Here is a 123,946-nt window from a genome sequence, read left to right as displayed (position 1 = left end):
TTGGTAGGATTCAGTTTTCACTGCTTTATATGTACTTGAGTCCGACAATAGATCTTCTATTTTTGCATTGTAGTCTGATGTATCCATGATAACCGTAGCGTTTCCTTTATCTGCACGGAGTATAGTTACATCTTGTCTGTTCTTGAGGTTCTTTAAAGCGAGATGTTCGGCTTTAGGGAGGTTTGGTTTGGGCACTACACTTCGACGTAGAACAGATGAACCACCGCCTTGGTTAAGAAACACTCCGAAGCATTAAGTCTAGATGTCACATACTTAATACCTACATGCGCGAAACCACCTAAACTGTATGGGTTACCTAAAATACACAAACCAAACGCCCCGCTTCGTCCTATTGTAAGCCAAATCGACACACCAACCTACAGATTGGCTCAACACGTCGCGAAAACACTCTCACCACTCAGAGGCAACACGACAGCGTTTGTGAAGGATTCATACCACTTTGTCAATGAGATTAAAAATCTACATCTTCATGACAATGAAGTAATGGTTAGTTTCGATGTACAGTCCTTATTTACATGCCTACCGGTTAAGGATTGCATTGAAATTGTCTCCAAGAAGCTAGCAGAGAACAACTTACCTCTAGCATATGCAGAACTCCTAGAACACTGCCTCACATCTGGCTACCTGCTGTGGAACAATCATTTCTATGTACAAGTAGATGGTGTAGCGATGGGCTCGCCTGTATCCCCTGTAGTCGCCGATATATTCATGGAAGACTTTGAGGAGACAGCCTTAAAAACAGCTCCTTTCACTCCCAGGTTTTATAAACGGTACGTAGATGACACTTTCACAATTTTACCATCTAACCAAGTAAATGCATTTTTAAAACATCTCAACTCCATAAACAACAAAATTCAATTCACTATGGAGTTGGAGGATAACAAATCTCTTGCCTTCCTAGACATATTAGTTAAACGGAATCCTGATCAGACCATAAGTCACACCGTGTATCGCAAAAAGACCCATACAGATAGGTACTTAAACGGTGAATCTCACCACCACCCTAAACAGTTAGCTACCGTGGGAAAATCTTTGTTTCAGAGAGCACACGGACTCTGTGATGACAGACACCTTGCCGCTGAGCTTCAACACGTCAAGCAAGTACTGCGAGACAACAAGCTCCAAGTTCCACGGCCCCGTCACAGAAACCGAGTGAAGCCAGCCACAGTTGATCGTCTGCCTGCTGTACTACCATACGTCCGAGGAGTCACTGACAAGATTGGTTACATCCTGAAGCGAGCTTCAATTAAAACATACTTCAAGCCGCCCAAGAAGATTAGCCAGTCCTTACCATCTGTCAAGTGTCACATACCTCTACAAGATGCAGGAGTATACAAACTAGATTGTGACTGCGGCCTCTCTTATATCGGTCAAACTAAACGAAGCATAGGGACCCGCGTAAAAGAACACATAGCTGACGTCAAACACCGCCGCTCAACGAAGTCTGCAGTCGCCGAACATGCTGAAGGCTCCAGCCATTATATTAGATTTGATCAACCACAGATCCTCGCTAAAGAATCCAAATTCCTACCAAGGATGTTTCGCGAGGCTATTGAGATTAAAAAACACCCTAATTTCAATAGAGAAGATGGCTGGAAGATATCACCTACTTGGGACCCAATAATACAAAAACTCAAGGCTAAACCCAAGAGCAGCGCTGCAAGACATCACGACACAGTGAGCTCATACTGCGTAGGTCGGACCATAAATAATTAATTAAAAATATGAAGGTAGAACGAGCAACATCTTCTGTCAAGACGAACACCATCTCAGTCTGCCCGTGACCATGATACCTGCAAAGGTGTCGAAACGTCGGGAACTAAAACCAAAAATTAAACCGCGATAAAATCCGTAAAAGTCGTTTCATTTCAATGTCTAACATTCGCGTAAACCTAAGAAACCACTATGATGTGGTCAATGCAAGTATTAATTCGTGTGGGTATATTAATACCTTGTTTTAACCCGTGTAATGCCATTAAGTCTAGGTAATCATTTGCATTGCATGTAAGATTTTCCGGCATTATGTTAATATTGACGTCACCTACTAGAATTATGTTTTTAGTTCGAGTGCTGGTTAAGACTTTGTCTAAAGAGTCCAGGAATGTCTTCGTGTTTCTAAAGCAGGGGGGTCTATAGATGCAAATAAGAGTATATTCCGGTTCAACAGTAACTAGTAGACAGTTACCCTCCGCAAAAACTGGCTCACAAACGTTTGCCACAAGCCCACACCGAACATACACGACAACTCCGTCATTTTGATTCAAGCTAACTTTTGTCCAGTACTTATTGAAGCCGTGCATATCGGGCGGGGGGATGTTCTCAGTTGTCCAGCATTCCGTTAGAACACAAACATCCACAGAAATGTTTAACGCAGAGACAAATGCTAAGAAAAGGTCAAAATTATTTTTGATGCTTCTGATGTTCACGCATACTACCATAAATGAGTTACTAGTCAAGTGGCACTTGAGCACTTGAGAGCATTGCGTAGTGTCATTTAATGAAATGCAATCCACCTGCATTGTTGCATCCAGTTCTGGAGCTACGTCGTTATTATTACGGTCGAATTATGTGAATAGTTTTACATTTCACCACAGGGGTATCGCCTGTTACTTGAGTTAAATTAAATACAAAAATATTGACACATTTGTTTAAAATATTGTATGTATTTACAAAGTACACTGAGTACTTTAAATAAGACATAATTATACGTGTGTGTACGAGTTTTAGCTTTAAGTTTGTAATGAGTATATAATATGATGAGTAAGTGTAGGTGTTAGGTGATATTGTGTATGTATTGAGTGGTGTAGGTTTATTATTGTATTTAGTATTTGTGTAAGTGTGGTGTGATGTGCATTTAGTATTATACATAATTGTGTACTGTAAGTATTTGTGCGATGTTATGTTACATTTGATAGCAGAACTATAATAGCATACAAATTTTAAATATCCCATATGGGAAAAATATTTTTGATAACACTTAGGATCTATAGCGGCATGCAAAACTAAAAGAGGTAAATAAGGGAAAACAAAAATTATGGACTTTGAATTTAGTCATATAGTAGATGTCCTAAGTTTTTCTATATCAGACTCGGCGTTTATACGTATTTGCGTTTCTTCTTCCCGACGTCGTAAGTAGACTATACCATGCGAGGTCCAGCAAAATTTGTAAGCGTAAGCCTTTTGAAACTGCCTGGCCAGATAGAAAAGCTTTTGATTCTTTTTGGTTAGATTTTCGGTGACGTAGACTGGCTGTACAGGAATTTGTAGTTTTAGGTGCGATGTATTAAATTTGTTTTTATCGTCCTTTGTTTTGTTAAATTGTTTTATTCCTCTTACTATTTTATCTTTGATAATGACTGTATTCAAGTCGATTCTAATTGGGTTTGTGTTGTTCTTAGTTTTAATTCTGTAGATGTCTTTTATATTGTGTTGTTCAATGGGGATATTTAATGTCTCTCCCAAGCTCTTGACCATGTCACATAGTTGAGTTTTTGTCTCCCCATTCATTTTTGGGACATTTTTAATGTCTATAATTGTTGCGCATGCTTTACGCTCCAGTTCGTCAATTTTATCCTCGAGCTGTTGTATATATTTACCGTCTGCTTTTCGCTCAGTTTCTAAACGCGAAATGCGTGACAAAAACTCATCGTGCTTGCTGGACATGACTTCAACACTGTTTTTAAGCTCATTGTTTTGTTCTATAATATTGTTAATTTTGTATAATAAATCTTCAAAACGAATTTCTTGTTGTTTAGAGAAAGTGCTAAAGGCACTCAATGTTATAGAGCAAGCACTGGAGTCTTCTCCTTCCAATTTTCTTTTTTTCCGCTCCGTAATGTTTGTAATTAGTGTTGAGAGATCAGGCGCAGACGCACATTGGTGCAGTGGTGATCCACTCAAATCTGACCGCTCGGTAGCTTCAATCACACACGAGGGTGTAGGCGACAGTGGCACGGGGACACGTGCGGGGGGGGGTGTGCGTCTCAAGGACATGCTTGCTGTATTACTATTCTAGTACCAGGAGCACAGGCGGCAATAAGAAGTGTAGGAGCTTGAGTTAGCGGAGGGGTCCACTTATCTGGTTACCGATCGACAGAGTTGAATATTATAGTGTTCCGTCCAGTTTATTTAGAACCCTCCTTTAATCTGTGTGCGTACGCCCCTGTCTGTAGCGTTTCGTTAGTTGAAGACTGTGGCTCTCTCACTATTGATTACTGTGTGTATGTGTAGTTCAAACTCACGTGTGTCAGGGTGGTGTTGATGTGTGCGCGTATTTGGATCGCAACACAATCTGCAATCCGCACACTCCACTACTATGCTGCTGCCACGTAATCTGGGCGTGTCCACCGCGATGTCAGGCGCTCGCGCAGACAGTAGCCACTTGGTTAATAATAATATCTCAAATTTCAGTTTCGGCTTAAACGATACAAGTCTAAACTTGTCGATATTGCAGTACAAATGTTCTCTTCAGGTATAAAATATTATTGATGAATTTAATTCGGTCAATAAAACATGTACTGTATTCACAACAAGTAAACAAACTGGTGATGAATAGAAATGATGATAAAAGATATGTTCTCTCAAACCAAATTGAAACACTACCATGGGAGTCACTATAAAGTAGTATATAAATATATACGTTAAATCGTTTTTTTCATTAATCGCTAAGATGAAGTTGATCAAGCAACCCATATCCCTCGATGTTAATAATATAAAATTAAGTGACTCCGTTCACCACATCAGACATAGCGCTTTATTGCCAGATACCATTCGCTGTATAATATGTGGCAAAACGAATGTTATGATTAGTTTGCTGCTGCATGAAAACGGGCTCAAATTCAGAAATCTATATCTTTACTCTAAGACATATTTTCAACCAAAATACCGTTTTTTGACCGAAATACTAAAAAGAGTGCCACAAATTAATTTCTATCAGTTTAGTGATGATAAAGATGTAATTTCTCCGAGTGAAGCTTTAGCAAATTCTGTATTTATTTTTGATGATGTTGCGTGTGAAAATCAAATAAATATCCGCAATTATTTTTGTATGGGTAGACATAAACAAATAGATTGTTTCTATTTATCTCAAACCTATTCTAAAATTCCAAAACAACTGCTACGTGACAATGTGAATTTTCTCATTATATTCAAACAAGATGATGTGAATTTAAAACATATTTATGAAGAGCATGATAGTTCTGATTTAGAGTGGAAAGAGTTCAGAAATCTTTGTCAAACTGTTTGGAGGAAACCTTAGAATTTTCTACTAATTAATAAAGAATCAGCATTAAATAACGGAAGGTACAGACAGAATTTTGATATGTTTTTTTTTAATTTGACTGACTGTTTATATGTGCATATAAGCAATTAACATGCAAAATCAAATTCAGTATAATTTGTTCTTAGCTTAATACAGTTGTGATAACAGATGCAACATGGAGAAAAATATTAAAATAGAATTAATGAAGTCTGTAGACTCCATAAAGAATAAAATAAAACAAATGAAAGACCAGGAACACTCGATGAACTTATCACTCGACAAAATGTTAAAACCTGTCACAGATCCCCTTAAAACCCTAGTTGATTCGAACAAAACAATGGAAAATACATACTCTAATAATAATTTTGAAGACATGGAATTGGATGACATTAATACCAGCTCATCTACAAAGTTTAAAGAATGCTGCGATCCAGAACTAAATTCTGTGCAGTTCGTTAAAAAGTCTCCCCAGACAGAATTACTGAAAGATTTAGAAATATCATTAGAGGGTGATGATATCCATGATATAATATACCATTGGAATAAGGAGTGCAAACAAAAAATTACTAACGGGTAATTCAATAGTCCCATTTTCTAAAATAGATAGTGTGAATGAAGATAATATCATTTTAATTAAAGTTGGTGACAAAAGCTACAACTTAACCCCTGGTTTAAAAGAACTTTTACTTCGAAGAAAACCTGATTTGAAACTAATATCGAGCAAAGATAAACTTGTCTATAAAGATATGTTGCATTGCACATAAGAGAGATTTCAATCCTAATGGACAAATTAGAGGCGATAAAGGTATAAAATATCGCAAAATAATCAAACCATTGTTTTCTGAATCGTTAAACAGTAATATTGTCACTAAATTTGGAGTAAGCTTACCAACACTAAAGAAATACAAAAAAGATGCTGACTTGGTATATTGGGACGATCCTAACGAACTTGTTGAGAGATTGAAACTATTAGTTGCTTCCCGAGATGCCGGTAATACAAACCATGATAATGAAATTTTATCAATTATCGAAGAATTAAAAGAAGCTGACATAATTAAATAATAAATAGTTAAAATAATACGCTTTTCATTCAGTATTAAAGTTCAATTCAAGACAAATATACTGAACTGTGAACATGAGCAAAGCTGACGTACTCGTAGTAAACGAAATTCATAAAAATGCGAGAGTGAACTATCCACGAAGACATGTTATCATGAAAGATATAGATGACTTGTGGCAAGCAGACTTAATTGATATGCAATCAATTTTAAAAGAAAATAAAAATTACAGATATATTCTTGCAGTAATTGATACATTTTCGAAATATGCTTGGGCCTTTCCTATGAGAAGTAAACCAAAGAAGATGTGTGTAACTCTTTCAAACTTTATTGGATAAAGGGCGTGTTCCTAAAAATCTGCAAACAGATAATGGAGCAGAATTTTATAATAACAAATTTCAGAAACTTATGACATCGTATCATATTAACCATTATTCAACCTTCTCAACAAAAAAGGCTTCAATAGTTGAACGATTTATAAGGACATTGAAATCTAAAGTCTATAAGGAATTTAGTTTAAAAGGCAATTACAATTGGGTAAATAATACCCTCAATGATGTTATTTACAAATACAATCACACTCGCCATCGCACTATTAATGAAATCCCTGCCAATGTGGATAATAATAATAAAAAAACGATATTAGAAAGGTATTTAAAGTTGCTAAAAAATGATAATTTAAAAAGCAAGTACAAAGTAGGTGATTATGTGCGTATCAGTAAATACAAAGGAACATTTGAAAAAGGTTATACTCCCAACTGATCAACAGAAATATTTAAAATTCGTAAAATACAAAATACAACATACAACTCCTATAACCTACTTAATCGAAGATACTATCAGAGGTCAGCCTATTTTAGGTACATTTTATACACAAGAACTTCAAAAAACAAAACATCCCAATGTATATCTAGTCGAGAAAGTTCTCAGAAGAAAAGGTAGCAGGGTTTTAGTAAAATGGCTAGGTTTGTCTTCAGCTGAAAGCAGTTGGATTGGTAATCGAATGTTATATTATAAATAAAATAACATTAACAACAAACTCGAATCGCATAACTATTTATTAAAGTATTCAAACCGGAACCATCAGTCTTATAATGTGTTTTGGAGAGAGCAGTCTTCTCAATTGGCTTATTAATAATTTACCATTTGAATTACATTTACCAGGATATAATTACTGTGGTCCTGGTACTAAATTAATAAAAAGACTTGCACAAGGAGAAAACGGTGTTAATAAGTTGGACGAATATTGCAAAGATCACGATATTGCATATCACAAGTCATCAAACTTGAAAGAGCGACATAAAGCTGATTTAATTTTGTTAAAAATGGCGAAACAGCGAGCGGTTGCTTCCGATGCCAGTACAGGCGAAAAACTCGCGGCACACTTAGTAAGTAAGGCTATGTCAGCAAAAATTAAAACTGGTTCTGGTTTGAGGAAAAAGCATTCTCCAAGAGTTACATCTGGAAAAGGATTAAAAAGTAAATTAAAAACTGTTATTACAAAAGCAAAAAGACACATAAAAAAATTTAAACCTAAGAGCAAGAAAATGGCTATAAAATTAGCTATTGCCGCTTCCAGAGAATTAGCTGATGATTCATCGATTAAACTCCCCCGTGATATTCCTATTCCAAAAACTGGGGGAGTACTACCTTCGATCATAAATGAGTCATGTGTTTTGTTTGCCGACGATATCTCAGTACTAACTTCTTGTCAAGACAATACTAACCTCACTAAAAAGCTTACAAGTATACTCGACAAAATAGTAACTTGGATGACAGAACACAACCTAGAGTTAAATTTTAATAAAACTAAAATTATGTCCTTCTATCCACATCAGAAAACTCCTTTAGAAATAAAATTTAATTACAATAATGCTGAAATAGAAACTGTTAAAGAATTCAACCTACTCGGCTTATCTATAGATACAAATATAAACTGGAAATCACATATTAAAAAGATCAGGTCAAAGTTATCAAAATTCGCCTATGCCCTCCGTGAAATTAAAAAAGCAACAAATCTCTCTACAATTTAAAACAATTCCTCATCCAAAAATGTTATTATAGTATAAAAGAATATTTAAGTGATAAAGTAAATAATTAAAACAGAAATAAATAAATAGTGTTAATTTATATAGAATAATAATAAAATATATTTATAATTTAAATTCATAGAAATGTAGATATGAATACCAAAACCAAATGTAGATAAGAATTGTAGAAATACTTTACCTATATTATTATTAATTTGTAAAACTGAAAATGTTATAAATAGCCCTCCTCCAAATTCTTATTTTTGTTATGCCCGACAGGGCCCACAATGCTCCAAAACTAATGTATCTTGTGTACCTACCACCTAAGCTCACATTGTGGAATGCAATAAATGTATTGAGTATTGAGTATTGAGTATTGAGTACCTCTGATTCCTATTTTTGCCGGATCATCCGCGGTGGGAGCTTTAGCAGGCGGTGCAGCTGGTATTGCCAAAACTTGCCATAAATGAATACAAAATGGCTAAAAAGCTGTATGAGGAATCGAGGAGACACAATGAAAAAATGGAAGCTCTATGTATTGGGAAAGGAATACACCTTAAATCACACAAAGACGGTCTTGGAATTTTCGTGTCAAAAGAAAAAAAACTAAGATATCGGCTACCCAAACGAGCCTTAACTAACTTTGACATTTCGAAGTATGGACATAAAATTCCTCATTTTAGAGGTGTCTTTATGAGAGCTCCCTAAATATCCGTATGTGGAGTTATTAATTTAGATAGTTCTAAAAATCCTGGTTCTCATTGGGTAGCCTATGCAAAATATAACGATTATGTTGAGTATTTCGATAGTTATGGGAATCTTAAGCCACCAAAGGAATTTATAAAATATGCAGGTTCTCACATTCGATATAATTATGAAAATATACAACGTGATCACCCCTTCAATTGTAGACATTTATGTTTAAATTTCTTAAAAAAAATTTGGTCTAATCAAGAAATAAAATAAACAGGGTCATTTAAAAGAGTTCAGTATGCAAACATGTCTACTACGGTTACCATCTCTGGAAATAAATCAGAACTGGTCTCGTATTTTCAACCACCTCTTCATTTATCTGATCAATACGAGTGCGGTTTATTATACTTTTCAGTATTAAAAACAAGACCGAATGTGCCCGTTAATAACAGCAGTTTACCATCTGTAATCAGAATCGAATGTGATCTTGTGCACGGTTGATATTACAACGGATTACCGACTCATTTTATTCACGAATTCATATCTAAGACTGCTTCAAGTCACGGCTACACAGAAATACCACAGAACGTTATTTGCTTCCCAGTGAACAAAAATATAATTTCAGCCATATCTGTCAGTATTGTAGATCAGTTTGGTTACTGTATTGACTTTGGTGAAGAACATATTAAATTACGTCTTCATTTAAGAAAAGCAAAATGATAGTATATGATAAAAACCCTCCACTGAAAATAAAACGTCCTATTCCGTCAACAACCGTTAAAGTGCACAGACGTAAGAAAAACGTGAAGAAATTGACAAAATCAAATAAAGATTTTCTTAAAGCTTTAGAGTTTAAAGTATGAGTATACTACAGATTACTGATTTACCACACTTTGATAGTTCAATCGAAAGTTATGAAGTCCATTCATACAATCCCTACAATAACAGCTTTAGAGAAAACGATGAAATCAGAATTCCCATACATCAGCAAGCAAGATATATACATGCTACCATCAGCCAGTTCAATCTACATCGAAGGTCGGGCAAAGCTGTTCGGTAAGGATGGGAATCCGATCAAGAAAACTGTTTCGTTCACTAATAACCCTGTTATGCATTTGTTTCAAGACATCAGATACGAAATGAATGGAATTGAAATAGACCGTATAAAAAATTCCGGAATAACATCAACAATAAAGTCATACATCTCATTAAATGAAGCAGAAAGTAAAGTTGCTGCATTATGGGGTTGGAATTTAAACGGGTTCCAAAGTGATGGGCATTTTAGTGCTGTGGTGCCATTAAATAAGATTTTAGGGTTTGCAGAGGATTACAATAATAATAATAATAATAATAATAATAATAACCCCCCCGGGGGGATCACCTTGACGTGGTGGGGGGGCTTCCGGATATAAGGTACTGGTCACATGGTCTGAACAACTTACCATAAAATATAACCTATACATGGTACTGGTAGCATGGTTGAAGAACTTACCAAAAAAATATCACCTATCCCAACTAACGATCCCCACAACCCTTTCATCGAATGGAGAAAATATGAATAGTCAGAATAAGAGATATTGTTTGCGGCCGCTGCCCGGGGGTCGCCGGGGCGCATCTGGAGCCGACGCTGGATGCCACAGCATGCGAACCGTAGGCGACGGGGGACTGAACAGGCGGGTTCCCCTCGAACAAAATGCTACAGCCGACCGATCATCGTCACCCTCATCGTCCGAACATTCATTATTTTCTAACATCCCATCTCCTTCATCGACACATACCTTATTTAGATCACCTATTTCATCTCCATCATCTATATACTCATCCCGTTCAACAAGGTCAACAGCTGTTGTGCAGGAGGCAATGGCCAACTGTCCTGCACCCACTGTTGGCCCATCTCGTGCGCGCAAAAAGTGGACAGAAAGTATGAACAGATTCATTTGGCGCACATACTTACAAATTACAAAATGTGAGACAACACAAATGAATAATTATCTAGAACCATTACACCAAGCATTTAACGAAATTTATCCCGAAATGCAAGCCACCCGGCAGCGTCTAGGAGACCAAAAAAGGGCTATATTAAGAAGAAAATTGTTGCCACAGCATGTATTAGATGAAATAGTTTCAGAAATTCAGGACCACATACAAACTAATGACTCTCATCATCTTACCATTCATAACCATAGTCAAATAGAATATAGCACACAAACAAATTTCAATAACAAAACCAGGTTAAAGTGGTCCGAGGAGGTCAATGAAGACATAATTAGGTGTTATTTTGAAGTGACCGAATTAGAGATAAATAAGACTGCATACCGAAAAAAGCTATTCGAATTATTCAAAGAAAGACACCCCCACCTGTCTCATGTAACAGAACAGCGGATTGCAGATCAGAGAAGGTTAGTATTCAATAATAAGTCGTATGAAAACAAAATTTTAGAAATAAGAAGAGAAGTAGAAATTAAATTAACAGCAGAGAATCATCAAGCAAGTATAGAACAAAATCTTAATTTAGAACACATGCAACTTATTCAAGATTGCTTGCTAGACAATACACCTGTAATTCCAGAAGATCCTACATCAGTTAGTGTTAACAGTATTAATGATAACAACTTAGCTTACAATAACATATATAGAAGAATAGAAACAGAATTTGATAGGGCCGTTTTACAGTTTAATAATACACACCCTGAGTCTAGACCATTCATTCCGAAACAAAAAACCTCACGAAAATTTGCTCAGATTGTAAATTACTTAAATAATATGATTCTACCTAAGTACTTGAGTCACGACCTAGATTTTAATTCCCTACACACATACATTTACTCAGCAGCCTATTCAGCTGCCACTTGTAATGGAACTAGATTTAAAACACAAGAAAATACAAACAGAAGTAGTGACAGCCGAAAGCCTACCTGGCAAAGAAGGATCGAAAGCAGAATCAAAAAGTATAGACTAGAATTAGGAAGACTCACACAGTATATAGCAGGAAGAAGAAATAGAAAAATCGTAAAAACAGTAAAAGAGATAATGATAAAATATAATACTCATTCAAAACACGAGGAACCGAATACAGAACCACAACATTTCCTTGACACCATTAAACAAAAATTAAATGCAATTTCAAGTAGACTCAGACGATATTTAGCTTGTACTCAACGGAAAAAACAAAATGCAACGTTTGTTAATAATGAAAAACAATTTTATAGAACATTAGGTAACTCTTCGCAAATCAACCCTGAGGTAGCCTCTGAAACACCATCCCCACAACTTCTACAACAGTTTTGGTCTAGGATATGGGAAAATCCAATACAACATAATGCTGATGCCGATTGGCTGCACAATACAGCAAAACACGTGCTGATTAATGAAATGGAGTTCGAAAACATCCCAATCGACACATTTGCACGAGTCATTAACAGCACTCATAATTGGAAAGCCCCTGGTACAGACCACATTCATAATTATTGGTACAAGAAATTTACTTGCACACACCCATTCATTCATAAACACATATGCCATTTCATACAGTCACCGGACATCATGCCTTCATTCATTACACACGGAATTACGTACATGCTACCAAAAAACTCAGATCCAACAGACCCTGCAAATTACAGACCGATCACTTGCTTACAGACTATATACAAAATTATTACTGGATGTATTAGTCAGCTCATTTACAAACACCTTGAGAGCCACAATATCCTTGCAGAACAGCAGAAAGGATGTAAGCAAAATAGTCAAGGCTGTAAAGAACAACTAACAATAGACGCAATAGTTATGAAACAGGCCCAAACTAAGAATAGAAATATTCACACAATGTTCATCGATTATAAAAAAGCCTTCGATTCTGTCCCACATAGCTGGTTAATATATATACTTAAACATTATAAAATTCATCCTAACATTATTTTATTTTTAAATACGAGCATGCTGCAGTGGGAAACTAAACTTAAATTAATAAAGAATAATCCTGTTACCACTGGGCCCATAAAAATACAGAGAGGCATATTTCAGGGTGATGCCTTGAGTCCCTTGTGGTTTTGCATGGCGTTGAATCCATTGTCGGAGCTTCTTAACAGCACTAATATTGGTTTTAAATTAAAGTATAATAATTCTGTACATAGTATTTCTCATCTTCTTTACATGGATGATATTAAATTATTTGCAGCCAGTCATACAGACCTTACAAAACTAGCCGACATAACGCAATTGTTCTCTACAGACATAAAAATGGAATTTGGGGTAGATAAATGTAAAATATTTTCAGTTAATCGGGGTAAGATACAAGCTAATTCATACATATTAGATTCAGGGGAACAAGTAGAGCCAATAGATGAAAACAGTACATATAAATATCTAGGATTTCATCAATCCAAACAAATTCACCAAAAAAATGCAAAGTTAGAATTAACAAATAAATTCAAAAGTAGATTAAATCAAATTTTAAAAACTCACTTAAATTCAAGAAATATCATTAAAGCCATAAACACCTTTGCGATACCGGTCCTTACATACTCTTTTGGAATAATAAAATGGTCGCAAAGTGATTTAATTAAACTACAACGTATCGTCAATACTCGTATGACTTCCAATAGAAAACACCACCCCAGATCGTGTATTCAACGACTTACATTACCCCGCCAAGATGGCGGCAGGGGACTTATAGATATACACAATCTACACAATAACATAATCGAAAAGCTACGTAAATATTTCTACTCTAAGGCCGAAGAGTCACAACTCCATACACATATAGTGGGAATAGATAACAAACTAACTCCATTAAACCTATGCAACTCTACTTGGCAAATAAAACTGGTAAGTAAAGAACAGAAAATGAATATGTGGTCACAAAAGTCTTTGCACGGGAGGCACTTTGCTGATCTAAGCCAAGAACACGTCGACAAGAATGCGTCGAACGAGTGGCTGCGGCGAGGTGAACTTTTCCCAGAAACAGAGGCTTTTGTGATCGCTATTCAAGATCAGGTAATTGACACTCGCAACTATCAAAAATTCATCACTCGTATCCCAAACTTACCCACAGATCTATGTAGACGATGCCACAGTAGTTCAGAAACAATTCAACACATCACTGGTGCTTGTAAATCAATAGTTCAGACCGATTACAAGCACAGACACGATCAAGTGGCATCTATAATTCACCAGAACTTAGCCCACAAACACTCTTTTATTCAACAAAAAATTGCATATTATAAATATAAACCCAGCACAGTTCTAGAAAATAATAGATTTAAAATTTATTGGGATCGGACAATAATAACAGATAAAACCGTACATTTTAACAGGCCAGATATCACAGTTTTAGACAAAGTTGAGAAGACTGTATTCCTAATAGATGTAGCAGTGTGCAATACACATAACCTTCTCACTACTTATACTGAAAAAATGTCCAAATATATAGACCTTGCGACTGAAATAAAGCGGCAGTGGCAAGTAGAGACTGTTAAAATAATACCTATTATAATATCGACGACTGGTGTCGTCCCGAAAAGCCTTCAGCCCAACTTAAACCTACTCGATATGCCCAAATCCACACTAACATTACTACAAAAAGCTACGTTGTTGAATACCTGTCGTCTCACACGCAAATTTCTCGCTTCATCATCATCATCATCGTAATATGCATATACATACATATTATATATATATATGATATTTATTTATCTATAAAAATACTTACTATAGCTAGCACACTTGGTCGTGACCCGTGTGTTAGCTTTCCTACCCCTTAGTAAAAAGGGAGACTACTATGGTAAAATTTCGAATAATAATAATAAATCATTTTATTATCAGGCTACTAAGGCCCATAGACATATACCTTACAGACTAACATAGATATTTATACAATAGTTGTTAGTATATATAGCTTAAAATTAAGTTAGTAAGCTTCCTTATACTACGTCTTAGTGCGTTCTGGTGGAACTTGTCCGCGGAAGCGACGGAACACCACGTTCTGAGGCCAGAAGTCTTCATTTAAGACGAGATGCAGGAAGCAATTCGGTACTCGCACCACAAACGCCTTAAAGTTGACGTTGCGGTTCGACTCCAGCTCCTGCACCCTCAGCGTGTATTTCAACTTCTGGTGCACATACTCGACGATACTCTCTCGCTTCACAGAGTAATGTAGGCGGGAGATGTATACCGGCGTGTTCGACTGCGCGGCACGCACTAGTTGTTCGGGCTTTGTTGGAGCCTTGCCGCAGCGGTTCTTTGTAGGTTTGGGACGACGCTTCTTCCTCTGCACCAGCTCAAAACCGTCTTCATCCCGTCTCGGCAGCAGCACACTCGGTGCAGCGGGCAGCGGGGCCCCGCACGGAGCAGGCGCGGCTCGTGCAGGAACACGCGCGGGCGCCGGCGCGGGCGCGCGGGGTAAGGTCACGCAGCTCGGTGTTCGAGCAGCGGCGTCAGCATAAACGCGCCGAGGCGTCGACGCGGATACTTCTTTCGCAATCGGGGCATTGCACTCTCCTACAACTGCAGACGCATCGAAATCAGCCGATGCAAAACTGCAGACGGAAAGGTTTTGCGCCCCGCGACGTGTGTTCACCTTAGAGGCCTCGTCAGGTGACCTACTTACAGACATAGTGTTACGCAATAACACTACTTCCGCGCGCAGCTCCCGAATGTCCTTTTCCGAGACCTCTAGTTTGGACTGCACTTCTGACAGGCTCGTCTTCAGGAAGATGATGTCTTTTAGGAGCCTCGTGACGTCGACGTGGTCGAACGTGACGGGGGGCAGCTTGTGCAGATCCTTCGCCACGAAAGTCGGAACGTCGTCCGGATCGGTCACCTTCAGCAAGGTGATTATGTCTTGGACGCTCTTCTCCGTACCGTCCCTCCGTCTAGACGGCATCTGGTCGAGCTTGTCCAGGCTCATGTACAGCAGTCTCTTCCCACTGCTTATTTCTTCTTCCTTGAAGTTAGTCTTGCATATTTGCAAGATGCTAACTTCATCCATGGTGTCGATGGCGTGTTGTATAAACGCCAACAATTCGTTGGCTATGAGTGTTGAGCTCATAGCGACAGAGACGGGCAGCGGCATAGAGCCGCGCTGTTCGCGAATTTAAATGTCTGCACGTTGCACTTTATAAGGCACGTCCGTATTCGATGCGCGCGAATGATCGAATGCGGATGAACAATAAAATTGTGATAAATTGTAAACACGAGCTTATATTGAATAGGAGTAATTCTAACTTAAATAGTATTATTGTTACTGATGAAGTCGTTCAGATTCAAATAGATATACAAAGGGTTCAGTGGAGAGTACCACATATAAAAGTTTCAGATAGAGAACGTTTAATACTTTTAAAGCATTTAGAAAGAGATAAACCTATTCAGATGGCTTTTAGAAATTGGGATTTATATGAGTATCCTTTACTACCTAAAGCTACAAAGCATTCTTGGTCAGTAAAAACTGCTTCTCAATTAGAAAAGCCTCGGTATGTAATTTATTGCTTGCAGACTAATAGAAAAAGTAATAAATTGAAAGACAGCTCAGTATTTGATCATTGTGATGTGACGAATGTAACGCTATTTTTGAATTCTCAGTACTACCCTTATGAACCTTTAGGCTTAAAGTTTTCTGAAAATAAGTACAGTATATTATATGAAATGTATGTGAAATTTCGTCAGTCGTATTATAACAGCCCAGTCGATCCGTTGCTTGATCTAAAAGATTTTAAAGAAAAAGCACCGCTTTTTATCATAGATTGTTCGAGGCAAAATGACTGTTTAAAAACAGGCCCAGTAGACGTAAGGTTGGAATTTGAAGGTTCAACATTGATACCAGATAACACAACTGCGTATTGTTTAATTATTAACGATCGACTTGTGGAATACAAATCGTTAAGTAACATTGTGCGCAGGTTATCATGACCGCAATAATTGCAGATGTTCAAGGTTTCAAAACAGAAGCTAACGAATTTATAATAAAGGAGATTGCGATATTATGCGATAAAAAAATACAGGTAGTTCTAATAAAACCTCCATTCCCATTTTACGATTTGACTAAACAAGAACGGCGACAAGTAAGTTGGATTGAGCGCAATAGAAAGATATCGAGCCATTACCGCCGACTTAGCGTAACCTACAAAAATCAAATTTTACAGGAGATGGTTTTTTTTTAATATTTTTAGTAGTAAACGTGCTATTAAAGTGAAATTCGGTATATAATAATATTTTTTGAAGCCTCGGGTGCTACAGTTAAAATTTTCAAAAAATCTGTATAATTTGAGGCTGTTTTGGCGCTTACTATAATTTTGCTGTCTATAAACTAAACACCTGGTATGTGTCCGGGCGGTTGTGATAATACTTACGATAAAAATACCTGGCCATTGGTTTAACGCAAGCGACCTTATACAATTTTAACTACAGAAGTATAGATCAAAATCAAATCAAATCAAATATAATTTATTATCAGACCAGGGTCCATACAAAAATTTAACAAATTACAAAAATAAAAATAAAAACACAAAAGAAACAACCTTCCTAAAAATACACACATACATACACACAATCATTTAGTGTACCGGAATGACGCTCGGTGAGTCGTCATCCAATGCTACATTATTGGGTTGTCCACTCTATTGGCCACAATAGCCACGAGACTGTTGGAGCTATCGCGCACTCGCCGCATCAGGGACGCAATTCGTGACCGTATTATCGAGTAAAAGTCGGGCACTCCTGCCTCCGCGAACATCCCTGACGCACTGCAATAGCGCGGTAGCCCCAACATTACTCTGAAGGCGTTGTTATATTGGACACGCAGAGCATTGTACGAGTTTTTTGTATAACTAACCCATAGGGCGCACGTGTACAGAGATTGGCAGTATGGTCTAAAGAGCGTAATTTTTACTTCCTCTGCACAACGCGCAAACCTACGGGCCAGCATGTTACATCGAACTGCCAACGCTCTGCGTTCCCTTTCCAAATCTGCATCATCGGACAAACTGTCGGTCACCCAGTGTCCCAGGTACTTGAAACGTGTGACTCTGTTAAGCAAGGTACCCCCTAAGGTGACTGGTGGGACTGTATCGTAACATTTGTTACCTGCTTTAAAAACCAAAAGCTCACTCTTTGTTGCATTGTACCTGAGACCATGGGCCACCGCATAATCCTCACAGATATGGATGAGCCTTCTGAGAGCACTGACTGATGGGCTCAGCAACACCACATCGTCCGCATAATTGATGTTATTAACGCAATGCCCGTCAATGGAGCATCCGATATTGGTATTGCTGAGCTCACACATCAGTTGGTTTACATACAGGTAGAAAAGCTTAGGTGAGCTGAGTCCCCCCTGCCTCACCCCGCATTCCAACCTGTATGCATCCGATAGGACGCCCGCCGATTTAACATAATTGTACTGGTTATTATACCAGTACTTCAATATATCAATTATGTCTTTCGGAAGGTCGGTATTCTGTGATAGTCTCCTCCACAGGCAGTCATAAGACACCAGGTCGAAGGCCTTGGAGAGGTCCAGGAAGCATGCATACACGGGTGTTTTCCTACTTGTATAGTATTGAACGGTATGCTTGAGGCAGAGGATAGCTGTTTCAGTAGACAAATGTGGCTTAAACCCAAATTGGGCGTCATGTATTTTAATGTGCTTATCCAGCTGCCGATCAAATAAACCGTCCAACACCTTCACAATCACAGTCGCCAAGGAAATAGGCCTGTAGTTTTTCTTATCACTCGAATCTCCAGTCTTGTTCTTAAGGATAGGTACAACAATAGTTTTAAGTAAGTTAGCTGGAAGATACGAGTGGTTCGAACAAAAACTAAAAAACATAGCAAGAACTCGTGGTAGGTGTCATGACCAGGGGATTTCCCTCTTTTAAGGCTTCTTATTACGGAAGCCACTTCCTTAGCCGTGAACCTGATAGGCATGCCTCCGGACCCCCCCACATCCTCTGAACGGGACGACGGACCCAGTGGAGACTCAACCTTAAACGTGTAACTAAATAGGTTTGCAATTTCAGTAGGGTCGCTAACACCCTCCACACTTACGGGCAAACTCGACTTGGGATTCAAGCTGTTTGTTGTTTTCCAGAAACTACTAAAATTTTTGGCCTGATGCTGACTTGCAATAATATTCATTTTTATTTGGTCTTTATTATTTTGGCACCATTTCAATTTATTTTTAATTATCCTTCTACTTTCAACCATTTTTTCATACAATAATCCACTTTTAGGTCTACCAAATAGAGTCCAGTTTTGAAAATCAAATCGAGCCTGCCCGTGAGCAGCTTTTACATATTTATTCCACCCGGTTATGTAACGCTTCTTACGCTGTATACCCCTGTTATAACTAGCTATTGCGCCCTCACACAGTATACCCACAATGTCTCTATATAAATTATCTATAATAACTCGGTGTTCTATATTATTACATCTAGTATCACAACACTTAGTAAATTCTACAGGAAAGTCTACAGTTTTTAATTTATCATTACAATATTTATTAAAATTTTGAATTTGTGACAAGTTCCTGTCTCTCCATACTATCTTGTTACGTTTAGGCATTTCAAGAGTCACTTTTGGCCTTAGTATGTTAAGGTTACATGTTATTAACATAGGTAGATGATCGGACCAAGAAACGTCGTACAAAACTCTTATGTCTATAATTGAGGTCCAAACTGCATCAGTTACCACACAGTGGTCTAACCAGCTAGTACTACCATGTGCATCACTTACGTAGGTATACGTGTCCGAGTCACTGCCGAGTACATTAATGTCAGCGCATCTCCACTGCACTTCAGACGAAAAGCTCAATAGTTCACTGCCGAATAGACCATTAGGTTGCGCATTAAAATCCCCTAGGATATAAATTGCATCTACACCACTACTTTCTATTATTGCGTTAATCTCACTTAAACACTCCACAAATTCACTAAGATTATCCATCGACTCAGTTGGCATATAAACCGAGAACACTATAAAAGATTTATCGCCTACTGCTATTTTAATAGCAACTAGACGCACGCTTTTGCATTGTATGGAAGACACATTTCCAAAGGCACTTTTACGCCACAGTAACGCGACTCCACCATATGGCCGACCTCGTAGAATACCCGTCGATGTGTCAACCGCTGATTTACCTACGAAGTCAAACTGAGGGTCTATGCTGCCCAGAAAGGGAATATCATTAACCAGGTTTCTTGCAATGCAATTATATCGGATGTTTCACATAGCAATCTGACAGAATCTATCGATCTAGTAATAGATTTACAATTGAAAGTCACAAAAGTACTTGTTTTAGATATAGATTTATTATTTTTGTGATCCATTATGTGTATTTTTATAAAACTCAGCCCGTTTCTTGAAGTCTATAAATTTACGAAATGCGATTCCCTCCGGCCATAACTTGTCGTCAAAAAGAAGTGTAATTTGTGCTTGGGAACAAATATTTTATATGCATCGTAGTCTTTCTGTTTCTTCATCTCAATTTTTTCTATAATCACCTTAGTTTCTAATTTTGACATTATGTACGTCTGTATGTCATTAATAGTCACCCTCTTGTCTACGTTGTTGATAAACAAAGGTGTTTTTATGTCAGCTGCTCTAAACTTTGTAACGGAGTCAGTATTAGCTCGACCTCGAGTTCCTATAAATCTGTCTTTTAATCTCTTTATCTTTTGAGCTAAAATCCATCCTTCATTATCATCTTCATCTTTCTTTGGAAAATTCGGCAATTTATTTATTTTGTGCGGTGTTGACATTATAAGTTGCGCGGCCGCCGAGCAAGTAGGTACCAGTGTTTCGTTGCACGCGCCGCTGAGGCCCACTGCCTCACACACCTGACGCATATCGCTCGCTCCTGTGTTCGAAACCACGGTGAGGGCCTCCACATGCTTGCTTGAGGCGCACGCATCGACAAAATGCTCGAGTGAGACGTTATTACACGTCTCAGGTTCGCGCGAGGGAGAAAGGTATAGTGTAGCGTCCTTGGTAACTGACTTTTCTACGACGACGTGAGGTAGGTCCGGCAATTTGGTGTCATTTATACAAATATTATTATTTGATAACGTGCTATCGCTGCATTTTTGAAATGAGTAGGAACTCTTAAGCTTATCTATATCTTCTTTAACTTTACAAAATTCTTCTTTAGTGACATAAGTTTCTTTATAAGTCTTTAGCTCTCTCTGAATTAAAAGTATATCTTTTAAAAGGCGGGTGGCATCCAGATGGTCAAAAGTGTCCGGTGGAAGTTTCTGCAATTCGCGTGCTACAAAGATAGGTACCATCTCAGGATCAGTTTCTTTTAGCATTGTAATTATATCATATAAATCCCTTTCATTTTTTCCTGTTCCTCTTCTGTTTACTTTGCGCTTAGTTGACGGCGCCGACTCAAACAGTAATTTTTTCGCAATTGATATTTCTTCTACTGCAAACGAAGTGATACATATACGGACTAGGCTCTCCTCGTCCATCACATCGATTTTGTTTTGCATAAATGCAAGCAATTCACTTATCACCACATTACACGTATTACACTTGACCGTAGTCGATGTCATCTTTATTTTGCAATTAATGACTCGCGCGTCACTCGTAAGCAATGCGACACACGTCCGCTCGTCACATGGCCACACGCGGGACCTTCACGCGCGGGATCAATTTTCATTCAATAAAATAGGTACTTACTCAATAAAAAAACAAATAAAAAATGTGTCTTGTAAATTACTCTTTATAAAAATAACACTGAGATCAATGTAAACTTAAAATATTATTTCTCATTATTAATCTTTAATTTTTGGCAAAGAACTTTGTGGTAGTAATTCCATGATACTTTTGAGTCTCGACTGAAACAATATAAAACAACTTTAGTGTTTTAGCACAATCACTTAAAAGTTATTTTATTAAAATAAAATTTAAATTACGTAATTATTTACGAAACTATTTTTTTATAGATATCACTCATGTGGGGAACAAGTCTATAGTTGAGGGCTAACTATTATCTATTAGGTAATTTACATACAAGAATACAAAACTACCTAACCATCTGTGGATTTCCCCAACGCTGAGGAAGATAGGTACTTACTTTCTCTGTTGGTTTTGTTGATAAACAAAAACATACACTAAAAAAAAACTTGTGCTAATTATTGTACAAATTAGATTAACAACGTAAGGAGAACAGCTTTAGGTATCTGTCTGTCTCTCTGCTTTAGTGTTTACGTGAGCACGTAAACCGTGTACCTATACTCAGGCAAGTCTGCGAACACTCGCAGGACAAAAAAATAATAGCCCTTGGTTATCTACTTACAGTCATTAACTAACTAAAAGAATTACCATAAGTATTTTACATACCTTTGCCGGCGTTGACATTTTGGAGAACAATTTATAGGTATTGTAATACTTTCACAGTGATTTACTTCTCACTCACAACCTACACAATACTGTCACACCATTTAATATTTAAAAATACCAGGTAATTTTATTTCATGTTGATCTGAAATATAATTGATTAACAGAGTAGTATTCCCATTCGCTACTGTGTGGCATCGCGAATTTTTTCAGAGAATAAAAAAAAAAGTTTTTTAGTCTATGGCAACTCACAACTAAACGTCACTTTCTTTTTTCGCGACTTAACAGCATCGTGGTGATTTTGTTAATTACACTTTAATTACGTTATATAAATAGTTTTTGGCATATTTCAAGTCGAAAAAGTATTGCTAAGTGATACAAAAGCCTTGAAAATCCTGGCCAAGATGTTTAAAAGTGATCTTCGAGACTATAAAGGCGCTGCGGAGTTAATGCAGGATGCGTGTACGCAGCCCTTGCCCTAGGTTCATCGCCGTGGGATGGAACCCCAAATTACGGAATATAAATGATGGAACACTGACCCATAACCTCAAAGAGGGGGGCCAACAGGTGAGGTTTTCTCTGATTTTAGGTTCAGTGAACAAGGACGCAAATATGATGTGAGATGATGCGAAATACAAAAAACATGCATGAACCGAGCGGGTACGAGAGACTTTAGCTCGAAGATCGGGCTCTTCGCGAGACGTCGTAGCTCTGATAAACCCTACTGCAAAGTTCGGGACGCGAGCCCGCAACTTTTGATAGTACACAAAACAACATGCATTACGTATAACCGAGCTAGTACGCGATGCTCCACGCTCGATGTTAAATTGTGGGCGCCCCCAAATTACGGAATATAAACGATGGAACACTGACCCATAACCTCAAAGAGGGGGGCCAACAGGTGAGATATTCTCTGATTTTAGGTTCAGTGCACAAGGACGCAAATATGATGTGAGATGATGCGAAGTACTAAAAACATGCATAAACCGAGCGGGTACGAGAGACTTTAGCTCGAAGATCGGGCTCTTCGCGAGACGTCGTAGCTCTGATAAACCCTACTGCAAAGTTCGGGACGCGAGCCCGCCATTTTGACAGCTTTGAGTTTGAAAATGTCATATAAATTTACTGCAATTCCATGTAGTCCATGTACAGCACCCACAGTCCTTACAGACTAGAGATTTAACAAATGGTTGTCTGAATGACCACCCATTGGTTAGATTCAGAATAAATGTCTGGCTGACAGAGGGGCTACACTCACATTTATCTAAATGATTTTCCCTCATTGTTAACTATGATTAAAGTATATTAGTGCACTAAATACTTTAGGTTTACTATGAATAGAGACTAGTTAACATCAGAAATACAGCAAGAATGCAAACTCCTATAGAGATACTAAATACCAATGATATTAAACATTGCCCAATCAGCAAATTGGCAAGATTGTTGGGAACCTTCTGTCAACCTGCCCAAGAGGTTATGTTCAAACACACACAAAAAATAATAGAACAAGTGTTCACGGCGATAAGGATGATTTTTGTTTGGACGGTGTAGCACATTTAAAAACAACGTGTTGACAGTTCAAAGGTTTATTAGTTACTACCAATGAATGCAAGTGGACTGTACAAAGTAAAAATATAGATAGGTATACATATGTATGGCTGCTAATGTGGTGGTATGCGGTTAGACATTCCGCCCACCAAAGGATTTATCCTTTTAATAATATAACTAACAAACAACAACAAAAACGTAAGTATTTTACTGATGTGCATAAGGCACTTAATTGTAAATGAAAACCAATAAACAAGTTACGTCAAACACGATTATAAGCTGAGCTATTAAAATGGTACATTAAAATTAAAGATAAGTAGTTAAATACCGTTAAGATTACATTACCGGTAAGTATATAAGTAGATAGAACGTGGTACACAACATAATTAGCAGATAGAAAAAACAGCCGGTGACAGACCAAGTTTGACACTACTAAAGAACCATAAGCTGAACGATAACCACATAAGACGCATTGTCCAATTTAGTCTGTTGCCCGTTGTTGTAAAGAAACAGGGTAAGTACAAAATTGTATTCATTCCCAGTTGCTAACCGCCCACTGTGCGATATTAATTTATTAGCTATTATGAAGTTTGGAATGTTTACATATTTATTCTAACAAATAAAAAGGTAAAGTACTAACCAACACGTTAACATAGCTTAATCTAGGTAAGTAATTTAAGTATTAATCACTATTCAACTCAAGCCAAAAATGAATTTTCACATTGTTATTGAAATACTTATGCTAATAATACTACTTATGCGAAATTTAAATGATTGAACAGGTAACAATTTACAACTCTCTGTAACGGGTTCGAATCCCGACTAAATAAATCTGTTTTCTTTGTAGTATACATTGAAATTAGTTTAAACTCTTAGGTAGTATACATAATTTACTCACGGGTCGTTTATAGACACCGTTTTTACATTTTATGTGACAACACGAGTAATGCCGTCTGGGCCCACATGTTTTTTAATTATTTTACCTAATATCCATTGCTAGGAGGGAATGTTATCCTCCCTTAAAATTACAATGTTATCGATGTCTGGTCAGATTGTTTAGTATTTCATTTATATCTTTGATTCAAGTTTACGAGATATTCTTTGTGCCATCTGTTCCAGAAATCGCTAACTATTTTTTGTTTTAGCCTCCATCGATCTAAACTAGAAATATTACAATTTGTATAGTTTTCATCACTTAAGTTTAACAAAGGTTCACCTATCAGAAAGTGCCCGGGTGTGAGCGGAAGGGGGTCATTGGGGTCATCACTTAACACAGTTATGGGTCGCGAATTCAAACATGCTTCAACTTGAGCTAGGACTGTAGTTAACTCCTCATATGTAAGTGTAGCATCTCCAATGACTTTCCTAAGATGAGTCTTGGTACTACGTATACCAGCCTCCCACAGTCCTCCAAAATTGGGTGAGTGAGGAGGTATGTAATGCCACGTAGTACGCTCAAGAACAAGTAACTCTGCTATCTCTCCAGGAATCGAAGATTTAGCGTTGTTGAACATGTCTCTCAACTGTTTATCTGCACCCACAAAATTGGTGCCATTGTCACTGTAAACATCGTGACAATGACCTCTTCTCGACGTGAAGCGTCGAAATGCAGCGATGAATGCCTTAGCAGTCATGTCCGTGACAGCTTCCAAGTGTATGGCTCGCGTTACCATACAGACAAACAAGCATATATATCCCTTATATGCCTTAGCTCCTCTGCCTGGCGAGAAACGAATGTTGATGGGCCCCGCGTAGTCAACACCAGATGATTTAAAAGCCCGGTCGGCTTTTACCCTTACGTCAAGTAACTGACCCATCAGTTGCGAGGTGTTCCTTTTAGAATACCTAATGCAGGTAATACACTCACGGTATAATTTCTTTGTTAGATCCTTCGCTCGTATGACCCAATATTTTGACCTTAGATAATTTAGCATAACTAGAGGACCCCCATGCATTATCTTCATATGTGCATCTTTAATTATTAACATGGTAAGATGACTCTTAGCAGGTAAAATTACTTGATGTTGTGTATCGTAGGCCATTTCTGATTTCTGAATACGCCCGCCAACTCTTAGAATTCCATTGTTGTCTACAAAGGGACAAAGATTGCGAAGCTTACTCCTTTTTAACACGTAACCATGAGACTTTAACTGTTTAATATCCTCATTAAATTCAATGGCTTGAACCTGTATAATACATTTGTTTAACGTTTCTGATAATTCCTTTGACGTAATAAATTTGGTAAAATGTTCACGTTCAGATATAGGTAATTTAAATTTTAGAAACCGTCTGCAATATGAGATTACCCTTAACATTTGTGATAAACTTGAATATTTTGTCCAAATGAATTCTTGTTCAGTATTGTATAAAGCAGTTAAAGATCTCGTGCGTTCTTCTTCATGCGTATCTTCGTAATTAGGAACACAGGTGTTCATATTTAGGTCAGACAGCCATGCTGGTCCATTCCACCATAGTGAATGATTCAGCAATTCTGAACCTTGTAAGCCCCGTGATGCACAGTCAGCAGGGTTTATGTCAGTAGATACGTGTCCCCAGTGTTCGTAATCTACAGTGTTTAGTATGTCTGATACCCGGTTGCTTACGAAGGTGTTCCACATGCTTGGTCCACCCTTCAACCAAGCAAGTACAATGGTAGAATCTGTCCATGCAAATAACTTGTTATCAGGCACACACAGCACTTGTGATGTTTCTAAAATCAGTTTAGCCGCCAATGCTGCACCGCAAATTTCCAATCTAGGAATTGAGACTTGTTTTTCGATTGGCGCCACCTTTGTTTTGGATGTTATTAGATTGACGTATACTTGATCTCTATCTACGACTCGCAAGTACACGACTGCTCCATATGCGACTTGTGATGCGTCAGCGAAGACGTGCAACTCAATACTTGATGCATTACTGTAGTGTAGCCAACGTGGTATGCTCAGGCCTTTGATGTGTGCTAAATTCTCTCGATATCGCTTCCATTCTAATAGCAAGACACCATTGACAGGCTCATCCCAGTCGAGGCCGGTCTTCCACAGTTTCTGCATAATCATCTTTGCGACTATTACAACAGGAGCTATCCATCCCAAAGGGTCATATAGCTTGGCTATTTCAGAAAGAATAGTTCTTTTTGTTACAGGTTTTTGAGGCTCCGGCAAGTTGACAGTGTATTCAAAATTATCAGTTTAGCTGTGAGTTGCCATAAACTAAAAAACTTTTTTTTTTTATTCTCTGAAAAAAATTCGCGATGCCACACAGTAGCGAATGGGAATACTACTCTGTTAATACAAACAACACATGTCTGTATACACATACAACATGCATTACTACAAAGTTCGGGACGCGAGCCCGCAACTTTGATGGTACACAAACAACATGCATTACTACAAAGTTCGGGACGTGAGCCCGCAACTTTGATAGTACACAAACAACATGCATTAAGTATAACCGAGCTTGTACGCGATACAGCACGAAGATCAAAACTTCGTACGAGATACGACAGTTTTGATGAAGAACATACTATGTTCACTGGTTCTCACAGTCCACAACAAGAACCAATGGTGACACTCTTCGAGGTGGATTCGAGGCTCAAGACAGAAACAAGACCAATGCAACTATCAAGAATGTATAACAAAAGTTATAACCGAATACCACCTCTAAACCTAAGCAAGGACTGTGGAAAACATAAGTGGTCCGGCATCAAACCAAAGTGCTAGCACAGCAAGGTGGACCCAAGAGTGGTATGACACAACTGTGATACTCTCGCTGAACAGGACACAGGAAGGGTGGCCCCGAGAGGGTACACCATGCCATGCATCCAGCAGGCAATTGTCAACCAGGTATATGTAATATATCTAACTGTCTTTCATGGTGTGAACATACCACCACTAATGTACCTTAAAATACTTGAACATAACATTGTTTACATAAACAATATACATATAAATAAAATCAACAATATGTGTCAGACCATCAATAACTCACGAGTTAGGGGCTGTACAAATATGCACTCACAGTAAAAATTTCTATCTATATACATATATCTAAAGATTTAATATTCTTAAGACCACCAAACTCAACGGACAGATCAGATTTGTTCTTAACTGAAAACAAATATATATATAGAAAAATATTATAGTTTTCAAATAGTGGATATGGGAACCTTGGACCATCAATATCACATGTCTTGCACAGTCTTAAGATAAAACTGATTCCTTAGGGTCAATAACACCTAAACTCAGAAAAATTAATCCGCTTTGAGTTTGAAAATGTCATATAAATTTACTGCAATTCCATGTAGTCTATGTACAGCACCCACAGTCCTTACAGACTAGAGATTTAACAAACGGTTGTCTGAATGACCACCCATTGGTTAGAATCAGAATAAATGTCTGGCTGACAGAGGGGCTACACTCACATTTATCTAAATGATTTTCCCTTATTGTTAACTATGATTAAAGTATATTAGTGCACTAAATACTTTAGGTTTACTATGAATAGAGACTAGTTAACATCAGAAATACAGCAAGAATGCAACTCCTATAGAGATACTAAATATCAATGATATTAAACATTGCCCAATCAGCAAATTGGCAAGATTGTTGGGAACCTTCTGTCAACCTGCCCAAGAGGTTATGTTCAAACACACACAAAAAAATAATAGAACAAGTTAAGTACTTAGCCTTGTTGCATAACAATAGCAATCTTGATGCTGTCAACTGACCTTAGATGGGGGGAAAAAAACATACTTGTTTCGTTATCAATAGATTTTGGGCCCCACAAGTTTATCTATACCAATAAAAAACAATGTGACACACATATCTCTAAGAAGTGAGGCACCCAATAACATTAATGCTACTAAACACTAAATGTATATGCATCAATACTTAGTTGAAATGAATATGTTTTTTAAGCATTCCCAACATTTGTTTACCTTACTAAATGTTTCAGAATATTAATAATGACAAAGCAAAAAGTCACCAAGTTCTTATTCACCCAATTTTGGGATTTTTAACCGTGAATTGAACACACACTGAGCAGACTAGGTGCCCTGACAAAAAGCATCTCTTAGGGGAAGCACTTAGAAGCCAACGTTAGATAGCTCATTAACCATCATGTTACCATCTGTGTCAACAAAGCAGTAACCGGGATCCTATTCTGATCTTCACCCTTATTAATTAGGAAACATTAATGGAAAGTTTAGAGAATGGAGCTAGCTTCAAAACCCTAAATTTCCACAAATCAGCATTGACTCTAAAGATGGGAGAGGAATTAGGTATGGATAACAAAGGATTTCTGAGAGGCTTACTCAGATTGAGATTTGCCTGTATTACAGAAAGCCAGAACCCATATTTTGTATTGAACCAGCTAACTCATCTGCTAGCTGCCTCAAAACACAATATTATAAACATATTGCTTATCGGTTAAGAAAGTATAGATGGTTATTAAATAGAACTTGCAACAACTGGTTACAAGCAACATGATGACAAAATAGGCTAGAACATAATTATATGGCACAGGAATAACTCTGTTGACAATAGACACAAACATACATATATTATGTTAATGACACATACAATACACCTGTATCTGAAGAGACAGAATTATTTAGTTATTTATTTGAACCAAGACACAAAAATCTCCTAACTCCTAGCTTGGATAGCTGCTCAATGGATACTAGCCGCCCTCTCATATATTAAACTAAATAACATAGCCCATGTCACACCCTGACAATTAATAAGATGAGAATTGTGATAACCAATCTTTTGACAGTACCTTACTCTCAGTAAAAAAGGAAAGGAACCATAATGTACTTTTTACTTTTAAGATCATAAATTATGGCTAAAAGATTTAAAGATCCTTGTAGCCTCAACCAATACCTGAAATAAGTTAACTCTACCATATTAAAAGTCTTACCCTTGGCCTTCAAAACAGTTAATCAGGTATCAAATTTATACCTGCTGACAGCTGTATCCCACACTCCAGCAGTACATCTGCAAGAGCAGCAGGAATGCTCTTGAGTTTAATCAGGAAAAAAGGTGGTTTGGTTGTAGGTTCTTCTACCATTTTCTACATCATTATTTGAGCTGTGAGACTAAGCGGACGTACTTATTGTTGTGATTATAATGAGTCATTTTTAATTACAAATATTAATTAGTAATATTTCTTTTTTTGCAAACCTGCAAAAATTAAGTGTGTCGCGTGTATGCATCTTTATACACTGTACAAGATGAAGCACTTTTATTAAGTACTAAAGAGAGTGTTTTTCTGTGATCTACGAGTGTTTTTTTTAACTCGTCACAATTTTAATAGCTACTCAGATGTTATGAGATTCAAAGCAAAACTAACACTCTCATTTCATTGTACAATTAATTGATTTATTTTATAAAAACTCATGAATCCATTCATATTGTCTATTCCCCGACATTACTGATTGCACATCAATCTTTATTGTATTTACGAGTTTGATAAATTTAAGAACGAGTTGATGTGATCAATCAATGTGGCAAATAGTGTGCTGGATTTCAGAATAGGGCTATTTTGTAACCAATTTCTTTTGTAATATTTTCACTCTTCTATAAATTTGGTTATTAACTGGTGATTGAATTTAGTTTTGGTTAAAATTTCCTGTTAATACTAACCAAGCCAACACGCGCACAGTATTTTTCCAAATTTTCTACCTTAAGAAAGGCTTATGTGCATTTTCTGCTTACTTCAGTATAATACATCAAAAGCTGAAATGTGATAGTAGCTTTGCTTATAGAAAATATTTTTGTTGTAAAGTACTAAAGAAATCGAAAGGCACATAGTTTTTTGTTAAGGTGTGTCCTGAATACAAGGTCCTCAAATGAGCCTGTAACATATCTCTGCGTAAATTAAATGTGGAATACTGTGCAGACTTCCATGAATGTGAGTTTATGTTTGTCTGACAGTTAAATGTGCAACGCTAAGTCCAGTCAAAGCAATAGTGTATCATATTTTTTTATAAAAAGTTTGGAAAAGCAAAATTAACCAAAAATCGAATGTCTCCATTAATCTGAAAGTGTTTGTATCAAAATTAAGTAAAGACCATAATATTAAAAAACATTTTACAATTATTTATTAACGTCTAAGTTGTGTCTTGAGCTACTATTATTTTTTGATTCTCTAATGTGCCATCTGTTTTGACATACCCGGAAATAAGTATCTGTATGGGCCTAGATTCATGGATTTAGTGAAAGTTATAGAGAAACCATCCCTTTTTTCAACAATCATTGCAATTCTTGCTTAACAAACAAGTACATGGCCATTTTAATCCAATGCTATACAGACAACTTATATCAACATATAAAGGGAAATAATCATACTTACTCTTCATGAAACAGACAATATATTCACAAAGGACATGAAAAATACAAACTTTAATATAATCATGGTTATTATCTGGCGAAATGCTCAAGTTTGCCTGGGCTGAATGTAATATCTTAAAAAAAGATGGATTTGTATAAGACAACTTGTACGCATGTATTTAAAACGTCTTGTAGAGACATTCTGTTACCTTTTTATTATTTATATGAGTTGTTATTTCATAAGTTTACATATTCAAATGCTCTAAACTATGATGATGGAGACTTTGATCTACACACTCTCACATACCTAAGGTTTACACACAATTTTGCTTTTTTGGACATATTTGACTGGACTAACCATGCTGCTTCTCTATTTAATTTGTCATATAGTATCAATTAAGCTTTTGTGTTCAGTTCTTTATCCTGTGCTTACCTACAAATTACCTAGGTATTTATTTAGCAGAATTAATTTAATTATGCTATAATCCTACGATATTTATTTACAATTATTGTCTGAAGCTATACGTGAAAATGAAATGAATTTCTTGGTAATATGTGTTCATTGGCAGGTCCTTAATATTAAAACTTATTCTATATAGCGAAAAAATGGCGGTCAAAAAACACGAGTTGGTACATGATAACCGTAATCAATTGGATCTTCAAGCTTTAGAGCAATACATTCAGCTGATGAACGATCAGACTAACTACAAGCCACCACCTCAGGAACTTGTCAAAAATTGTCAGGATATTGTGAAATGTCTTGGTTAGTACGAATTATCACTCTTTTATTGTTAAAATACATTATGTTGAACAAATGGTATGTTATGGTAAATTGGGCTTTGCAGCTCGTGCATCTGGAAATGAGGAACAACTGTGGACCCTTCTGCAGACTGTGGAAGAGTACTTGCTGCGAATTGTGAACACAGTTCACAGTTCTATACGTCATGAGATTGTGACGGCAATCCTTGACAAGTTTTACACTTTCATCTCAGATCCCCGTAAGTTACTGCTTTTTTTGTTGAGTGCTTTGATGACTTTTTTTTAACCAATATCGTTAGTTTAAGTGAATGGAGTGCGCTTTTGTTACGCATAAAAATATGTATGAATATTTAGTTTTTGCCAATCTCATGAGAAGTTTGTGGTAGAATTTTCAGAATTTCAAGTTTTTAATATCGACGACCGCTTTTTGAAAAGCTGTTGTACGAGTTTCCAAATTTCTAAATTTGTATGTATGGTGTAGAATCGGATGCGTGTCCCGCTACCTCTGTAGTGCTGATCGTGCTGGACTGCTCCGACACGGAGGGCACATTGTCTGCTGCGCGCTGGCTTGTGCAGCAAGGTGACAATGGTCCGGCTGGAGCGGGTCTTAGAGCTTCTCTTTCTTGCCTTTATTGCTGGTTGTACGAGTGGCACGGGACTCCGGCGCTTGGGGATTGGGTGATGGCTTTTATTAAAGCCCTGGAGGTAAGTGACGAAGTACCTTCTTAAATAAGGTATCCCATAGGAACAGCATTTTTAATATTTTTCTATTACACAGGAAAATGAAAGATTTGACATACTGATCGAAGTGTCTGTTGACAATTTGGGTCGCCTTTTCTTAGCTTTGGATGATCCGGTGACCCTACGACAGTCAGTCGCCGACGTGATTTTCCATGTGCTGGCATCACTGCGTGAATCCACAGATGCATTTAACAGGGTATTTATATTTGTCTTCAAAATAATATGATTATTTAATTTTTGGTTCATATCGATAAATCATTTTGCTGTTGCATCAGATTGCCCCGCATATTGGACGTGTTTTGGCTAACCTCGCCACTGACAGCGGACAGTGGAGTCGCCAGCTACTGCAAAACTTAGTGGACATTCTTACGGCCACTGTAGACGGTCTGGTTGATTCTCTGAAAGGCGAAGCCCAAGATATGTTCAAGGATAAATATCAGGACGTGGTTAGTATTTTTTACTTCAGAATATCAAAGAATGCGTTTTTTTTTAAGTTATAAATTACAATTTAGGCAGTACAGGGTTTCTATTAATAATAAAACCACTATAAAAAGTAATAATTAGTAAAATAGATAAATCTAAATTATTTACAACATCGATCGCTGTCTAAGCAATCACATCGGCCTTCGCCTTTCGGGCACTATTGCTAACGTACTTCGATTCGAATTTCCGCTAGCGAATGTAACCTATACAAATTGAGATTTTCAGTTACATATGAACTTTCTGAATCATTGATATCGTTTCCATGTGACGTATACTGCGTGTGAGCATTTGTTACCTTTCGGCGCCGATCGGATACGGTCGTCGGTGTGCGGATCTTAGTCGCGCCGTAGTTAGAGGGTGGCCGTAGTCGCGTACGGACTGACTGACAGCGTTTGCGACGTAGCCGACAAAATGCCGACCCGAGCTGAGACGGTGCGGTGTCGCTCGAGACGTGGAACAAGGAGTGATGTACTACATGGGCATATTTATTATTTATTAATAGTTCCTTATTTTAATAATCCACCTTAGCTATTTAACATAACTGTCTTAAATTTTTAATCTTATTTGGAATAGGGATTAAATACATACAATTAATTCAAGTTTTTAAGGAAGTTAAGTTTGTTATTTAGATGAATACTTGTATATATTTTAACGTAGATCTTGTGCCTGGAGCGTCACATGGCCTCTCGTGGATGTCGGTTCCTGCAGCAGACCCCATGGCGGGCGCGGAACGTGTGCTTGACCAGCGTCAACACTCATGCTCCCATGAGGAAGGTCGGACTCCTGAACCTGGGCAACACCTGCTACATGAACAGCGTGATGCAAGCTCTACTGGTCACCAGGCAGTAAGTAATATTCAACTGTAGTAGCATTTATTATTGATGGTTTTTGTCGAGACTAATTTTTTTCTAAACATGTGATATTATTTACCGTCGGATATGAATAAGTTTATTAAAGAAATTAAACAATTTGGGCAATTTCTCGTTCGAAAATAGCATTCGCTTGTGAAAGATTGGTATACGGAAACAAGTTTCAAAACTACGTCACTAACTTACAAGTTTCATAATATATTTCTTAAGGGACTGAACTTTGACTTTGAAAATAAACTCGAATCAATGAAACGTGGTAAAGTCCAAAATGACTGTGGTAATGGTCTTGTTATCGATCGATAATATAATCGAACGTTATAACGTTTTCAAAAATTTATAGTTATTAAGTTGCACATGCATATCCAGATTCATACATAATATTTTACTTAAAATCTACATCTATTAATATACGACAGTACTCTTTAAGATAGATATTTGGTGTTGCACGGCGGAGCCTCCGGCTCGCTCGGTAGGCTCGTTTCCGCAACGAAATTTTATTAATGCCGAGAACTAGATCCAAACTTATTTGTTTTCATCGCGACTACCTACTGAAATTAATTTTCAATTCAATGATCAACACTCCGCTTCGCAAGCTGATTCAATGTGTAAATTGAAAGCCAAGCGTGTTCAATGAATGATATCGCTTTTGCGTATTAACATTTTTAATGATACCAGAATTACAAGCCTTATATTCATCATACTCTATATTGTGACTGTATTAAACCTTGAATAAAATCCTTTTATGGCTTACATTGTATCAGGAAATGCACTCTATTTGAATCAGATTTGTACGAAATATGTGTGACAGTTGCTAGTTTTTTTAATGGATATCCATTATGGGTTTTAGCTGATGCGTGTGCAGCTGAGCTTTTGCTAATGCAATAGTACCGTTGTAGCTAGCGAGTGTGCTTTGCGAATCTTGTTTTTTTTTGTTATATACCTGAATTTTTTGACCCTTTACAGATTTGAATTCAAAATACATTTTATCATTAGACTTTCATTGAACCAATTATGAATAATATGGATGAAATATGGTGTTACAGAATGATCGCGATTGTTGATATAAGTCCTTGTTTCGCAAACAAAATTGTTGAGAAACATAAAAATATATATCAATTGACACCAAATATTCAGCTTTGCAATTCTTATTCGAGAGCCGAAGGTTTGTCGCTCTGTGATTTATATTCCCGTGCATTTATAAATGTTTGTTTGGCGTCATCTTTGTCCGTTTATGTTAAACTCGCTGTCCTCTTTGCCCGCATAGTAAAGAGTAGATTCGGAACATCGTCGTTCCCATTTTTTTTAACCCTGGAACGGCCTCTTTTCTTAAAGTGAAATCGAATCGAATAAATGCTCTGCTTTGCCAGTGATGCCTCTTTGAATCTTTAATGGCCAGTAATGCGACTTATGCTATCGACTTGTAAATCAATGAAATGCCTTGAATCCGTTTCTATTATTCACGTGCAGATCGATATCTGATATGATGCACCCAACTCGAAAGGGTACAGTTAGCGCGTAGTCGTACAAAAACATAATGAACGAACCAATATTGAACATAATATTTATTTAAAATCAGAAGACCAGTACAGAAACAGCGTTGTATAAAAACATTTACCCGATCATTTGCATTAATTAATATTTGTAATTACTTTGTTGCGGACAAAATGAGTAGTACAAATTAAATGTCCATGTTTCACGAGCACTCTGAAACGTTGCATAGTTTTAATTATATGAATTCAATCAATACTGTTGAAGGGCTTAATGTTTTATTAAGCTTCCGATTGCGGCAATAGCTTTTATGCTCGGATATTGTTGAAAATAATGGAAAATATATTTATAGCATTTGTTTCGAGAATGTTTACTATGTTTATTCTAACACGATTTTATACAGTCTGCTATTTGACCTACATTATTCATGTATGTGATAAGTTATGATGGTTTTAAGTAATTTCAATGTCATCACAATTATTCTTAAATCTTCGGTCAGTAACGTGTATTTCATATTTTAATCATCGCATATTAGAATTTGTAAATTTCACTGACAAGCTTTTTTAAGCTCAAGTATCTCCGTAAAGAGAACTTGTAGCGTCGAAAAAAATAAAAACATAGTACAAGTACGTATCTGTATTACTAACATTATGCATTCAGAATTTGAAATCAAATCGTAAATCAAACGATATAATATAAATAAAATCAATGTTGTCTCGAATCAATTTGATTCCTCGTTAGACTGGCATAAAAATGAGGTAAACATTATCTTTCCTCATGGTTACACGTCTCGTTAGGTAACAAACAACACATTTTTAAAATGATCCCTGTGCAGATACCTACACCTTTTTATAATGTATCAAACAGTTATGTAACACAATGCATAAGTTCGTTCTGAAAACCGTGTAAATCCTTACAACATTTTACAGCATCCATTCACTCCTCGAGTCCCATTGCATTCAAACCCTTTAACGATACTGCCCCATTGAAAAATAGATCGAATTCGAAATGTTATATTGCATAACAGAAACCTATCCAACTATCATATTTATTCATAAATTCTCGGTAAATTTCCTTTGGCATTTTATTATGGGAGTTCACAGGAATTTCAGTCGCATTTCAGGCCCTAGGAGCGCTAGCTTCATGATATTACTTTACCGTTATAAAATAATGCAAACTCTTTGTTGGATAAAACATTCTTTGTCTGGATGTGTAATCTGACTACCCTTTGTGCTTTTAATGCAACGGACGGATGAAAAGGATTTTCCAGTAATAAAGAGATTTAATATCCTAGCCATAGCACATACCTGTAGGCGGACAGCATCGTCGCGATCGATATTGCTGCGTTGGTCGAGTTCTACGTAAAGCGAAATAATTAAAACGTGGAATTGGTAACTCGTGGTCATTAATGTGATAAACGTGATGAACTTCGAGCAACGCAAACTTTTGTTTTCTATTTGCGAGGCTGCTTTATTGCGACTTTTCCTTCGGCACGTTTGCGAAGTTTTGCAAATAAAAAAGAAATTGCCAAATCAAAAATACTTGAAAACACGTTGCACAGTTTTTGAAACATTACCAAGCGTTTCCCCAAAACAAATCTAATAATAGATCAATTAAGAAACAAGTATAGAATGATACGATTGTTGTTTAGGAAAATGTGTTCTTGCAAAATTTATAAAAGCGTGCGAATTTGTAAATGGCGGTAGATCTAGATTTTCTTTTTATGTTTAATAAATTATAACTTATAGAGACCTTCTGACAACTCTTAATGAAAACGATGTATTTTTCAATCAGGTTCAGCACTCACGTTGTGCTTAAGATGACGGCGGTGCCATACTGGTCCAAGATGGGCATTCTATTCGGCAAGATGATGCACTCCATCACTACTAAGCTGAACCCCGACGAGTTCTTTGCGGTGGTCAAGCCGCCATTTTTCACCAGGGACAACCAACATGACAGCTCTGAGTTCCTCGGGTAAGTTTAGATTTGACTACTTGTTTGTAATATATTCTGTTCAGCTGATTTCAGGTTTTTCGCAGTTTAAAGATTTTAGCTTTACCTTTGCAGACTATTTAATTAAAAATATTTTTGTAGTAAAAATAACAAGAAGTTTCGTAAAACACTTTACAAAATCCAACCTTATTATAATTCCTTTTAAGCCCACTACCACATAATAAGGCATAAAAACACGAACCTGAAATATTAAAGAAAATCTCGTTTCTCAAAACTAATATTGTGCAATTTTCTAAAGGAAAATTTTCTAGGAAATTTTATCGCTACCTGCGTCATCCGCCCACTAGTCCTTACAAGTTTGCAAATTCTTTTAAAAAAAATATAAGCTTTCATCTGATCGACGTCGACACGGAGGAAAATATTAATAGAACTGTGAGATCAACTCAAAAGGCTGCATTACTGCAAAACGGAAGTTTAATAAGCTTCTGGAAACTTTTCATGTAATCTCCTTTCATCCTAGCGTCAGCTATTTCATTCGAATATGCTTCAATAAATATTTGTAATATTCAACTTAAATTCAAATTCTTTACAAGCTTTTTCCTTAGGGTATTGAACTTTCGATCAGGGGTGTTGAGAATTTTATTTTTACTTCAGTATTTAGCCACGTGGACAACATTTTCTGGGGGCGTTATACAGGTCCTTAATAAGTTGGTCCAGCATGATCATATATTACTAATAATAAAACCATTATTCGTACAGTATCTTTTGATTGGAGACTATCCAAAATATGTATGTAATAAGTAGCATGTTCAGGTGCATCTACATAGCAGATACTTATTGTAGCGTATCGATCCGAAGTGTAAGAGAGCTGCATCTCAACGTCATACAAAACCTAATGGGTTGTTAGTTGTACCTTTGAAGAATGTTGCCTTATATTATTATACGTTCGTGTTATGAATTTTTGGTCCGGAAAAAAGATACTGATTCGCTGAGATTCGCGAGTTTAATTAGCTTTTCTATTGAGTTCTAAATTTTTCATAACATTAGAGAGTACTTTGATTCTCGTTAAGGCTGCTGATAGTTTAGAAACTTGAGTATAACATCCCTTCATGTAAGTAACAGTTACTTTTAAAATACCTACGAAATGCAGGTGTAAACTGATATAACCTTATACATTATATAATAAGAATAACTCGGTCCGTCAGTTATATTGCATGCAATGTCATGTGGCTGTAGATTGTCTTTGAGTGGTGCGCTGATAGCCCAGCTGTCTGCGAACGGTCATTTTCTTGTCAGAGGGTTATTTCCTGCATGAGGAACGTGTCTCCTCTAATAACAATCTAACACGCTTACGTTCAAATATATACATGTATTGTTTTCACATTGAGTGACCTAGTGACCTGGACTTGTAGATAAATCGCTCATTGTATTGAATTGACATGTCAAAATCATCATCGACTGTTGAAAAGGATGTCAATTCCATACATTTTGTGTTTTCTGACCGTTTGATTGCGCTAATGTAATGTAACATTGTATATTCCCCCCACTACTACCTGGTACGAGGTAAATTGCGTTTTGCATTTGTTTTACATAACTTAGAGGATTAAATGGCATTTTTGCGCTCTACTAACCTTTTTATCTTATGCCATCTTGGTGCAATGCCTCCTCAGAGTATTTGCGTATTGAATATTTCCATAATACAATGCTATTTTTGAGTTCAAAATCCTTTTAGCATATTTTGTAAGATCTATTGTTCAAATTCTTTAAGTTTTTTAGCGGCCTACATTAATATCGATGAGATTTGGAACAGCATTTTAGGGAGATTTATCCATCATTACTCTTATGATCATACGTATATGTCGGGGACATATAACGTCATGAAAAAATCCTACGCATCGAAAAATAGAATAGAATTATATTATTTAATCAACACTACAGTTTCATCTGTTTTTTTCTCCATATTGAATACACGATCGTGCACCAAAAGTGCTGGCACTCTCTGGTCTAAAGTTATATCTGGGCCCCGATTCTGCTATTTACAATGGCCGATGAATGAATGGCAATTGGATTAAATTTGAAACTATTCTTATTATCTTAAGCATTTACCAACACAATAATTGTAAATTCACTGTATTGGCCGTGAGTGTTCTGCTCCGTACTGAATTTCCAATTATAGTGTTGCAAAAATGCTTAGAATAATACGAATAGTGTCATTGCAATCCGAATCCCATTAATTCATCGGCCATTGTAAATAGCAGAATTGGGGCCCAGTGGTGTAGCTATGGCGTTCGAATTGCAAACAACTAGAGCCGTGTATTGTGAGGCCCAGCACAGATAGCATGTTGCGTTCATTAACGGTACAATACGTATTTAAATGCATTGTTATGGATCCGCACGTATGTCTATAATTTCATGTGAATGCCACTGAATTGTGAAAGGATTAATTGCAACATGATGAATAATTACACACGTGTTTCATAATTAATTAAATTATTAACTGAGTTTATTGTAACTATAATTGTGTTTTATGTTTAAGGTACTTTTAACGATTTTTTGGGGGCTTAAAGGTTTTATCTTGATTTTGAGTTATTTTCTTTTCTAACAGATATCTGTTTGAGCTACTGCAGTCTTATGAGCATTGCTCTGATCTCAACTTCGATTATTCTCGACCAGCTGTGTTGTCAAGCCACAGCCGACTGCGTATTGTGTCCCAGCCCGCTCTGCAAGGACAAGCTTCGCAATCCACCAGGTATTTAGGATTAAGGCTTCCTTTCCTCTAGCTTCCTGAAGATTCTCTGGTAAGTGGGTAAATAATAAAATACTTGCCTCCTTCCTGCTTATTTTGTTGGTATTTTTCCTGTGAATAGATTTTTTGTACTTAATAAGTTACTATGATAACCCTTGGGTTGGTTTCGGCATTTAGTCTCCAGTTTAGTTTAATTAGGAAAAAAAGAAGAGTAATCAAGATATTGCATTAACCCTAATACCATAAATAACTTAATTCCAGTATAAAAATATAAAAAAAAATTAAAGTATACAACGACACACATCTTACATAACATAGAATGTATGACTTCATAAATTACTTCATATTTCTATACGAATGACATTGATGCAGAAACAATTTGCCATAAGTGACACGTAACGTGCATATTAATATATAAATGTCAGTCGATCAATTGGTAGACACTTAACGTACTTTTTATATGGCATCAACAGGAAGGGAATATTACTGATACACTCCTGACAATTGGTTTTCATTAAGTGTCGTTGATCTAGCATGTAAAATCTTGCATGTATAAAACATTGAATCTTATGCAAGAAGCAATGTTATTTCAATTTATTTCTAGCTTTGATTTTGCCCGCAGCTTCAATAACGGTTATCTCAGAAAAATATAGCCAATATACTTTCTCGATATTTAAGCTAAACCCATACCACATCAAAATCGGTTTATTGGTTAGGCAGTTACAATAAAACAGACTTAGACTGTCTTTCAAAATTTAATATTAGTATTTGATAATATATCGGTCAGGGATGTATATACTTAGAGATTTTTGTAGTAAATATTTAAAATTTTACAGCACTGATGTCAACGATAATTCTGAGCCAGCTTCGACCCGTCGCTCAGCCTCTCCACGCCCCGGCAGCAGCGCGGCTGGTAAGTTATTGTCTGAGCTCATTATTGTAATATTTGAAACTTGTGTGATGCCTTTTCAGGTGAAATCCAACATCAAACCATCAATAATTTATCTAATACTTCTTAAGTATTTTATTTAATATGCACACGGCGTACGTCCTTAATATGCCATCTATTCCCTTTAATACTGCAGAGGAACGGCCCTGTAACAGGAGTTCCTTTGTGCATACTAGTTGTGTTTCAATAACATTCTGGACAAAGGATCATACTATGCGCTTGTGAAACAATATACTTCGAAGCACAAGGGTATTCTAAGGTTTAAATACCAAATGTTGCACAGTTCTACTCCTATTGATATTAGATTCGGTTCTCAAAGGCTCAAATGTTGATGCACTGTGCCGAGTTGTCGACTACCAATGTATAATGAAATTCGCAGACCTGCTTTTCAGATTTATATGAATTCTCATAACTCTTTATTTCGTATCACTGAGATAGCTACCGTGTTTTGCGTTTTACGAAGTCATTTCGCCGAAATCTTTTGTTAGAGATTTCATATTGTTCTTTTGAAGTAACTTTGAGTATTTAATATCTCCGAAAATATATTTAGTTCTAGAAACTTAACAAAGAAAAGAACACTATAAGTATAAAACGATAAATAGGAAATTGTAAAGTCAAAGTCAAATTCTTTATTTCAATTAGACCATTAGGTATATGGCACCTTTGAACGTCAAAACAATTTATATATGAACAATATTAAAAACTAGTCTCAGTCTGTCGGTCAGTCTCCTATTGAAGCTACCGCTCGTTCGGAAGGTAGGAAATAGTAGGTGCTTCTTCCTTTTAATATTTCATGAAATTCACTCGTTCGATGTTCGGAAACAAAAAAAGAGTTAAAAACATTCTTCTTCAAAGCTTTAAGTTTAAAACACTCTTAGTTCCTTTTTCCTTTTTCAGCGAGATACATAGTTAATTACTGCGGACGTGAAGTTAGCTTTCTAACTTTAATACAGTCGAAGAACTTCATTAATTTTGTTCGGTATTCGAATGTTATTTTATTAAACGTTTAATTTTCTTCGTTTGTCGAGTATAAGAACTTGTTTTGCTCGACAAACACCTATATCTCCCATTGCAATGTGACCGGACGTGGCGGTGTGTATGTACAATTGGCAACAAATTATGGCGCATGATACGTCAGAATGGAACAAACGCTAACTCAATCTGTATTTTCTATTCAAGATTGACTACCTAGTATTATGCAATCTTTGTTTTCTATTTATCTTCTTCTAATATATAAAATTCCCGTGTCACGATGTTAGTTACCGTACTCCTCCTAAACGACTTAACTGATTTTTACCAAATTTTATATGCGTATTCAGTAGGTCTGAGAATCGACTAATATCTATTTTTCATACCCCTAAATGATGAAGGTTGCTCACACTAAAAAAAAAATAGTTTTTGGACGAAATTGTTTGTTTTTATTTTTTTTATAATTTGGCATTAAAAATACACACAACTAGAAAAAAAATATCGGCAAAACAACATTTGCTGGGTCAGCTAGTTTAAATATAAAACTTTGTAATGCAAACAATCACACACTTAATTTACGTAAACGAGTACAATATTCGAAGGATTATAACAAAATTTTGTTGCATGTACCGTTAAATGCAAAGTAACTTTCGCATGTGGATAACCACCCCATGTACTCAACTCAACCAGGATCATTCATTATTTACACAGTATTTTCGTACAATGGCAGTTAATTTTAAACATTTGAACTGAAGGTGTGTGCCAGACGCAAGACGACAGAGATTTAAGATAAAGAATTTGCATAACACAAGCATCACTTCGAATTAATATAAATATAGCTGATGTTTTCATTGACTAGTTACATAACCGGAATAATGATCTTCACCATTGTGTCAGTCCTTTGAATGCCAGGAAAAGGCGAGACAGGACTATTGAATGAAAATTACTTATTCGTTATTTAAAAATCCTATCCTAAAATCTTTGGTTACATAAGGATTAACTTGGTAAAACAAATGTAAAAATAGAATGTTTTTTTAACAGGAGTATTTATCAACGCGAGCAAGAAATCTCATATTTTCTAGTTATCAGGTGCAGATATCTCCTCAGCTAAAAAGATAGGCGATAGGTCTAAAAATTTAATATATTTCGAAAATCACAATCGTCAACTATTTGAATCATGAAAAAGGCACATTTTTTACAGGATCTAGTTCCAGCGGACAAAAGCGCGTTTCGCCCGACAAGGAATATGTACCGCTTAAAAAGCGTATGCGCATGAATGAGTCGGCGTTCCTTCGCCGCGATTCATTCATTGATAACATGTTCGGAGGAGTCCTCCTCACCCGCGTCGAGTGCACCACGTGCCACTCGTCCTCTCTGTCTCGCGACGTATTCCGTGATCTCCAACTGGCGTTCCCCGACAAGCCAGAAGGCTGGCAGCACACTGTGCAGAGCCTCCTCGAATATTACTGCTCCAAGGAGAGCCTGACAGACGAGAACCAGTACCAGTGCCGTGACTGCGGCGTACTGCGCGATGCCGAGAGGAGCGTCCTCATCGAGACTACTCCCAAATATCTGATACTCGTCCTCAAGAATTTCAAGTAAGTTTAACTAATTACTAGCATTTTATCTACAGAACTCCTCTTCATTTAGTTTGTCTTTCTGTATTGCAATCTTAATGTGTTTGATGGGAAGCTTGAATTCGAGGTTGAAATTAGGACTGTTGTCAACAGATTCGAGCCGAAGTTGCAAGTGCAGACAAAGCTCATGCACACGATGTACCACAACCACACCATCACTCTACCCACTGTGCGCTCGCAGGCCGTACATAGCTCGTACACCCTTTACGCGGCCGTCATCCACGCTGGAACCACTCTTGATTCGGGCCACTACTACACCCTTGCTAAGGATAAAGATCAGTGGCACATGTATAATGATGACGTTGTGTCCGCTTCTGACGAGGCCCAGCTGAACAGCCTCAACCGCTCCAGCACGCCGTACATCCTGTTCTACAGGCGCACTGACATTGAGGAGGGCACTACTCCCTCCATGGAGGAGCTGCCGCCGAAGGTGCAGGAGTCGGTGATGTCGCACAACAAGCACTACGTTGAGACGGTCCGCAAGATGCGGCTGACGCGTCCATGACGGTTAAGGTCAGACAAGTACATCGACTTCTCGGTGTTGGATTATGTCTCAGCCGAATAAGACGGCCCAGCTTTTCTTTGGCAATCAGAATAATGAACTATAACACTTTTAAAAATTATAATACTTGATGTGTTACTGTTTTAATGATACAAACTCACGTCTAATTGATATATGTTACGGTCGCTGCAATTCAATAGCGATCACATTATAGGTTGAATGAAACATTGTTAGGACAGGTATTACAGCAAATCGCCTTCCAAGGTTGGTTTTTACTAATCTTCTAAGCTGCACACATTGCATATGCCAGTTTCAGCCGGACTGTTCTATGAAGATCATTGTTACGTATCTTGTTTGCTATCCGCAATGAAATCAGTATTCACCCTAATAATGTTTTCACATAAAACTATGAACTGTTCGCTATTGCTTCTGCGTAGTTGACAACCATCAAAGCGATTATAACATTACTTTTAATTTCCAGCTTGTTGACATATGTGTAGTGAGTGTTGTTATTTATTAATTCGTTAAAGTGTTTTAAACTGATTTGTTAGTGTCACAATATTTTGTTACAAGTGGTTGGTGAGTTGACTGAGTTGTTCAGTGCTGTGGCGGTTTACTATTCGAATTCGCTTCCGAAGTGCTCCAACATTGAATGTGGTGTATTAAAGAGTATGGAACATAGTGTCGAGGGAGAAAGTGCTGTTAAGAGATGTTGTATATATTACAGTTATTTTATAAAGTGATAATTCAACATTGTTTTTTCCATATGAAGTTATTTTAGCAACACCGGGTGTAAATTTATTTGATGATATCATGTTGATTTGATAGCCATTCGTTAGAAGGGAAATCGCTTCTGTGTTAGGCTTTGTGCAATTCAGAAGATCAGATGATTTATTTACATAATATAGACCGTAACATATATTCGTGGAAAGTTACATGGATTTCTGTATATTATTTATGGAGTATTTATAAGTGAAATGTACTTTTAGAAAAATTGATTTGTAGTCTTGCGATAAACCTCGTTATCCTTATTATAATAATGGATGTTAGAATAATTTAAAATTGATATTATAAGATCTTTTCGTGTTGATATTAAATATGTGTATTCGATACAAATGCATACATTTTTGATCATATTATATGTGTGTTATTAGTAGTTTAAAAATAATTAATGGAAAGATTTCAGTGGATTCTCAATATATACTTATTCATATTAAGATAATCGTGTAACTTTAGATTAAGTAGATATTTGATGGCAAGATGCCTATAGAACTAGAATTTTAAAGATTAACCCGTTATAGTGAAGTAATTATGAAGTTAACATCTACATGTTCCGTGTTTCTCATAGTCCCCGATCGCTGAAATCCTCCACTCTTGTATTAACCATCTTATTAATGTGTAGTAACGAGGTTTATTGCCAGGGCTGCTATTTATAAATATTATTTACGACAAAAAATAAAGCGGTTTATTTTCCAAAGACATTGATTTTTTTTTTATTGAATAAAGGAATATTCACCGAGTTGATGTTAATTGCATTAGTTCCCATTTCGCGTTTAGGTACCTATAGGTACTTTATATTTTATTGCAAGTAGGTATAGTGTGCCAAGATTTAATAGTAATCGAAATTTGTTATTCCTATATTGTATCGATTTTCAGGCTATTATAATCCATAGTAATAATTGGCGATCATTATAATGGATGATTAAAATTAATTTAACATCATAAACTATAGTAGATATGTGTAGTTTAACTAAGTTCCGAATACTATCTTGATGTAATATCATAAATATCTCAGATTGATGTTATAAATGTATCTTTGAATTTGAATAGTAATCAAAATATAGTTAGTTCGTGTAACACTGCATGTGCATCACATAAAGTAATAATTATAGTCGAAATATATCTGTCACGTTGATTCTTGTAAATCCAGTAAGTACCTACACATAGCTATATCGTCATCTGTTACCTCGATCTGTTTTGCCTCCGGAATTGCATCTCTCTTCGTTTACTGGTTATATGATTTGTCTTTCGAATGATGTAATCATTTCAATCAAATGAACTTTATATAAGCTGATTTTTATTAAATGTTTTTAATATAAATGTTTATAAATTAAACTAATTTTAATAGGATCTTAATAGGCGAAATCTCGATTGTCGTTTTAAATCTAATACATTTTCAAATATTTCGGCGCTAAATTTGCCAGAATTAAGAAATGCTTTAAGTGATGATGTTCTCTCTATTATTTTAACTTTGACTGACGCAATTTTCGGTCTATCGGCTTTCATTTTGCGTTTCCAATTTTTTTTACCCGGACGATCGAGAATAGCCGAACATATATATATATTTATATATAAACATATTCCTACGTTATAATAAATTATTCTAAATTGTTTTTATTTTATCCTTTATGTAAATAATTAATGCATTTAAAATATAAGATAGGTATTCCTCATGGTAAAAATAGTATCTCTAAGTAGTTATATGTTAATTGTTCGGGGCGTAGCATCAGTCCCCATACATCACTTTAATTTATAGTTAGAAACACATATTATTGTAAAATCGGTTTTTGGTTTAAAATAATCAAATAAAGTTAAAAAGTTAATCGCGTTTCAATTAAAAAAATTCCCTACCTGTAGATGAAAATTAGCATAAGGAACATTTACGATAAGCACATTTCACTGAATTAAAATTGTTGAAGAAAGCATCAAATTTGAAAGTAGCATTACACCGAGTCCCGAATTGAAAAGGTCGAACAAAGGTCAGTTTTAATAAAAGGTTACTTAATAAGTTTTAAACGGCGACAAATAAAGATTAGTTGTCAAACGAAATGAAAGAGGTAAAAAAAAATTAAGTACACATTTATTTTGCATATTCTATTTACAAATTATAGCCATTATTCACTTTTCATATATACATGTTTCTTTCCCATTGCACTTTGTATCTTTCCAAAGGTTGCAGTGTGTCTTAAACTTAAAACACTCTACAGTTAACTAATTGATATACATTTTTTGAATACGTAGTTTAAACTAGCTTTTCGCCCGCGTCGAGGTCGGTTATATCGCGTTTCCAAGAGAACTCTTCAAAAGTCCGGGATAAAAACTATCCTATTCTTTCTCAAGGTCAACTCTATCTCTGTACCAAATTTCATTAAAATCAGTTCAGTGGTTTAGACGTGAAAGCGTAACAGACAGTTACTTTCGCATTCATAATATTAGTAGGGATAATTCAGCTCGCTATATGATGTGTAAATCTATATTTTACTATTGGATTCGTTCATAACTCTTAATAAAATCCCTGGCTCTGATTAAAAGCCCAACTAACTTATAATACATAGCCGGAACTTATTACTTTTACCAACGTCTGGTGATATCTACCCTTTAAAGCAGTACTGTTCATTAGGGAAAGAGAATCGTTGTTCTACGTGGTGTAGTCCTCTGGCCCGTTTTCACAATTCCAAGTCTTACTTGAAGAGGCGTCACAAGGCCCTCTGTACTTGTAACACTATATTATTGGTACTTATTTCGGATAAGAAAAGAGCGAAACTGCAAAAACCATGTAGATACCTACTTTTTAAAGGGACTCTTAACAAGGACCGGGTCTAACAATCAGAGGCTTCGTCAAGAACTTTAATCTAAAATGGGATCGTCAAACACCTTTGCTCTGTGGGAGAACAGACACGAAGAATACTATGGAATAGAGAACTATTGCGTAGGTACTATGTGCGGAAGAATAATTTATTAGGCTATAACACCGTAAAATGCGATGTGAGCCCGTTCCCAAGATTTCTGTAAATTAGTACAGCATTTTATTATTATTATTATGTTAGCTTTAATTATATACAATCATCTCTACATCATTATTGCACCTAATTATAAGGATTAAGTTTTCATCCAACACAGGTTATCTATCATACAAGTTTGGTAGTAATAACACCAATTTACACAAAGCTTACATCCTATTCCAACTTATTAGTCTCGCGACCATGCTTAGCTAAGTGATGCTCTAATAAATGTACCTACATTGTCTGAACATTATGACAAGAAAAATCATGACACTTACTTGTACGAGATTATGCATAATATAACTTCCTGCTTCTGATGCTTCAGTTTTGGTAATTAGCCGTTTATATGACATCGTTTCCACTACCCAACAATTGTACTTTATGTAAACTTTTAATCTGAAATTGCTAATATAATCCCCGCAAATTGTTACCCGACCTGGCCTCTTATTTCATGACTTTAATTGACAATTTCAGTTTCAATTTTTCGCTGCTGCAATTCTACTACGTTTTTAGGGTTGCGTACTCAAAAGGTAAAAACGGAAGCCTGTTGCTAAGACTCCGCTGTTTGTAAGTATTTTATAAATGATACTTGCTAGACCGTTTAAATTTCGAAAGATAAAGTATTTGTTTCCCGTATAATAAGAGATGAAAATTGAAATTAGGCAACAAAAAAGGGTGTATTTACCCTATACTTTTGAAACCCTCAGTGTAGAGAGTACGACATCTATTTAGCCCGTTTTAATGCTATTTCTGATGTCAGAATGACGCCATTTTCCACTAATACCACAAGTTGCCTGTCTGCTAGCAATTTGCGAGGGTTACGCCTGACACATTTGTGCGAGCACGAAACCACGATTGACAAAATATTCGCTATCGGTAATCAAAAAGTTGCCACGCGACGCCCTGAAAAAAAGATCGAAGATCGAATCGATTCTGGGATAAAGTAAATTGTAGGTATTATTTTCTTCGTATTCTCGTAACTCGTCGTTTTGTACTCGTCGGGTTCACTTAATTAACTAGTGGAGGCGGCTTTCGATCCTTATAAGCCGATTAGTTTCCCACCAAAATTGTTCAGCTTCTCCGTGGCGGCACGGGCAATCTGCTTGAACACTGATCCCGGCACCTAATAATAAAATAAAGCCAATTAAAAAATGAAAAAAGGAACGTTTGATAGACTTGCAACTCTGAGCGCTTTTGTTTGCTTTTTATGAAAGCTTGTCTGGTAAGTTTAACGAACAATGGAAGCTCATCTCATCTCAAAATAAGCAGTTTCCAAGAAAAACTCCGGTGTGCAGCGAATATTCAATAGCTATTATTCAGTCTTCGCACATAATATAAGTTCCTGTTTTTTTTTTATTTTAAACTTAGTTAGGATCGTTACTACGATCGCAACTGTCATTTTAGCAATTATAAGGTATAACAAATCCGCGAATTGAGATAAATACACTTTAGAAACTTACCTCCAGAATGGAGTTGACAAAATTGGACAAACTCTGGGCACCCCCTACTAAGGCTTTCCCGGCGCCGGCAAATTTATCACCAGTATTGCCGTACTTCTCTTCTTCAGTAATCGTGTCCACTATTGGTTTGGGCTACAAAAAAGAATATTTTTTACAAAAGGAGATGTTTTACAAATGAGGTAATGTGTGGGAAGATTCTAATTAGGGCGCAAAGTCAGCAACAGAAGTCTCTAAACAAAGTCAGATTTACAAGCTGCCGTAGGTGTAAAGTGACCCTTACAAAATGTTTGTTGAGTAAGTTTTAATTAAAGTTCTTTCGCGCTGTAACCTGAGTACCAGCCTGTTGCAGACTGTAGGTACACTATTTAGGTATTTCCAAGCTTTTGTAAGAGCAACACATTGAAATAAAATTCTGCCAAGAAATAGACATAACATTAGAAGAAATAATAAACAATAGACATAAAATCTCTGACGTTACAAAGATGGAGGCCTGAATTGATTACTTAAGCCAATAGCGCTACCACATCACACATGATTGACAACAGTTTTGTATGAGCATGGTCTTGACTGCTGCTCTTAGTAGTAGTTAATTTACCAACTGGAATGCACAAGAAAGACTTCACAAGCTTGCACGTGTGTTAGACGCAGAAAGGGTATATCTTCTAATATATAAAATTCCCGTGTCACGATGTTAGTTACCGTACTCCTCCGAAACGGTTCGACGATTCTTATGAAATTTTGTATATATTGGGTAGGTCTGAGAATAGAACAACATCCTATCCAACACTCCCCTAAGGGGTATATAAATACCACAAGGGTTGCCCACACTAAAATTTATCCTTTGAACGATTTTTTTTGTTTTCATTTTTTATAATGTGGCATTAAAATACATACAACTAGAAATAATTAATTAGGCAAAACAACGTTTGCTGGGTCAGCTAGTAGCTATGTAAAATGTAGTAGAGCGGTAAATTTAACCTAACGATGAAGAATGCCAACCCTACGAACTAAAAACATCATAGACGGTAACGTAAACTCATTTCTGTTCTCGGGGATTAAACGCTTATAACTTCAACCAATGTCGAGAGCACGGTGCGGGGATATGTTGGACTTCCATTCCACCAAAAAAACACTCCTGGTCATCACTCTGGCTGAAGTAAAATGAAGCTAATATTATGTTGTAAAGTACCTGAAATATTCCTGCTACCATATTTTGAATGTTCTCTTTGAAAGACAATGCTTGGCTGCCATATCCTTCTGATTCTTCAAGCGCAGATTCTAAGGTAGACACGGGTGGTGAGAATAAACCGCCTTGATGGGCACTTGCCTGAAATGTTTTAAACAGTTTTGACTATACAATTAACGTTAAAGTGCGGGTGCAGATTCAATTCAAAATAAATAGATAGGTACAGTCAGTAACAAAAGTTTCAACGCCATGTAAAAATTAAAGTTTATGCTTTGCTATCTAATTTTCTTAGCAAAGCACAACAATAAGCCATAGAATCTGATTGTCTGTAGTGCATTATAAAATAATGGCTGGTAATTGGACTTTAGCTGTTTACCGTAAGTCGTAAAAAAATAAGGTAAATTTTTCGACTTTAATTTACCTTAGCATTCAAAGCACTTCCGAGTAAGTTTGATGCCGCTTGAACTTTGTATGTAACAAAATTGCCTCCAGACCCTTGAGCCTTATTGCTTAGGGGCTCACCACCGGGGTAGTTTTCGGCTTCCAACGGCTGGGAGACGAGCACGTCTGTACCAGCCTGAGGCTGATCGTAAACTGGTAAGTCTATGCGAATAGGATCATCGGCTGGAGCTGATAAACATCCTCCCACAAGGAGAAACGTGATTACAGGAGCAAGAAACATTCTGAAACAAAAAATAGAGTCTAAATTGTAGGCACCTATATACTTAGCACATTTCAAACTTCAGTTACGTTGGACAGGGCTCGTTACTTCATTTAGAAAATAATACCTAGTCTTAAGTTATAGCCGTTCCTATCGAATGTCATTCGCCTCGACATACGAAGAAAGGCAGTCCCTAAAAGCTGGCAGATATGTTTCTACCTACAACCGCGAAACAATAACCTGCAGAAGTAACGATTGACTGCCTTGAGCATTCCTTAACGCCTTACTATTTATTAGGGTTCCTCGAAAAGGTATAAACTGAACACTTATAGGATCACTTGGTTTTCCGTCTGCCAAGACCCTGTCTAAGGAATGCGTGGCGGGATCAACAATTTTGAACTGGTTCCTCCTTTCGAAATGACCACACAGAGATATTCAATTGAATTCATTTCAAACACACGGGTCTATAATAACTACCTACTAGGCCTGTGAAACCATTAATGTATTCAGACTCTTTAGTTCGATTCCCACCCAGGACAAAAGTCTGTGATATGAAGACGATCTTTGTTAGGGTGTTATTTTTCTACACTACAATGCATGTTTTTAAAAATGCCTGCTCAAGTATGTTTAATTTTTTTTTAAACAAGCCTTACTTAGTTTGAGGTCAGATGGCGTTGTGTGAAATTTGTTAAATGTTATTATTGTGTACTGGCATAGTTGTCAAACACTAAGTGTCAAAATGTGATACAGGCGTTGCAGATAGTTTCCTCAATATTTATTTGTATTTTTTATAAATTCTCGTAGGGACAGTATTTAAACATAAAAATGGAAACAGTACCCGAAATTCCAAGATGTTTTGGAATGTTTCATCCTAAATATGCGACCTATCTAATATCATTGTTTGGATTATCTTCTGGCGGTGTTGGTTTAGCGGGAATAGTACTATACGGGCTCGTGGAGGACAGTATTGTAGCGCACGTCGTGAAAAATGACAAGACGGATGACGTGATAAAGAAAGCTGTGCTACTGAGCATCGGTTTGACTTCCCTCTTACTATTTATCGCCAGTTTGCTGCTGTTTCTCGGATCGGCAGTCAAGTCCACTGGTTACCTCTTCATAGGCTGTTTTCTACTCCTTATCATGTGTAGCCTACTGATTATAGCAGCAATCGCAGCACCGGTATCTTGTTTTTTTCTCCCAAAATCGTGTGTGATTAAAAAATTATCGTCCGTATTGTTGGTAATGGCTTATTTATTATTAACGGTTTTTCTATGGGTGTGGATATATTTTATGACTGTTGCCTTTAATCATTTAAATGAATTATAATTATTTTTATATTCCTTTGTAAAAATATGAAACTTTACGCTTACTTTTTCTATAGGAAAAGCGATAAATTTCGTAAGGTGGGAACTGGTCAAGTGTATTGAGTATTTAATGTAAATTATAAATGGAACATGAATCAACGATCAATTAAAAGAAATTCATTATAAATGTGTAATTATTACAGCTGGCATTAAGTTACCCTAATTAGATTCATTGGCCCTGTGAGTATCTGCCTTGTAATGCTCGAGAATCCGGTAAATTAGGTAAGTATTGCCAAATACATTGCTAGTAAGCTATCTATAGCTTATTTGCCAATTAAAATGCATATTATAATACAGGTATGATACTAACATTTTAGGTAAAGTAAGTAATCAATCTCAAGACCATTAATTCGTTTTATTTAAATATATCGATAAATGTAAGAAAAATATTGATGTCCAAAACCAATGAGTTCTTCCCAGAATGTTAAACAGTAATATTTTTTCTGCATTTATATTTTAATTGTATTTATAAAACACAGCAGATTAATTATAGCATTAATCTAGGAATTCGCTTTTGTAACTACGTGCCTTATCCACCCTATATGTACTATTATTGTTTACTTTATAGCCTATCAAACAAAATAAACCGCAACAAAAACACGAATCACACAAAAAATATCACAAAAAACAACAATCAAGATTTTGAAAAATATTCGCTATAGCAAAAGTTACGTCAGTTAAATCAAGTGTTAAGTAACTTACTTGCGAGTTCGTGCGGTAAGTAGTCGTCTGCGATGCGCACGCGCCGTTTTGCCACTGCCATGGACCGAGTGGTCGCACACTTTCACGCCTTACGTCATAAAGGCCTTGGCACTTAACCGAATGTGATGTGGATTTGGCCACACTGAACACCAATGTGCGCTAATACCTTAGGCCTGCCCATTAATACTTACATTTTAATTTGATTTGCCCGTAATTAACAGAACTAATCGTTCTTCATGGTGGCATATTTTTGAATTTTCTCTTCGACTTATTGAACTGCGTCTATTTATACAGGAATGAATAACATGAAATATATTTTATAGAGTTTTCTAAGGATTTCCTTCATAACTTTTTGATAACTAGGTAGGCATTATTAGTACAAAGATACTTAAATCATACATCGGTTTATTCACGCGTTATTTACGTTTGCCCGACTAGTTCGGACCCAACCGGAGTCCTTATTCATTAGCGCATTCGTCAGCTTATCGTATGACTTGTTAGCCTTGTTACACCACTTAGGTATGAATCAATCTCAGGATTTTTTTACTTGAAATAGGGGTAACATTGCCCTCGATAGGTATAGACTCTAATCTATAAATTAAAGAATTCGATTCGGAGAACTGCCTACGTGACATCCATCACAGGTGGTAGATGTATTTTTTCTCTTTATAATAAGCAATAACACACATTTAAAGTTGATTAGAGACAATGATAGCAGGTATGAGGTAGCAGCATCGGGCTCGAAACGGGGCTTTGTTCTGATCATACCGTCTTAACACGCTTTCTTTGAAAACGCTTAAAAACGCAGTTATAAAAAGAATATGCTTTCTTGATCCGAAAGACTTATGCGCAAGAGCATAATTCTGTATGTGTGTGGCTTGATAGTGGACGCGTAATTATAGCCAATTATAGGTGATTATAAAAATAAAGCCATAAACCAACACTCGAGCCTTGCTAGCTTGCATAGTATATTGGCAGTTAGTAGTATAATGTAGGTAAGTAAGCGCTCATCTATAAACAAAAGCTGGATCAGCTTAGCCCTGGAAAGACAGAGATGAAAGACAAGTAGCCTTTGCCCTGCAGCGGAACAGAAACGGAGAGGAAACAAGTAAATTGAAGAAATATTTTTTGTAAGTACATAAATATAATATTGAGATGGCATTTTCAGTTACTTTCATTTGATACCCATATAGCTGAGGCAAGGAGAATAGTATGGGTATATAAGAACCGGGTGAAGAAAAAAAAGAACAATAGCCTCCTTTCTGTATTTAAATTGGCTGTCTTTTATGGCTTTCTGGTTTGTCACAATTCCCAAAATTCATTTAACCTTTTATTTTAACTGACTGGCCTGTTGGTCTATCTAGCTTAGAGGCCCTATATATTGGGGTTGATTCACATATTTATGTGATGAGATTATTATATTTTCCGTTTTAGTGTGTATTTTTTTAAACTGCTCCCGCAGTAAGGAATTTAATCCTTGTGTCGCGGGGGTTTTACAAACATACAAATCACATGCACAAAGACACCCAGACTCAGAACAAGCATTCGTGGATCCCACAAATGCTTGTCCTACGCGGGGATCGAACCCCCGACACGTCGCGCTCAGTGGGTTTGGTGTGGTGACCTTAACCACTCGGCTATCCGTGCCGTCAAAATTACATTTATGTTTACGCAAATACCTAGTACAAGATTTGATTAGTTTCAGGCAATTTGTGAAAGTTGTGGAATATTATTTTGTAACAATCCAGACAGATATTCCAAAGGAATAGGAAAACATAATCCTCATTTTGACGCTGTCTCTCTCAGTCGATGGACAGAACAATCAACAAAAATAGGTAGCGAGTAGTCTTTTCTGATTGGATCGGGTTTTCGGGATGAAAGTTGCCAGAAATGGCAAAAGATTGAGAGGTGACGGGTTTGGGAGAACCTACGCATCTATGTATATAGACGAGGCTTGTACGAGTATACAAAGTGCAATTGTAAAAGGCAATTAGAAGTTATTTGTTAATTTACCGTAACCGTTTAGGAGTTCATTTGCTAAGTAGATACATAGGTGCAAATATTAACCATGGAATTTGGGAGGTCCTTTTTACCCCGCAGTTCATTAGGCCATGAAAAGACCTTCATTAAAAGTGTTTCTACTTAAACCATAAAAAATAATAACTTATTAAAGCGTAGGTAGACACCCGTACGTAGAATATTTGAAATCATAAAACACATAGAGGTAGTGAAATATTCTGCATGCATAAAGTTCAAAGTTCAAAAGGTCATTCTGAAACGTCAATAAATTGGAGTGCACGGCAGCGAGCTATGACTGATGCGCTACATTTAATACGACGCAGGTCGCTTTTACATATTTATTCATACATGTAACATGGTGCTATGATTTAGTTGTGACATCACAGTATTACATAACATTTATTACCCTCTTAAAAAAGGGTAAACACCTTAGTGCAACTTATTTACGTCATACAATGATTTGCCATTACATTTTTTTTTAAGTGTTAAAAATTCAGATGATAATTTGTCGTATTCGTAGTGGTCATTACAGCAGCCCAGTTTCCCTTCACAAAGATAGAGTCCTTAAGTGAGTGTGGTCTGGTTGACGGGCCCGTCGACCACTCCTTCCTTAATTGCCCATTAAGCAACGCCTATACTATGGATCGGTCGATCGGGTCATAACTGAACTGAAAGTACAAAAACTTATATTAACTCATATAAAAGCCGGCATTATAATTATTTGGGCCATAGAATCGTTCGAACGGACGTTTAGAATCGTTATTCTAAGTACATTACCAAACTGACAAAACAGGACTCGGATATTCAAATATAATTCGTCATTATCACGAAGTACAATCTCAAATAAAATGGTTCTAAGCAAATTTCAGGTCACCCTAATTTTTCTCCCCAGTTCTCCTTTATGATCGTAAAGACCAACCAGTTTTGTGTGCCCCGAGTGGCCTAAATTAGAATAATAATCAGGTATATAGCAAAATATCCTACCAAGTTTGAAAAAAAACGAGGTTTAATGTTTCATTCGGAAACCGGTCAGCAGCCCTCGTATTACATTTTAAAGAAGGTTCCCTAAAAGAAGTTTGATACAATCCGTACTCCCATTGTAGGTAAAAGCTAAACAATTTGTTCATATTCTATCGGTTACAACGTTAGTAACAAAAACTTGTCTTCCTCTAATAATAACTGTAAGCAAAGTAGGCAGGTGGTGGGATTTAAGCGCACTATGTGTTGTGTTAAACCACATAATCATGCTCTACGATAAAGTTACTGACTCCTTTACCCCCAAACGTGGTGGAGTAGGTAGGTAGGAGCTGGTGCACGTTGACTCGCAAGCGAGGTGGCGGTCGCGAGTGCGGTGTCGGACGCGGCTGCGGCATGGACAATGGGCATATCCAACATAAATAGACATATTAGCAAGTGATCGTGACCTACAAAATTCACGTGTGTTAGATCGTATGGGCTAGCCAGCAACAAACGCGCGTTGAAAATTGTCAAACTAGTGGTTTAGGAAGCGTTCCACACGCTTCATGGGGTTAGTTCAACTAGCCTGAATTTATTGTTTGAATAACACCCGCAAATCCTGGGATTTTCAATGTGAGAACGAGTCAAGAAGCTGCGTCGCCCACCATGCCCGCACCCGCTCTCGCTTCACGCGTTTCTACGTAAACAAACACTAGGTTGTTGCTTTATTCCTATATTTTTTGTCTCATTTAAAATTCATAATGATGTAAACCTATGCTTAAAGAAGTAAGCTGAGAGGTTTGTTTGGTTAGACTCGCCAATCTTGGTCAGGTTATAAAAAAAATCGTTCATTGTTAAATAGTCTATTACTACGACTAAGGCTATAATTTCGTAATCTATGTTCGTATTCGTTTAATTAATGAAAGCAGAAAATTATCACCTTTCTTGCTAGCATTGCGTGCAATACATTAGTCATGTATGACGGAAAATGATCGAATTTTAATTTTTATGTCGCTTTATTACTAGTCTGTTAGAGCCTCTTTACTGCCGTTTTGCTTGCTGAGCAGACTTCGGCGGTGAATTTTACATTGTAGCTGTACCTACCTATATTTCCTCATGGACGCTATTCCTAGATGTCATGGGGGAGATTGACGGTGTCGGGTGAACTTCCAACAAGTCGGATTTCATTATCTTTTCATCCGAAACCAAACGAAATGCGGCAAGGTCAAGTAGATTGAGTAGGCGTCGGTCGTGTCCTGGGCTCTCCTAACTCCCTTCTCCTCAATGTTGTCGGCTACCACCTGCACTTACGCTTATAATTATGGGTGTAATTCGAAAATCTCACGAACTGTGATACTGGATAGTTGTCATTTTTCACACCTATTTTTGTTGCCTCAATGACAATAAATACAAAAAATAAAGATCAATTCAAGCACCGATTTCCAGTCATACCTATATTTTTTGGATGACAAATATTTTTAATTTTTTGGCTCCCAACAATTTAACCGTCCTAATTCAATCGAATAGTTATTCTATTTGTACGGAACCTTCGTGTAGCGAATCCGACTCATGCTAGAATCGTAATTTAATTTAGTAATAGATGAGCGCCGGACAGGATTAAAAAAGTTTATTGTAGATTTTCGTTTGACTAGAATCGTTTCTCAATTTGTCATGTCAAAAAGTATTCCTTCTCAAACCTGTTGGATAAGATATTCGCTAAAAACGCAAACTTTCCCCTACCCTGACGACTTTAATCTAGTAGTTGTTTGCTTCACTCTATACCCTTGCGCGCGTGCCTCGATCAAAACGACGGATGGCCTTCATTTAAACAGGTAATGTGGCCATCCTACATCCTATATGTGCGCTTAGTTTACGACTTCAGGAACGAACTTTGAATATTCTTCAGTAAATACATTATCTACGAAATTATCGGGATTGTGATAGTGATTCGTAAGAACGATAAGTATGTACTATGCTGAATGAATGACTCTAGAATATCGGCATAGTCTGGCTATTTAGTAGTCTTTGTGTTAGCCGAGTCAAGCCCTTTATAACCTTTCGCGTATGAATTTGTATCAGACTTACATTAAGTAAATAGTAGGAATAAATCTTATTGCTGACCACAACAGGGCCGCATTGACAGGCCAAAAAACCTGTCTTTCAAGTTAGGGCTTAATATTGGGGTGCAAGTATGTGCATTTACAGTCAATATAATTCATAACAATATTATTGAATAAAAAAATAGATGTCACTTGCGGCGCTTGTCGCGGGCTGCGAGCTATTTGCAATTTCTTTGTCGGCCGGCAGGCCCGCGGCGGTTTCTGTCTGTACGTATGGCTACTACAGAAGGGTGTGCTACAAATTACACACACTCGTGATTTCTCATTATGCGGTCTACACACATAATAATTCAATTATGTTGAAATTTTACATTTTGACCTCCGCTTTATTATACCTATTTTATATGATCCCTAACTAACCTCAATACTTGAATGTATTGCGTGGGAAGAAAAGTCCAGAATCGCAGCACTTGCTGTAAGTTTACTACCAGCTAAGGGTTAGTCTACCCTTAGCTGGTAGTGTTCTGTATCAGTGTTCAGATTGATTGTCGGGTTTGGCGGCTAGTCTTAAATTCTTCGTAGAGAGGCATTAAGTGGTCTGGTGAATTTCTTATACCCGTTTTCTCCAGTAGCCCCTAAACAGTCACATAAGTGTTCGGGAACCTTCAAAAGGTCCCTCTATCTAAATTCTGTTTCACCATGCTATGTGCTACTTACTTAAGGATCCCTTAGTTAGGTGACGTATAGTGCAGAGGTACTGAATAATCTTTTGTCGATCAATTGTTATTTGTTCACGGTTATTTTTTTTATTGTTATTTATACCCCTTACCCAATTAACTAAAAAGGTACTGGCACTGGTATCAGTCGTCTTGGAATTCTAATAAATGTATTTTAGGCATTATAAATAAAATACTTTCCCTAGAAAACCTATATCGAATGATCTTTCTCATCATATTTATGAAAGACCTTCAATCTTCCACGTTAGATACGTGCTGGCACGCTTCTATTAGGGACTTATTGAGACTACAGCTTCTATTGCTTCCACAGCTTCATAAAAGTTTGAGATCATTGTGGATTTTGATAATCGTGATAATCTCGGTCGATCACTTAAAAACGTCAAAATACACCTCAGTGTTAGGAGGCCGACAATCCACCTTTAGGTATTACTTAACCGTTGGTGAAATGAAAACAGTCCCTTATTTTGGCTTAGGTTGACAGTTATATTAGGGGCCACTGATGAAAACTGGCATCAGTCCTATCTTACCTATCTCCTACGGTACCTCTTTATCTTTTTTATATTGTCGCCAGTCTATAGTAGAATAGCTCGTAACTATAGATGCTGCCGTGTGTGTATATCTTTATACACAAGTTCGGCGTAAGTCGCGAGCTGCGGCCCGCGTCGGCACGTATGTGAGGGGCAAAAGTGATTGCCGCTCTTATCTAAACACAGATCAACGTTCTTAGCAAAAGTGGGCTTTTATTGCACGCGTTTGAATCGAATGATATGTATTAAAAGCGGCAGTATAAACAAGAAAGTACTTGTACAAAATTCCAAACACTTTTAATGACGTTTATCACAAATTCCGCCGGTCCTGAATAATTGTTCATGATATAAGTTTTGCGGTTCGGGGGATAGCTGACGTAGGTGCAATATTAAAATAAATATTGGAGCTCTTTTCTTCCTCTATCGTAGAGACAATGTTTATCATTATATGGTTTATGATTAAACAAGTAACCGTTACGTTTTCTTGTTTTAGAAATAGATGGATCCAAAATCTATAGGTATCGTATTCGACAACCCTGTCGTATTGGAACTTTATTGCCACCGTCATAAATATAATCAACCGGAGGTAGGAAGTGCACACGCTTTTTAAACGGCTCTTTAATTTATTTATTTTCTAATGTTCTATTTACTTTTAAAAACTTTATTTAGACCAGTAATTTAATTTTCCGATTTCTTTGTTCATTCACCCTACGTAGTCACATAGTTACAAATTCATCGCATATTAACCAAATAATTCCTTCTACCTATAAAACCTACCTAAGTGCCTAGATCTGTTGTTGGTGTTGTATTAAAACTTATTAATGTCAGTAGGTACTAAGTACGTCTAATGCATATTAAAAAACTTTAAAACATCTTCTGTCGCGAAAAGTAATCTACTTCTACTATTTTAATTAATATTGCTTGTTTGACTTTGTGTGCCGTCTCTTAGAGCGGCAACGGCACTTAGCTTCATTACATCAAAACGTGCTCTACGAATGACGCGGTGGAGGCGAATTAACAAAGCCTATATTAATCTTTCTAATGTATAATTCTAATCTTGAAATATTACATTTAGTATTTATAAAATAGAAAAGGTTTCCTCCTACCAAAGATCCAAATTTCTTTCGTACTTTTAAATCAAAGGTGATTAAGTGATTACAAACATAACGCTACAACCCTCTTTGATATTATTATTTCCAAAATTAATGAAAAGAAACCCCAAAATATTTGAGGCAATTAATTCCTCTGAGCATATATGTATGTATAAGTAGGTAAATGTTATCTGCGTGGGTGGTTCCGGAAAAGTCCTTGCGCTATGATTTGGGAGATATTGATCTTATGGTATCTACAATGTTATTTCATGCGTAGCCATGTTTGATAAAAACTGCTAATAACCTATAATGCCTGCTTTGAAAATAGATCAAGGGCAAAATCATGAAGACAAGAATGAAAGTGACAGATTAGCGGGATGGAAGGAAGGATAAAGCGCGGAAAGATGGTGTAGGTGTTGGGCGTAGGTACACGGGCGCGCCTCGGCACGTGTCCGCCGGGTGTGACCCTCGCTCGGCGCGAGCGGAGGAGCGCCCACGTGCCGCCAAGCCGATCGATACACATTCGCGCACGCGCCGACTCTCCCGCCATTCAGCCGCCAACCCGCCAGGACCTATCGAAACGTCCCTGGAAAATTCTGCCCCCATAACACATAATACGTCCATGTCCGCCTTTCTACGAGTTAATAGTTCAAAAGGTGAACTACATACACTCTAAATACACGCAGTAGAAACCTAAAGAGCTCGTGTGGGTACCTCTTTTGTTCTCTTGGCGTCAAGGATAAGCCCTTATTGTTCGGTTAGAAACACAAACTTATAGGACAGTTTACCAAAAAGACACCTTGTAAAATATGGAACAAAAATAAAAATAAACATTCTATCATAGCAATACTATTGAATTAGGTTGTAAGCTAAATCGGTAATGCTTTTCCAAATGATTATTGATATCAACAAAATGTTGCACACAAAAAAATAAAATTTATTTCGTCGTCGTCTTCACTAAATTAATGAAAACACAACCCTACTGATGAGCATGAAATAATTAAACCACCCTAAAAACAATTTCAATATTTCAAAATGTTAGCATTAAGAGCACCGAGTAATAAAATATTCTCGCTGTAAGCTGCATAAGCTATTTATTTAGTAAGGTAGTGTAAAAATACGGGGTGGCATATTTCGGCGCTATTCCGCGCGACACCCGACGTGGGACGAGGCGACATGCAACAGGTACTGCAAACGTGTAAACCTCGCCAACCTGACTATGTACAGAACATGAATGAACGGCGACTTTTCACTACGGTTTGCCAACTACACTGAATTAAAGAATAGAAATAGTCATGTATGGCTTCAGACTTATGGAGTACAATAGCACTCGAAGCGATAGATATACAATATCACATGAAACTATTTGGGAGTATTATGACTCAATATTCTATAGCTACAAATCAATATAGGTATTTCAACTTAATTCGTGCATCTTCGGGCTTGTACTCTTGTACCATTTTAGCGACAATATTGTTTGGGTCCTATGTCCGTTTCGGTACCCAAAACGAGGGTAGAGTGGAGTGTGTAGAAGTGATAGAGCTCACCCACACTGCGTCGCTCCGTAAATCCCATTGAACCTTTAACCGATTATCCGGTCACAAATTACGAAGTGATGTCACAGAATTAGGAAGTCAACATAATTATTACTCTACTGCAGCTACGCGAAGTAGGTAAAACAATGTACTTTAACGTTTTTATTTAAATCAGACATTACCTAAATAATTACTGTAGTTTGCAGTTTTAAGCCAGGAGTTTGTGTTGTTGTTTGTGCGTCTTTTGCGGCAGAACTTCGTGAAGGGTTAACGCTATTTTTTTGTAGAGATACTCGTAGTTGAAGGGATGTAGAGTGACATAGGGCTACGTTTGATTATTTAAAACACCCTTCCCTAAAATGGGAGAAAGAAGTTTGTATGAAGCTTTACGCAATATTCAATACAGAAATCTTATATAGACTTGCGGTTTATTTGCGACTAACATTTTGTTTTTGTTAATCTGCCCCAACCGATTTTTCACCGATGACTTTAGCATTTTTAAGGTAGGAAGCCAAAAATCGAAGCACAAACGCTTTGTAACCAACGAAAAATACCCGCCTTTAATTTGGAATTCTTCCTTAAAATATGTAAATTTGCGTGACGCTTCGCGAAATTAGTACAGGTCCTAAGATACAAACTAATAAAATAGTTTTGTTAAAACAAATCAAAACTAAAATCAGCTTTTGGAAAAAGTGTTCGGAACAAAAATAAGTAAAAAAACAATGCTAAAAATAATAATGTTAGTCATGATTCGATAGATGGCGTTGATACATTTCTGAAACACGCTGACGTGTGCTCCTACCATTACTCAGTCATTTCACTATTGATTTAACTGCTTTCGGTTTTTTGCTATTCGTACTCGGCCCTGCGTTTTTATATGGTTGTCTAGGTTTGGTTTTCCAGATTCCGGAAAAACAACTAGGTTTCACATTTGGTTTTCCCTCGCAGACCATTAACAAAGCGCAAGGACTATCATAGCGGCTGGGGGCGACTCGTGACTTCTAAATCGAAAAAATCAAGCTTGTTTATCATAACTAGCTGACCCGTGCCCACTTCGTTGGGCATAATTTAAATAATGCTTTTTTAGTACAGGGTGTTTTTTAGTAGTGTTATAATTTAATTTCTAACTGCCAAAAGGAGGGTTATACGTAGGTATAGTTTGTATTTTGCATGTGTCACAAAATTCGAAAGCAACTCTGTCCGAAAGAAAAAACATTTTCTGCGAGATTTGCGGTTAACGAATTCCATGAGGACCAAGTCGCGGGAAAAGTTAGTTTGGTTGTGGTAATTTTAATTGTTCAAAACTCTGTAAAATTTATTGGATGTAATGTTATCATTTGGTAGCAAAATATATTGTCCATCAGAAGTTCCAACCCGAGATAAGCCAACATATAACTGCCCATGGGAAAACACTGCTTTCTTAGGTCAATGCCTACCAGAGAAAATGTTTGACCTTGGGACTTGTTAATAATGAGGGCAAAACAAATCTTCACTGGAAACTGCGGCCTTTTAAACGATATGGGTAAATCAGTGGGAATCATGGGTATCCGCGAAATATAAGCCAGTTGTCCCACTGCTGGCCCTGTGAGAATGGTTGCCACGATTATATTGTCCCGTAGGTAACTCTTTCGTAAGCAGCCTTGTCCCATTTCATATTCAAGCTCCACATCTTTTCTCTAGAACTCAAAAATATATCTTGCATAATTAAGGCAGCGTTCATAAGAAACGCTTTTTTCTCCGATTCACTTTGCAAAACGGATTATCACGTAAAAGCCTTTTTATTTTTCGGGTTTTTATATAACCTTTGAAACTCAGCAATAATGTGGCTTTCTATTGGTGAAATAATTTTTAAAATCGGTTCAGTAGATCCCAATATTACCCCTTACAATTTAACAAATATACAAACATACAAACTTCTCTTCTTTATAATATTATATTATATAGATGATGTACCTCGAAGTACACCAACCGCTTTCCATCGCTTTATAAAATGTGTGACAATGGAATTTCAGAGCAAAAAGCCTTTTTTTATAAGCATCGCATGTTTTATGTAAGCTTGGAATGACCGACATGGCGGTAGAAGCCTTTCTACCGCCTATCTTTCGTATGAGCCTTACCAGCGACGTAAAATAAATTTTGTCTTGATGATCTGTCAAATACTTTTAATATGTATAATCTAGGAATTAGTTGCAGAATATAACTCGTTTCAAATCTGTCAAATTTAAGTTTATATTTGTAAGTCGATATGTATAAATAAATATCAAAACATGCATGCGTGGCCTGAATTTCACCTCCTTTCCTATGCTCCATATATGTAAGAATAAATAATCCTGTGTGAATAGTGAGAGAAAAGGTTAAGTAGAGGAGAATACCTAATCGGATTGAACGAAAAGGTCTTTGCGGAAACTTTCTTTAAAGAAGAGAATACAAACCTTGTAGCGCTTGTACGGACTTCAGATGTTATAAATATCGTCGCTGTAAACAGAGATCATAAATTTTTCTTCAGTGTTAACGGTACTCTAAAGAAAAAAGGATTCTTGTAGGATGGAGTTATTGGAGAAAGGGTCAAAGAAAATACACATCTTTGCAATCCGTCATTTAAATAACATTAAAATATACACGTATATTTTTACGTCATGCAATTATACTAATTTACAGGATATATTCAAAACTGCATTATATTACTCTTTTCAACTGATCTTAAATGACGTTACATTCGTTATAACCACTAATTGGGTAGTTATGATTGTCGATCAACCTTGTTTTCATAATCTAATAAGCTAAAGTAGCCATATATTGTCGTATATAATGATATATGTATGTAGGTTAAAATAATAACAAAGAAAGTACCCGTCACTGCGCAAAATAACGAAAGCCTAGTCAGATGTCGATCACAATTTTAAATTCCATTGGGACAACAGGAACAGACAGTTACCTGACAGATGTCACTCTATAATATCTGTAGAGCGAGCGCTCTCTTATTTGACTTTTGGCCGTGCAGTTCAAGTATTACAAACAGTTTTGTATAAGACACGTATTAAGTGTACTGCAAGTGTAGGTACGTCTCCATATAATTTGGAAAGCAAAAAAACTGATTCAAAACTGCTTTGTCTCAACGCTTGCCCCCTGGTAATATGGAAATACCACTCTACCGCTACTTCCTTAAATAAGTTGTAAAATTTAAATAGAAAAGGCGTCGAATATGATTCGAGCAATTTCTTTTTAAAATTAAGAGACTAAATGGAATTTAAAGATTATTTAATTCTAAATAATCAATATCAGTTTCGTAACTCGGATATAATAAGCATGTCCGGAGCAGCACTAGTTTATACAATATTAAATTATTAAGACACCCCGCTTGTCATACTCCACCCAAATGTAGCGTAGCCAAACTTCTGGATAGAGCCGGTATTTTTCTTTGTATGTCCTTAAGTTCATATTGGACTGTTGGACTTTACCAACGTAGGTACCTACCAAATGTTGTACCAAAATGTTTTTATATTTTACCAACACAGATCTGACATGAAACACATTGGAATTATTTTTATTGTAACTTCCAAAAAGATACAAATTAGTTTCATCCTAGTTATCCGGCTTTTAGCTTTAGAGCTGGCTAGCGAAAGCTATTCAAAGGAAATATCTGAAAAATTGAAAATTCTGGAACGGACAACCTTCACTCAAAACACAACTTTCGCTGGCCAGACCCTAGAGCGCCTGGCAATCATATTTCTACCTGTGGCTTCTTGTCTTGTGCTGTTAGATCCAAGCATCATATTTGTTAAGTCTAAAAGCGAAGACACATAAAATTTTGGCAAACGTGATACTCAATTTGCTCTACATTTCAACCTAAAATCCCAACGTAAGTTTTTTAATGTCAGCTGTCTAATATTTACTTGCTACCTACATTAAATTTCATAAACGAAGTTTCTAGTTCGAAGCTTTATTGATTTTAAGGAAATATTATTACTTACCTATTTGTAAAATAGGTCAATTAGAAGGTAGCGACGGGTTTCTTAGGAAAAGGGAACGCATCTAGGTAGGGGAAGGGCGTTTCTTGTATAAGTAGGTAACCTAGAAACGTTAGGTACTGTACGTAGTTATTGCTGTACCCTACAGCAGTACAATCAATACTCAATCAAGATTGTTTACATCTCAGCGATCGGTTCCAGGTAGGTTTGTATTGCCTATATTCTACTAGTTTCTCGACGCCTATAGAGCTTCCACAAATTGAGCGCCTGGATTATTCCCCGGTTCTACTTACCTTACTGAGTTACCACTTACTACGGGGACTAAGCAAATAGCTAAGAAGCCTGATACGTTTGCCTCTATCTATACATACTTGGTGATATCGATGTTATAAAGAAAAGATTTGATTTTTGTTACTACTGTATAAACTACCTTCTCACTACTCATTGAAAGTAAAGTATAGAGCCGTTTTCAGCGAATTATCCACATTAACATACTAAAATAATTATTTGACTCTACTTTCAGCTTGCCAATGACTGATTGTTAACGGCCCTTACGGTCGACTTTTTGCTTTGTGCCGTGCTTGATTTTGGCTGTTTGTTGGTCTACTCATCATGATACGATCGATAAGGCATCCACCTATAAAATTTTACAAGAGCCGCGAAAATGTATGACTTTACGTGTCTTATGTAAATGTTTATACTGATTTTCAGCTACACGCACAAAATCATAGAAACTCCCTGCCTCGTAATAATACATGCAAGGAAATATTCCACATAAATAAATAAATAAAAAAGTAGCGTGAATTAATACCTTCTTAGGTAACTAATATTTCATTTCGTTTAGTACTTATTTAAAAAGGCAATAATTTTGTGTCTTTTTACACTCATCTAATATTTGAAAATCAAACTATTAGGTATTGGTTATTTGATTTGGTAATCAATTTTGCTACTCTATATTGGTCATTAGTCGCGTTTTATTTTAAACTTGTAGCATTCATTATACATACCTATATGTAGATAGGCACTAGATTATTTTACCAGTTTACCTTTTTACTGGAGAAAATGGAACTGCTTATATCTTATCCAACTAAGCATTTTTTATTTGTCAAATAACTACTTACTTACAAATAAAACTATATTCACGATGGCAGTATCTACGCTAGGTTATGAGAATGTTTAGATATCGATCAATCACTTTTCAGTCGAATCTCGTTTTCAAATACCACGAAAATGAAAACGAGTGAGCGGCCGATAAAAAGGAGAGGGGTTGCTTTCGTCATCTTTCTCCTTTGTTCCGGATTTAGGTGGGTAGATACGGACTATTTCTTAGCATAAATCTGTTTGATAAAGCATATCTGGTGTGAGTGTAATTGCTGATTAGTCATAGTAAATGGAACAACGTGGATAACATGATGGCGGTACCCAAACGGCCGGCCGGTCTTTACACCTCGCAGCATACCACGTGCGCGCCTTGGCGGCAACGGCGTTGCCGTGGAGACGCGCAGGCGGGGCGCGGGAGTCGAAGCCCCTCCGTCCCCGCGCGCCCGCTGACCGGCGACCGACTGCCGACTCGCTCCGGACCGACGACCGAACGAAAGGAGCTACCTACGCTCGCTCGCGCGCGCACTCCGCTCAGTACTCGCTGCACGCGCGCACCGGTTTATTCCGTGTGCCCCTTTTCCATATCGTAAACGCCGCGCAACGCCCGAGTTCCCGTTCCCAATACCCAGCTGCTTGAAATCGCAACATGGACGGTGACTTGTCCCAGGGTGCATCTGGAGACGTTTCTCCCATTTATGATGATGGGTAAGTTAGTTTATTCATAATTCACGAATCTTATTGGCAAGACGCGGAGAGTCTTATAAGTATGTCGCCGGTTTTAGTGCATTAACATCAACAGGTGATGGCGGCTATCATTATAGGTTTACCCGTGTCTAATTGGACATTATGTCGATGTAGGCGATTATACAAAACTTAACTACTTTTACTATACTTACTGAGGTGTCTACATTTAGTCCGCAAGTGCATCGTTTGAGTTAGGTAGCAACCTATAAATATATTCCCTTTTCTGCTATAAATTAAAATGTAGGCATAAATGTTATTGTTAAGAGACCTACATAATGAATAACCAGGTCTGTTAGATCTTTGTTCTATTCCCGTATGCTCGATTAGGTACCAATACTAGGAAAACTTGCTGCTAGTACCTAGCTTACGCCCTATTGATACAATTGCTCTTGGTACTTACAGTAACAAAACTCCTATATATACTTAAATCTAGATAATATGTGACAATAACTGAATTTACCAGGGGCCACGTATCATCTTGTACTTTGCTCGAAGCTGGCGATGAAGGTACCTACTATATTATGTATAATAGTCATATTTTATGTGTCAGCCTATCTACTCAGGACCAACTAAACCATTCCAATGCAATTGACCAAGGTTTACGTGTCTAAATCGGTAGTACCCGTGTTGAGTAAGTTTCTAGTAAATACCTACTTACTTAAAACTTCATAAGAGGTAGCAGATGATTGGGCAGGTATATATCACTTACTAACCATTCTAAATTTTATATTCTCAAGCAACTCTTCTTTTTAATAGCTAGGTACCGTCCTGCGTCACATCACACAAATCAATAAATCAGTAACTTCTTTTGTTTCTATTTACTACTGTTTACAATGAATGCATAACCAAAACTAAGAAAACCCGTTTTTGTATGTTTACATGTCAATAAACTGCAAGTATATCATTTACACTCACACACGGCCCTCTATCAAACTAGGCAAGGCCTTATTAAAAACACAACTGTTCAAATGTTGTTGATAAACACTCTTGATATATTTTACGAATAGAAAAACGTCTTGCGGGAAGAAACTCAAATCCGCGACCTTCGGCTTGACAGTTAGTTTCACTAAACCCATTAATCTCATAGTACATACAAATTAAAAAGGTGAAATAATGTCCGTTCAGTTTGAAAACAAAATGTAAATGATTTCGGAATAATACAAACACAACAAAATGCTTATTTGAATTAGTTATAAATAATCTCACTCATAGGTAAGAGCTTTAGCTCAACCACAGCATGAAACACGGCCGAAAGATAATAAAAGGGACAGCAAACACGTGGTGTCTACAAGCAAAGGGATTTACAAACTTTAAGATCGATGATACTGCTCTTTCACAATTAGTGTTGTTACAACAATCAATACAAACATGCAAGGCAAGCAATTAATTTTAAATCATAAGATAATGTTTAGGGAATATCGCTCGATAATATTTAAAAACAATTAATAAAAAGCTGCTTTCTCAATCAGCCAACTATCGAAGATACCAATAAAGTTTTATTAAAACTTAACTATCAATTTTATTACTACATAGACATCGTTTTTTTTACTTCTATATTATCGATTTCTGAACACGGATCTTTTTTCCGTCAACGTTGTTAGATTTTTATTTAAAAATCTTTGTAAAGACAAATAATGAATTATAAATAGACGTTGTCTTTTTAAAGGATTGTTTCCTCTTTTTTATAATATCGTCCGTCAAACTTTTATCTTAGGCTGGACTAAATAAAGCTTTAGGTTTTGTTAGCCATCAAATATTGCTTTGAAACAATTCAAGAACGGTTTTAATGTAAATTTAGAATGTTGAATAAAAACTGCTTATTTAATTGTCAATTACATCATTAGTATCAGCGAGGAAAAAACAGGAAAATAATTAGTGTCTCTTTACCCTTATCACAAACATAATTGTGGAGTGCCACAGGGTAGCCCGTTGGGAGCCTTATTATCAATATTTATTATTGACGTAACCAATATAACTTTACTCAAATTGTATTTTATATGCAAACTAGGCGATGTCCGCACTGAAACTGTAGTCCGCGCAATTTTTAATGATGTTCAACACATCTCCCTTAACCTTGTCGTAAAATATTAATAATTTAGATGATTCCTTTACTTTACTTGTAAACTTAGACTTGGTAAATTTAAAACTACAACTACTTCCAACCCCTTCTTTAGGCCCCTATGTAGACTTTTTTTAAATCATGCTATACGTCGTTCTTTTGCCAAACAAGTACCTACATTCTTATCGATAAAGCTTCAATATGAGCTCATCAAACTGGCTTCCTTTACGAGCGATTTTCCAATAATATTTTCTGTGACTGGCTGACCTATGATACAAAAGGAACGCACAGTACAAAATTTCGAGTTACAAATCCAAGTAAAATTAGGCTGTGCGATCAAATCTTTAATTGGTTTCGAATCGATTCATTATATCAAATCTCATCTCATCTAAATGAAATACTAATACTTCAGATGTTTTATTCTGATCCCGTTGAATATCATCACACCATTGTCGTCTTCCGTAAATCATTGCTATTTGCACGATTGATATCACAAGGAACTCCCAAGTACTCGGTCACTCAGTTGTCACTGCCGAGATTGGACTATTATTCTGAGATTCCAATTCAAGGTGATCTCGTAGCTGCACTCACATGGTTGCAATTGAGTATATTGCTACTCTGTATTGTTAAGTCATATATCCAAGTTCGTTGGAAAATATTCTGATTCATACCCCGTTACCATTTCACGAAACATGTTGTTATATAAACGTATATCACTTATTTTACTTGTATTCATAAAACATGAAAGTTTTATCTCAAATAGATGCTGCTTAAGTTTTGATCATTGCTGATTTGATATAACACTACTTATCTAAAAAAATGCGATTTGATATACACATTATACACACACTTGCCACTAATAATTTTTAGATCACTAAGAAAATTTCTAATTATCCTCAAATTTCCATCACTTACTGGGTATACGCTGCTAAACCAGTGAAACAGAATTAGAGATTCTCAACTTGCATCTTCATATCATTCATCGACCCTAGAGGGCTAGTTGAGATTCGCATGTGAATAAAACATACTAACAGTCCTCATTCTGTTAGATCCGATGCAAAGTAAAATCATCGTAACCGCTGTAGGGCTTGGCAGTTATTGGTTATGCATGGAGATCTTTTTGGTATCGAAGACAGATTGTTGTTTACCCAAATCCTAAAGAGGTTTTAGGTAATAGCGACAAAACTGGTAGAAATAATTATCGTTGCATCAAGATTCTGCGCTTTGGCTACAACACTTGACTGCTTGGCCACTGACACTAAAATACTTGCACAAAGTTACTAAAGAATAGCGATGAGTTGCGTGGTAAGGGGGACTCGTTAACTAACAACGGGTAGGGTCCACAAATCAACGATATTGTTTGATTGCACCACGAGTAGGTCATACCGCAGGGCTGAGCTTCCAAAGTGTAACGATTTTAATTATGTTAATAAAAATATAATTCTAAAAACTAGAATAAAATAAATATTTAAGGGACAACAACAAACATATTTTTATGGATATACGGATATATTTCGTGAAGTGCAGCAATTTTACAAGATTAGCGCTAAAGAAGAATATACTTAAGGTTCGTCTTGCGGCCTGCGACAGAAAACCCCTAGCATTATACATCATTACATATATTTTTTTCTTCAACAAGACCTTGTGAAAAATCCGAATAATGTCGAGTAATTATTAAAAAATACATTCTATCGCCACCACAACGAGATTTTGTCATATAAAACTTTGCTAAAATAAGGGGCGTTGTTCTGGAAGGGCTGTTAGTGTAGGGTGACACCCCTAGTGCTTGCAACTGTTGCTCTCGGTGAAAGGTCATTGATACTATTTTACCTAATGTAGTTGGGAGTTCGAGAGATGCGGTGAATGCCACAATCGAGTTTGTATACAATAATAATTTGATCTTTAACGGCAAGCACAGAAAAAAAAGTCATTTTTGTAAAATCTAGTTTTACATAATGCGTATATTATGACTTGTCTATGATAGAGTACACATTCGGCAGCTCAGGAGAATGTCTGGCTTGCCAGGCCATTCAAAGCATTGGGGCATTGTAGACAAAATTGTGCTAGGATAGGATAGTGGGCAATCTCAACATGGAGCATATGAACATCGCTTAACGATAGCATCTTATCGGCAAAGTCCTAATTATTTGTGTAACGGTATTTCTTACTTCAGGCTATCCCATATTCGATTATTATCATCAGTATTTTTACATGACTACAGATTTTCAGCACCTGTTATTTAAATGCATATAGATGATTATAGTGGTTTAGTATCGTATTTTTATTTATAAACATTGATCCCCATCCTTTGGGTATTAATTAGTTGATGTTCGTTTAGGGCCTCGTGTTCGGCGCGTGTATGAAATGACTAAAAAGCTGTAACTTTTTGTGCAGCACTCATAATTCACTTGCAAATAAAGGGTTCAACGAGTTTGCAAGATGCATCGCCAAGAAAGGTTTAGTTCGCTTTCAGAAAGTCTGCAGGGGGGTTAAGGGGCGAGAGAGAGAGAGGCGGCGATCGGCACGTGTTCGACGCGTGGACCTGTCCGGGAAATGAATTAACTGAGTTGCGCACCTGCCGATACCGCGCCGGCCCGGTGTCTTATCTACTTCACCGCTATTTTATTACTCGACTATACTTTTTAGCCAAATACCTTAGTATCCAATTTTTGATAGCGCTCAAGTTGTTCTGCCGTCTTCTTAAGAGGACATTAGAAACACCGAACACGCAAATATCGGTCCAAACTGACTCAAGGTCTTTGAATAGCCTTGAGCAAATCCGGAATATTGTATTCTCCTTGTTGACTCACACTCTTAAAAAACAGATGGTAGATAGTACAGCTTAACTATGTGCCTTAAGAATTTATTTCGTGGTAATGTTTAATTTTATATTACACCTTAAATAGCTAGAAGTAGATCTTGTGTAACATATTCGCATGAAAACCCCTTGTACCATAAACATTGCCCTAATGCCGACATCCTCGTCGGTACCGCAGTACATCTCATATAACATGAAACAGAAAATCCTTTACACTCTACACTATACTCGATTCCCTAGAAAGAACAATTTATAGCGCATCGTTGCAAAAACGACGTATGACTAATTATAATCAAAATCGGTATTGATATCCTGCATCAAAAACCCCATCGAATGGATATCGGTTACCCCTTTTGAAACAAATTGTATTTAAATTTGATCTGACTACCCGAAAAATCCAGTCAAATCGATTGTGTCTTTGGGAAATGTCAATGTGTGTTTCTTTCCTATTTATCTGTAGCTCATTTGCCTAAAGTTGAATTTAACCTGTTTCACTTTCTATATCTTACTTTTGCTTTCTGGTAACGATCTTACTTTTCACGTTTTTCTTTTAATTGTTAAGTTTTGTTCGAGTTTGAGTGATTCTGATTGTTTATATTGATCCATTTGATGATACTGTGGCACCGCGTAACAAGGACCGTAAAGCGCCACGATATTAAGTTTAAAATGGGGCGCCCGTCGCGGTAGCCATAACTCAGTTCGTGTGCGGGCGCGCCGTGTCAGGTGTCCGCGCACATTGATGCTGCTTGTGTTACCAACTAATTGTACGTAGTTACTATAATAATTATATTTACAAAAACTAATTGATATATCATATAACAAGCATCACAAATCTTTTGATGTAAGTTGAACCTTTACAGCTGCCTAAAATTAGCCTACTTCTTAAAATCGACCTTTTTACTACATTACATAATAAGGTTTTAGTTATTAAAGACATAAGATATGTAACCTGCACTTAGTAATTAAGGATCACGGAGAAAAACTATACCAATAAACATCGAATTTTTCACAATATTAGTAGCTCATCCTCTTCTTCTCTTCGTATCTATCTTCTAAAGTTTTGGTGTCCTACTAAACTGACCTCTAAGTACTAATATTATTCCATACCTCTCAAAGACATGATTAGCTAGCCTTAAATTAGCCTGATAAAGTGAAGAGTAAGTTACTAAAAGGGAAGAAGAGCTTTTCTTTGGTCTTTAAATTTATCTGGCTGGTTATTTATAAAATTGATATGACGGAAACCATCGGCATTTTGCTAATTCGTCCTTAATTTTTACCCTTCTGGTTAAATCACATAAGGTTGTGTAGTGTGTGTCCGTTGTAAGCGTAGAGATCAATGTCTTGCTCCGACGCTCAGTATGCTTGTTAAGTTCAACCTTTTAAACATCACCTGATTTAAATTGTGCAGCAGTAGTAGACAATATAGTAAAGCTGCCGTGGTATTTAGCTAATTTTCTAACCTTGATCTAAAATAGTCGTTCCATGTACAATTAAGATTAGTTTACCAGATCAACTCGAATCTACCGGGGTTATCAAAACTTTCAAGATATGCACCCCGTGCATGCAGGGTGTAATGCGGTTTTATTGGATTCTTCAAATTAGGTCCGCTTTTTTATTTTGCGCGTGTTGCACCTAGTTCAACCCACTTACACTAACCGTCTTCGAGTCAAGAGTCTACATACTAACATGTTGCACATACAGGGGCTTCGTGACCGGAAAGTAATATGCCAATCTTTTGTCTTTCATCCATAAATTTTGGATTTTATTTCAGTTGGCTAGTCTAGATCAAATTATCGCGCCTCCTAACTTGTATAATTTGATACTTCATACTATATTTCCTATTAAAAACTTGGATTTTAGAAGGATATATAATAGACATCATAAAAATATTAATGTAGCTGTTGGCAAAAAGACTGCAATCTTTGATCAAAAACTTAAATTTTCAGGGTTTTAAGTAAGCAAATTTCAGTATCCACCTGCTTACCTTCTTATTTCACCGTTATTTCTTATGGGATGTAAATTCATAGATAAGTATCAACTCAAAATAGCTACTTTGAAGCTTCACAAAAAACATAAAACCCATTATTAATAGGTAATTAATTTTATTCATTTTACGTGTATTTTTTGTACAATTGTGTAAAATAGAAGAAAATAAGCTTAAATAGTGAATATAGAGGTCATGAAAACGAAAGTCTTCACATTAGATAAGATATTTTTCATGTAGTGTAGGTATTGAAATTAACGGAAAGTACTTGATCATTGACAACCGTGATGTTGATAGATATGGTTTCATAGAAGTAAGGCGCGAAGAGGCGGGGTGGATGCATGTGCACTCTAGGGGCAAGGGGTGTGGCCGGCTCGCCATTGGCTCGTGTCGCTGATTCCTGTACAACGTGCAAGGGTTGTAACCGCTAGAGATATCCTACCTAACTAGTGATCATCGGCTTATGCCCGGTTCCTATAACTTACGAGCCGTCATTGGGAAAATGTAACCATCCGTAATCTAGTTACCATTACCAATGCAAAACTAGCGTTCCACAACGCCCTACCTGCAACGAGCATCCGTAGCTAACCCGCCTACGACTCGTTCGCTAATGTCCCTCTCGTTCCTCTTTACGTTTAGTTACAAGAAAACATTGTACATCAGTCATGCAAAAAAAATCATACGTTTTCATATTTTAAATAAGTATTAGAACAAATTACCGTACAATTACAATAATAATTTGATTTACCTTGACATTTAAGCTTAAAATAAGTTTACATTCTTAGTATAGCAAGTTTGATGTTACGTATGCAAGGGGTAGACAAAACGCGTGACAATACAATGCGAACCCCGTATCGCATGACATTGACATCTGTCTTCCCGTCTTCCGTGTCCGTCCGCGTCTTTAAAATAAAATTGTTATTAATTTGTTTTATAGCTCCTTGTTTATACGCGCACCGTCTAGTTTTATTTCTAGGGACATTGACACAAATTCAAACAGTAACTAAAATAAAATGGATTCTACTCCGTCGGTAAGTAATAGTTTAACTGTAGTTTAACTCACACAAAAATACATCAGTTTTGTCACAGGTATGAGCACTGTTATTTTATTTTACAGAAAAATAAAGCCATGAGTAAAGACGAAATCCAGTGTCTTGTGGAATTAGTAGAGGCAAACAAAATTATCGTAAGTAAAGAGACGAATGCCTCTACTAATAGACTTAAAGATGAAGCATGGGTTTCATTAACAGCTGCTTTTAATGCCAGAAATGGAACAATCCCCAGGCAAAAAGAACAATTGAAGTCCAAGTGGGACAATTTAAAAAAAGCAGCTCGTAAAAGAGCCCAACAAATCAGAATGAACCATTTAAAGGTAGGTAATGTAACTTATCTGTATGCTACTGACTTTTATTTGTACTTAGTAAAAAAAATCATAACTGTCTTTTTCTACATAAAACTTAAAAATTGAACAAATAATTAGATAAAGTGGTAGGTACCTAATTTATTACTAAAATATCATGTTTTTGTTTAGACTGGTGGTGGAAAGCCCGACTACATACCGCCTGATGAAACGTTAAGTAAAGTAGAATCCTTATTGGGTTCAACATGTAATGGCTTTGTTGTGCCTTTTGGTGGGAATGGTGTGGGTGATGTAGGTGATAACATTGTGGTGCAGGTTTTTAATGAAATTGGTGACAGTCCTAGTGCTGGCATTATAACTAATGAAAAAATTAATGATGACTTGGTTTTTACCCCTACTACGAGTGGAGGTATACTTAATACTTATTGTTTTGTTATGTTGCAGCATTTGATATTGCATTTAAATTAATAAGTTATATACTAACTTGAAGTAATATGTGTGTCATAGTGCAACTTACTTACGATTTATTAATATTTTTGTATAATTTTTATCAGTCTCAATGATAATTGTATTTTTTCAGAAAAAAAAAGAAAAGAAAACGACGACAGCCGACAGCAATTAAATTTGGCTGCAAAATACTATTACGAAAAGAAAGCAGAAAAATTAGAATTAGAAATAAAGTTACTTAGAATCGAATTAGCTAATAAGGAGAATAATTGTAATTGTAATTTAAATAAATAGGTTTTTTTATAATAGTTACTTAGAATAGAATCCTACTACTATTATAAAGGCGAAAGTTTGTAAGTATGGATGTATGGATGTTTGTTACTCTTTCACGTAAAAACTACTGAATGGATTTGAATGAAACTTTACCACAATATAGCTTATACATCATAATAACACATAGGCTACAATTTTTGAGGTTTCTAATGTGAGATCATAAAAAAACACATTTTTTGCGCTTAAACGGGGATAATTCTAACCACGTGGACGAAGTCGCGGGCAACAGCTAATTAGCAAATAAGGAAAACAATGTAACTAATTTAAATAAATATTTTTTGTAAATCTAAATGATTAATAGAAATAAAAGCTTTGATTTTCATTATCTATTTATTGTATTATGAATACATACAACCTCTTACACCCTAACACTATCTCTATTCACTATGGGACAATACAAACATGTCATAATAATATCTAATTTAAATACCTAGTCATATTTACTTATTTTCATACAAGAATAAAGTAAAAAAATAAATTCAAACAATAATTGTAATAAGATATTAGACCAATAATCAAAACTTCTTCATTTGTTACATATTTCCTGGTTCATACTCTCTCTATTGTGTGCAGGCCTGTGGCATCTCATATCAAGCTGTAAACAAAAAAAAAATGAATGCACTGATCATGATTACAACAAATACTTTTAGGTACTAAATACAAATAATAAAATATACTCACTTGTTAAAATATTGTGTGATTAGATTATCTCTTTCTGTAGTACCAGTCTGATTCGAACTTTCATTATAACTTGGTGAAGGTACATCTGCATCTAGAATTTCCACTTCTGGTGGTATGTCACTGAGGCTTCTCAACCGGCAAATATTGTGGAGTACTGCTGTTGCTATGATCACTGCATTGGCTCTTGAGAGGCTTAGGCGCATTGTCAAGGCTACAATAGGAAATCTTCGTTTCCAAACTCCAAAACATCTAAATAAGTATTCATGTAATGTGTCAGTTAAATATTTTTCACAATAACAAAAATATGTTATAAATAAAATGAATACCTTTCAATACAGTTCCTAGTACGAATATGGGCTTCATTATAAAGTTGTTGACTCTGTGTTTGGGGATTTAACAAAGGTGTTAAAAGGTATGATTTTAGTGGATATGCACTATCTCCAAGTAACCATTTATTGCCAAATAAGCCACTTTCACATTGAGCTAAAAAACAAGCAAATAAATATAATGGGGATATTATTATAAACACACTTATTAAACATATTAAGTATAAAAATGATTAAATAATAAAAGTATCAGAAACACCATTAATTTTCTTTACCTCGCAGTTCAGAATTATTAAATATTGTTGCATCATGTGCTGAACCAGGCCAACGTGCCACAACATTCATAAACAATAAATTAGCATCACATACAGCTTGCACATTAATGCTAAAGTAGCCTTTTCTATTTCTGAATTCTTCTCCAATTTGAGAACCTGTAAAAAAAGTGTAAACTCTTATAATTAAAATCAATCTGAAGTAGTAAAATGAATGAAATTGTTAAGTTTACTTGATACAAAATTATTATGTATGTATGATCTTACATGGTGATTGAATTCTAATATGTGTACCATCAAGAGCTCCAAGAACACGTGGAAAGCGTGATATATTATAAAAATCCTGCTCAGTGTTTGGGAGCATGCGAATATATGTGTTATATAGCCGTGCTATAGCACAGCTAACATCAAATACGATACGACAAGCTGATGTTTTCGACACACCTATAAAATCAGCTACTGATAATAACATTGTTCCTAGTGCATAATAACGTAAAGTAAGCAGCAACTGATGTATTGGTGGTATTCCATGGTTTCTAAAACAAAATATTTGTAAATTGAGTAGCTAAATAACACGCAAACTGATTTAAAGTTTTTAGGTTATTTAAGTAATACATAATTATTATGTTTTATTATGTACAAACCGTCTTCCTTTCACTCTTAAATTAGGATAAATTTCACTGAGTAATTGTTCCACAGCGGGTTTGTCGAGCCGAAATCTCAGCTGAAATTCTTGGTTATCAAGCACGGAAAAATAATCAATCCTTTGTTTATAAATTCTTAATCCCACTTCTTGATCCGTATCTTCGTCTGATAACAAAGCCATGATTTCTCTATCACTTTCAGAGCTCGACATTATTACAGAAATCACGATAAACACAATTTCAACCAAAAGAAAATGTTCACGATTGTTAACTGACCGAATTTGACCAGTAAACAAAACGGTAACGAGACGTTGTTTTGACAGTTCAGTGACGGTAGAAAATATTTATAGGAACACATTCCAACACATTTCCATACTTTGTGCTTACTAACGCCCTCTCATCCGTTAGTAACCAGATGTCGGTTATTTGGGTAACGAGTAGTGTTTTATAGGAATGGTTTCGTGTTACGCCTGGTTGAAATTTTAACTATTCGTAACAGAAACGATTCGTTTTTGACTTATAGGAACCGGGCATTAGTGGTCAGTCATATTCGAGTGTCCTCTACCATTGATGAAACCGAGTATGCAAAGTTGATCGCTGTTGTCAAAGTAACGCTGAAAGTTCATTTTTGGACTATTTTTTATTAGTGTTTATAAAATGGTGTGCTTTGTTACTAGCTAGATCGTGAATGGTATATCTCCCTCGATGACACCAGCAGTCTCAGTTAACAGAAAACTACTTTGTCCTTTTATTCTATTGAGGTAAGGACTTCACCCACAAGTACATTAAACTCTTGTTTTTCTCTTCTGGAGTTTATGTAACGAATAGTTATTCGTTACAAAAATCAACGCTTTCTCTTTACTCAAAGCGAGTTATATTAAAAAGATCGCAGCTATTTAGCCACCTTCTTCTCTTCCCTTCATTAGTTTTGGAAAGGCAAAAATTTTGAGGACGAATAACATCCGAATTATCTGTCAAAGTAAATGACCATAAACAATTCAATTCAGCTCTAGTTTATCCCAATAACCAACATGGGCTAGTTTTTGAAGTAAGATTCTTGATTAATTACGCTTAGCAGAATCGCATTAGCAATCGGAATCTCCAATACGAGGTCGAAAACTTCCTGAATCCCAAGTCAAAGACAAAGCTCAGCCGGCGAACAGACTAGATCGTCTCTTACCTTCCGGCAACCGCAGCCTGCGCGTCTTATTTGCCGGTGGTTAGATATCAGTTCCAATTAGCGCTGTTGCGAAATAATACACCTTAGAAGTGTTTGATTTTAAGAACTTACTGCTGCGACATCTTGTTTTAAGTTATGGCCAGGAATAATTTTAGAACTAAATCTAAACTTTGTGATACCCTGTTTTTTTAATTGATATGATATAATATCTTAGAACACAGCGATTTCCAAATCGAAAACTAAGTTATTATCATTGAAATTATTGTTTTCGTAGCTGATTTTTCATTATTCTGCGCATAGTACTTAATTCATAACGTTTGGCGTCTTCCGTTTCTAGTATTTGAGGAGAATCTTACTCCCCAAATACGTCGAAAGGCACAAAAAGATCTTAGAAAGTATAAACATATTTTGTTTTCATCTTATAACTTAAGTAACTAAGTTAATTATTTTAAGTGGACTTAACAAGGTTGCATTATTGATGGACATTTGCACCAAGTTTTATATATTTTTCGTTTTTATCCTTGAAAGATTTAATAAGGGTTTCTACCATAAAATTGTGATATCTTCAAAAATGATTTGTTTTGTCATTTTAATGCGGCAGATTAATTTTGTGACGTATAAAATGGGAACTGCGTTATCTCCTTGCCTCAAAAGTCTGAACCTTTATACCCCAGTCCTACGTCTCGGCATAAGCTTAGCCTAAATACAGTGCACTGACTTTGAGAGAGATGTACTTATAAAACCGCATTTTATAATTGTACAAATCGCTTATTCTATAAACAACATTGCACAGCACCCAATGCAGTTTGACTGATGGACGTTCCTATTAGAGCAAATTAAGTACTAATTCTCAAAATAGTCGGTCATATTTTTATAATTAAGACTTAAAACTAATTTGAAACAGTACTTACACCCGTGTTACGCAAAATGGCGATGTTGAGTTTATTTTGGTCCATCACCCATCGGTACTAGATGTTTCCTTATTTTTTTAATAAATTATTGTAATATAGGTATTTAACTAAACTTTAAATAAAATTGACTGTCGAATGGACTTCACACGATTTATATTTTTAAACCCAGATGACATTTCCCATATTGAGACAACTAGTCAGTCAACTAAGCTTGACTTACTTGACTAGCTTGACTGACGTTGGGAAAAGGCTAGGCCAATGATGAGTCAGTCAACTAAGAGGTAGCCAATAAGAACGTTCTTGCAATCGTCCCTTAACCTATTTATTTAATTTCCCTTGTTATCGTTCTTAGTTGTGGTCTAGGAAACTGAAGGAGTTGCGTTTATGTTGTAATAACGGTTTAAAGGATGTATGTTATACGTTTATTTATAATAATGTATTGTGTGTACGCTATGTAACTATGTGTGCTTGTTACCTCTCCATGTTCAAAAGGCTTAATCAATTATGATCAAAAGTGGCAGGAACCAATACTATTTTTTAATCTGCGGGCAACACCTTATGGCAAAGCTAGTTTCGTATTCAAGTTACGTTTCGTTAAAACATATTTCAAACAGTCACGAAAGCAATATAGTATTTAACCCTTCACGGTACACACAATACCGGACAAAAAGTATTATACTGCCAAAAACCTGATCGTCAATTAATTCATATTTCGGAGGGGTTCCCACTGCGAGCGGATGCCATCTAACGTTCGTAACGATCCCGTGGTATTATTATTTGTCTTATAAGATTTTTTTAAGCCTGAGGTACATTTTAGAATTTTAGGCTGTAGAAAAAGTTGTGTTTAACGTTTCGGATATAATACATTCTCCAATAGTGGGTTTTCTATGATATTTGTATAGTTAAGAATAAGTAGAATAAACAAGTAGTAATCATTACAATCTGTGTTGATGCTATTTCGGCGTTTTCTATGTGTGTTAGTTGTAAAGATGACCATGAAACCCGACATAAATATATATAACTTATGTAGTGATTATCGTATGTTGGAGGTCAAATTAGTGCTCGGTGGCTCGCTGCTCAGGCAGCTGGTGCAGTCCCGACACAATGGGAACGTCGAGAGAATGTTGTAATGTGTATTTTGGACATGAGGGGTTGTCTCCCCAGGCCCCGACGGGTGCACAGCTGCCGTCGACGTTAGAACAGCGTTAGAGGCTCATTGACGATCCGTTCAAATTGTATTCAATATGACTGATTTTAAATAGGCGCTTTTTTAGTTCTGTGTTTATTTTTTTCATTTTGATCTTATTCAAGATAAGGTTTTTATTTTACGCAAGTAGGAAAGCAATTGCTTAATTAGTAAAGAGCAATTAGGTATTGGATTAATCTACTCCTAAAATTGTAAAAATCATATATTTCGAGGTTCTTCGATCGTTTAATACACAGCAACATTTTTTTTTAAATAGTTCTCTTTATCGATCGTATGATAAGCAACAAATGGAACTAATTAGGATTTTGGTGAGTCACTTTGTAATGTCCTAATGTCCTAGAATAGCAATTGTTCACCGCCAGTTCTCAGCTCGATAATGGTGTCCAGCTTGAAGTACATGCTAAATAAAACTATTTCTCTAATGTCATTGAATATTTAGTATTTCCTCGTGAAATATATTATTATATTGTATCTTCGCTCTTATTAGTCGCAGTGTAATAGTATTTAGCCTAAAACCTTCCTCGATGAATGGGCTATTCATATTCAACACAGGAAGATTTTTTCAATTTGAAACAATAGTTCCGGAGATTAGAGCGTTCAAAAAACAAACTCCTCAGCTTTATATATTAGTATAGAAGTATATATTATTGATAGTATAGATTAAACATTTCAGAAAAATAATTCAGAATAAAATGTGGTAATTGGGGGGCTAGTGAAAAGCTTACTCGAAAGTGACGTCACACGTGATCGTAACTTAAGAAAAAAAACGTAATCCAATAATTTTGTTAATCTTAATTAGGTCTCGTTCTTAATCCTCCTACATTGTTATAAGCACAAATTTCATCAAAATCCAGCTGGTTACTTGTGGTAGCGTAACAGGCACTAATATTACCTTCCTTCTTCCTTCCTACTATTTACCTTCCTATTTTTATTTATTACCTTAAACATGTAAATTAAGTTTTACATTGTGTTTAATAACCCAATTGCTTGCTGTAATGCTTATTGTTCTGAAGTCTTTGAACTACCGAAGTCTTTCGTAACACTGACCTTCCGTTTCTGAAAAGCTCCCTATACAAAAAATTGTGGATTCTGTTAAATCTTTTGTTAACTTTTAATAAGCATTGGATTCTTTCAATATTAAAAAAAGGTTCAGTTTTAAAGAGCCCTTTTTCGTCTGGTCCTTATATAATAAAAACAGAACTTTGCCCTTTTCATTCAGTTCTCTAAAGATATAAATATACCACGTGTTTTGGCACCCAAAAGCATAATATACCACGCCAGTAATATTATAAAAAGCGAATTTTTGAATAAGCTTAAATATGAATCTTTGTAAATGAGGTTATTACCGCAAGTTATGCCGCAGGAAATTTAAAGCTAAGCTCGCCTTAAAATATAAATGGATACCTACTTATTATAATAATAGTAATAATTAAATAGGTATTCTTATTACTACGCCACATATGTCGTAGTACGTACCTAACTATTGTTCATACGAACAAAGAAGAAATGTTTTCTTAATAAATGTGGCAATAAGTTCCTTTCTCTGATATATTATCGGCAAATATCTGTGTCCTCAGTAAGTCTCTTGACCTCCGCATAATATAAATAAGTTACTCTAAGATACTCAGCTCCTCCATTGCTCTTATTATTTCCTAGTGATAATTGACATTTAATTGTAAATTATGTATTTGCATGTTATGAATGTAATTACAAAAGTTTATGACTATTAATTTGTTGTCATTCTAGAGATAACAGAGAGTTGGTTTACGTATGTTTAGAAGTCGGCCGTTAACGTCGAGCAGACGCGAGTAGGTATTGCTAACTGTACTGTTTCATAAACTGAGGATCTAATATAGGAATTGGTGCGAGCCTAGTTAAATTTATGTAGGCAGTGCAGTAAAATCATTACTTATGACAGATGTTAACGAACTTTCGCAGAATAAAAAGAGAAAGTAGGTACGTGACTACATGCTAGTAAGAGTGAGACGAAAAATACCATTTAGATGACGTAGAGTGCGTAGTCACTGGTCTTCCTCAAAAAATCCTTAGGTACTTACCTAGTGCTCTATATTAATGTACCTAATTTATATGGCACAATACAAAGGCTTAGATTTTTTAACTTTCCCTCTGAGGGTTTGTTGCAAATTAAATTAGGTAGGTACACTTGTTATTATTATTGGCTACTGACTATTTGCTTATCCACATGGTCTTTTATAAATTCGTAATGTCTAAAATTCTTACATTTTAAATAAAGCTGATATTATGATAAATACTTTATACCCACTGAAACTGGCTTAATTATAACTAGTGATATATTTGAAAAATATTTATGACATTGGTCTGAAATACCGGTTGAAAACTATTTTCTACCGAATTCTTTTCACCTAATGAAAACAATAGTAGGTCCACTAATTTAATTAGCTCAGGATGGTAGTACAGGTGCCCTTTCCCCATCTTAACCACAAACTGACATGTTCTCATCGTGCATGTTGTATACGCCTGTAAGTAATATAATGATTCATACAATGACGTAGGTATGTAGGTATAGCGTCGGTTTAGTGCAAGCGTTCTGGATTGAGCTCGTTGTGTTGTTTAGTGGGCTCGTTCTCGTCGCTCGTACGCACGCATCGAATATGCGACGTCCCACCTAAAAATTTGTCGGTCGATACAAAGTAAATATTTTTAAACCTAAAATTTAATAAAAAAAATAGACACGTGGTCTTAAGGTACTAGGTAATTAATATTAGATTTCAGTTAATCAAACTTTTATTTTATTAACATTTTAATGTTCAACATGCTTTGTGGTCGTGGAGTGTTAACTTATCAACAGTCAGGACCAAGTAGGCTATGTTGTTAACTTGGTACCTAACCCTTGTGTAAGGGCAGGATAAGCTATTTGAAGGGCGTTTTCTCCTTGGAGCGACGTCTCGTCTACTTGTAATTTTAAGGTGAAGCGGGACACGAGGCGGGCGACGCCTGTACCAGACGAAGTAGGCGGTGTCGGGCGACCGCCCTCCGCGGGCCCCGGCCGAGCGCTGTGGAAAACGCATGGGCGCGGGGCGCCGTCACACGGACCCAGTAACAAATATACTTCACGAACCTGTTATCGCTTTTAGTGATTGACCATCAGTTTAATTTTGTCGATATTAGGTCTATTTAATTAGAAAATACTAACACTTACGAAATGCCTTTTATCTTCCTATTTCCGTAACATAATTAATCTGGTGATTTTAGAAGCCAGTACAAACAAAAATCTTAAAGCCCTTTTTGGTTAAATAAGAAATTCAGCCGTCTCTATCTGTGCCTATTATTTTTAGACTAAAGGAATATATCTTGTAGGAACATAACTGGTGCAACCAGTTTTTAAAAGTAAAACTGATAATTTTTAAAAGATAATAGGTGAATTTAAATTCGTATGATAATCGGCTGTCACAGGTTTAAGTTTCTTAAAATTTCCTACATAATTGTTGACAATGAAAAAACAAAAATAATTACAATTTACTTTAGCAAAGTAAATCAAATACGTTTCTTTGTTGTCTTTTTTAGAGTTGGTATAACGTATTTAATTTAATTATAATCTAATATAAAATATAAAGAAAAATATTAAGTATCGATAAATCCTAGTTAGTATTTTTTTTATAAATATTTAGTACATAGTTTTATCAACATCGATTAACCGTAGAAAAAGTACGTAACAAAAAAAAAATATATTAAACGGTAAACGCTATACTCGATATAACTTCAAGATCGATACTTGCGCTTCACTAAGGTGTGGCGCGCTCTCCCCGCGGGCCCCGGCACAGCCACGCCCAGCGCGCGCATTCTCAAACAAAATCCGCACAAAATGTTGTGCGAAGAATCGAGTAGACTGTAGAGACGGCGTCGTTGTTCGTTTCGTTCAGTCACGCACGCACGTCACATCAGTTAAGCAGCTCAGTTGAGTAGTGATCTCGATAGTCGTCGAACCGTACGCACGGCGCACACGTGCCACTCGCGCCCATCCCTTCTCCGCATCGCACTCCGAGCGATTTCGCCGCTCGCTCGGTGACGCCACTGTCCGTTGCCGGTTTGCCACAACGCTTGTGCTCGGTTTCGTTCCGTAATCCTTACGGAGCTTTGCTACATCATACTATATTATGTAATACGAAAATAAACAGAGATCAAAGCTAACACGTGTGCGCGCCGGCCGGCTTCCTATACCTAATAAATTTTACCATTTAAATATTCACGCTCCGAAAGTTTAACAGTGTTAGCTTAAAACAAAATCAACATTCCAATCTTAATAATCAGTATTTTAATCATCTAATATTATTATCGTGTCGTAAGATAATTGCAACAAACAAGTGAAATGTCTAATTCTGTGGAACAACAATTTAGCGAGCTTAATTTGTCACAAGAGGACCATGATCAATATGAACAAGAAGACCATGGAGACCAAAGGTAAGTAACAAGCTTTGTGAAAATCAATATTATGCTACTAAATAATTCACTTCGTTGAAAATATTCAGAATAAATAGTTGAATAATCAATAATGCGCGTAAAGTTAAGTCTACATTTTATTCGTGTTTGTTTTAATCAAACGGTCGTATGGAATTAATTTAATATTTTCGCACCTACTGCAGTAATATCCTAGTTATTATAATACCTAATCCATATTCTAACTATAATTATCGAATTTACTACTTGAGTTAAAGATAGTATGCGTTAATTTAAAGTAGACGTACGTCCAAATACACACTAAATATAGGTACCTAATTCATTGATCTAAATCACCGTGTTCACAAAATCCCGATCGTTCGTTATTGTAAATATCATGTTAAAACTATGCTAAGTACATTCAAATATAATGGTATCATATCCTTTTTGATTTTCGCGTGTAGGATAGAATTAAAAGTTAAAATTTTAACATTAAAACGAAGTCGTAATAATTTTCTATATATTGTTCCTACAGCAGCAGTTGCCTAAGCTTATGTAAAACAGTAATACAGGTACTTCTGATGTATTTTTCTGATACTTATCAAAATAACATGCTTTGTAACCGTTGTAGATTAGGTCCCTGGCAAAGGTAAGATGCATCACGTTGTATAGCAGGTTTGAGGCATACATACCCCTCCGCCTCTCCCAAGATGGCGAGCCCTTCAGAATTTCTCCGCCCCGCCAACCCGGGATAATAAAATGAGAGATATTCAAATACTGCACTGTTAGAATGTTTTCATGGCAGAAGGTACTATTCATTTGTTTCTTTTTTCTTGAAGTTCCGTCTGAATTAAAGGTTATAAAAAAGTAATAGTAAAATATATTTGCGCGGACAAGCAGGCGGAGACAAAGGTTAAGTACTACGCCTCAAAAATAATTTAGGACTTACTGTTAGATATCCGGCAGCTGGTGGTCTATGTATGATTGTTTGATGTAGATAGATAAATCGGACATCAATAAAAACAAATAATTATAAACCTACCTTGGTAGTCGGGTAACATATAATAGAAACTTATTTTAACAGAAGGGAATTCCGCTGCCACTAAGGTTAAGGTAGGCGGTACTTATTCTTAGGGTTGTGTAATGGCGTTTAAACCGCTGCTGGCACCTCAACTACGATAATATTAACATCCTAAACAAGGTTATTGTTAAACATGCCATTCCAACTAAGTAAATGCGGTCTTTACAAACAAAACAAGGACAGGAATTCAATTAAAGAACTAGCTTTTTGGTCTGAAGATAATCATTATTTGTGTGTCGTACCCTGCATGGCACTTTTCAATAAAGCATACATCTTTCAAAGGCTGAGTGATTATTAAGTAGGAAAATAATAATGCCGATGTATATTTATCACAATGGAGAGGTACCACAACACAACCCTTGTGTAGTTATACCCTAGTTATCGTGCCGACTGTTATTTATTTTGGTATTATATCGCGAAAGCGCGTTCACCCACAACTGTAATGGTTTTGTTTTGTCTGAGTTTCCCGGCATCGGCACGCTGTATGAGCATGCATCGAGCTTGCTATCGTTACAGTATAAATAATGTAATTACGTTTGATGACCCATTGTGGTGCAAATATGATATTAAAAACGAGTGCGATAACATACCTAACATGTCCTAAATGTATCAAACAATATTCTGGTAATGTATTCTGGAGGCGCCGAAGAACTATATTGTAAAATTAATTTGAGTCGTCATAAATTTTTTACATTAGTTTATACCGGATTTTTTTAATACCTGCCTATACGTTTCTCGGCGAGCGCCAAGCCTATCCGAACAAAAAAGTGTTAGCATTGATGTCCACGCTCAAGCTCTCTACTGGTTGGTCTTTTCAGTTTCTAATATTTGACATCCAATATTCGTCAAATCTTTGACCATTTTTGTCAGTGGTTTCTGGTTCAGAACATTACACATTCCGTTCGTCGAGATCGAACCTGGATCTCTTGCACACAAAACACATACTGCTACATTTTTTTGTTGAGACGGTCAGAGCGATAAATCCTGTTATGTATGACATTTTATTTTTTTCGAAGTTAAATCATTCTAGTACTTTAATAGTTAATTTGAATAATAGTTATCCTCATTAGTCCCTTAACTACTTGTTCAGAATTTTCATGTGCCAACATTGGCCCTAATATTCGGAGACAGCCGCTAATTTCTTTGTTTGTTACATACAGTCACGGACAGTCGAAAACAAAATAAAAATGTCATAATAAACCGTCATCCAAATTCAGGGCAAAATTAATACGAGAATTTACGCACTGCTTTTTTAGTTCGAAATAGGAAGGTATAACACTATCATATATATCAAGCCCACAGCAGTACGAATTTATTCTTCAAAAGAAGTGCGAAGGACCATAGAAGCTCGTATATTTTGATAGTTCAGTTTTCTAGAATTAAGGAGCTCGTTCAAAAAAATGTATAGGCTGGTCAGATAGGCCAGCTAGACTAAACAATGCAGTGTATGTTGAGTTGCAACAGTCTTGTTAAGTGTTGGAATGAGTCTGTGTAAGTAACCCAGACAAAGGAATGTAATAAGTTAACGACCTCATAGTGTGGCTCAATCAGGAGGTTGATTAACTTGACTACACTATCCCTATACTTATTTGTATTAAATGAGTGGTTTAATAATGTTAAAATTTACTGCTGTTTAGTCATTAATGAAATGATACATTTTAATGTCATCATAGCATGTAGTGTATCATCTCTCAAAAATATAATCCCATTATTTTGTTTGTATAATTAAGTATAAAAAACAAATTCTTTTTAGTTATACCTGTTACTCCGTTTATACTAGAGTTTTACCGGTTTGGCCAAAAAGGAGAAGGGGTAATGTCATCAGGTTTCATTATAATGGGAATTCCGAGTTAAACGCTTATCTAATTTTGTTATTAGATGTATCGAAACCTTACATCTCTGCGAGTGACAGGAACACATTATAGGAGGTGGGTGTTTTCAATTATCCATACTCATACTATAAATGCGAAGATATCTCTGTATATCGCTCAGGCTAAAACCTACTGAACCGATTGCAATGAAATGGAACACAGTCCACAGCCTAATAAAGGACATAGGCATAGGGACATACTTTTTATCTGGAAAAAAAGATTGTGGGGGAGATGGTTAGTTTATATGAAGGTTATTTATGCAGTGGATTAAAAATTTTAAACCAATCAAATCTATATACATGGGGTTATTTTGATTTAAAGGGGGAGCGGAGAGACTACATTTTATTCCGGCATTCCCACGGAAACAGGGAACCACCGCACACTAAACGCGGACGGAGTCGCGGGCAACAGCTAGTCCATTATAACAGCAAGTCGAAATATTGATCAACAATACTTACATGATCTTAGTGGTCCAATGTAAAATTATATTGGATTATATAGTAATATTCTATTCTATGTACATCAGAGAGCAGTTGCGGCGGCGAACTTTGCACCTGTCGGCAGGTGGTACTGCCCTCTTTACCGCGCACGTGCCGTTCAGATTACTGCCAACTGTTGTTTTTTTCGTCTGCCTTCATGGACGTAATGCCCTGCAAGTCAATTCAATAAGAACTTGCTGTGATTCAATCTTTAATATTTACCTATGCCAACAAAATACATAATAAGGAAAAAATACTATTACCAAATTACGCTTTATTTTATCGAAAATCACGATTTATCGGTCGTTGCTGATATATGCTGTAAAGAGAGTGCATTATCTGCTGTACTATGGTTGAAAGTCCGGTGCTATCTGTAGTCAGATAGGTAATTTCATAAATACCTGCATTTGATAGATATATGTACTAGAAATGATTTTAAAACACTAAAGCAACAGGAGGATACAAAACAAAAAAAAGAAATGTGGAAGAATTTAGAATTATGTATTATATAATAATATAACTGACGTGTGGCGTGATCACAAGTGCTTAAAATATCAAATGTGCATAGGTAGGTCCCCCCCTCCTAGGTACCTGATATTATAATATGTATCTATCTGTCATCTGTGTGACTTTTTATTTAGTTAAATGCTATACTTACCGGTTTATTGAATTTAGATTCTTATATAAACAATACATAATTGAATTCTGGTAATAAAACTTCAGTCTGTGCTGTAAAGCTTTAACAAGAATGACATTAGGTAATGGGTTCATTATAATAACATTTAAACCCACATCGAATATATGTACTTAACCCTAGAAAGATAGTCTGCGTAAAATTGACGCATGCATTCTTGAAATATTGCTCTCTCTTTCTAAATAGCGCGAATCCGTCGCTGTGCGTTTAGGACATCTCAGTCGCCGCTTGGAGCTCCCGTGAGGCGTGCTTGTCAATGCGGTAAGTGTCACTGATTTTGAACTATAACGACCGCGTGAGTCAAAATGACGCATGATTATCTTTTACGTGACTTTTAAGATTTAACTCATACGATAATTATATTGTTATTTCATGTTCTACTTACGTGATAACTTATTATATATATATTTTCTTGTTATAGATATCGTGACTAATATATAATAAAATGGGTAGTTCTTTAGACGATGAGCATATCCTCTCTGCTCTTCTGCAAAGCGATGACGAGCTTGTTGGTGAGGATTCTGACAGTGAAATATCAGATCACGTAAGTGAAGATGACGTCCAGAGCGATACAGAAGAAGCGTTTATAGATGAGGTACATGAAGTGCAGCCAACGTCAAGCGGTAGTGAAATATTAGACGAACAAAATGTTATTGAACAACCAGGTTCTTCATTGGCTTCTAACAAAATCTTGACCTTGCCACAGAGGACTATTAGAGGTAAGAATAAACATTGTTGGTCAACTTCAAAGTCCACGAGGCGTAGCCGAGTCTCTGCACTGAACATTGTCAGATCTCAAAGAGGTCCGACGCGTATGTGCCGCAATATATATGACCCACTTTTATGCTTCAAACTATTTTTTACTGATGAGATAATTTCGGAAATTGTAAAATGGACAAATGCTGAGATATCATTGAAACGTCGGGAATCTATGACAGGTGCTACATTTCGTGACACGAATGAAGATGAAATCTATGCTTTCTTTGGTATTCTGGTAATGACAGCAGTGAGAAAAGATAACCACATGTCCACAGATGACCTCTTTGATCGATCTTTGTCAATGGTGTACGTCTCTGTAATGAGTCGTGATCGTTTTGATTTTTTGATACGATGTCTTAGAATGGATGACAAAAGTATACGGCCCACACTTCGAGAAAACGATGTATTTACTCCTGTTAGAAAAATATGGGATCTCTTTATCCATCAGTGCATACAAAATTACACTCCAGGGGCTCATTTGACCATAGATGAACAGTTACTTGGTTTTAGAGGACGGTGTCCGTTTAGGATGTATATCCCAAACAAGCCAAGTAAGTATGGAATAAAAATCCTCATGATGTGTGACAGTGGTACAAAGTATATGATAAATGGAATGCCTTATTTGGGAAGAGGAACACAGACCAACGGAGTACCACTCGGTGAATACTACGTGAAGGAGTTATCAAAGCCTGTGCACGGTAGTTGTCGTAATATTACGTGTGACAATTGGTTCACCTCAATCCCTTTGGCAAAAAACTTACTACAAGAACCGTATAAGTTAACCATTGTGGGAACCGTGCGATCAAACAAACGCGAGATACCGGAAGTACTGAAAAACAGTCGCTCCAGGCCAGTGGGAACATCGATGTTTTGTTTTGACGGACCCCTTACTCTCGTCTCATATAAACCGAAGCCAGCTAAGATGGTATACTTATTATCATCTTGTGATGAGGATGCTTCTATCAACGAAAGTACCGGTAAACCGCAAATGGTTATGTATTATAATCAAACTAAAGGCGGAGTGGACACGCTAGACCAAATGTGTTCTGTGATGACCTGCAGTAGGAAGACGAATAGGTGGCCTATGGCATTATTGTACGGAATGATAAACATTGCCTGCATAAATTCTTTTATTATATACAGCCATAATGTCAGTAGCAAGGGAGAAAAGGTTCAAAGTCGCAAAAAATTTATGAGAAACCTTTACATGAGCCTGACGTCATCGTTTATGCGTAAGCGTTTAGAAGCTCCTACTTTGAAGAGATATTTGCGCGATAATATCTCTAATATTTTGCCAAATGAAGTGCCTGGTACATCAGATGACAGTACTGAAGAGCCAGTAACGAAAAAACGTACTTACTGTACTTACTGCCCCTCTAAAATAAGGCGAAAGGCAAATGCATCGTGCAAAAAATGCAAAAAAGTTATTTGTCGAGAGCATAATATTGATATGTGCCAAAGTTGTTTCTGACTGACTAATAAGTATAATTTGTTTCTATTATGTATAAGTTAAGCTAATTACTTATTTTATAATACAACATGACTGTTTTTAAAGTACAAAATAAGTTTATTTTTGTAAAAGAGAGAATGTTTAAAAGTTTTGTTACTTTATAGAAGAAATTTTGAGTTTTTGTTTTTTTTTAATAAATAAATAAACATAAATAAATAGTTTGTTGAATTTATTATTAGTATGTAAGTGTAAATATAATAAAACTTAATATCTATTCAAATTAATAAATAAACCTCGATATACAGACCGATAAAACACATGCGTCAATTTTACGCATGATTATCTTTAACGTACGTCACAATATGATTATCTTTCTAGGGTTAAATTATAAGTATTGGGGAATTAGTCAATGGATTGTTGTTTTATCAGTATGCGACGAGTGGGTGGAGGGCGGCGGAGCGGCAGTCAGTCGTTTTGCATTGCAAGTCAGTTCCGAACCCGCGCGCGTCCGCTACTCGGCTCACTCATTCTTCAGTCACACGGCAACACTCGCAGTTGCGCCACAGCTCGAGTGCGAATGGACTAGGTTCATCACTCTTTCCGGTCGCTTTATTTAGTTTATGAAAGTAACAAGTAGACATTTTTTTGTTATCTTCATGTTTGTTATATTCCTTTCGGATTTGCTGTGGACAAATCGGTTAAAGTAGATAGTGAAATTGAAAGCGTCGGTGTGCATCCACATCAGGCGCGTGCTGTGTTTAAGTTCCTCTAACTGCTTATGGCATACAGAATGGCGAAATACCGCAGGTACGATTAGTTCAGGCGTGTCATCGTTCACATTATCTACACCAGTCTATGAGAATGACGAGACGCCCACATTATTTCTGACGGATACAGCTGAGTCAAATTCAAGTTGCAACTATGAAGTATGAATAATGCATGATCTACATCTGTGCTCTTTGGTTATAGTCTTTATGAAATACGTATAAAGCAATAAGATGCATCGATAAATTCGATGCACATGAACACGTGGTGCGTAAAGTAAAATGGCGGCGAGCGGCGCTGCCGCCGCCGCCCGCCGGTAAGCGGCCCGGCCCAGCGCGTTCATGAATCACTGATACAGAACGCGCCGGCATCGCCAGCATTCATTTTGTTGGATTTATTGATAACAGTTTTAGATGTAATCATTAATGCTTAGTCGGCTACCTAACTAGTTATCAGGTACCTACATCTCATAATGATTCCTTAGAAGATTTAAAAAAGAAATTAAGTGACAGGAAGACAGAAGACTGCTTTTATTAGGGAGAATGCAAAATTCCCTTTTACATTTACATTTTTATATAACTTAGCATTCTCCACTAATTTTCCATTCCTATCATGCAACCTAGCCTGTAAGTTGCAACCTACCTTAAACTATATTTATATTTATGAGCAAATACTTTTGTTTACTAACTGGTAGTGATTTTAATTATCTAGTAAGTAATACATACATACATTGCATACATTTATTTTTACAAAATATTCAATCTTCTGTGTGTCGGGACTTATATTAGTAATTTAGTACCTAATTATTAACTTAAATAATATATCGTTAGGTAGGTTAGGTACCCCCCTACTTTGTGTTAAAATTAAATTTATTTGGCGCAACAAAATTAATAAGTAATAGTTTAAGATCGTGTAGGTTATTGAAATAATAAATAACTGTAAACAACAATAGTAAATTCACATCGGGACCTAATTTTATGGAATTCCAGATAAAAAATATTTGTACCAATCGCCATAGGCCAATCGTAGTTAGTTTCAATAAAATAGCAATTTAGCCTCTAGCGAAAAATAAGTCTAAACAGGTCTTAATCCTAAGTTGTATTTACATAGAGATGTTTCTGTTAGTGTTGTTCCTACTTAAAACAAATCGATGCGCGGAGATATTGATTCACGAGAGTGGAATGACCTTACAACGACCACGTTTATAAACTAAATATTGCTAGTATGCACGATATTATTGGGTTAGTATTAATAGTAAACGCTTTATCCCGAATTTATTTATTTAAATTTTTTTCCTATGTTTAAGGGTTATGTAACATTTATGATTTAATAGGTACAAATACAAGGTAACCTACCCGAACAAGTTAGTAGGTATACTATATGATACCAACCGCTGGAGTTACCTTATTAGGACCCCATTTTTATTTATTAGGGTAAAAACTGGTTTTATAGATACCTACCACAGTTTTCTCGTTATTTATTAAATTATAATATAGTTATATAAACCGGTGTAGGTCGTTTATGTAGATATCAAAATACTTACCAGACATGTTCCCGAATTATATTTGAATGACATAATATGACAGGATTAAAAAATACGTTATGAATAAGATTACGACTAGCAAAACAACAACGAAACACGAGCAGTTCGACTGTTGTGTTATTCTGCAGCCGCAAAATATGTACGATCCGAGCCTTAATGTGTAGAGTGAGATACCTAGTGAGTTAGTAGGTAGATACACTACGAGGGGTCATGCAACGAGCGAGTGCAATGGAACGAAGTTGTGAATGGCGTGCGGGGTGGAGGGGAGGGTTGGGAGGGAGCGGCGCCGGGCACGCCATAGCTGCTGGCCTGCCGCCGCCGCAAACGTAGTGACTAGGGCGCGGGTGATGTCATCTCCGGAGCTCCGCCATTTTGTAGCCAATGATACTTGACAAACTCGACTAATAAAATAATATTTTCTCATTATTATAAATCGTAAAGGCCTTTCAGAACCTAATTAACAAATCATGAGAATGAGCAAGTTGACTTGTTAGAAGGATAAACCCTCGTTACGCTTCGTTATTAAAAATATTAAGTAACCCAACTGTCACTATCTATTTCATTATTACGAACATAAAATCTTAGAAAATAGCCTACAGCGTCTAATTACGTTTAAACGTTACACACGGTGTACTATATTACCAACGACACAGTGGTAATTGTACTAATTGTAAGTGAACACTGTTAGTGTTTCAGGGTAATTTTACTGATTGATAATAATTAATTAAAGAATTAGGCAGCATACGAGATTGTTTTTATTTACGATTATAATTCAGAACTTCAGCGATATCGAGTGTTAACTTAAAAATATTAAATAACACCAAAATAAAATAACTATTTGATTGAATAACTTTCTTTGCGAAAGATATTAAACTACTAACTATTAACTTAAATAAAAAATCATCCGCATGTTCATCAAACGCTGTACAAATTATTTTTTCTTAGCCAATGTGTTGTCATAAATGCTTATTTTTGTTTGAAAATATATTTTACTTCAGTAGAAAAGTTAATTGAAATTAAATTTATTATTCTTAACTGATCCTTAATATTATTATAGTACCCCATAATAAATTATTTTATAAAAATATGTTATGTAGACTTAAGATGATTGATGTAATATTACTACAAGTGGTTATATCGCTTCTCGCAGCCGGTCATCAAAGGTACTGATCAGCGGGCTACCCCTGCATATTCGCTTCGACAACATCGAGCCCCTGCTCTCACAGTATGGCAACGTACAACATTGCGACAAAGCGAACTCGCGCGATGCCAACACCCAAGCGGTGTTCATCACGTTCGAGACGCCGGAGCAGGCGCAGCAGTGAGTATGCTTGCGTCTGAGGGTTTTTTGGGTTGTACTGCTTTGTTCGCACTGTTTTCACTTGGAGCTTCAATATCGTACACACTTGGTTTTGCATGGCTTGATTTGCCTTTCATTTTTGGCTTTGATTTTCAGGTTGTTTACCGGTCGTATTTGTGTGCTGACTAAATCACTAATTGCACGATTACTGAAAAAACGACCAGCCGTATAAAATTATCAAACTGAAATCAAATATTATGCAAGATATATTATTTGTAAAATTTGTTTTTTTCGCAATTCCTAAGCAAGATCTGCCAAGTCGTTCTTGAGTTATCTGGCCTAAGTATGGGTAGCATCACTAGAAATTTAATAGTTATTAATAAGTTAAATAAGGAAGATGATGTCTATTCGATTTTATTATAGCTATCCAGATTAACTTGCATTGAAGAACTGTGTTTTTAGTCATGGTGCTATCTCATAAATGAGTTATTACTTAACGAAACATACTGCATGGTCCGCTGTTTACCGGTGTTGCTTCGTAAAATATGTGTGTACAGAATTGTCAAAAACACGAAATGTTGTTACAGAGCGATCAATGGATTGAATGGATGCGAGCTGGAAGGTAGTCGGTTGAAAGTTGAGGCGGCTGAGCAGAACACTCGCGGTGGTAGGCGCGGACGCCCTGGCGGCGGCCGTGGCGGCGGCGGCGCCACTGGTGGCGGCTCGCGCCCCACTGACTTCCCTCTGCGACTGCTGGTGCAGAGCGATATGGTCGGCGCCATCATAGGTCGCCAGGGAAGCACCATCCGTCTCATTACACAGCAGAGCCGCGCCCGAGTTGATGTCCACCGTAAGGACAATGTTGGCTCTCTTGAGAAAGCTATTACAATTTATGGCAATCCTGAGAACTGCACTAATGCATGCAAAAGAATATTGGAGGTGATGCAACAGGAAGCCAACAACACCAACAAGGGGTATGTTTATTATATATAATAGCAAATAATATTTTTGACAATAAATAGCACAGATTACTAATTTTGTTCAATTTTTCAGCGAGATCTGCCTCAAAATTTTGGCTCACAATAATTTAATTGGTCGTATCATTGGTAAAGGCGGCAACACGATCAAACGGATCATGCAAGAAACTGACACCAAGATCACCGTATCTTCTATTAATGATATTAACAGCTTCAATTTGGAACGCATCATTACCGTGAAAGGTACCATTGAGAATATGGCTAAAGCGGAGTCACAAATTTCAGCCAAATTGCGCCAAAGCTATGAAAGTGATCTGCAGGTACATAGCAATCCTTCATATAAGTGTTGCTCATGCTTTCCATGTGTAGGTTTTTTGTTAAAAATCTTCTATTTAATTCCAGATGCTGGCGCCGCAAAGCATCATGTTTCCGGGACTGCATCCGATGGCAATGATGTCTACTGGTCGTGGATTCTGTGGCGCTCCTCCGCCGTTCCCGCCGCCTATATATGCTCCTCTGCCGGGCCAGGGCGGCGCGCAACAAGGCGCTGGCGACTCACAGGTATTTTTTTGAGATTTGCGTTATGTCCTTAGTTCACATACCTTAACTGTCGTATGTCTTTGTCACACGGTTGATGGAGAGAATTGTACTATTAGACCATATTTTAAGATTTTTTGTTTCGTTAAGTATTTGATGTAAAATTTATATTATTTCATTATAGGAAACTACGTACTTGTATATCCCTAATAACGCAGTCGGCGCAATTATTGGCACCAAGGGATTGCACATTCGCAACATCATTCGATTCAGCAATGCATCCGTTAAGATTGCACCGTTGGAACAAGACAAGCAAGGAGAAAATCAAAGCAATCCTCAACAGGAGCGCAAAGTGACCATAGTCGGAAGCCCTGAGGCTCAGTGGAAGGTAAATGTTTTTTAAATACAACAACTATTAGGGATTGTACTTCTATTTTTTGTTTAAAACTGTTACTAATTTACATATTATAAACATTCCAGGCCCAATATCTCATCTTTGAAAAGATGAGAGAAGAAGGTTTTATGTCGGGCTCTGATGATGTGCGGCTGACGGTTGAGATTGTGGTAGCATCGTCCCAAGTGGGCCGCATCATCGGCAAGGGAGGCCAAAACGTGCGGGAACTGCAGCGTGTGACCGGATCGCTTATTAAACTTCCTGAACAGCCGCAACAGCAGCAGCCCGGCGGGCAGCAGCAGGACCACGACACAACAGTGCACATCGTCGGGCCCTTCTATAGCGTGCAGGTATGAATACATTACACACGTCTACCTCAATGGTTATATAACATTTATGTCAACATTCTTGAAAGAAGCCATGATTACTCAAGTGTGTTTAGTATTTGTGTTGCAATGCCAAAATATGAAAAAAAAAATCTGCTTTAATTGTCTCACTTTGTGGGTTCAGACAGTTCTGCATAGGTTTGTTTGTAGAGGTTTTATTAAATTACAAGTAATTTAAACAAAATGTTGTAGCCTGGTAGTCGATTTATTGATAAAATGAATAAAGAAGAGGTCGAAAAGTACGGAATATGCCAATTCGGTTGAAGACTGGTTCTCATGCTTATGCGCTTATTTTCGAAAGTAACTGGACGAAGGAGCAGAAGGAGATAACGTTGAAAGTTGTTGTGTGCACAAGGACTAAGAAGATCAAATTTAACCAAAACCACTATGCGATGATTGTGAATACAGCTTGAAAGGTGCTGCCTCGAATGGAACATTTGCCTTAAATATATCGAGGCTGCCTTGATTTTACCTATAGGCATTCATAAAAAGATTTTCTATTAAATTGCGCACTGAAATGTTTCATTCTTACCGCTAAACAAGTTATGTAAGAGTCGGTAACGTCACGGGTCGAACATTGAAATGATTAATTTACCTCCATCACGGATTCAATGGTCGACGTAACTCTACATTACCAGCGAATTATACATGTGAGCCAACTGTGCTCTTGGTGTACAATATTGTAGAATCTGAAACGACAAAATGGCGATTTTGAACCAATCAATAAATTGTCCTTATTTATGATTGATAAGCCATAGGAGGACTGAGCAGTTTGAAAGAAAAACAGAAAAGAATAGAATTAGGAGCATAATTGAAACAGAAAAATCCGCGAGATTTGGCCGACCTGCTTTTGCCCAAAATCTTAAGTTCATCAAAGTGAAAAGTAATTAGAACAGAGAAACTTATGAATTCGAAGCATGAAAATCGGCTAGAATATAAGCATACACATAAACGTTTTACGGCTACAGATGCGTACGAAACAGAAGCGTTACCACATAATGTCTCAGTTACTAAATGTTACAGTATTGTTTGAATGGTGATAATGTTATCTAGTAATGTCACTAACTGCAAACCGTAATATTTACCTGTATTTTAATCCGAATATTAGCAAATGCGAAATAATTATTTTATAAGATTTTCTGGTGCAGTGTGTGATGTATTTCACATAATATAAGAATACATGTAGTTACAAGTCCAAACTTTTATACCATATATTGTTCATTGAAATCTGTAATTTAAGAAGATAAGGTGCACGACATGTTTTCGAAATGTCAATAAGATAAGTATATAATTTAACTAATTGCTGGCGCAATGCGAACTTGTACGATACATTTAATGTTATATTCTCGACTCACTGTGGCATAATAAGATATTTACGTTTTGTAGCGGTGTCCTGAAGCGGGATGAAACATTGTCGAGACCTTGAGCCCTGTAAAGGATACAATCCTCAGTGTGAGCCAAAGAAATGGCATCACACCCATGGCCATGCCAAGTTATTTTTTACCTTTGATGCTAAACTATAGGTAAGTTACTCAAGTATTAAATTACTTAGCGAATGTATAATAAATAAAATCATTATTTTTGAAACCTCTTTAATTTATGCTACGCCTAATTTTTATTGGACTATGTAACTACATGTATTTTAACACATTACATTAAGTTCGGGGTTTATAGGTTTAGTTGTAAGTTATAAGATACACAAACTATTTGAAAAACGGTTCTAATCTATCTCAACTATTAGTTAATAAGTTTAGGAGAACAACTCGTAATCTTGAGCTTCTTTCCACGTGCCGTGTATGTTGTATTTTTAAATCATGTCCTATTTATTGTATTTTAATAATAAGGCCTTTAGCGAATTTATTATAACAAATGTTATGCTATGCACGAGTTACTATAACTCAATCCATGGGGATCGAGAAAGATAATTAATGATAAAAAGTAAGTTACAAAGCTTAAGTCCATTTGTCGGCAAAAGAAGTAACTAAATTGTCTATTTATATTCAGTAAAAAAATGCTGCATTGGGTTATATCAAATCAGCACAGAAATAATTCTCAAGTTTCTTAAACGAATAGAAGTTCGGAGAAACGTAATATTATTTTTTTATCATTAAAATATCTATACAACACTATGAACATTCGACAGTGGGTGACATAGTGTAGAATAATTGTTCACACAAATGAATAATGATTACTTGCGGAATATTAACCAATGCTATTGTGCGAATAAAACAAAAGTAATCACGACTGAGTTGTTAATTCCGATGTTTTGTATGATGTTATCAGTCGGCGCAGCGACGCATTCGCGCGATGGTTGCACAGGCGAGCGCGCCGGGCCGCCGCCGCGCCGCTCAGCCGCCGCCGGTGCCGCAGTAAACGCCTCCACTCCGCCGAGACCCCCCGCGCGCCCTCAGCATCACCTCTCACCCTCGCCACCCCGTCAGCTCGGGCAGCCTTATCAAGCGGCCGACCACCTCACGCCGATTCTTCTTACTAGACCAGCTTAAGCATTTTCAAGTTTATCTATCCGCGTGCGGACACTTCAGGCTGTCGAGTTGGCCCAACATATATTGTGTCCAAATGTTGTTGTTGACGTAATTCTATTATTGTAGTGAATTATAATTAAATCTATTGATATTGATCCATATTTTATCCCGGGAATTATCTATGTTGATCATTAATATTTGAATATATATTATATATATAATATTATTCATATACACTATTTTTTTAATGATGATCGTAATAATTGTTATATTGTTTCATACCATGTTATTCTACTACAATTTAAATAGTTGTCATAGATTGCAATAGTTATCGATTATGTTCTCTATACATAATATATACAAATGTTAATAGCCATATCTATAGTCATACCATTCTATATACACACAAGAAGTGCATATTATGTTTTTGTTATGAAGTAATAGTTTAATCTGTTAAAATCACTGCACTATACTGTTAAATATAATAATTATTTGAAGGGTGTGTGGGAAATAGCCATCTGGGAAAGAAAATAAGACGACGTTGCTTTAACGAGGAGGCTCATTGGACAAAACGGCTTTGCAAAGTATATTGTAAGAAAATTTCTTTAAACGATACACGGAGTTTCTGCATGCATGCTGCTGAGAATGTGTCGTACAATGGTTTCTATTGAACTGATGTGTGTGTTGGAGTGAAGTAACTAATCCAAAGAGTGAACGCCGATCGTGTCGAATCGGCCTGACGAAGTGACGAGCCTTGACTAGACTAGGCGCGATGAGGCCGGAAGCGCTTCGCGCCACGTGTCCCGCGCCCGCTCTCCTATCCACGATAAGGAGACGAGGATCTACCTAATTATTATCGACTTAAATATTTTTGATATAATAGTAATTGTTGGAGAGTAAGGAGTAAACTTATGAGTTTTAATTTGTAAGTAACATTTGTTGATCGTTTTCTTTGTAATTTTGTCTTTGTTAGCTTTATAATGTTTTCTTGTATTGAAAATGTAATACAAACTTCGACATTTGAACGACACCGTAGCGTTTAATGGTGCGAGTATAAACGTCGCGTCGGTCGTATTGTTCGGTTCTAACGTGATATGTTTTATTATTCAGTTGTACGATTTGCGTTATCATTGTGCCAAGTGAGATAATTTAAAGTATGAGAGATTAAGATTAAGTGAATAATATCAAAATTAATGAAAAGCTTAGATATTTATATGTATGTATAATTGTGATAATATATGGAAGTTTTGGCAAAAATGTTACTAAGAATGTTTCACATTCTTATTTCCATTTTCTCAATTTTTAGGTTAGATTATAATAAAATTATAAATTGTAAGTCGTGAAGACGACCGTGGTGACGGCGCATGGTTGTTGCGTGCGCCGCACCGGCTCCGGTCTTCACCAGCTGATGTCCCGATACTTCAACACTTATCCGTTAACATCCTGATAACACGTCTGTTTCATGTCCCAAATGCATTAAAATAATTTTCAATTCATTAAACTTGAATGACGTAATATTTTCTGCTCCAAGGTTTTAGTGCTGAATGTATAGGGTACACATGCATGCTTACCGGAGATTAAAATGAAGAAAATTGCCTAATAACTCTGATGACAAATCAAAGTTATAAAGATTTAGGTACCCAGTTGCGTCATTTTGCGTATTTTTAAACATCGCGTTTTAGCTTAGCTTTGCATTGTTAAACTTGTTATTAGGTAAAAATTTTGGGTAACATAATACATATGTTACATGAATGAATTTGATAAAGATTCAGGTACCATCAACAAGGTCTTCCGATAGATGAGTGCCAAACAAGAAGGAAATCTATTGCAACCTTTATTTTGCTTATTGAATATTCGAACGGTGTCGAAGTTAATTTAGCTCAATGCGATAGTCCATAGCAAAGTAACTGTATATTGAGTTCCACGTTATATGATCCAGACTTGAACAAGGTTTATGGCGATGCATTTTCCAAGACTGTTTGTAGTCTCTATCGGAAGAATCTTTTATATCAACTATATTTTCTTCATTTCCATAACTGATAAGTGTCAATTCATGACATTTTTTTTGTAAAACTTACTTCGGTATTTATGCATATTGGTGCGACCAATGATATAATGTATAGAAAATAAGGCATATATGTTACCAGAGCACGGATTTTGAAGACCTAAAGGTTCTTTCTATTCGGGACATCTTGTCTTTAGTCTGCATCGATCGTTCAAATTATAGCCATCTCTTTACTTACGTGCTTCTTCCTATCTTTTGTGCTTTATTAGTGCAACTTGTCAATATTTGAACATTAAATACATAAATATATACCAGCGCAGGCAGATTTTAGACGTTGGTATATGTTTAAGGGTAACTTATCTTTTATACAATATCATTGGGTGCGACATTGCTAGTTATATTTATTAATTTATTCGAGAGTATTTTCTTTTATGCATTATGTTTTGAACAACACAAAATTCTTTTGTGTTTAATTCCAATAGTATATAATCTTAATTATAATATAAAGTATTGTTATGCAATTTTGTATTGCTTCCACATATTATTGAAAATAATCTCACATTTGGCAAATAACTCCTTATAGTCAGTCGGAAAACAACGTGCTGTAGGTGCTTTATATTCATCGACATACTATGAAACCACTTATAAGTACGAACCGTGGATAGATACAATTATATCGCCGTTATAATTTTATGATTTATTCTTTAAATAACATTTTCCTTATATCTCAATTAATTCTATAAGAAATATATGCTACAATGTTAATGATATACCTATTTCTCCTTAACTCAGTTACTGTTGATTATTGAAACTGGTAATATAGTTGTTTTTAATTGTATTTTATATATTTATATTTACTATAATGAGAAACTAATCGTAAATTTATAACGGCTTAATTTTAATGTGACTAATCCGTCTATTATCTTTAACGGTATCTTTATTTAGTACGAGAACAATATTCACTATAGTTTTTATGTACGTGAGTTCCTTTACACGCTACGGATAATAACTGTGCGCGCTTGTATATAGCACACAAACACACATGAGTCTATTGATATGTCAATATCTAATGGTATGAAAAATTTATTTAATTTTTACTAACATATCAAAATAACTGGCTATGATCAGAGCAGTGAGAGCAAACTAAACTGCACTGTGCGCCCTCATAGAATGGCTTCGTGCAGGTGCAACTAATTGTGATTGGATTTTGTTAATTGTCCAGAATCAAAGTAAATAATAATGTGTGTCTAGTAAATTATGTAATATGCGTGCCAATGCTCGCTAACTTTGTTACTCTCCACAATAGCTGTATCACTTATAAACTGATATGCCAAGAAGTAGTATATAAAGTACCAATTACTATTATCGACGTTCTACAATGTTGAGTTGTCTTACTATAAGGCTCTGAATTTATAATACTGAACTTCTAATGTTAGGAGTGTTTAAAATGGTTGACGCTAAAATAGCGTAGTCGTCAGGATACTGGAACGAATCCTATTGTATATCAGCAAATAATTTTACATTCCATACTTCACGAAATAACACCTTTTGCTGAAAGACCGACCATCTGCAATTGAATATTTTTAGTAAATTTACTAAATTATGATATCATTTTGCGCATTAAATGTTATTACTTAAATACGGTACGAGTGATAAATATATGTGTAGATGTATGCAAGCTATTGTTTCGCTAAAAAAATGTATGCATTATCGGTATTTGGATGTCTTGAATTAATGTTAGAATTCATATTGGTGTAACATTTCCACTCGTAAGTAGTTAATACAATATTTCTGGACAAGAGAAATTGGCTTGTTTCTTGTGTTCAATATCGGTCAATAGCAGCAGGCTCCGTTTGACCGACTATTGTCCGACACAGACAGCCAGATTCCGCTTGCATCGGCTATCAAAATGGAATATAATATACGGTTACTTTCACTGCGACAGAAAGAGTGTACATATAGGCATGTTGTTTATTCCTTCCAAATGTAAGCAAGAGAGGGTACATTATGATTTGTAATGATAGGATGCAGAAATAGTTTTAGTTGATTATTGTATCGTTGTGAAGTAGTTTAAGTTGATGTAGGCGCGAGCGGCGCGCGGCCACGAGACTGAACTACACCCCTGCCGTCGCGCCCTCGCGCCCATTACTTACATGTCATTGTCGCTAATATTATTATCATTCTTGTTTGATGGTTCTACTGTTATTTACATTACATTATAATTCTTTCTCGTGTGTGTAACCACTATTTTGTGTATTTACGTGTGAAAGGATCTATTTCATTTAAATGTGCATGATTGTCTTTTTGGATAGTATCTAATATGTGTATGAAAATATCAGCAGGATATTATGAATACATTTTTGTTTTTTCGAAAGCCTCGAGCACACATTGCATTTTTTTTTATTCAATTACTTGTTAGTTTAATTTAGTGGGGAAATGGAGCACTCATTCTGTTGTTCGTATGTTAGATCCCCTCCAGTGTATGCTAAAGAAGTTTACCGAGTCTATAGTAATAGTGTTTATGTATGTCGTATGTATTTATGTACCTTGCTGGAGCATGTATATCAGTGTGTAGCGTGATCACGTGGCGGCCGGGCGAATGTACCGACTACACAGCGGACACGGCGGGACGGTGCGACAGTAGCGACACCGTTTCGCAATACTCGTTTCGTGGCGTCCGCCACGTGAAATATATTTAAAAAATAACGGGCGTACATACGCGATCTCATGAGGCGGGACCCACAGTATGCGTTATTTTTGTTTAGATATTGGGGAGCTGTTGTTGTTGCTTCTCAATAGAAATGTATCAAGGTCCAATATTCATTGATATATTGTTTATTTTCACTATACTTGCAGGACATACATAGATCACCGCAATTTCTTTAAATTTGTACTGTTATTTTTAGAACCATTTATAATTGGTATAAGTTCTGAAACTAATAACTACCTCAATATTACTAAATGAATATGATAATTATCTTTGTGCATGTTTTTGGGAACTGAATTTAAAATAATACGAAAATTCAATATAGTATAAGATTGCTATTTTAAACATAGAAACAGAAAGTTGTCAAAATTAGGTTTCTTAACGTAATAAAACTGGTGAAATTTAATTGGTTTTTTATTTACGACTCATTAAACTATTTCCTTTGCCTTGATCCCTTCTAATTTAATGCTCCCGGCTTTTCACTAATACCAATTGTAGTGGTCTGGTGGCCCAATGTTCCTCTTCAGACTAGCGTTTCTATTCGCTATTCCGAATTTTATGGAAGGAATAATTCGCTGCTTTATTGCACGAGAAACTAAGCGTTCCCCCTAGTCCCTTGGTAATTCGCTAATCAATCATGCAGTATCTCAGAGTTTGAGACCGCGCTCATAAATATCGTAACTTTATCCCGAAGGAACAAATTCTGATCTTGAAACAGACTAGTTCGTATGCACAGCCCGTAAGGATTAAGAAGCCATATCATTTTTTATTATTTGTCCCACTATCAATTAGCACCAATATTCTGCGTGTCCTTACGGTGAACAGATTTTTGAAATCGTTTCTCAAGGTTAATTAGCAGCAATGTAGCTTATTTTGCAGAACGGATGCCAGATGCCAGCAAAATATAATATCAGTAGTTAGTGCTAAAGTGGCTCCTCAATCTAAACCTCTAGGAACCAGCTAGAACTCGTGAGCAATCCATGAATTATGAAAATGTATCATTTTGCGTATCACCACCTAATCCTCTTCACAATGGGCCATGATCTCACTATTCATTTACTGATTCTTTAGCGTTACGATAAGACGTCTATCGAAGGTGGACATCAAATGTTATTTTTTTTGGAAATAAAACTTATTCTTATTTTTATAGTGTGTATTAATTATTCAGAACAAACTATAGGTACCTTACATTGCTCGTACCTGTGAATAAATACATTCGTTAAATGAATACATTCATTTAACGGTTTAAATAAATGTATTCATTTAACGGTTATTCAGACTCAAAATTATAGCAGTAGGTATTTCCAATTAAAAACAGGGCAATTTACTTTTAGAAATGCCAAAATAATTAACAAAACTAACAACACAAATGACAATACGGCAATATTTTAATTAGCTCTTATAATTATTTACTCAATATGCGCGAAAAAGAATTGTGAAAATTAAATGAAGGAAGAGGCGGTGGTAGATGTTGGCTATTAATCGGAACAGAACACGACTACACTGCTGCACTGTATCAAAGACAACTACGCACTGATTTTTCGACGAATGTGATTTACTGATGTACTTTGATGTACCGATTATTCACGATTACCGACGATGATGGCCGATCATAGAAAAACACGCCTTCTACACATTCGTGCTTGCCTGTAATTATTTCTCATCATGGGCCAATGTGAAGAGGAGCCTTAAAAATATGTTTTTGTAGCGCTAAACATGAAAATAACTATTATGGCTACTCAATAAGTGAACTTCTTTTGGACGTTTGCGTCCATATTCTTGTAAATTCAGTGTTTAGGGTGACCACATTTTGGGGATTACTACAATAAATATTTAGTAATAGTATTTAGTAGGTAACTAAAAATTCCACAGCGGTGAAGAATACTCGTTTGTACATAAATATTTTCATGAACAATCAACAAAGATTTATTCATTTTTCTTACAAGAAACGACTCCCGCCTTAAGGTATCCTTTTGGTCCGATGCTATAGATTTTTTTCCTGCAGTTATTGAAACTGACACAGGCAACTACAAAAAGTCACCTATCTAAGATCGTAATTTTAATATGAAATCAACTTTTTTATTTAAAGTTCTACGACAAAAAGCTTTTGAACTAACTCTAATCTGCAACATATAATGCTAACATATTTTTTGATCAGATAAAAAGTTTAAGAGGTATATAATACCTACCTACCGTAAAAATTCAAGAAAATAGGAATAATTTCAATTTTAATCCAATTGCCATTCATACATCGGCCATTGTAAATATCGGGGCCCAGGCCGTACTAAATTTCCAATATTTGTGTTAGAAAAATGCGCAGAATAATAGGAATAGTGCGAATTTAATCAAATTTGTTACATAATTAGGTAACACGTTAGATGTATAGAAAAACTAAATTAAAGAAAAAAACAGGTTCTGGCCGTGTTGTCAAAAATGCTAAGGTTATAATATGTTTGGTTTTGGTTATTCTAAAAAAATACATGCTGAGCACATGAATTATTAATGGTAAACTACCCAAAGAACTTTAAAAAACATATTTTTATTGGAGACCATAAAAATGGCGTATATAAATTGTTTATGTAATATTCAGAATCGGTCGCCACATCGCGTAGCGTTCCTGATACGTTCAGGGTTGCCGCAGACCACTTCATTTAAAATTAGCGCTTCATAACATCACGTAGTGTAAAAGCATTCATATTTTATATTGATTGTTCTCCACAACTCTTTACATAAAAATACTATTGCATTACTTATATACTGGTTTTAATGGTTTAAAAAGTTTTGAATAAAGATAACGAAGAGACTATGTTATAGTCTAGATTTTAATGATATTGATTTCCCCCAAAGGCTTTATCCCGCTTTATTTTTACATAGCACTGCCACAAAGAGCATTATGAGGGTAAGCGTAACAAAAGGCATTGTTTTCAGGAAGCGGTACAGGAAGTCGTGAACTGCCTTTCAAATATATTTTCATGGTCGTACTTGATTTTCTTCTCGTGGGCTTCTCGAAATCGTTTGACATTAGCATATTTTCTGTTGTGGTTCCTTTAAATTCTTTGAGTAATTCTGATGCAGCTTGTGACATCTCTACGTCTTCACTCGTGTACTTTTCGTTTGTTGCTAGGGTTTGCGAATGACGCAAATTGGATTTGGGAGCGTTTTTTAATTTTTGTTTGATTTTGCGTTTAGAGGTAATTGCACTCGTTACTGAATGAAAGAAAAATGTAACATGAATAGTAGATATGAATATTCTAAAAGTGAAATTGAAAATAAGTTAAAAGAGTTCTTAGTGAATAAAAAGTGTGGTTTCCACCAGCGATTGCAAGAAAGCGTATGGAGAAATGTTTTTTGTTAAGAAACTATTAAATATATATTCAGTTTCCTTAATCTCGAAAACTAAAAACCTAATTACCTTTGGCAATTAATGTAGGCGTAATATCGACTTTACTTTGAATTGTATTTGATGAGGATGCCTTTTCGCTTGTAGGTTGTGATAGTAATGACGTCAGAGCAGACTCATCCCGTGAACTTCTTGTCTGCACAGAGGACATTGATGTAGGTGTGTGGGTCAACGGTCGAGGTGTATTTTGAGATATCAATGGTAATGCCGTTGCTGGAGTATTAGATGTGTGAGTTATGTTCTCTTCTGCACGCAAGGAGGTTACATTGCTCGGTAATGTTGTATTTGTGGCTGATGGTTGTGTGTTTTCTGAAAAATGATTACATTGAAGTGTTAGCTACTTATTCTTGAAGCTTATACTCAATTCTAATCAGATAATGTTTTTTACACACGTTTTATGACTAATGTGCAAGGCAGGATGTGTGCAAGAAAAAATGCTTTAAACATATTGTTAGAACGTAATTTACAATTCAATCTTATTGTTTATGTCGAAGCACTGGCTTTGCTGTTCTCAGCTTACCTGTTTTATTTGAAGATTGGTCATCACTTCCTTGTCTTCGGTAATTTCCTATAAATATTGATGATTAGTCAGTTAAAGTATCTAATTGGTGATGATACACTTGAGTATTTAAGTACTTGTAAGAGAACAACGACCTGTTCACTGAAATGCTCTAGAGCAGAACTATTATGATACCTACTACTAGTAGTTGTACCAGCGTTGAAATAACGATAGAAAATTACGGTTAAAGAATATATAACTAAAAAATAATGGCCTATCTTAGAATTACTATCAGCAGTTGTAACTTGCGCCATCTATCCTACAAATCTATCGAGTCGATTCCATTCCATTGGAAGGCATCTCTTCCTGTTCTCTTATTTTTTCAATCATCAGCTGGTTTCATAATGTCTCGTTCTAAAGGCATGATTTTTGGAGAAAATAAAATATACCTTGGAGTTTTTCTTTCGTCAATGTACTTGACCAGAGTCCAAAGTCATTGATAGTAAGCTCAGAAAAAAACCTATCGCCTAGTTTTCTACACTTATGGTTATTTCTTACCTTGAGGGATAACTGGAGGAGCATCTGAAATAGTTTAATTTGGATGTAAATGGCTAATTATAATCAATTGAGTGTCTGTAATTAGTCGGCAGTTAATCCATTTAGCGTTTTCGCTGTAGAATTAACACTTGATCTCTCTTTTATTTATCGTCACTTTATAGGTATCAACAGTAGTTTACAAGTACTTAGTTACCAAAATAGTAATAATCAGGCATCATTCTTCTTCGGCTGAACCCTGTAAGAAACGAAGACAAGAATTAAACATATGACCTTCCTGCTTATGTACTTTTCTAACGATTTTTTTTTGCATTCTATGATAACGATGTCGCTTTTATTTTCTTATCGATTTATTTTAGTGTTAACGATACTAGTATGTAAATAACGACGTATAACTAAATAAATATATTGGCAATAAAAATAATAGCTATTGGTTTAATTCTAGATAATTTCAATTGGTTTTTACTAATCGAATCTGTCCATTTACAGGTCTTTTATTTATTTGTTTGTAGCGTAAATAGTTGGTACGTTTTCATTTATAAGGGCACTTTATTCAAAGAATATTTGATTAAAATGCCTTTATCAACGTGTCTGATTTTACCCATATTACATCTATTTTAGTAACCGACAAGAGCTAAAGGAAAATGAAACCTAACATAGGGTTAGTAATATTGCTAAGAAGAATTAGGATAGGTAAAAGATAAGTATCTTACTGTACGGGAACCTATAATTTTCATCGGCAGGAAAATTTCTTCGTTGCGGCATTCCAGGGGAAATCTGGTAGCCGGGCATAGGCATGTTAGGCATAGCCGGCCAGTTCGAGTACGGTGGGTTTCCTGGAACCGGCGGAATGGATGCGGAGGCAAGGTTCCCTGCAGTGCTAGCCGCGGGGACTCCGTAGCCCGAAAGGCCATACCCAGGGGCGCCATACCCTGGAGCGCCATACACGGGCAAGCCGTACCCGGGCGGGATATACCCGGGAGAGCTCGTAAGGACGCGCACCTCGGGCATTGTAGACGGAGTCGCTGCTGGCACATCACTTCTTGCAGCACCTGAGAAAAACGTATACGCACTTGTATATGCTCAAGTACTTTTGATTTTTGTTTGTTACCGATAAGCGGCCTGTTGCCTGGCAGTTTATTTGGTCTGTACCTACTACTTAAGTTTGTAAATAATTATTTGTTGCTGTACTTTACCTACCTGGGGAAATGCTCGTTGAATTCTCTGCGGTGCTTACAGGCTCTGTAGCGTTCTCTAAATCGCCTATAGGAGTCGGGCAAGTACTGTTCTCTTCAGTAACATTATCTGCATTGCTTATAACGTAATTATTCTCTCTTAAACTTTTGCCAAAATCTGAAAAGGAATCATTATTATTTAGAGTTCGTAGAGAACAACCAGTACAGTAACGAAGACACTGATCGTCACTGAATCTACCTGATTTTAGTAACTCGACCAGAAATATTGCTTGTTTTAAGCTTTCTTCTTCTTCATCAACATCTAATGCAAAGTTCTCCGCAGTTGCTCCTTTAAAGTTAATAATTATAAAAGAAGCCAGAAAAATGAGTAGATCTGTCGTAAGACTCATAATGTAAACATTTCCCGTCTAACTCAACAATATTTTCCACAAAATTTTATTGTTTTACATTTTAATAACAATGCAATGCAATAAAAATAGCGTTATGACTGAACTCTTAAATTGTTATGTTCAAGGATTTACAATTTGCTGTTGTACAACAAAGTTGTTTGGCACAAATATTATTGGAAATAATGGTTCAAGAAAATATATCAAAATAATTTATTTCTAGTTACAAAATAATATTAAAACTAGAGTAAATGATAGCAGTAAACTTAAAAAAACTAATCTAATACTTATGTCAAGATTAGTTAAGATCCTAGGTAGCATTTGTTTTTTTGCTTTTAACTTTACTATCACAACATTTTGTTCACTCAAGTAACTCCAAACCATGATTGTTAGAACTACGGCCATGTGGTGACACGCCGCCGTCCGGATCTAAGAGTCTATTAGGTCGTCTTGCCAGAAACTTCCCACTTCATTATACGGAGACTGTTGTTCCGCGACCTCTGTCGATACCCTCTCTGCGTACTGCAACAACAAACAATTAAAACATCTCACATTTGCGACGCCAGTTAAAACAAAACAAAAATAATTGTATTAACTCAGGCAAAGAAGTCTTCTAGTTGCAAGTGTTTTTTGCTTATAGGTAAAAGAGAATTACTAATATGTATGTCGGTATAAAACTATCACCCACTTTGAAAGTATGGCGAGGCACAAATCCATTTTTCCTGAAAGCGATGAGAGTCACTGGCTTCGCTCTTTTTTCAAACGGTTCGAAGTAGTCCTGTAAAAGAAAAAATGCAATAATTCTGCGCGAGTAACCCAAGGTTTTTGCTACAGACCTTCACCTAGCATATCAAAAGATAGTAATTAAAGTAGAAGGTAGGTAATTTAATTATACCTTACTAAAAGACGGATCGAATCCAATTGACAGTGTCTTCGCAAGCTTTGTCAAGGATTGTGGTGATCTTAGCAGCATCCTATATCTGGCGTCGTTTTGCCCCCAACCTTGTGGCTGCTGTAAAAATAGAAAAATAATAATTGCGAAGGTTAATTAACTTTGTCCCATGGTGACATTATCTTTCTAGAAACAAAAAAACCAAGTGTACCTAATTAATTAAATGCTATCACATCAAATCTATAGTGATTTGGCCCCCGGAGAGTGGTAAAGCCAGAAAACTGTTAGTAATATCCTCACTATCCCATTCCTAGTGGCGGATTTAGACTATCAATAGAATATCAGCAATCCATGCATAAATATGCTATGCGCATGTCAATTAGAGTATTTTACAGCTTAAAACATTAGTGTTCTTCTTGGAAAAATAAATCATAATTTCCGTATTTATATATAAAGTATGTATATATGTATTATTTCATTCTTTATTTATTCTAATATGTATACATATTGCTCAAAAACAGCTGCTTTTCGCTCCTGGCGGAGCCCCGCGGAGAAGGGATGACTTGTGATTGGCTGATCGCAATTCCGTTGCATTCGGATTGACGATTGCACGAACGGACGGACAGCGAGCGGGCAAGTGGCACCGGGTTTATGAATAGACTAATAAATTTCCGATTTTTTTGAAGAGAATAGGAGTATGAGAATTTTTGGCGAATATGTCCTAAAAACGATTTTTAGCATCTGCTGGGGCACCCCTGGCAAGAATACTTACCTAGGCATTTGCTCAATTTGATAAGGGTTCAGTCCGTCATTGCATATTCCACAAGAACAAAAAATCACGATCTTGATTTATAGTGTTGTTAATTTTGAGACACAAACAGAATCAATATTTAAAACAATATTGGGAACTGTTTAACATGTTTATTTAAGAAATGCGTTGGTTTCATCCCAATTTACATAATTATAAAGCAAAAAAGTCGGTGAGAGTAAAAATATGAAAATAAGGAAGTTACTCACGCGTGACGTAGGTTGATATGAATACAGCGATCTGAAATCTGCTACAGTTGTTATTGGTATGGATGAACCTTCGTTTACCACAGATTTGAAGGTTGTTCTCGGTGGACCTTCTCTTGGTGGCTCGAAGGTTGCTGAAAGAATAAATTACCACCTTAGGCAGGTTTCACAGCTCCCGGAACCCCTGAACAGCAGCGACACTTAGTCAAAGTCAAACTCTTTATATCAATTAGACAAAAAAATGGGGAGAACTAGCAAGAAACTGCATGGTCACTCTTTTTCACTGCCATATAATAATTATCTGGGTTACATTATTATAGTTTCATTTCCTACCTTTACCTATATGAGAACGATGTAACACCAATATTCGGCAAAACAATCAGAAAAAGAGTTAATAGCGCTAGAAAATCGTCAGAACGCGGATTGGTCCTCTGTGGCTTGAACTCACAGCGTTCCCCGTTGGCCATCAATGCATCAGAGCAGTGCGGATCTTCCGAATATATAATAATAATCTCAAAGTAGGTAATGTATACAATACTTTGAGCTGGTGTTTTTAAATAAAGTATAACAAAATTGAAAATTGTCCTGCGGGGCGATGGGCATCATGATGCTTTGCTCATTTACCGATACAGATTGAAAAAACAACATGTTAGTTACTAATAAGCTTAAATGTCATAATAGGTTTAGTTACACATGTCTCATTGCATACATTAAATTTTTACAAGCTCATTTAAAATCGATATCAAGTTCTGATTGTGATGTGATTGTAGTATTTATGTAATGAATTCGGTGACAATACAATAGATATTATAGATATACTCAGACCGCAGCCATGGGAACTCTCACGGAACAACGCGCTCCCGTCGTTTTTCAGTCAGTTTTATTTGTCTTTGTTTTATAGCACATAATTAAGCTTGTTATTTTAATAAAAACTCGCATGTTAAAAACTCTAACAGGCAGCAGGGCCGGATTTAGGGGTCCAGAAGCCTTGGGGTAACAAATTAGTGGAGGCCCCGTTGTCCCACATTATTTTCCAAATAAAATGAACAATTTTGTAGGTAAAAAATATCAAAAGAAAAGATGTTTACTAGGTTTACTAGTTGAAATTTTAAAGTTTTTTTTTCCCGAAGTCTCCATTGTGGAGGCCCTCTGCTTGTGGGGGCCTCGGGGCTTTCGCCCTGGTTGCCTTTCCCTAAATCCGGCCCTGACAGGCAGGTATATTTGACGCACTCCTAACGTGGCCTTGAATTTTCTTATGAAACGTTGTCAAAGTCCCTATAAATAAACTTGGAGCACATCTTTCTAGAAAGTATTATAAAATGAAACACTAGAATACCAGACACCTCACTTAGTTAATATCACGAAGTAGACATTACCCTATGCCAGATTACTTACATTCACATGACACAAAATTAGTCACAGCAGGCAGAAAAGCTAACGTCAAAAAAATATACATTTTGTACTGATTTCAGATCGAACAGAACCGCGCTACCGCGATAATCTGAAGGATGCGAGTGGCGGTGTCGGTCTCTCATAAACCGATGATGCCGTGAGAAATAATTATGTTGACTTGTGCTTGTAAACACAAGTGTTCCGCGGTAATTACCACTCCAATGAAATTCTTCGAAGCATATATGAATATAGGTATCACCATTTCTTTGTAACTCTTAGAATTTCGTTACTAGACGCTTTTACCGGGATCAAATGTCCCTCTGTTCTTGAAAATGATATTCATTGAGTAGAAACATCGTTTTCGATGTGGGTAACAACCGACCCTGGGCGGGCCAAATTCTTATTAAAAATTGGTAAATAAATACCAGAACTGAGTTCTTTATTTAATCAATAATTTCATTATATAATTGAGTTCAACAAGTAAAACAAATATAGATAGTAGATATATTTATATAAACACTTTTTGTTACAGATACTCAATCTCATAACAGTTCAGAGTCAAGCTATAAAAGTACAATTACATAGGTTTGTCTAGGTTGGTCAAGAATGACGTAAAGCAAAACCTCGCTCTCCTTTTCAAGCTGTTTTTGTCATCGTCAAGCGAAATATAGACACAAATTTTAGAACATGTCGTTTTTTTTTTAATTGTAGCAGCCAAGTAAATGTCGACAACCATTAGCCTTGATTGAAGACGCTCGAATATAGGAAATCAAATGAAAAAAGGCACGTGACTTGTCGAAACTAGCTTTCATTAATTTGAAACAAGCGCTTTCCACTAAAGCTAGGGACCACATAAATATAACTTGGGTACAGGCGATGTTATTCTATTTCGTGTAAGTCGTCAGTAATGTTGTAGAAGTCCGTGTGGCAGGGCGCGCGCGCGCAGGGGCGGCGCTGTTCCTCGCGCTCGCCCGGCGCGCACCTGCCCGCCACGCACAGCCGGTAGCGCGTGATCGTGCCGCCGCCGCACGTCACCGAACAATCACCCCATTTGCTCCATCTACTCCAAATCTTACGATTCTTTAACGTCTTATCGTCTTCACACGATTCTGTTTAAATAAATTAATAATCAGTTATAGCTTTTTAAAAACTCTGACTTTCTCTCTCTCTTACTCTAACAAACTTAAGTTTCGTCGTTTATGAGGCATGGACGATACTACTGTAGCCAAATGGTTGAGGTCCCCACGCCAAACCCTCGGAGCGCAATATGTCGCGGGTTCAATCCTCGCGTAGGAAACGCCTTTGTGTGATCCACGAACGCCTGTCTTAAGTCTGGGTGTCTTTGTGTATGTAACTTGAATGTTTCTGAAAACCCCGGAACAACACCCGCATTAAAGATTTCTATCCTTAAAGAGGGAGTCGTTTTCCGGACCGTTGACAAAATTCAGCAGCATCCAATGCAGCATTCAGAGCAAATATAAAAAGCAACTGTTATCAAGATTGTATACGAATGCACAATGCAAAACTATTTATATGCAAATGACGTCGGGGCGTTGCGTAAGGGGTGGTCAAACAGTTGCATTGATTTCATTGACTTTAACCCCACCCAGTTTCACACAGATGCATCACCCTTCCATTTGCCTATTTGTATAGGTAGGTACACGTTTGGAGTGAGGTCGGCACAAAGTAGGTGGACACTAGCCAATAGGCAATACTTGCTGATCTTCGCTACATATGTGTACGTATATTGGGGTGGGGACGAATGATCATGACGATTTCTACTTTAGGTATTTAGAGGAACAGTAAACTGATAGTAGGTGTGGGTACTAAATTTCGAAGTGTAGTTGGTCTGGCACGTGCTCTTTTTTGACCCATTTTTAAATATCATTACATCTACAACATGCAATCTGCCACCCTTTTTTAGTAAAGCCGTTTCTGCCCCACTGCAGGGAAAAGGCCTCCCATAGATTTTTCCATTCTGTCTGATCTATTGCTTTTTTCATCCATTTTTTGTGGTAGATATGTATCCAGTTTACTGCTTTATGTTTGATAGAAAATAGTTCTTACAACATTGAAAAAACAGTTCGAACCTGGTTCAAATTCAACATCCTCAGTTTCCTCCGCTTTTGGTTTCTCTGTCTGCGTCTCAGTCACGAATGCCGGCGACTTCGGTAAGGACCCGCGGTTTTTGTGCTGCTCTTCTCGAACCAGATCAATTAGCTCGATAGGACTCAAGAGTAATTTATCTTCTTTCTTACTTCTATGTTTCGAGTTTGCAAGGCAAGTGATAACTGCTAGTACAAAAGTAATTGTATACATGTTATTATTTCGTATGTCTGCAAATATACCTCTAATGACATTTTGTGACACGTGACAGGAGTTTCCCAGAGATAAAATATTTGAACTGAATAAATTTAAATACACTTTCATATCCATTTCGTGGGTGTGATCACAATGCGCGTTATGAATTGCTATGTATTTTCGCGCACTGACTAAATGCGGTATACGTACTAAGTCAATTCCAGCTCACATTTTCACAAATGATGTTCTAATATGCATTATGCGTAAAATGTTCTACTAAAATACATACATACATACCTATTTTAAGTTAACTCAATCAGGCACAAATCAAATGCTGGTGCTCATTACACAAACATTTGTTTTTGGTGGGAATGGAACCCATAACCTCCGGTAGAGCAGTCTAACCAAAGGGCCAGTGGTGGTGGTGTCTCTACTCGGATTTAAACTTACGACTCTCTGAAAGTCACCTGTTAAACCTTATTTACCTAGGAATATAAAATTCTTTTATAAGTAGATAGTTTCTTAGCTATAGGTAACCTTTGTTATGTAAACCGTGAACAGCTAACAATGTTGCAAAACTATTGTGCCTATTATATCCTATATCTTCGACATTTTGATCCCTGACCTCTGTTTCTACTAAGTATGCACCGACATACAATTTGAACAAAGGTGTTTATGCAGATATTGGAAAAGATTTCAGAAAGCATAAATGTACCTGATTCAGTTTTATGTTTATATCCTTATCTCGATTGCGTTTTATTTCAATGCTGATCTACTTTGTACCTAAACAGAATAGATCTTGAACTAAGATAACTCCAAAAAGTACTAAGTATAATAGATTTATTTGGAACTAACATTTGTCCTCATTGCTCACGTCGATATACTTAGTAAGACTATACTTAGTAAGTATGCACCTACATGAGCCTGGCAACAGGCTTTTTATGAAGTAGAATTTTAGTCTTAATCCTACTTGTCAAAAACAATTTTTTTTTAATCAGCCTGTCTAAGATCCCTCTCACAAAAACCTTCCCATTCTCCTTCCAAAACACTATCTTTTGCAATTGCTACATTCAATGTTATTATATTTCATAGTAATTTATCAAGACACATGGCATGATAAAAAAATATTTGTTCAACAAATTATTGCCGTAAGTACTGAATACAAAGTCCTTGTCTTCGTCCCACCCAGTCCGGCTTTTTTACCCAGATTTGCGGCTAAGATGTGTACTCCAGTCGTAGAGATTGTGTCTCAAATCAAATATGTATATGGAATAGTCAATACTTACTAAATTGCAGGTATAAACCGAGTTCCATTGATATTACAATAGTTTCCTAATGTACATACATCGGGTGTATAATTAGAGCTTGTTGGATTACTGATGCGGAACTGGGCGGAGTAGACCATACATTCAGGCCAATCAGTCTCTTTTCCGCATCAGTGGAAAGAGTGTAAAAAAGATTTCTTGCACTACGATTGGCCATATTTTTACGGTCCGCTGCGTTACTGAATACGTATCCTAAGGCATGGTGGACGGTACACGACTATTATATTTTTGTAAGGCGTATAATCATCGTAAAGAGGCGAGAAAAGAACTAGAAGTATAAGCGCGAATAAGACAGAAATCTGTCATGACCTTTCCGCGCCCTGACCCATCTGTTTAGTATTGCGAAACTTCTTTACGTCTTGCGAGATTTATTTTAAATAATGCGCCCGTATAAGGCTAAGGCTTTTTTTGGCATAATAAGAACTTCGTAATTCGTAAACTGTTCGTGTTTTCTACTATTTGGGATAAGGAAACAGGGTAGAAATAATAAACACACAGACCTTTATAATAATTTATTTAAGATATCTTTTGGTTACACCTTATACATGATCTTTACGACAGTTAGTGGATTTTAGACAGGATTTAAATTTAGTAAATCATTGAAACTGATACCAGAATACAAAATATAAAATGTTAGTTTAACGTGACCAGACATACTAAATAAGTACAGTAACGCGTGTCTACACAATGTCTTACAAATATGTAACTAAATACGTGAATACCACACTTGTCGCAGTTGAAAATTATTTTTACATTCAATTTAACGACATTTAGAACATCGACGAGGTATAACGTAGGTTTCATGAACACAATTATATAAAGCGTATATTTTATTACAACATTTAATCATAACTTAACTTAAACCTCTCTCATTGATCTAATCACTCTCCGAATAAATAATGTGTTTGGTCAGCTAAGGTCAATCGTCGCCAATGCGGTGTCCCGCTGCCTCTAGACAACGTCTACCACTCGAACCCCCCACAAAACATCTACATTATTTTGGCTAACTACTCCCACAGCTTCTATAACATTCACGACTTGCCTCTGCGTGCTGTCTTGTGATTTGTAACAACTTTAATACGCTATAACAGTTTTGTTATCATTATTATTGCAAACGGTTATGTGACTTACTCAGGTACATATTGTAAACCACAGAGTGCAGGCAAATATCAATCCATTTATTGTCAATGAACAGTTTCTCTTTAAAATCTTTTATACATATTGTCTTAAGTAGTTATTATAGTTTTTATGTAATTAAACATATTATAACAAACTTTTAGGTAAGTTTGTAGGTCATGAATGTGTGAGTTTTTTGAAGTTGACAATAAATCGAACGATTGGTGATTACTTTTACTTTCTTCCTTTCAGTATTAGGAAACAATCTACGCAGAACAAGTGTAGGGTTTATTTTAACAAAATGTGTCAATCTTAATAATTTAGTGATATTATTTTGAATTAGGCCCAGATTTATAAAAAAGGTAACATAGATAATGTATACATAGATACCGTATTGTTTTTAGTTGTAACTGCCGAAATGTTCTCATATACGATAGACTGCACTATCACGTCTATCACAATGTAATACATTTGTTGCGTGTAAGTGATACTGTTTATGCTAACACTCTGTTTATGCGTCAGCCTTTTTGCAAAAACCTTCGGTGCACTAACAACAAACGAAAAATATACGTAATGTGTTTTATTGCATAAATTATTTTTATATAGCGTTTCCAGGAGGCCTGTTTTGCAAAAAAGCTGGGTATTGAAGCTAAATCTTTAAGTTGTATTACTTTTGTATGCTTCAAAAGCACGACGAATATACCATGAATCAATGTAATTCATATATTTTGAATTTTAATCTACTTTAACCGTAATATAATTATTTACATTGGGCTCGATGCCATTTGTATATTCAGACTTTTGAGTAATGTCTTTCAATATGGGTATTTTATCTATAACTTTATTTTTAAACATTTTGTTACAACCCCAAAATTTGTTTTAGATTTATACGATTAATTATGATAAGAAGCGCTGGTGAGTTGTCTTCTATACATTTTTATAATATTTCGTTACTTGCATACAGTAATGCATATTATTTTCATGATATAATGTGACCAGAGGTTATTTCTCGTCAGAAATATCTTACATGACTTACGATTATATTTAGTTAGGTGATACTAACTCGTTAAAAATATTAACATTTGCTTCTTTTGCTTACTGTGATGCGTGTCACGCTGTGCTAGCATACACTGTTTGTATCAAAGCATTGTAATCTCCAAGCGAGCAACTAATTAGCCAATAGGCAATATTTTTAACAAGTTAGAAACTTTACAAATGAACATGAAAGGTGCTGGAATATGACCAATATTAACAAGGTGCTAAAACGATTCAAGTGTCTTCAACGAGTAAGTTAATCACCCGATTAGACAAACATCATTAATATAAATATAAGCACTTTGCGCCACGACAAGACTTTATCAACGATACATTATATAATCGGTTCTTTACAGGTATATAACACCATTACACTTCAAAACTATTAACTACTCAGGTCACCGCGGCAATAACGTGGGAATCCACATTGTTTAATTATTACTTGAGATCAAATCAATTAATACAGGTTACACACTAGCGGCTGACTGCCCCTCGCGGCTGACCACTCTTTATTTTGGCCACTCGCGGCGAAACGCTGTTGGATACAAAATGAAAAAGAAAGTGCACAGCCGAGCGTTTCTAGCCACTAGTGTTTAAAGTAAAATAAGTGACATGTTACAATAATGTTTCATTTATCGCGACGGTACTTATGACTACGAACACTAGACTTGAGATCTAAGACGTACTAAAATATTTTTGAGACAATAACATTTACATATCATACTATAAAATGATTTACGAGAGTAATCAAAACGTGCCTGCCTATGTTTGCCAGCGAAATAAACGATGTTAACTATGAAATTCATTAAGGCCTCCTAGTTGACTGAATATTGTATCGGTATTGTTATATCACTCATAAACTCTATTATTGCATGGTTTTTGTTTGCCCGGGTTAGAGGCGAGGTGTTCTTGTATAAGGAAATTATTTAAATGACTACCTTAATATCCCGTTTGCGACGCAAAACAAGTACTTATGTACCTAAGATTTTCATTCACATTATTACCTATCCTATTTATAAATACGCTTGATTTTGTTATGTTCGGCTTGATTCACTCCCGCCTAGACGCAGTTGGGATATGCTTTTGTATATTGCTTTAACATATTCGGCTAAAATTGCTATTATAGAAATCGGAATACTCCAGTTAATATACTCTACGATAAATTATTATGTTAACAGGTACTCATTATAATGAAAGGCACGTGCAGTCGGCGGCGACTGTGTGGAAGTATGCTGTATTATTGGCATGACGTAGCATGCTTATTGTACACTCTGTAAATATAACAACTATACTAAGTACATCCTTATACGAGACCACCCCGCCGAGTCACTACTATCTATTATTATCATTGGTTTCTGCAAGCCAGATTGTGTACACATTGGCCTTGGTAAAATGTCTATTGCCAAAATATATATTAATTTATACTATTCAATCATAAAAGTAAAAAGATCGTATATGGATGCTATCTTAATATTTTCTTTACGAATTATTATCTATACTATTCTATTTAGGTACGGTGGATAAATAAGTTTTTTATTTAAGGCATTCTATTTTAATATGATTCAAAAAACAAGTTAAGAATATAAGTTTTAACATTTTTAAAAGGATTACGTTACATATTACTTATTATCATGTGGGTACTAACTTGCACGTAAATACAAAAGTAACGTTCGGAGGTCTTCGCGCAGACATATACACGCTGCAAAACAAGGTCTGCTAGTGTCAAATCGTCACAAATTAAACATTTACATAACACTATATACATTTAAGAAGTATTTCTACTCGTGCAAAGCACTTGACGATGTCTTAGTCGCGTAAACTTATATTAACAACATATAAATAATAATTCGGAAATAACTTAAAAGATAGGAGAGATATTTTACAATTATTTATCGCTATATTTTAAGGCTACATCTAAAGATAAAAGATTATGACTAGAAATGAGATTTTAAAGATGTTTTACTTAAATACGTGAGTTAACATTTAGAATTTGTATAACACAACACCAATAAAGCGTGCTATTTGTATTATGTTTGTAATTATTGTTCGCACTGAGGTCGATAATAGTCGCTACACTACGCTACGCAACAACCGCTCACCCATCACGAATGTAGCCAATCATTTATAACATACCACGGTACGAGGGTGGATTAAAAATACTTTATAGAACATCGTAAAAATATGTCACAAGAGCGGTTTGCAGTCTATGTCTTATTATTAAGTGTTAAGGGTAATTGTATAAGCTGATTAAAAAATGATATTACTTTTATATTTGTAAAACATCAAATAACCTACTTAGGCACAAACTACATCATATATTTTCTAATATTTAGAATTACAAGTGGTGTTATATGCAAGGGATTAATGTCCCCAAACCAACGCGATTCACAAAATAGACTATTTTAGTGGTTTTCGAAAAACGTTTTAAATTGTTCTTTATTACGATTGTCAAAAATCACTCATATAGCCTATTCCTTACACACAAGCTACTTTCAGTAACTAA

The 123,946-nt window shown here is 36.2% G+C and overlaps 8 protein-coding genes and 1 long non-coding RNA gene across 16 annotated transcripts; 3 read left to right on the top strand and 6 right to left on the bottom strand.

The window, feature by feature from the left end:
* Positions 1 to 14,985: 14,985 nt before the first annotated feature.
* LOC113493869 lies at positions 14,986 to 16,131 on the bottom strand. The gene has a single exon (XM_026871902.1). The coding sequence runs from the start codon at positions 16,129 to 16,131 to the stop codon at positions 14,986 to 14,988; it is 1,146 nt and encodes a 381-aa protein (XP_026727703.1).
* Positions 16,132 to 30,235: 14,104 nt separating this feature from the next.
* LOC113494050 (ubiquitin carboxyl-terminal hydrolase 35-like) lies at positions 30,236 to 46,972 on the top strand. Of its 2 annotated transcripts, none has more exons than XM_026872185.1 (11): positions 30,236 to 32,036; positions 32,119 to 32,271; positions 32,514 to 32,737; positions 32,811 to 32,969; positions 33,049 to 33,219; positions 33,914 to 34,101; positions 37,408 to 37,587; positions 40,172 to 40,315; positions 41,149 to 41,225; positions 43,432 to 43,828; positions 43,946 to 46,972. In XM_026872185.1, the coding sequence occupies exons 1-11, from the start codon at positions 31,880 to 31,882 to the stop codon at positions 44,370 to 44,372; spliced, it is 2,277 nt and encodes a 758-aa protein (XP_026727986.1). In that variant the 5' UTR covers positions 30,236 to 31,879; the 3' UTR covers positions 44,373 to 46,972. The 2 variants fall into 2 exon arrangements, with proteins under 2 accessions (XP_026727986.1, XP_026727987.1); XM_026872186.1 differs by having other exon boundaries at positions 30,239 to 32,036; positions 43,961 to 44,372.
* A 570-nt stretch (positions 46,973 to 47,542) lies between these two features.
* Positions 47,543 to 52,068, bottom strand: LOC113494049. Its single transcript, XM_026872183.1, has 4 exons — positions 51,219 to 52,068; positions 50,801 to 50,938; positions 49,612 to 49,743; positions 47,543 to 49,274 (listed from the first exon to the last, which is right to left on the bottom strand). The coding sequence occupies exons 1-4, from the start codon at positions 51,477 to 51,479 to the stop codon at positions 49,191 to 49,193; spliced, it is 615 nt and encodes a 204-aa protein (XP_026727984.1). The 5' UTR covers positions 51,480 to 52,068; the 3' UTR covers positions 47,543 to 49,190.
* Positions 52,069 to 68,051: 15,983 nt separating this feature from the next.
* LOC113494044 (insulin-like growth factor 2 mRNA-binding protein 1) lies at positions 68,052 to 106,738 on the top strand. 5 transcript variants are annotated; one of them, XM_026872178.1, is made up of 8 exons: positions 68,052 to 68,224; positions 96,694 to 96,864; positions 97,431 to 97,817; positions 97,897 to 98,140; positions 98,223 to 98,381; positions 98,542 to 98,745; positions 98,838 to 99,101; positions 101,421 to 106,738. In XM_026872178.1, exons 1-8 carry the CDS (start codon positions 68,166 to 68,168, stop codon positions 101,508 to 101,510), a joined length of 1,578 nt encoding a protein of 525 aa, XP_026727979.1. In that variant the 5' UTR covers positions 68,052 to 68,165; the 3' UTR covers positions 101,511 to 106,738. The 5 variants fall into 5 exon arrangements, with proteins under 5 accessions (XP_026727979.1, XP_026727978.1, XP_026727977.1 ...); XM_026872177.1 differs by lacking the exon at positions 68,052 to 68,224 and adding an exon at positions 86,230 to 86,925 and having other exon boundaries at positions 98,226 to 98,381; XM_026872176.1 differs by lacking the exon at positions 68,052 to 68,224 and adding an exon at positions 86,239 to 86,925.
* On the top strand, positions 68,232 to 76,893 carry LOC113494047. Its single transcript, XR_003400626.1, has 2 exons — positions 68,232 to 76,496; positions 76,656 to 76,893. It is a non-coding gene; the product is annotated as an uncharacterized LOC113494047 (long non-coding RNA).
* Positions 77,587 to 83,112, bottom strand: LOC113494046 (putative nuclease HARBI1). Its single transcript, XM_026872181.1, has 6 exons — positions 79,188 to 83,112; positions 78,811 to 79,079; positions 78,547 to 78,702; positions 78,272 to 78,428; positions 77,946 to 78,194; positions 77,587 to 77,859 (listed from the first exon to the last, which is right to left on the bottom strand). The coding sequence occupies exons 1-6, from the start codon at positions 79,397 to 79,399 to the stop codon at positions 77,850 to 77,852; spliced, it is 1,053 nt and encodes a 350-aa protein (XP_026727982.1). The 5' UTR covers positions 79,400 to 83,112; the 3' UTR covers positions 77,587 to 77,849.
* Positions 106,739 to 109,881: 3,143 nt separating the features above from the next.
* On the bottom strand, positions 109,882 to 112,476 carry LOC113494368 (leucine-rich repeat extensin-like protein 5). 3 transcript variants are annotated; one of them, XM_026872678.1, is made up of 6 exons: positions 112,221 to 112,476; positions 111,987 to 112,139; positions 111,500 to 111,838; positions 110,983 to 111,024; positions 110,253 to 110,813; positions 109,882 to 110,041 (listed from the first exon to the last, which is right to left on the bottom strand). In XM_026872678.1, the coding sequence occupies exons 1-5, from the start codon at positions 112,369 to 112,371 to the stop codon at positions 110,779 to 110,781; spliced, it is 720 nt and encodes a 239-aa protein (XP_026728479.1). In that variant the 5' UTR covers positions 112,372 to 112,476; the 3' UTR covers positions 109,882 to 110,041; positions 110,253 to 110,778. The 3 variants fall into 3 exon arrangements, with proteins under 3 accessions (XP_026728479.1, XP_026728480.1, XP_026728481.1); XM_026872679.1 differs by having other exon boundaries at positions 111,511 to 111,838; positions 112,221 to 112,475; XM_026872680.1 differs by lacking the exons at positions 109,882 to 110,041; positions 110,253 to 110,813 and having other exon boundaries at positions 110,820 to 111,024; positions 111,511 to 111,838; positions 112,221 to 112,475.
* Positions 112,477 to 112,625: 149 nt separating this feature from the next.
* Positions 112,626 to 116,069, bottom strand: LOC113494116. Its single transcript, XM_026872267.1, has 5 exons — positions 115,670 to 116,069; positions 114,278 to 114,408; positions 113,264 to 113,380; positions 113,057 to 113,146; positions 112,626 to 112,890 (listed from the first exon to the last, which is right to left on the bottom strand). Exons 1-5 carry the CDS (start codon positions 115,728 to 115,730, stop codon positions 112,798 to 112,800), a joined length of 492 nt encoding a protein of 163 aa, XP_026728068.1. The 5' UTR covers positions 115,731 to 116,069; the 3' UTR covers positions 112,626 to 112,797.
* A 91-nt stretch (positions 116,070 to 116,160) lies between these two features.
* LOC113494115 (properdin-like) lies at positions 116,161 to 118,068 on the bottom strand. Its single transcript, XM_026872266.1, has 2 exons — positions 117,757 to 118,068; positions 116,161 to 116,775 (listed from the first exon to the last, which is right to left on the bottom strand). Exons 1-2 carry the CDS (start codon positions 117,983 to 117,985, stop codon positions 116,546 to 116,548), a joined length of 459 nt encoding a protein of 152 aa, XP_026728067.1. The 5' UTR covers positions 117,986 to 118,068; the 3' UTR covers positions 116,161 to 116,545.
* Between the last annotated feature and the right edge of the window lie 5,878 nt (positions 118,069 to 123,946).

The sequence above is a fragment of the Trichoplusia ni genome, chromosome 5 (assembly GCF_003590095.1).
Source record: "Trichoplusia ni isolate ovarian cell line Hi5 chromosome 5, tn1, whole genome shotgun sequence".
In the NCBI taxonomy this organism is placed as follows: Eukaryota; Metazoa; Arthropoda; class Insecta; order Lepidoptera; family Noctuidae; genus Trichoplusia; species Trichoplusia ni.
Note: the sequence above shows the minus strand (reverse complement) of the source record. Positions and strands in the feature narration are given on the sequence as shown.

Bases quoted from the DNA above. Each gene is read 5' to 3' on its own strand.
- LOC113493869 (XM_026871902.1), bottom strand. From the start codon at position 16,131: ATGCCGCTGCCCGTCTCTGTCGCTATGAGCTCAACACTCATAGCCAAC.
- LOC113494050 (XM_026872185.1), top strand. From the start codon at position 31,880: ATGGCGGTCAAAAAACACGAGTTGGTACATGATAACCGTAATCAATTG. The intron at 32,970-33,048 runs GTATTTATATTT...CTGTTGCATCAG, and splicing joins CCACAGATGCATTTAACAGG to ATTGCCCCGCATATTGGACG. The intron at 37,588-40,171 runs GTAAGTTTAGAT...CTTTTCTAACAG, and splicing joins GACAGCTCTGAGTTCCTCGG to ATATCTGTTTGAGCTACTGC.
- LOC113494049 (XM_026872183.1), bottom strand. From the start codon at position 51,479: ATGTTTCTTGCTCCTGTAATCACGTTTCTCCTTGTGGGAGGATGTTTA. The intron at 50,939-51,218 runs GTAAATTAAAGT...AAAACATTTCAG, and splicing joins GAAGTGCTTTGAATGCTAAG to GCAAGTGCCCATCAAGGCGG. The intron at 49,275-49,611 runs GTAAGTTTCTAA...TTTTATTATTAG, and splicing joins TTGTCAACTCCATTCTGGAG to GTGCCGGGATCAGTGTTCAA.
- LOC113494046 (XM_026872181.1), bottom strand. From the start codon at position 79,399: ATGTCGAGCTCTGAAAGTGATAGAGAAATCATGGCTTTGTTATCAGAC. The intron at 79,080-79,187 runs GTTTGTACATAA...ATTTTGTTTTAG, and splicing joins TTAAGAGTGAAAGGAAGACG to AAACCATGGAATACCACCAA. The intron at 78,429-78,546 runs GTAAAGAAAATT...CTTGTTTTTTAG, and splicing joins TAATAATTCTGAACTGCGAG to CTCAATGTGAAAGTGGCTTA.
- LOC113494044 (XM_026872176.1), top strand. From the start codon at position 86,834: ATGTCTAATTCTGTGGAACAACAATTTAGCGAGCTTAATTTGTCACAA. The intron at 98,382-98,541 runs GTATTTTTTTGA...ATTTCATTATAG, and splicing joins AAGGCGCTGGCGACTCACAG to GAAACTACGTACTTGTATAT. The intron at 99,102-101,420 runs GTATGAATACAT...TGATGTTATCAG, and splicing joins GGCCCTTCTATAGCGTGCAG to TCGGCGCAGCGACGCATTCG.
- LOC113494368 (XM_026872678.1), bottom strand. From the start codon at position 112,371: ATGAGTCTTACGACAGATCTACTCATTTTTCTGGCTTCTTTTATAATT. The intron at 112,140-112,220 runs GTAGATTCAGTG...ATTCCTTTTCAG, and splicing joins GGTCGAGTTACTAAAATCAG to ATTTTGGCAAAAGTTTAAGA. The intron at 110,814-110,982 runs GTAACTAAGTAC...AAACTATTTCAG, and splicing joins GCCTGATTATTACTATTTTG to ATGCTCCTCCAGTTATCCCT.
- LOC113494116 (XM_026872267.1), bottom strand. From the start codon at position 115,730: ATGTATATTTTTTTGACGTTAGCTTTTCTGCCTGCTGTGACTAATTTT. The intron at 114,409-115,669 runs GTAAGTAATCTG...TTATTCTTTCAG, and splicing joins TAATTTTGTGTCATGTGAAT to CAACCTTCGAGCCACCAAGA. The intron at 112,891-113,056 runs GTGGGTGATAGT...TTGTTGTTGCAG, and splicing joins TGCCTCGCCATACTTTCAAA to TACGCAGAGAGGGTATCGAC.
- LOC113494115 (XM_026872266.1), bottom strand. From the start codon at position 117,985: ATGTATACAATTACTTTTGTACTAGCAGTTATCACTTGCCTTGCAAAC. The intron at 116,776-117,756 runs GTTCGAACTGTT...TTATTTAAACAG, and splicing joins GGATGTTGAATTTGAACCAG to AATCGTGTGAAGACGATAAG.